The following is a 140587-nucleotide window of genomic DNA, read 5'->3' as shown; positions in this document are numbered from 1 at the left end:
GTCTGGTGACAAGGAATAAACTACCACAGACTGATGTTCTGTAAAGTTTGGAGATGAAACCTAGAGGTAACCTCCCCCCTCAGAAGGCAGATGTGGCTGGTGACTGCCTGTGTCTTGGAGGACAGCCATGATCTTGTACTTGACCCCCCACCCCCAAGCTGGTTCAGCCATTTGCAAGAGTGACTCACAGAACTGAGGAAGCCCACTCACAGTCTCCTCTTGGGCTGCACGGTTGACCCCTGGCAGCCAGTCCCAACCTCTAGATGCTGTCAAAAGTCACCCCACTTGGGAATCGGGCAGTAGCGTAGCAGGTTAAGTGCAGGTGGTGCAAAGCGCGAGGACTGGAGTAAGGATCCCGGTTCGAGCCCCCAGCTCCTCACCTCCAGGCGGGGGGTGGGTGGGATGTCTCTTCACAGGCGGTGAAGCAGGTCTGCAGGTGTCTATCTTGCTCTCCCCCTCTCTGTCTTCCCCTCCTTTCTCCAGTTCTCTCTGTCCTATCCAACAACGACAACAACAATAAAACAACAAGGGCAACAAAAGAAAATAAGTAAGTAAATATTAAATATTAAAAGTCACCTGACTCATGGAATCAGGGCACATTATCTCCCTCTCAACACAGAGGACCACAAGAGTTGACAGGGCTGGGAGCCAAAACTGGGTGCAGACCAGATAGAGGCAAAAAAGGGAAAACTTGATTCTGGTCATGATGGCCAACAAATCTTTTTCTTTCTTTTTTCTTTTTTGTTTTTTTAAATGTTTATTTATTTATTTTGCCTCCAGTTGCTGGAGTTCAGTGCGGGACCCACTGCTCCTGGCAACCATATTTGCCTTTTCTTTATCCCCCCCCCATTTTATTTGATAGGACAGAGAAAATTAAAAAGGGAAGGGCAGATAGAGGAAGAGAGACAGAGAGACACCTGTAGACCTGCTTCACCAGCTGTGAAGAGTTTCCACTACAGGTGGGGAGCCAGAGGCTTGAACCCAGATCCCTGCACATGGTACTATGTGCACTTAACCGGGCGCACCCCACCCCGGCCACCTCTTTCTGGATTTGCTCATAATGTATGGGGGAATGAAATTAAGGCTTTGATCAACTGTGGTATCTCTAAAGAAACTGTATGATACGTTTTAAGAGCATACGTTCAATATTTTGTTTGTTTATTTAACTTAGGAAAAAGAGATACAGAGTGAAGGATACAGAAATAGAGAGAGACTAGAGGCTTGCTCAGCTCTGGTATATCTATTGGGAATTGAACTTGACACCTCAGAGCCTCAGGCATGAAAGTCTTTCGCAGAACCAGTATGCTGTTCCCCCAGCCTGGTACACTTTTAAAATTCTGCATACTTAGACAGGGAAAGAAGGAAAACAGGGCAAAGGAGAGAGGGAGAGACAATAAACCATCACACCACCCTCCATGGGCTCCCTGGGTGCTGTGCCTGGTGCTGACAGAGGAGAGACCCCACAGCCCTGCCCACCCTCCATGGGCTCCCTGGGTTCTGTGCCTGGTGCTGAGAGAGGAGAGACCCCACAGCCCTGCCCACCCTCCATGGGCTCCCTGGGTGCTGTGCAGGGTGCTGAGAGAGGAGAGACCCCACAGCCCTGCCCACCCTCCATGGACTCCCTGGGTGCTGTGCAGGGTGCTGAGAGAGGAGAGACCCCACAGCCCTGCCCACCCTCCATGGACTCCCTGGGTGCTGTGCCTGGTGCTGAGAGAGGAGACACCCCACAGCCCTGCCCACCCTCCATGGGCTCCCTGGGTGCTGTGCAGGGTGCTGAGAGAGGAGAGACCCCACAGCCCTGCCCACCCTCCATGGGCTCCCTGGGTGCTGTGCCTGGTGCTGACAGAGGAGAGACCCCACAGCCCTGCCCACCCTCCATGGGCTCCCTGGGTGCTGTGCAGGGTGCTGAGAGAGGAGAGACCCCACAGCCCTGCCCACCCTCCATGGGGCTCCCTGGGTGCTGTGCCTGGTGCTGACAGAGAGACCCCACAGCCCTGCCCACCCTCCATGGGCTCCCTGGGTGCTGTGCAGGGTGCTGAGAGAGGAGAGACCCCACAGCCCTGCCCACCCTCCATGGGCTCCCTGGGTGCTGTGCCTGGTGCTGAGAGAGGAGAGACCCCACAGCCCTGCCCACCCTCTATGGGCTCCCTGGGTGCTGTGCCTGGTGCTGAGAGGGGAGAGACCCCACAGCCCTGCCCACCCTCCATGGGCTCCCTGGGTGCCGTGCAGGGTGCTGAGAGAGGAGAGACCCCACAGCCCTGCCCACCCTCCATGGGCTCCCTGGGTGCCGTGCAGGGTGCTGAGAGAGGAGAGACCCCACAGCCCTGCCCACCCTCCATGGGCTCCCTGGGTGCCGTGCAGGGTGCTGAGAGAGGAGAGACCCCACAGCCCTGCCCACCCTCCATGGGCTCCCTGGGTGCCGTGCAGGGTGCTGAGAGAGGAGAGACCCCACAGCCCTGCCCACCCTCCATGGGCTCCCTGGGTGCTGTGCCTGGTGCTGAGAGAGGAAAGACCCCCACAGCCCTGCCCACCCTCCATGGGCTCCCTGGGTGCCGTGCAGGGTGCTGAGAGAGGAGAGACCCCACAGCCCTGCCCACCCTCCATGGGCTCCCTGGGTGCTGTGCAGGGTGCTGAGAGAGGAGAGACCCCACAGCCCTGCCCACCCTCCATGGGCTCCCTGGGTGCTGTGCAGGGTGCTGAGAGAGGAGAGACCCCACAGCCCTGCTCACCCTCCATGGGGCTCCCTGGGTGCTGTGCCTGGTGCTGAGAGAGGAGAGACCCCCACAGCCCTGCCCACCCTCCATGGGGCTCCCTGGGTGCTGTGCAGGGTGCTGAGAGAGGAGAGACCCCACAGCCCTGCCCACCCTCCATGGGGCTCCCTGGGTGCTGTGCAGGGTGCTGAGAGAGGAGACACCCCACAGCCCTGCCCACCTCCATGGGCTCCCTGGGTGCAGTGCAGGGTGCTGAGAGAGGAGAGACCCCACAGTCCTGCCCACCCTCCATGGGCTCCCTGGGTGCTGTGCATGGAGGTGCCAGGTAGTGCTGGGACTTGAACCTGTGGTCTCATGACCAGCAATTATGCGCTCTACCCACTGAGCCATCGTGAACACAGACCTGCATCTTCTCTGCTGTAGTTCCTTCCATTTTCCAGGACTCCAGTGCTGCATCTACCCTCCTCAGGGAAGGAAACATGGCCACCCCACACTGGAGTGGTTGCAGAAGGACAGAAGATCCCCGGGTCCTTCTGAGCTGCGCGCCAGCAGGGACCACCCCTGTGATCCCCACCCCACCCCTCCATGATCTGTAAGAGGCACAGCTTTATCCGCACTGGCGGCATTGTCCCGGGCTGTCAAACACACACCCGCACCCAGAGCTTCGTCTTGCCTGGGAGGTGACGTGTCTGTTGGGCCTGGAGGGCTAACATGGCTGCAGAAGTCTCCAGGCCAAGGGACAGAGACCCTCTGCTCCCTGCCAGCTGGGTATCTGCCCCTGGCCCTGGAGACTCCTCCAGCTTGGCGGCCATCACTTCTCAGCCCCCTGGAACCAGGCACCTGTGCTTGGGTCCAATAAAGGAACCTTCACCTTATTCCTCATGGTGCTCAGCCCACCTTCTCACCTCCAGCCATTATTCTGGCAGCAGAAGAAGAGAGGAGGGGAGGTGCCAGGCGGCTGTTCACTTGTTGTTTTATCGTTGTAGTTACGATGTCGTTGTTGTTGGATAGGACAGAGAGAAATGGAGAGAGGAGGGGAAGACAGAGAGGAGGAGAGTAAGACAGACACCTGCAGACCTGCTTCACCGCCTGTGAAACGACTCCCCTGTAGGTGGGGAGCCAGGGCTCGAACCAGGTTCCTTACGCTGGTCCTTGCGCTTTGTGCTACCTGTGCTTAACCTGCTGTGCTACCGCCCGACTCCTGTAAATAATATTTTTTAAGATGTTTAAGAGAGAAAGAGAAAGAAGAGGAAGCTTGGCCTGAGGGGCAGGGCATGGACACCTCTTCAGAGCCCCGTGCCCTCCACACACACACACCCTCCCCAGTCTGCCTCCCACCACCTCTGAAGTCAAGTCCCAGATCAGACTCCTCCTCTCCATGTGGCTGCCATCTCTTCTCTCTCCTTCCTGAGCCTCAGTTCACCCATCACCAAGGCAAGAGGGTTGTGAAGGCTGAATGGGAACTCTCAAAGAAGGCTTCTCTCTCCCCTCTCCTTTGATCTCAAGCAGCTGTGGATAACATCGAGTTTCAGAAAAAACAAAAACATCATCAAACGAGCTTGTAATAGAATCCCACAGCACCGTGGGGCGAGCTGGAACCCCACGGATGTCAATTCCAAGTTGAATACAATTTACAAGAATATGGTTCAAATATCACAAGGTCAAAACCATTGTGAGCATTGCAGTATTTACAAACAGCCCTGCACTTCAAGAACCTTTCCCGTTTGGGCTGCCCGGCATACCAGGGGCTGGCTTAAAACGACTCCATTTAATTAGATGTGGCTTTCACTGAGGCCTGGGAGAAATATGCTACTAATTTGGGACTTTTGTGTTTAGGGGGAAAATGCGATTGAAGCTTAATCCAATTTTCTAACACCCGAAGAAAGCTCCCCCTTGCCTCTGACTGGCCCTGGAATGTTCCAGACCAATAAAATGCCAGCCCTGCGGGCAAGGGAGAAAGTTAGGACCGTGGAAGTAGCCCTCAAATGGCCCAGGGGACTTGGGGAGAAAAATTCAGCGGGGATCTGCACAGATTACCCGCAGAAAGTCTTTCTTTTATTCTTATTTTTGGTTATTTATTATTGGGTAGAGACAGAGAGAAATTGAGAGTGAAGGGGAGATAGAGAGGGAGAGAGACAGAGAGTTTCAGTCCTGTTTCACTACTCACAAAGCTTCTCCCTGCAGGTGGGAACCAGGGGCTCAAACCTGGGGTTCTTTTTTATTTTTTTAAGTTTTTTTTTTATAAATTAAGTTATTTATTTATTTATTTATTTTCCTTTTTGTTGCCCTTGTTGCTTAACATTGTTGTGGTTATTAATGTCGTTGCTGTTGGATAGGACAGAAAGAAATGGAGAGAGGAGGGGAAGACAGAGAGGAGGAGAGAAAGACAGACACCTACAGACCTGCTTCACCGCTTGTGAAGCGACTCCCCTGCAGGTGGGGAGCCCGGGGCTTGAACTGGGATCCTTACGCAGGTCCTGGTGATTTGCACCACGTGCGCTTAACCCGCTGCGCCACCGCCCGACTCCCTATTTTTTTAAGTTTTTATTTATAAAATGGAAACACTGACAAGATCATAGATTAAGAGGGGTACAACTCCACACAATTCCCACCACCAGATCTCCGTATCCCATCCCCTCCCCTGATAGCTTTCCCATTCTCTATCCCTCTGGGAGTATGGACCGAGGGTTATTGTGGGGTGCAGAAGGTGGAAGGTCTGGCTTCTGTAATTGCTTCCCCGCTGAACATGGATATTGACAGGTGGATCCATACTCCCAGCCTGCCTCTCTCTTTCCCTAGTGGGGCAGGGCTCTGGGGACGTAGGGCTCTAAGACACATGGTGAGGTCTTCTGCCCAGAGAAGTCAGGTTGGCATCATGGCAGCATCTGGAACCTGGTGGCTGAAAAGAGTTCAGATAGAAAGCAGAACAAAGTGTTGACTAATCATGAACCTAAAGGCAAGAATATTGCAGATGGAGATTTGGGGTCTCCATTTTGGAAAAAGGTAGTAAGTCTATTTTAGGTCTATTCCAAGGGGCCCAGGGGTAAAGTTCAGGGGCAGAGCATTTGACGACACGGGGCCCATGACCCAACTGGTTTTTGCCTGTGCCTGACGTCTAAAGTGCAGGTGACCTAAGCTATTGTCTGGAGGATGGTGTCATGGTTGGAAAAAGGACCAGAGGGAGTCGGGCAGTAGTGCAGCGGGTTAAGTGCAGGTGGTGCAAAGCGCAAGGACCAGCATAAGGATCCCGGTTGGAGCCCCCGGCTCCCCACCTGCAGGGGAGTCGCTTCACAGGCGGTGAAGCAGGTCTGCATGTGTCTGTCTTTCTCTCCACCTCTCTGTCTTCCCCTCCTCTCTCCATTTCTCTCTGTCCTATCCAACAACGACGGCATCAATAACTACAACAATAAAACAACCAGGGCAAAAAAAAAGGACAATAAATAAATAAATAAATATTAAAAAGAAAGTAAAAGAACCAGAGAGCTGGAGCAGGGAAGAGAGTAGTTCCCAAATATGGGGAAAGATATAACTATTTTTTAATTTTGCTTTTCTTCCCTTCTGTTGCCCTTTTTTATTATTGTTGTATTTATTATTGTTGTTATTAATGTTGTCGTTGTTGGATAGGACAGAGAGAAGTGGAAAGAGGAGGGGAAGACAGAAAGGGGGAGAGAAAGACAGACACCTGCAGACCTGCTTCACCACTTGTGAAGTGACTCCCCTGCAGGTGCGCAGCCGGGGGGCTCGCACCGGGATCCTTACGCTGGTCCTTGTGCTTTGCCCCACGTGCACTTAACCCGCTGCGCCACCACCTGACCCCCATAACTATTACTAACTATAGACCCCATCGATCTGATCTGGTGTCCATGTTCATCAGCACAGGAGCCTATGTGATCTCTGCATCCCTGTAGGTCTGAGCTCACATTCCATGGTCACAACTGGGAACAGTCCAGGCTGCGCCAATTTCAGGGCCCATCATCCTCGGGTGATGGGCAGAGTCTGCTATCCAACCTCCCTTCAGAGAATGGGACACTCCCTACCATTGCTGATTCTCACTGAGGGTGAACCTGGGTTCTTGACTGTGGTAACATGTGCACTCAGCCAGGTGTGCCACCACCACTTGGCCCTGAAACCTATTTTATTAAATTTTTTTTTGAAATTTTGAAATTTTTAATTGTTTATTCATTTATTTTTGGGGGGGTAGAGACAGAGATAAATCGAGAGGAATTGCAACAGAGAGGGAAAGAGACAGACACCTGCAGTCCTAGCACTACAAATCCACTGCTCCTGGAGGCCTTTCTGCTTTGTTTTGTTTTATTGGCTAGGACAGAGAGAAATTGAGAGACGAAGGGGAAGTAGGGAGGGAAGGAAGGAAGGAGGGAGAGAGAGAGAGAGAGGAATATATACTCCTGCAGACCTACTTCACCGATTGTGAAGGTTTCTCCCTGCAGGTAGGGAACCAGGAGTTTGAACCTGGGTCTTGGGGACTTGAACCTGGGTCCTTGAGCTTCATACTACAAGCACTGAACCAGCTGTACCAGCACCCAGTCCCCCCCCATGTCCCCACTCCCTCTTGATTCCTGACTGTCTCCATCCAATAAATAATAATGATAATAATAATAATAAAGAAATCATGCCACCTCCACTCTGCCAAGGAGAGGCTGGGCCTGCCCCTCGAGGAGAGCCAAGAGCCAAGAGCCAAGAACCACACAGTAAGGATGTCACTTGGGACCCCAGGAGCAAGCAGGGAAGGTGTTGGAACCAAAGGAGGCTCGAGGGAAGAGTTGGAGGGACCTCTCTGTCAGAGGGTAGGGTCGGAACCAGCCAGCGGCTGCCACCCCTGCATCCACCCAGGCCCTGGGCCCAAGGCCCCTTCCCCCCAGCAGGGGATTAGAATGACAGTCACGCCTGCAGTGACATCCCCATCAGCCAACTCATCATCATTAGCTACTGGGACTCTAATGGCTCTCTTTGAGCCTGATTTACAGTAACGGTAATCACCTCTGGAGCAAGCTTATCCCTGTAATTAATAGCCCGGCTTATCTGGGAGCCTGGGGACCCCGCAGAGACACAGGGGACAGGCTCCAGGCCCACCCTGGCTCCCCTGTTGCACCTCTGGGGGTCGGGGTGGGGGTGTTGGGGTGCAGGGAGCACCTTGCCGGTCTGCCTCAGGGAGGGGGGCAGTAAGGATCCCCACTTCTCACTTGGGAGCCAGTGGGCCCCAGTTTCCTGCAGACTCTCCACACGGGGGCCTCTGCACACTATGGTCGAGGGAGGGGTGGGGGTGGGCAACTATGGAAGCTTTGGCAAATCTTCCAGGAGACCCATGAGGACACGAGAGGGGGCAGAGTAGAGCCCAACTCCCTGCAGCACTGAGCCAGGAGGGGTCCCTGGGCCACTTTCCTCACTTTGAACCCCAATCTCTGACGCCTTCCACTTCTCCCAGGCACCCGGCAAGCTGCACTTTCTAAGGTTCTCTTCCTGGGATGGGAAGGGGCTCAACGGGAGATAGGAAGCCCCGGGTCAAGTCCAGTAACAAAGGACAGCACCCAGGGAGCCCATGGAGGGTGGGCAGGGCTGTGGGGTCTCTCATCTCTCAGCACCCTGCACAGCACCCAGGGAGCCCATGGAGGGTGGGCAGGGCTGTGGGGTCTCTCCTCTCTCAGCACCCTGCACAGCACCCAGGGAGCCCATGGAGGGTGGGCAGGGCTGTGGGGTGTCTCCTCTCTCAGCACCAGGCACAGCACCCAGGGAGCCCATGGAGGGTGGGCAGGGCTGTGGGGGTCTCTCCTCTCTCAGCACCCTACACAGCACCCAGGGAGCCCATGGAGGGTGGGCAGGGCTGTGGGGTCTCTCCTCTCTCAGCACCCTGCACAGCACCCAGGGAGCCCATGGAGGGTGGGCAGGGCTGTAGAGTCTCTCCTCTCTCAGCACCCTGCACAGCACCCAGGGAGCCCATGGAGGGTGGGCAGGGCTGTGGGGTCTCTCCTCTCTCAGCACCATGCACAGCACCCAGGGAGCCCATGGAGGGTGGGCAGGGCTGTGGGGTCTCTCCTCTCTCAGCACCCTGCACGGCACCCAGGGAGCCCATGGAGGGAGGGCAGGGCTGTGGGGTGTCCCCTCTCTCAGCACCCTGCACAGCACCCAGGGAGCCCCATGGAGGGTGGGCAGGGCTGTGGGGTGTCTCCTCTCTCAGCACCCTGCACAGCACCCAGGGAGCCCATGGAGGGTGGGCAGGGCTGTGGGGTCTCTCCTCTCTCAGCACCCTGCACAGCACCCAGGGAGCCCATGGAGGGTGGGCAGGGCTGTGGGGTGTCTCCTCTCTCAGCACCAGGCACAGCACCCAGGGAGCCCATGGAGGGTGGGCAGGGCTGTGGGGTCTCTCCTCTCTCAGCACCCTACACAGCACCCAGGGAGCTCATGGAGGGTTGGCAGGGCTGTAGGGTCTCTCCTCTCTCAGCACCCTGCACAGCACCCAGGGAGCCCATGGAGGGTGGGCAGGGCTGTGGGGTGTCTCCTCTCTCAGCACCTTGCACAGCACCCGGGGAGCCCATGGAGGGTGGGCAGGGCTGTGGGGTCTCTCCTCTCTCAGCACCCTGCACAGCAGCCAGGGAGCCCCATGGAGGGTGGGCAGGGCTGTGGGGTGTCTCCTCTCTCAGCACCCTGCACAGCAGCCAGGGAGCCCCATGGAGGGTGGGCAGGGCTGTGGGGTGTCTCCTCTCTCAGCACCCTGCACAGCACCCGGGGAGCCCATGGAGGGTGGGCAGGGCTGTGGGGTCTCTCCTCTCTCAGCACCCAGCACAGCACCCGGGGAGCCCATAGAGGGTGGGCAGGGCTGTGGGGTCTCTCCTCTCTCAGCACCCTGCACAGCACCCGGGGAGCCCATGGAGGGTGGGCAGGGCTGTGGGGTCTCTCCTCTCTCAGCACCCGGCACAGCACCCGGGGAGCCCATGGAGGGTGGGCAGGGCTGTGGGGTCTCTCCTCTCTCAGCACCCGGCACAGCACCCGGGGAGCCCATGGAGGCTGGTCTCTATGCCCTGTACCCCGCTGGGTTCCATGCTGGCTGGAAGGGTGCTCTCTCCACACATCATGGCCGCCCAGCACACTGATGCTTTGCTGTTGTGTCTGTGGGTCCGACTCCCATGTGCTGACCAGGTTGAGAGCACTAAGGACACAGATGGCACTGAGAGCAGCTCCCCCCCTCACACACAGACTCCCAAAGGAGTGCACGGGGGTGGGGGGGGGGTCTGGTGGTGGCACACCTGCTTGAGCCGGGTTCAATCCCCCGGTCCCCACCTGCAGGGGAAAAGCTTCAGGAGGTGAAGCAGCACTGCAGGTGTCTCTCTGTCTCTCTCCCTCTCTATCTCCCCTTTTCCTCTTCCCTCTCAGTTTCTTTCTCTATCAACAAAAGAACAAAAGGTGTGTTTAGACAGCAAGCGAGCACCGTTACATGCAAAGCCAGACACCACCCCACCCACTCACACTTATACACACACTTTCTCTCTTTAATTTTTAGAAAGGTAGAAAAAAGAAGAGAAGAGAAGAGAAAAGAAAAGAAAAGAAAAGAAAAGAAAAGAAAAGAAAAGAAAAAAGAAAAAAAACAGGGCCCTGCTCAGCTCTGGCTGATGGTGGTGCTGGGGATGGAACCTGGGACCTCAGAGCCTCAGGCAGGAGAACCTTTTAGATACAAAAGGCTAGACTATACTACTTTTGCAGCCCTAGTTTTTTAAGTTTATAGGGAGAGAAAATAGAGAGAGATATATAGATAGATAGATAAATAGATAGATAGATAGATAGATAGATAGATAGATAGATAGATAGATAGATAGATAGATAGATAGGGATACCAGAGCTCTATTCAGCTCTAGCTGATGGTGGTGCTGGGGACGGAACCTGGGACCTCAGAGACTCAGGCATAGAAGTTGTCTGCAGAGCCACTGTGCTATTTCCTCAGTCCTATTTGTTTTGTTATAATGAGAGGTTTACAGAGAGAAAGGAGGGAGGAAGGGGAAGGGGCATGGGGAGGGGGAGGGGGCGGGAAAAAGAGAGAGACCAGAGCCCTGCTCAGTTCTGGCTGATGGTGTTCCTAGGGATTGAACCTGGGACCTCAGAGCCTCCTGCAGAAGAGTCTTCTGCAGAATCATTATGCTGTCTTTCTTGCTTTGTTTTGTTTTAATGTTTTATTTATTTATGAGTGAGAGAGACCGAGACCAGGGCCCTGCTCCGCTCTGGCTCGTGGTGGTGGTGCTGGTGGTTGGACGCCGGGCCTCAGAGACTTAGGAAGAGAGTTGTTTGCAGAACCATTATGCTGTCTCCCCAGATCCCAACACTGTCTGTCCATCGCTTCTGCCCCTGTCAGTGTCTGGGACTTCGTAGGTACTCAAAGAACATTTGTTGAGCTAAATGCCTTTGCCTGTGCTCTCCCAAATAAAAAACCGGAAAGAGCCGGTCTTATTTAAAAAAAAAAAATCTGGAAGGGGAGCTCCTATTCCACAGTAGGTGATCCTTTCCCAGTGTGCGTCTTGCCAGATCTCTTGTGCTCTTGATCCCAGGGGGCATGGTGATACTCATTAAAGAGCAGTGTAGTTTCATTAGAAACCCTTATTTTCAGAACTTTATAGCTCGGCCACAAAAATGCACTCCGGGCAAAGCAAAAAGAAGCAGGGGGGAATGGCTAGCTTTCGTCTGGAAGTAAATGGGTTTATTTTATAAATTTTTATGCATTTTCCACACATAAACAAACGGGCAGATAAACCCTTCTTTAATGGAAGGATTGGGAGAAGGAAAAACGATATTCTGGCACTGGGAGGATGGGGTGGGGAGCGGGGCAGGGAGAGAGACCTGCGGGGGCTGGAGGGGCCGCTCGCAGGAGGTGGGGCCCAGCTGGCACTGGCCCCAGGTCCTTCCACAGCCCCTGACACCAGGGTGACCCCAGCTGTGAGGCCCCCCGGGGGCAGCTGCTGCCCTCAGCACTTTGTGCGGGTGTACTGAGTCCCCGAGGACAGGCCCTTCTGGGAAGGATGTTTGGAGCAGTGGATTCATAGTGCCGGCGCTGAGCCCCAGTGATGACCCTGGAGGCAAAACAAACAAACAAACAAACAGAAATCTAGAGGGAAGGGGAGATAAAAATAGAGAGAGAGATCTGCAACGCTGCTGCTTCACCACTCATGAGACATCCGTCCTGCAGGTGGGGACTGGGGGCTTGAACTTAGGGCCTTGTGCACTGTACTGTACATGCTCTACTGGGTGTGTCACCCCCTGTCCCCTGACCAGGATCTTTTTAAAAGAAGTTTTTTAAAAATTTTTATATGTATTTATTTATTTTCCCTTTTGTTGCCCTTGTTGTTTTATTGTTGTAGTTATTATTGTTGTTATTGATTGTTGTTGTTGTTGTTGGATAGGACAGAGAGACATGGAGAGAGGAGGGGAAGACAGAGAGGGGGAGAGAAAGACAGACACCTGCAGACCTGCTTCAACGCCTGGGAAGCGACACCCCTGCAGGTGGGGAGCCGGGGGCTCGAACTGGGATGCTGGTCCTTGTGCTCTATGCCATGTGCACTTAAGCTGCTGCACTACCGCCCGACTCCTGATCAGTATCTTTATAAGAGAAAGGAGGAACCAGGAGCGGTTCATCTATGAGCATGAGGCCCCGGGTTCGAGCCCATGCAGTATGGGAACGCCACTCCCAGGCAGCTCCATGGAAGGTGGAGTGGTGTCGCGGTGTCTCCTCTCTGCGTCCTTCCCCTCCTCTCTTTTCTCTTTCTCAAACAAATAAAGAATTAAGAAAGGGGGCAGGCGGCGGGGGTGCACCTGGTGGAGCACACACATTACAACGCGCAAGGACCTGGGTTCGAGCCCCTCCCCCCACTTGAAAGCTTCAGTAGTGGTGAAGCAGGGCTGTAGGTGTCTCTCTGTCTCTCTCCCTCCCCTCCCCTCCCCTTTCAATTTTTCTCTGTCTCTAGACAATAATAAACAAATAATAAAGTAAAATACCCTGCTGCAGGGGGGAAGCTTCATGGGAGGTGGAGCACACCCGCAGGTGTCTCTCTGTGTGTGTGTCTCTCCCTCCCCTCTCAAGTTCTCTCTTTGTGCTATCCAGTAAAAATAGAAAATGAAAAAAAAAAAAAGAGGGGAGGCTGAGTAGTGGTGCATTTGGCTGAGCACACAGTACAGTGTGCAAGGACCTGGGGTTAAGCTTCATGGCGGGGAGGACGGCAGAGTTGCAGCTGTCTCTCTGTCTCCCCTTTCCCGATGGATTTCAGTTCCATCCGTATCAAAGAAAGACAAAAAAAAAATAAAGGAAGGATAAAGAAAGAAAAAAGGAAGGAAGGAAGGAAGGAAGGAAGGAAGGAAGGAAGGAAGGAAGGAAGGAAAGAGGAGAGAACTGGGTTGAACAGTGACACACCCAGTTAAGCGCACAAAGTACTAAGTGCAAGGGCCTGCACAAGGATCCAGGTTCAAGCCCCTGGCTACCTACCTTCAGGGAGACAGCTTCACAATCAGTAAAGCAGGTCTGCAGGTGTCTCTCTTTCCTTCTCTCTCTCTCTGTCTCCCTTTTCCTCTCAGTTTCTCTCTGTCCTAGCCAATAAAATGGAAAAAAAAAAAAAGGCTGTCAGGATCAATGGATTTGTAGTGGCAGCACTGAGCCCCAGAGATACTCCTGGAGGCAAAATAAGTAAGAATTGGGCTGGGAAGTTTACTTAGAGGTATCGTGCTCTGGCTTTATTTCCTGGGATTGGAAGAGAGAGAGAGAGAGAGAGAAAGGTTCAGACATAGAGCCACAGAGAGAAGAGAGATGAGCTGAGCTGGCCGATCACGTGGGCAGGGCTGGTCCTCCTCACGACATGCAGACAAGGACACAGGCACAAAGGGCACGTGTGGGCTTGTCAGGGCCGGAAGAGGAGCAGTACCAGAGGGAGCGGTCTCCTGTGGCAGTGTGAAGGGGCCTGTCTGTCCCCTCTGTGTGACTAACTGTCCACAACTGTGTTCAGCCAAGACACAAGTACCAGCCAGAGAGGTAGCCCAGTAGATAAGATCTCGGGGCTTGCACGCATGAAGGCCTGGGTTTGAACCCCAGCACCGTGTCTGTGAGAGCTCAGGAATTCAAGACAGACAAGCACATTTATTTTCCTAAATATTTTACTTATTCTAGATGAGAGTGATGCAGACAGAACCCTGTTCAGCTCTGTATTGAACCTGGGATCTTGGAGCCTCAAGCAAAGAGAGTCATTTGTGGAATCACTATGATGTTTACCTTGTATCATTATTAATTATTATTATTATTATTATTTCATTATTTTTACAGGCTATTTTACCCAGAGCCCTGCTCAGCTCTGGCTGGTGGTGGTGGCGAGGATTGAACCTGGAACCTTGGAGCCTCAGGCAGGAGAGTCATTAGCAGAACCATTATAGTCCTGCACATTCATTTTATAATTAAACAAACAAAAAAAATTCCCCTGCCTCAAAAGAGAACTGGTGACTCCTGTGTTTGGGGTGACTTTTCCTTCTTCAGGGGGGCAGGCACAGGCCTCCAGTGAGGGGCTCCCCACCCGCTCCCCGGCCCTCTGCAGAGGTCCTGCCCCCTCCCCCCTCCCTCCAACGTAGGCAGCCCCTGAGGCCTTTCCCACCTAAAATGCAAATGAGCCTCCCAAGTTAATCTGAACCTCCTGCCCCTGCCCCATCCGCTGTGGGAAAGGAAGAAGTGAAAATTAAAAGAAGGAGGAGGAAGAGGAGGAAGAGGAGGAGAGACCTATTAAAACCCAGTGAGGGCTGAGCCCTTCCAGTAAAGGGGCTGGACCCATGGGAGGCAAGGCTCATCCAATTGCCAGATGTTTTAGAACGCAAAGCAGGACCCGACAGTCCCTGGGAGAGACAGAGTCTGCACGGGTGACTCATCTAGAAGGGGTCTGTGGCGGTTTCCTGGGCCGCGTAGTGAGTGACCACAAACCACGTGGCTTAAAACAACTGCCAGTTGGGGGGGGGGGAGCTGAAGACAGTTCCCTGGATACCTGTCCCAGCACCACATGGGAATGCCCCAGCACCAGAGGAAGCTCTCTCTCTTTCTCTCTGTGTTTTTCTCCATTTACATTAAAACTTAAAAATGAAAAGAAAAGTTGGCTCAGGAGCAATGAGCTTGGGCCTGGATCTGTTGAAAAAGAGAAAGAAAAAAGAAAAAAAAAAAGAAAGGAAGGAAGGAAGAGAGGGGAAAAGGGAGAAAAAGAGAGGGAGAGTGCGAACCAGAAAGAAATAAAGGACATTCACAAGTAGAAGCAGACGTTGGTGTGACTTAGAAAGGAAGAGAAGGCAGGACCACAGGAAAAAATGGGCAGATAGATAGATAGAGAAATAATTGTCAACCCACATCTGTGATCTTGGGAGAACCACTGCAGTTTCCAGTGGAGGGAATGGGGACACAGAGCTCTGGTGGTGGGAACAGTGTGGAATTATACCCCTGTCATCTCATAATTTTATAAATCAATATTAAATCACTAAAAAAGAAAAAAAGAAAAAGGAAGAGAGAAAGAGGAAGGGAAAGGAAGGAAGGAAGGAAGGAAGGAAGGAAGGAAGGAAAGAAGGAAGGAAAGGCCCCAAACCCTATCTGTCCATCCTCTCAGAGTCCTGGAAGCTGGAAGTGTGAGGCCAGGTGTCTTCAGAGCAGGCTCCCTGCAAAGACCCGAGGGTGTCCATTCCCTGTACCCCTCACATCGCTGCAGTTCCAGGGCTGTGGTGTCCTGTGACCCGTGTCATGCAGGAGATGGTCCCTCTACACACCTGTGTGTCCTCCCAGCAGGGCTCCATCCCGGGATTCAGGGGTCACAGGATCAACCACAGCTAAGACCCTAAATCCAGACAAGGCCACAGTCTCAGATTCCTGGGGGGCAGGAGTTTTGAGGGTGTGCTAATCAAATCGGTACAGGAGTGGGGAGGCAGCATGGCGGTGGTGCTCAGGGCTGGCACACAGGAGATGCCAGTGGGCTGGGGAGACAGCAGGATGGTTCTGTAAAGAGACTCTCCTTCTCCAAGAAGGATGACAGAGGACCTAGTGGGGGGTTGTATCGTTATATGGGAAACTGGGGAATGTTATGCATGGACAAATTATTGTACTTACTGTTGAATGTAAAACATTAATTCCCCAATTAAAAAAAACTAAGAAAAAAGGAGACTCTCCTGCCTGAAGCTCTGAGGTCCCCAGTTCCAGCCCCAGCACCACCATCAGCTAGAGCTGAGCAGGGCTCTGGGAGCTCTCTCTCTCTCTCTCTCTCTCTCTCTCTCATTAAAATAAACTCACAAAGACTCAAATCCCAGCTGTCAGTAATATCTGGCACCGAGGCACCTGCCCTCCCAGCGACCGGCTGTGCCCTCAGTAATCACCAAATCACCATCAGCCATGCCCAGAGGGTTGAAGGCAGAGGTAGCGCCTGCAGGTGAATTTAGTTTTTATACATCTCAAAGACAGACCAAGGGCCCCGGGCATGTGCGGCATGGTCTCTTGGGTCTGGACTATCTATTCTCAGAGACAGAAAGGCAGATACGAGAAGAGAGATGGAGAGACAACAAAGCCCCACTCCCCCGTCCTTAGGTGCCGAGAATCAAACTCAAGACCTCACATGGCCAAGTAGTTATCTCCTGATAGGATGGCTGGCTTTTGCTTTTTCTTTTCTTTCTTTCTTTCATTTATTTTCCTCCAGGGTTATCAGAGGCTCAGTGCCTACACTACAAATCCACCCCTTCCAGTGACCACCACCCCCCTTTTTTCTTTCTATTTTATTTGATAGGACAGAGAGAAATTGAGAGAAAGGGGAGGACAGAGAGGGAAAGACATGGTCCAGGAGGTGGCACAGTGGATAAAGCACTAGACTCTCAAGCATGAGGTCCTGAGTTCAGTCCTTGGCAGCACATGTAAAAGAGTGATGCCTACTTCTTTCTGTTTTTCTCTCTCTCCTCCTATCTTTCTCATTAATAAATAAATAAAATATTTAAAGAGAGAGAGAGAAGGAAAGAGACAGAGAGACATCTGCGGACCTGCTTCAACAATTGTGAAGTATCTCCCTGCCAGTGGTGAGGCGGTACTCGAACCCGGGTTCTTGTACAATGTAATATGTGCACATAGCCAGGTGTGTCACTGACCAGTCCCAGGATGGCTATTTATTTATTTATTTATTTATTTATTTATTTATTCCCTTTTGTTGCCCTTTAAAAAAAATTGTTGTAGTTATTGATGTCGTCGTTGTTGGATAAGACAGAGAGAAATGGAGAGAGGAAGGGAAGACAGAGAAGGGAAGAGAAAGACAGACACCTGCAGACCTGCTTCACCGCCTGTGAAGTGACTCCCCTGCAGGTGGGGAGCCGGGGGCTCGAACCAGGATCCTTACTCTGGTCCTTGTGCTTTGCGCCATGTGTGCTTAACTCGCTGCACTACCGCCCAGCTCCCAGGATGGTTAATTTTTAAAAACTTACTGATTTTCCTTCTTTCATGTTTTGATAGAGACAGAGATAAGCAGAGAGGGAGAGAGAAAGAGAGAGAGAGGCAGAGAGAAGGAGAGACACCTGCAGACCAGCTTCACTTCTCATGAGGCTTCTCCCCTGCAAGTGGGGAGCAGGGATTTGAACCTGTGTCCTCACACAAGGAACCTCCCCCTCGAGGCCGTGAACAGGATCCTGGCTGCATCTCAGTCTCCCTCCCCACAGGAGCCCGCTGGTCACATCAGTGAATCCAGACACCAGGGCCACTGATGGGGATGGGGGAGCCCTGTTCCACCATTCATGGCGTCTCTCCCTTTCTGGTGCTCCTATATGAATTCTGGGGGCTTGAACCTGGGTCCTTGAACCTGGTAACATTTGCACTCTGCTAGCTGCTGACTCCCAAGAAGAAATATTTTGTAACACATGGGCAACAAGCCCAACACAACACAACACAACACAACTGATCAGCAGGCTGCGTACCTTGCCACGCTCACAGCCCTGATTCGAACCCAGGCACCACATGGAAGTGATCTGGCACCGGGGGAGACTCTGGTGTCTTGATGTCTCTCTGTCTCTCAGTCAACAGGTGTTAGTATGCATGAGACCCCTTCTGTTTCATTTGGTTTAAATCCCCCCTGCTTAACACTATTCTATTTACATAACCACTTCATTCTATTTACATAACCACTGTCAACAAGTACCACCCTCCCTCCAGGGCATTGGTGGTTCAGTGATAGGATTCTCGCCTGCTCCACCCCCTCCTTGTCACACTCTGATTTTCACCAGTCACTTTTCTCTCCACCCTCTCTATGTCACATCCTGTTTCCACCCTACTTGGCAAGTATATATAAAGACAGCATTGTGAGTTTTACAGTACTTGAGTTTAGCTTAGCTCATCTTAGATTGTGCTGTGTCCTGCATGAATAAAGAGATACTGCCTACAGCTCAACCATGAGTCCCTGGTCATCTGTTACCCACCCGTGAAGCCAGCCCGGCGAAAACAACATAACCCATCGAAAACAACAAACAGGAATGAAAAAGCGAGTCACAAGCAGGGAGGTCATGGTGCTGAGGAATCAACGATGTAGGGAGAGTAGAATTTGTAAAGTGCCTGTGGGGACAGGGGGAAGAACGCCAAGGCAGGAGGCTGAGTTGTTTCTTGACGCCACCTTCACAGAGCTGAGTGAGACTCAGAGTCCCTACACCATCACCACAAGCAGCCCACCAGCACCTTCTCTGGGGCAAGAAGCCAAGGGACTCCCGGCTCTCATGGCTGCCTCTGTGTCTTCAGCAGGACGGGCTGGGGGCAGGGCGAGTGGTGGTGCACCAGGGGTCGGGGGAGCACACATGTCACAGCCACAGGGACCCAGGTTTGAACCCCACTCCCCACCTGCAGGAGGAAAGCTTTAAGAGTGGTGAAGCAGGTCTGCAGGTATCTCTCTGTCTCTCCCTCCCTGTCTCCCCCTTCCTCTCAATTTCTCTCTGACCTATCCAACTAAAGATAGAAAGAAGGCGTGGGGGGAGTCGGGCAGTCGTGCAGTGGGTTAAGCACACGTGACACAAAGCTCAAGGACCGGACCGGCGTCAGGATCCCAGTTCAAGCCCCCGGCTCCCCACCTGCAGGGGGGTCACTTCACAGGCGGTGAAGCAGGTCTGCAGGTGTCTGTCTTTCTCTCCCCCTCTCGGTCTTCCCCTCCTCTCTCCACTTCTCTCTGTCCTATCCAACAACGATGGCATCAATAATAACGATAATAACTACAACAATAAAACAAGGGCAACAAAAAGGGAATAAATAAATAGTTTTAAAAAGAGGGGGTGGGCTGGGCAGTGGCATACCCAGTTAAGCGCACATATGAGAGACACACTGTCTCTCCCTGTCTTTATCGCCCCCTCCCCTCTCAGTTTCTCACTATCCTACTGAATAAAAATTAGAAAGGAAGGACATAAAATAGAAAAAGGGAAAAATGGCCACCAAGAACTCTGGATTCATAGAGCTGGCACCAAGCCCCAGTGGCAGAAGGAAGGAAGGAAGGAAGGAAGGAAGGAAGGAAGGAAGGAAGGAAGGAAGGAAGGAAGGAAGGACAAATGGCCACCAGAAGGGGTGGATTCATAGTGCTGGCACAGAGCTTCAACAATAACCATGGTGGCAACAAAAATAAGAGAATGAATGAATGAATGAATGAATGATGGTTTGGTCTGCAGACCCAGCTCCCTCATGCCTCAGCCCAGTGAGTATTTGTTGGAATACAGAGTTCTCAGGGAATGGCCCATACCTACCAGGAGAGACAGCCCAGGTATGTGTGAATGTACGTGTGTGTGTGTGAGTGTGTATGAGTGTGTCTATGTGTATGTTAATGTGTGAGTGTGTGTGTGTTTGTGTGTGTGAATATGTGTGTGTGAATGTGTGTGAATGTATGTGAATGTGTGTGTGCGTATGTGTGTAAGTGTGTGTTAGTGTGTGTGCATGTGTGTGTGAATATGTGTGTGAATGAATGTGTATGTGTGTGTGTGAATGTGTGTAAGTGTGTATGAGTGTGTGTGAGTGTGTGTGTGTGAATGTGTATGAGTGTGTGTGAATGTGTGTTTGAATGTGTGTGAATGTGTGTCTGTGAGTGAGTGTGTGTGAGAGCGTGTGTGTGTGTGAATGTGTGTGTGCGTATGTGTGTGTGTCTGTGTGAGTGTGTGTGTGTGCGTATAGGTGTGTGTATGTAAGTGTATGTGAATGTGTGTACGAGAAGGCCCAGTGCTATGCGTATGAGAAGGTCCCCAGGAAAGACACCGTCACCCTGAGCTCAGGGACACCAAGGAGGTGTCCCCTTCCGTCCCCACCAGGATGACAGGGTCTTGGGCACTCTGTCTGGTTCCCTTTTCACACTGAACTCACGGTAATCAGCATCTGCTTCCAGTCAAGGAAGTCCTGTGATAATTCAACCGTGACCCCCTGCCCATCCCAGTGATTCCGAGTCTCCTGGGCTGAGCCTCCCTCCCTACCTCCCATGGGGCGCCGGCTCTGTTCCGGGATCATCAGCACCACCCTTGGAGCTGATCAGTTCTCTGGAGCAGTGCAGCCCAGGGCTATGACATCATTAGCTCTGGGACGTCAGCTGGACGGGGTCATTCGATCCGTCGCTGTATTCCAGGGAATCAAAAGCAGATTCTCCCCACCACCACACACACACACACACACACACTCACACACTTACAGATCCACACACACTTTCTCACACACACACACACTCTCACACTCTCTCACACACTCACAACTCACATTCACACACACACACACTTACACACACACTCACAGATTCACTCACACACTTACAGATTCACACACACTCACACACACACACACTCACGCACACACTCACATACACACACACTCACAGAGTCACACTCACACACTTACAGATTAACACACACACTCTCACACACACACTCACATTCACACAAACACTTTCTCTCTTACACTCACACACACACACACACTCACTCACACTCACACACACACTTTCTCTCTCACACACACTCACTCACACACTTACAGATTCACATACACACACTCACACACACACTCACACATTCACACATACACACACACACATACACACACACACAAAGCACAGCTTCTACTCAGCTCCAAGAGCCAGGTAAGATTCTCCCCAGCATGGAGGCCCAGGGTTTGCCAGTGACAGGGGCAGTGGAACCTGCAGATCCCGGGCAGATTGTGTTCAGACACTGGACAGTCAGGCAGAACCTTGGTAATATGGCTGGATGTGGAACCCAGCCCTCCTCCTTTTACTTTCTTTGGGAAAGAGAATCAGAGAGAAAGTGTAGTCCTGTTCCACCCTCCATGGAGCTCCCTGGGTGCTGTGCCTGGTGCTGAGAGAGGAGAGACCCCACAGCCCTGCCCACCCTCCATGGGCTCCCTGGGTGCTGTGCAGGGTGTTGAGAGAGGAGAGACCCCACAGTCCTGCCCACCCTCCATGGGCTCCCTGGGTGCTGTGCCTGGTGCTGAGAGAGGAGACACCCCACAGCCCTGCCCACCCTCCATGGGCTCCCTGGGTGCTGTGCCTGGTGCTGAGAGAGGAGAGACCCCACAGCCCTGCCCACCCTCCATGGGCTCCCTGGGTGCTGTGCAGGGTGCTGAGAGAGGAGAGACCCCACAGCCCTGCCCACCCTCCATGGGCTCCCTGGCTGCTGTGCCTGGTGCTGAGAGAGGAGAGACCACACAGCCCTGCCCACCCTCCATGGGCTCCCTGGGTGCTGTGCAGGGTGCTGAGAGAGGAGAGACCCCACAGCCTGCCCACCCTGCATGGGCTCCCTGGGTGCTGTGCCTGGTGCTGAGAGAGGAGAGACCCCACAGCCCTGCCCACCCTCCATGGGCTCCCTGGGTGTGGTGCCTGGTGCTGAGAGAAGAGACACCCACAGCCCTGCCCGCCCTCCATGGGCTCCCTGGGTGCTTTGCCTGGTGCTGAGAGAGGAGAGACCCACAGCCCTGCCCACCCTCCATGGGCTCCCTGGGTGCTGTGCAGGGTGCTGAGAGAGGAGAGACCCCACAGCCCTGCCCACCCTCTATGGGCTCCCTGGGTGCTGTGCCTGGTGCTGAGAGAGGAGAGACCCCACAGCCCTGCCCACCCTCCATGGGCTCCCTGGGTGCTGTGCAGGATGCAGAGAGAGGAGAGACCCTCACAGCTCTGCCCACCCTCCATGGGCTCCCTGGGTGCTGTGCAGGGTGCTGAGAGAGGAGAGACCCTACAGCCCTGCCCACCCTCCATGGGCTCCCTGGGTGCTGTGCCTGGTGCTGAGAGAGGAGACACCCCACAGCCCTGCCCACCCTCCATGGGCTCCCTGGGTGCTGTGCAGGGTGCTGAGAGAGGAGAGACCTTCACAGCCCTGCCCACCCTCCATGGGCTCCCTGGGTGCTGTGCCTGGTGTTGAGAGAGGAGAGACCCCATAGCCCTGCCCACCCTCCATGGGGCTCCCTGGGTGCTGTACATGGTGCTGCCATGTGGTACTGGGAATCGAACCCAGGGCTTCATATCAAGGCAACACTCTCCCCTCTCTGTATCTATCAAAGTGAGAGAGAAGGAGGGTGGTTATAATGGCCACTGGTAATGGTACTGACTCCTAATGATAACCCTATTGGTAAAACAAGGTAAGATAAGATAGGGTAGGATAGGGTAGGGTAGGGTAGGGCGTTGGACTAGCTTCATGAGCGAAGACAGATGACCAGGGACTCATTGCTGGGTTGTATGCAGTATCTCTTTATTCATGCAGAACAATCTAAACCAAGCTAAGCTAAACTAAAACTAATATACTGGCCAAGTAGGGTGTAAACAGGATGTGACGTAGAGAGGGTGGAGCGAAAAGAGATTGGTGAAAATCAGGGTGTGACAAGGAGAGGGGGCGGAGCAGGTGAGAATTCTACCACTGAACCACCAATGCCCTGGAGGGAGGGTGGTGCTTAGTTAACAGTGGTTATGTCAATGGAATATAGTGTTGAGCAGGGGGGATTAAACCAAATGAAACAGAAGGGGTTTTCAGAAGCAGAATTAGAAGCATACCAACAGTAGGGTAGGGTAGGGTAGGGTAGGGTAGGGTAGGGTAGGGTAGGGTAGGGTAGGATAGAACAGGACAGAACAGAATAAGAGGGCTAGATGGTGTTACACCAGGCTAATCACACAGGCTACACAGGCTACTATGTGTAAGGATCTGGGTTCAAGTCCCTGCTCCTTACCTACAGGGGAAGCTGTATATGTGATGAAGCAGTCTGCAGGTGTCTCTCTGGTTCGCTCAGGAAAGAAAGGGGGGAGGAAATGAAAGGAAGGGAAGGGAAGGGAAGGGAAGGGAAGGGAAGGGATGGGAAGGGAAGGGAAGGGAAGGAAAGGGAAGGAAAGGGAAGGAAAGGAAAGGGAAGGAAAAAGAAGGGAAGGGAAGGAAAAAGAAGGGAAGGGAAGGAAAAGGAAGGGAAGGGAAGGGAAGGGAAGGGAAGGGAAGGAAAATGAAGGGAAGGGAAGGAAAAGGAAGGGAAGGAAAAGGAAGGGAAGGAAAAGGAAGGGAAGGAAAGGGAAGGAAGGAAAAAGGAAAAAATGGCCTCCAGGAGCAGTGGATTCATAATGCCTGCACTGAACCCCAGCAATAACCCTGGAAGCAAATAAAAAAAATTAAAAGGAAAAAAGAGCCTTGAGAAAAAGGGCCCTACTCAGTAGAGATCTTCCTCATATCTGCGTCCCGTCAAATCACAGAAAGGGAGCAGAGTGCATTCAGATGGAGAGAAACCTAAGGATCTCACCACCTCACGCCAGAGAAGGACTTCCATCAACAGACCAGGAAATGGCAGGTGTAGGAGAGGTTGTGGAGGAAAAAGATTCTGCTCCACTGCTGGTGGGAATGCAAACTGGGGCAGCCCCTGTGGAGGCTGTGTGCAGAGTCCTTAAACAAATAAAAGGGGGTTGTCTTATGGCCCAGCAATACCACTCTAAGGCATTTATCCAGTGGACACTCAAACACTCATTCAAAGGGACATCTGTACCCCTGTGTTTATAGCTGCATTATTCACAGCACCCAAAGAGAGGACGCAGCCTAAATGCTCATCAACCGATGACTGGCTAAAGAAGTTATGATATAGATATAGATATAGATATAGATATAGATATAGATATAGATATAGATATAGATATAGATATAGATATAGATATAGATATAGATATAGATATAGATATAGATATAGATATAGATACATACACCATGGAATACTACTCTGCCATCAAAAATGATATTGGGTCCTTTGGGACAAAGGGATGGGACTGGAGGTGATGATACTTAGTGAAATAAGTAGAGATGAAAGACCGCTACCAGATGGCTTCACTTCTATGTAGCATCTAGAGATCTGATACACAGGAACTTGCAAACAAACAAACAAAAAACCCAGAAGCAAGCAGGTTGTTTCTAAGACTGTGGGAACTCTGATGGTGATCTTTGGGAGGTGGGAGGGTGGGGATTTAGAACTCTGGTGGTGGGTGTGATGTGGAAGTACACATTGTAATCTCACAATCTCGTAACAAACTAGCAATAACAAATTTAAAAATGGCAGAAAAGAAAAGTTGTAGCCAAGAATCAAATGACAGCATGCCCAGAAGTGGGGGAAGTGTGCCAAGTAGCTGGAAGGATCAGAATCATGCAGGAATGGTGTCAGAAACGTGCGTGTGAATATGTTCTGCATAGACTATGTACATAAGCATAAACAACACATATGAGAAGTCAACACAGAAAAGATCTTGCCGACAGTGGCCTCTGTCTCCATGTCCTTGTGACAACTGTGTCCTTGTGACAACTGTGTCCTTGTGACAACTCGAGTTCTAGATCAACAATTCCTTAATAAAGAGGAAAAAAAAGATAATCAAGAGGGAAGAAAGAAAGAAAGAAAGAAAGAAAAAGAAACACACATGAAACTGAATAAAATACCAATTTCTTTTTTACTTTTCAATTTTATTCATAGTTTTTTTTTATTTAAGAAAGGATTAACAAACAAAACCATAAGGTAGGAGGGGTACAACTCCATACAATTCCCACCATCCAATCTCCTTAACCCATCCCCTCCCATGATAGCTTTCCCATTCTCTATCCCTCTGGGAGCATGGACCCAGGGTCATTGAGAGTTGCAGAAGGTAGAAGGTCTGGCTTCTGTAATTGCTTCCCCGCTGAACACGGGCGTTGACTGGTCGGTCCATACTCCCAGTCTGCCTCTCTCTTTCCCTAGTAGGGTGGGTCTCTGGGGAAGCGGAGCTCCAGGACACATTGGTGGGGTCTTCAGTCTAGGGAAGCCTGGCCGGCATCCTGATGGCATCTGGAACCTGGTGATTGAAAAGAGAGTTAACATACAAAGCCAAACAAATTGTTGAGCAATCATGGACCCAAAGCTTGGAATAGTGGAGAGGAAGTGTTAGGGAGGTACTCACTGCAAACTCTAGTGCACTTCTGCTTTCAGGTATATATTTTGCAGTAGTTTATGGATACGTGTGAACATAAGTTCTCTCTCACAGAAACTGGTGTATATCTAGGTTTTGGGAAGTTGTTAGAAAGTGAACCACCTGAGATGGAATTAAAGTATACTATGAAAGGAAAGGTCTCACCCGAGTAATGAAGCCGAAGGGTTGTCATTCCACACGTGAAGTCTCTGGACACAGCCTGAGGTGAAGCATGTTGAGGTGGCAATCGTTGCATTGGTTAGGTTGTGATCGGTGGATTTATTCATAGTTTTATTGTCACCAGGCTGTCACTGGGGCTCAGTAACTGCAGGACGAATCCATTGCTCCTGGAGGCCAGTTTTTCTTCCTTTCCTCTCTTTTTTTTTTTGATAGCAAGAGGGAAGAGAGAAGGAGAGAGACAGAGAGACCCCTGCAGACCTGCTCCTCCGATTGTGATGCTCCCCCACTACAGGAGGGAACCAGGGGCTCGAACCCGGGTCCTTGCGCATGGTGACGTGCTGTTGGTCTGCTTCTAAATTCTGCTTCTAAGACCTTCTGTTTGAGCATCACATTAGGTTCGCTTGTCTTACTTACGATGTGGTCTATTTACATCATCACTGTTTTCCCTGGGTCCCGCCCTGCCTGCAGGGTATCGGCTTAATCCCCACTGGTTAGATGGAAGCTTTCTAGGTTCTGTTCCTGCTCTTTTTTTTGCCCCGCCCCCTCTCCTAGTCATTTCCTTTCCCTTGCCACTTCCAGTGAAGAGACGCATAAAAGGCGATGTATCTGATTAATAAACGAGATACTGCTTCCCAGCTCAGCCATGAGTCCCTGGTCGTCTGTCTCCCTCCCGCGAAGCTAAACCGGCAACTGGCGCCCCAAACTGGGACTGGCAACGTGTGAGCACTCGACCATGTGTGCTGCCATCTGGCCCTATGCAAGCTCCTTTCTATGTTTTTTTTTTTTCACTATTTCTGAGAGAGAAGAGAGAGGAGGAAGACAGAGACAGAGAGTGAGGAGAGACACCACAACAGCATCCCACCGTCCACACAGTGCAAGGGATCAAACCCAGGACCCAGACCTCAGGAGGCCTGTGCTCCACTGGGTGGGTCATCTCCCTGCCCCTCAAGTGTGTTTGAGAACCAGGCAGGACGATGAACAGGCAGGACGATTAAACGGACGGAGGGACAGACAGAGAGTGACACTTGGGGACAGAGCTGATCCCCCCCCCCCCCCCAGCATCCCCAGGCTGCCTCAGCCTGTCAGCAGACCTCAGCAAAACAAACCCGCCCCCGGGTTCCTGCCAAGGCTGTGGGGACGGGGGTGGGGGAGCACAGAGAGCCAGCGCCCGTGCAGAGGCCTCCTAGTTGCTGGGCCCTAGGGGACCTGGGAACTGTTTGATGCAAAGACTCTTCTTTGAGGGCCATGGCACTTTCTTGCCGGTTCCCAGCTGGCCTGGCGCAGAACTTTGCTGTTTCTTCCTCCAGTGAGAAGTGCCTGTTTGTTGCTGCTTGGGGGGGGGGGGTTTCCCCATCAAACTCATTTCAGGGGAGATGTAAGCCCCTGGGTGCTGGGGTGAGAAGGAGCCAGGACCCCAGAGGGCAGACAGCAAGGCAGAATGCTTGGTAGTAAGAGTATAACACCAGGTCCGGGGCATGGACTCCATCTAAGGGTGCCTGGACAGACTGGGAGAGGGGGCAGATGAGGAGGAGGTGGGAATGGGGGAGAGAATGGGAAGCCAGGAGAGGGCATGGAACCAGCAGGTAAGGATGCAAAGGTTGGAGGAGTTGGGCAGTAGCGCAGTGGATTAAGCGCAGGTGGTCCAAAGCTCAAGGACCAGCTTAAGGATCCGGGTTCCAGCCCCCAGCTCCTCAACTGCAGGGGAGTCACTTCACAGGTGGTGAAGCAGGTCTGCAGGTGTCTGTCTTTCTCTCCCCCTCTCTGTCTTCCCCTCCTCTCTCCATTTCTCTCTGTCCTATCCAGCAACGACAACAACAATAATAACTACAATAATAAAACAACAATGGCAACAAAAGGGAATAAATAAATAAATGAAATAAAATTAAAAGGATGCAAAGGTTGGGAGGGCAGCTCCCCTGGAGCTCAGAGGAGAGAGGACCCCTTTGGTTCTCACAAGGGGTCCCCTCTCCCCTCAACTGCTTCCCTCCTGGCTGGTCCCCAGGCCAGGGCACATCTGCTCTCTTATTGGGAGACTTCCTGGCCTATGGAGCTAGGGTCTCACTTCTGTTCTTGTCTTTTTAAAATATTTATTTATTGATTGATTAATTGATTATTGGATAGAGACAGAGAGAAGTTGAGATAGGAGGGGAGATAGAGAGTGAGAGAGACAGAGAGACACCTGTAGCCCTGCTTCACCCCTCCTGAAGCTTCTCCCCCCCCCCCCGCAGGTGGGGAGCAGGGTCTTGAACCCATATCCTTGCACACTGTAGTGTGTGTGCTTAACCAGGTGTGCCACCACCCGGCTCCTTTCTGCTCTCTTCTTTGCTGGCTGTGTGACCTATGGCAAGTTTTTGACCCATTCTGTGCCTGACTTTTCTATATGCACTTAATTTTTTTTTAAAAAAAAAAGATGTTTGTTTATTACTGTTGGACAGAGACATAGAGAAACTGAGCGAGAGAAGCAAAGAAACCCTTGCAGCTCTGCTTCATCATGTGTGAAGCTTCCCATCTTCAGGTGAGGACTGGGGGCTTGAACTGGGGTCCTTGCTCATGGTAACCTGTGTGCATTCTACCATGCGTGTTACCGCCTGGCCCCTCTGTTTGCACTTAAAGCAGTGAAGGTGGGAAGATGTATGCTAACTCCTCCTCCTCCCCTCCTCCTTCCCCTCCTCTTCCTCTTTCCTCCTCCTCCCTTCTTTCTCATTTCTCTTCTTCCTCTTCATCCTCCCTCCATCTCCTCCCTCCACCTCCTCCTTTTTAAAAATATTTTTTCTTTTATTTGAATGATACAGAGATACAGAGAGAGCGACCAGAACACAGCTTAGCTCTGGCTGATGGTGGGGCTGGGGATTGAACCTGAGACTTCAGAGCCTTAGGCAGGAGAGTCTTTGGCAGAACCTAGCCCTCTCCTCCACCCCCATTACTCCTCCTCTTCCTCATCCTCCTCTTCCTCCTCCTCTTCTTCCTCCTCCTCCTGTTCCTCCCTCTCTCCCTCCTCCTCCTTCTCCACTAGTGGCAGCCAGCCTCTAGGCCTGGCAGGGCACCCCCCTCACTGTGGGGAATGGCTGCCCCATGCCCCGTGCCCCATGCTCCGTGCCCCATGCCCCGTGCCCTGTGCCCCGTGCCCCATGCCCCGTGCCCCATGCCCCATGCATCATCCCCCGTGCCCCATCCCCCGTGCCCCATGCCTCATCCCCCGTGCCCCATGCCCCATGCATCATCTCCCGTGCCCCATCCCCCGTGCCCCATGCCTCATCCCCCGTGCCCCATGCCCCGTGCCCCATGCCCCGTGCCCCGTGCCCCGTGCCCCGTGCCCCATGCCCCGTGCCCCGTGCCCCATCCCCCGTGCCCCATGCCTCATCCCCCGTGCCCCATGCCCCGTGCCCCATGCCCCGTGCCCTGTGCCCCGTGCCCCATGCCCCGTGCCCCGTGCCCCATCCCCCGTGCCCCATGCCTCATCCCCCGTGCCCCATGCCCCGTGCCCCATGCCCCATGCATCATCCCCCGTGCCCCATCCCCCGTGCCCCATGCCTCATCCCCCGTGCCCCATGCCCCGTGCCCCATGCCCCGTGCCCCGTGCCCCGTGCCCCATCCCCCGTGCCCCATGCCTCATCCCCCGTGCCCCATGCCCCATGCCCTGTGCCCCGTGCCCCATGCCCCGTGCCCCATCCCCCATGCCCCATGCCCCATCCCCCGTGCCCCATGCCCCGTGCCCCATGCCCCGTGCCCTGTGCCCCGTGCCCCATGCCCCGTGCCCCATCCCCCGTGCCCCATGCCCCATCCCCTGTGCCCCATGCCTCATCCCCCGTGCCCCATCCCCCATGCCCCATGCCCCGTGCCCCGTACCCCATGCCCTGTGCCCCGTGCCCCGTGCCCCGTACCCCATGCCCCGTGCCCCATCCCCCGTGCCCCATGCCCCGTGCCCCATGCCCCGTACCCCATGCCCCGTGCCCCATCCCCCATGCCCCATGCCCCATCCCCCGTGCCCCATGCCCCGTGCCCCATGCCCCGTGCCCCATGCCCCGTGCCCCGTGCCCCATCCCCCGTGCCCCATGCCCCATCCCCCGTGCCCCATCCCCCATGCCCCGTGCCCCGTACCCCATGCCCTGTGCCCCGTGCCCCGTACCCCATGCCCCGTGCCCCATGCCCCATCCCCGTGCCCCATGCCCCGTGCCCCATGCCCCGTACCCCATCCCCCATGCCCCATGCCCCGTACCCCATGCCCCGTGCCCCGTACCCCATGCCCCATGCCCCATGCCTCATCCCCCGTGCCCCATGCCCCTTGCCCCATGCCCCATGCCCCGTGCCCCATGCCCCATCCCCCGTGCCCCATGCCTCATCCCCCGTGCCCCATGCCCCGTGCCCCATGCCCCGTGCCCCATGCCTCATCCCCCGTGCCCCATGCCCCTTGCCCCATGCCCCATGCCCCGTGCCCCATGCCCCATCCCCCGTGCCCCATGCCTCATCCCCCGTGCCCCATGCCCCGTGCCCCGTGCCCCATGCCTCATCCCCCGTGCCCCATGCCCCTTGCCCCATCCCCCGTGCCCCGTCCCCCATGCCCCATCCCCCGTGCCCCATGCCCGCCCTCCCTGGGTGAAGCCCTCTCCAGCATCCTCGTGGCAGAGCTTCAGCAGAGCAGACGCAGACACAGACGTGGTGGCTGGAGGGCGAGCGGGCAGCTTATGCTGGGGACATGCCATCTGGAGGCAGCAGTGACCACCGCCACTCCCAGCTGGGCTCCGCAGAGCCGGCGGGTCACATGTGCGGTGCAGACCAGAGCAGAGGCGAGGGGAGGAAGGAGGAAGATAAGGGGAGGAGGAAGAGAGGAAGAGAAGAAGAGGAGGGAGGAGGATGGGGAGGAGTGAGGAGGAAGAGGAGGAGGAAGAGAGGAAGAGAAGAAGAGGAGGGAGGAGGGAAAGGAATCGAGGAGGAAGGAGAGGTAGGTAGAGGAGGGAGGGGAGAAGGAAGAACAGAAGGAAGAGAAGGAGGAGGGGAGGAAGAGAAAGAAAGGAGGAAGAAGAGGAGGAGGAGGAAGAGGAGGAGGAAGAGGAGGAGGAAGAGGAGGAGGAGGAAGAGGAGGAGGAGGAAGAGGAGGAGGAGGAAGAGGAGGAGGAAGAGGAGGAGGAAGAGGAGGAAGAGGAAGAGGAGGAGGAAGAGGAGGAGGAGGAAGAGGAGGAGGAAGAGGAGGAGGAGGAAGAGGAAGAGGAGGAAGAGGAGGAGGAAGAGGAGGAGGAAGAGGAGGAGGAAGAGGAAGAGGAGGAGGAAGAGGAGGAGGAAGAGGAGGAGGAGGAAGAGGAGGAGGAAGAGGAGGAGGAGGAAGAGGAGGAGGAAGAGGAGCAAGGCAGGTATGAGGGTGACCCAGCAGGACTACACTCTGACCATCCTCGTCCAAACCCCCAACCCGCCCCCCCCGCCCCCCCGCCCCCAGGACTATCCACAGAAGCCCAGATGAACGGCAGCCCGAGGACAAGCCGAACCCGGGGCCCCGCCAAGACCCTCCACTGGACGAAGAGACGAAGGGTCAGAGTGGAGGAGGTCCGAAGGTGCCCTGGGGACGTCCGAGTCAGGGAGACCCGGGTCCCACGCTGCCTCGGTGCCAGACAGTGTCGAGGAGGTGTCTGTCTCAGCCCCCACAAGGACCCGTGCAGGCCGGTCCGGTGCTCAGGCTGTGTGTCTCCTCGGCTGTGGGCTTCATTTCTTCTTTGTTTTCTTCTTTGTTTTGTTGATAACAACAGCGGGCAATTGAGAAGGGTGGGTGAGAAAGAGAGGGAGGAAAAAAAAGAGACATACAGCCTCTGTTCATGAAGTTTCTCCCTGCAGGTGGGGACCAGGGGCTTGAACCTAGGTCCTTCTCCTTATAAACCATAAAGTGAGCACTCAAGCAGGTGAGCCACTGCCCAGCCCCACTTCATCATCATTATTATTATTGTTAATGTTATTATTAATTTGACAGAGACATAGAGAAACTGAGAGGGAAGGGGAAGAGAGACAGAGAGGCGCCTGCAGCCCTGCTCCACTGCTCGTGAAGCTTCCCCTGCAAGGTGGGGACGGGGTCCTCCAGCATGGTAACATGTGCACTCTGCCAGCTGTGCCGCCGCCTGCCCCCGGCCCATGATCTCATCAAGGAAGCGCATTGTCCCAACACGGTGAACATTTCCACAGAACACCACGGGGGGGGGGACAGCAGCATGGAGAGATGTGACAGCCCTGGAGGGGCCACGAGCACATTCTGTCTAAAACCACTTCACGTGTAAGCGCTGTGGGCCAACGAAGGAGGTTGGGGGAAGTGCCTGAGCTTTGCCGTGTGTGAACCCAGGTTGAGTCCCCAGCACCACATGGTGCTCCAATGCTGTGATGTCTCTCCCACTCTCTTTGTACCCCTGGTATGTGTGTGTGTGTGTGTGTGTGTGTGTGTGTTTATGTGTGTGTCCATCCATCTCCAGACCCCAAATTAGTATTAACCAACGAAAAAGAAATTATAAACAACTGAGTGGATGAGCAGGCCATGATCTATATCCACAGTGGAATACTACTCAGCTGTGAAGAAGGGTGAAGTCACCTTCTTCATGTCATCTTGGATAGAGCTTGAAGGAGTCATGAGAAGAGAGGTCAGCCAGAAAGAGCAGGATGAAGATGGGATGGTCTCACTCAGGGACAGAAGCTGAGACATCAGAACAAAACGGGAAACTCAAGGCAGAACTTGCACTGGAGTTGGTGTATTGCAGCAAAGGACTCTGGAGAGGGGCCGGGTGGTGGTGCCCCTGGTCGAGCGCACATGTTACAATGCATAAAGACTGGGGTTCGAGCCCCTGGTCCCCACCTGCAGGGGGAAAGCTTTGCAAGTGGTGAAGCAGGGCTGTGGGTGTCTCTCTGTCTCTCTCTCTCTCCTTTCTGTCTCCCTTTCCCACTCGATATCTGGCTGTCTCTATCCAATAAATAAATAAAGATTTAAAAAGGACTGGGGTGGGGGGTGGGTCCTGGGGCCTTATGGTGGAAGAGGACCTAGGCTGGGAGGAGAGTGTTTTGCAGAAAACTGAGGTATTTTACACATGTACCAACAACTGCATTTACTGTAACCCATGAATCCCCCCCAATACAACATTCAACAAATAAAAATAAATGAAAGAAATTATAACCACACAACTGGCTGTCTACTACAAAGTCCGTCACAGGTCACTCTGGGGAGGAAAAACAGAACAAGACCCACCACCGCTCCCTGTGAGGCGTCCACGTTGGGACCTGCAGCCATGAGGCTCTCTGGTGCTTCTCATAATAGCTGATTAAAACCAGGGCCCGACTCCCAGCCTCCCCGAGTGAGCCAGGAGCCACTTCCCAGGGCGGGCAAGAGACAAGGGCAGCTACGAGGTCAATCCCTGGGTATTGATAACAGGGGGCTCCCCGCTGGGCCGGTCCCCCCTGGTGGCCACAGAGCAAAGCCAGGTGGGGACAAGGAAAAACAGAGACATGCAGAAAACACAGCAGCAGGGCAGAGAGTCCAGGACATTCCAGGCTGATTAGAGTCTCCTCCAGGGCGGGAGACCTCCACAGAGCTCCTGAGCCAAGGGAGCAGAGCTCCGTTCAGCCTTGGGGGCATCTGTGGAATGCCAGACTGAATCTTTTTTTCCCCCTCTCTCTTTTTATTTTTATTAGTGATTTAATACTGATTTACAAAATTATAACAGGGGTACAGTTCCACACCGTTCCCACCTCCAGAGTTCTGTGTCCGCATTCCGTCCCCTGGGAACTGCAGTGGTTCTCCCAAGGTCACAGATATGGGTTGACTATTATTTCTTTCTCTCTTTTTTCTTTTTTCTTTTTACTAGAGCACTGCTCAGCTCTGGCTAATGGCAGTGCAGGGGACTGAACTTGGGACCTCAGAGCCTCAGGCATGAAAGTTTGTTTGCATTATCATTATGCTATCTACCCCTGCCCGGTTGACTATTAATATATACTTACCCATATTTTTTTTCTGTCCTGCTTTCTCTTCTTCCTTTCTTTTTTTTTTTTTAAAGTTTAAACAGTTTTTTTTTTCTTTTTTTTCTCCTCCAGGGTTATTGCTGGGCTCGGTGCCTGCACCATGAATCCACTGCTCCTGGAGGCCATTTTTACCCCCTTTTTGTTGCCCTAGTTGTTGCAGCCTCGTTGCGGCTATTATTACCATTGTTGACGTTGCTTTGTTGTTGGATAAGACAGAGAGAAACGGAGAGAGGAGGGGAAGACAGACAGAGAGGGGGAGAGAAAGACAGACACCTGCAGACCTGCTTCACCACCCGTGAAGCGACTCCCCTGCAGGTGGGGAGCCGGGGGCTCGAACCGGGATCCTTACGCCGGTCCCGGCGCTTTGCGCCACGTGCGCTTAACCCGCTGCGCCACCGCCCGACCCCCCTTCTCTTCCTTTCTAAGTCACACCTACACCTCTTACTACTTCTGAGTGTCCTTCTTTTTCCTCTTCTCTCTCTGGGTCCTGATAGAATTGGGCTTCAGAGCCCTCTGGTCATCTTCCCCTAACATTTTCCCCCTCTGGGAGTATATACCCAAAATTTTGTTTCCAGTTTATTCAATAAGACAGAGAGAAATTGAGAGGGAGGGAGAAAGAGAGACTACGGCAGATCATGGCTGCAGGTCCCCACGTGGACGCCTCACAGGGAGTGGTGGTGGGTCTTGTTCTTGGTTTTCTCCTCCCCAGAGTGACCTGTGAAAGACCTGGTTTGGACTTTGTAGTAGACAGCCAGTTGTGTGGCTATAATTTCTTTCATTTATTTTTATTTGTTGAATGTTATATTGGGGGGATTCATGGGTTACAGTAAATGCAGTTGTTGGTACATGTGTAAAACGTCTCAGTTTTCTGCAAAACTCTCCTCCCAGCCTAGGTCCTCTTCCACCATCAGATACCAGGGCCTATACCAGATACCCCAGTCCTTTTTAAATTTTTATTTATTTATTGTTTCACCATTTGTGAGGTGTCCCCACTGCAGGTGGAGAGCGGGGGCTCAAACCTGGGTCCTTGTGCATAGCACTATGTGCATTTAACCTAGTCTGCCACCGACCACCCCCTGGACCAAAATTCTTTACAGGGAGCAGAAAGTGAGAGTTCTGGCTTCTGTCATTGCTTCTCCGCTGGACATGGGTGTTGGCAGGTGGATCCACACCCCCAGCCTGTTTCTATCTTTCCCTAGTGGGGCAGGGCTCTGGGGAGGGGAGGTTCCAGGACACATGGGTGAGGGCGTCTGCCCAGGGAGGTCAGGATGGAACTATGATAGCGTCTGCAACTTGGTGACTGAAAGGCGGCAAGATATAAAGCAGGACAAAGTATTGAAGAAATAGGCAAAGAGTAGAAATAGAACAGATGTGAGTAGGGATCTTCGGGTGGAGAGAAGCTGGAAATATCCAAACTGAATCTTGCAGGAGGGGCTGGGGGTGGGGAGGTGGGGTGGGGAGTGGCCGCCCGTGTCCTGGACTCGCCAGACTACAGAGCTAAGACTGCCCCCACCCTCACACAAATGTCCCCAGAGCCAAGACTGACAGTGTCCTGGTCCCCTCAGACGCGTCCTCCCGGGTCCAGAGACACCCACCTGCAGGCAATTCCCCTTCATCCTTTCCTTGTCAGCTCATTTCCTCTCCAAGGCAGACATGGGGGGCAGCTGCACCCCCCAGCCCTGCCTGGGGCACTCCAGCACCTTTGTTCCAGCCAGCACAGAGACCCCTGGACTCCAGAACAAATACGCCAGCTCCCAGAAACGTCTCTGGCCCAGGCCAGCCCACAGCAGGGTTTCGGACATTCCAAAAGCTTCCTGGCATTCCTACGCTGATCCAGGCTTTGTCTGAGTCTCAGCCCACTTTCTAGAAAAGGACAGCTTGGTGAGTGGCGCAGGGGGCAGCGCAGCAAACCCACGTCTGTCCAGTATCTGCTTGACCAACAGCATGGTGCCTGAGATCGAACCCGGGGCCTCTCGGATGCAAGGCCTGAATGCCACCCCTGCACTGTCTCCCCAGCCTTCCTCCAAGGGTTTCGAAAAGATGCTCCACCATCTGCAGAGAACCCATCTGAAGCCACCTGCCACTCCCCTGCCCATCCTCGTTGCCACCAAAGCTGAGTTTCTGTCACTTGCTCGGTGCCTCCACGTCTACAGGCTTCATAGTTTTTGGAGGACAGCACAATGGTTCTACTAAAGGTTTTCTTTTTCTTTTTTATTTATTTACTTGTATTGTTTTATTAGACAGGACAGAGAGAAATTGAGAGGAAAGGGGGACATGTCTTAGGAAATTTCCCTCCCTAACGGTAGAAACTAGGGCCTTGAACCTGGGTCCTTGCACATAGTAATGGTTCTGCACAAGACTTTCATGCCTGAGGCTCAGAGGTCCCAGGTTCCATCCTCAGCACCACTATCAGCCAGAGCAAGCAGGGCTCTTACTCTCTGTATCTCTCTCATTAAAAAATAAATAAGGGGGAGTCGGGCTGTAGTGCAGTGGGCTAAGCACACATGGTGCAAAGCGCAAGGATCCATATAAGGATCCCGGTTCGAGCCCCCGGCTCCCCACCTGCAGGGGAGTCGCTTCCCAGGCGGTGAAGCAGGTCTGCAGGTGTCTGTCTTTCTCTCCCCCTCTCTGTCTTCCCCTCCTCTCTCCATGTCTCTCTGTCCTATCCAACAATGACAACAACAACAAAAATAAATACAATAAAAAAAAACAAGGGCAACAAAAGGGAAAATAAATAGTAAATAAATAAGTAAAATATATTTTAAAGTCAAATCCTTCCTCCCAACCTTGCTTCTTTCTTTTTTTAGATAGAAACCGAACAGAAGGAAGGTAGAGAGAAGGAAGAGTGAGAGAGACCACAGCACTCAAGCTTTATTCAACGGGGCGGGGACCAGGCTTGTACCCGGGTCACAGACATGGTAAAGCAATCCCCTATCCAGGTGAGCTATTTCACCGACCCCCTGTCACACTTCTCACAGCTCGTGCTCATCAAGCATAGCAAACCATGTTGGAGATATGTTTTCAGCTCTTATTCATAGGCAAAAAAATGACTCCTAGGGAGTGGGATTTGAACCCAGGACTTTCTGACACAGAGTCCAGCCTGTGGCCACAATGCCAGGCTTAGAGAGGCCTGATCACTGGTCCTTGTCAGTCCCCATCTTGGAAACTCCTTTCTGGAGTTCTTCAGAAATGTCAGTTGAGGGGCTGGGCGGTGGCACAGCTGGTTAAGTGCACATAATCTGAAGTGCAAGGACCCTCGCAAGGATCTGGGTTCAAGTTCCCCGCTCCTCACCTGCAAGGGGAAAAGCTTCACAAGTGTTGAAGCAGGTGTTCAGGTGTCTGTCTCTCTGTCTCTCTCCCTCGCTATGTCCCCTCCTCTCCCCTCTCAGTTTCTCTCTGTCCTGTCCAATAAATGGGGGGGGGGGGGGAGGCCGCAGGAGCAGTGGATTCATAGTGCCGGCACCGAGCCCCAGCAATAACCCTGAGTCAGAGAGGGAGAAAGAGGGAATCCCTGAAAGCAGCAGACTGGGAAGGAGAGGAGGCTCCGTGACAGAACACACTGCATTGTCTGCGTGAGGCTCTGGGTTCAATCCTCACTGCCTGTCGTCTTCTTAGTCGTTATGTAACCGTATACCCTCCTGCCTGGACACTGGTCTCTGGCCTGTTTCAAGGTGGGATTCCAAGTCTAATTCGTTTTCAGTACCTAGCGTAGTGCCACAAACTGAGTAGAAGTCCCCAATGTAAGTTTGCTTATTTGTTTGTTTTTATAAAGGCATAGAGAAATGTTGTTAAGAGTTCGGGGGCACCAGTAGGCCGGGCTAGCTTTGCGGCGGTAGACAGAGACTCGAGGACACACGGCTGGGCAGAGAATGCAGTTCAATCTTTATTCACGAGCGGGCAGATCACCACACCATGTGCTTCTCCATCTTTCTCCTCCGGCGGCTGCCGCGGGAACTCAGGAAGTACGTAGGGTAGGGGGGATGGAGAAGGGAGTAGCAGAAAACTAGCAAGGGCTAAACCACAGTCTCCCGGCGGGGAGAGTGAGATCAAACCAATGTGAAGCATAGCAACAGGGAAATTCAGATGGGGGGAGATAGAGAGGAAGAATAGCAGAGAGACACCTGCAGACCTGCGTCACCACTCGCAAAGCTTTCCCCCTGCAGGTGGGGCGGAAGGGCTCAAAGCCGGGTCCTTGCCCACTGTAATATGTGCACTTAACCAGGTGCGCCACCCGTCAGCCCTTCTTTCTATTTATTTTGACATTTTATTTATTTCCTTATTGGTTAGAGAGATAAATCAAGAGGGGAGGGGGAGATAGAGACAGAGAGACATAAAGAGGCACCTGCAGCCCTGCTTCACTGCTTGTGAAGCTTTCCCCCCTGCAGGTAGAGACTGGGGGCTCAAACCCGCCTCCACACTCAACCAGCCCCCCCTCAAAGTGTCTTTGGGACATGACTGGATGGGTGATCAGGTGAACAGAGGAACAGGTGGGCAAATGAAAGAATGGAGAGATGAACAGATGGACATGTAGGTTGACAGATGGATGGATGGATGGATGGATGGATGGATGGATGGATGGATGGATGGATAGGTGGATGGGTAGATGGATGGATGGGTGAATGGACCATGAATGGATGGGTGGATGGGTAGATGGATGGATGGATGATGGATGGATGGATGGATGGATGGATGGATGGACAGGTGGATGGGCAGATGGATGGATGGATGGATCGATGGATGGATGGATGGGTGAATGGATGGTGAATGGATGGTGAATGGATGGGTGGATGGTTAGATGGATGGATGGGTGGGTGGGTAGGTGGATGGATGCATGGGTGGGTGGATGGGTAGATGGATGGATGGATAGATGGATGGATGGATGGATGGATGGATGGGTGGATGGATGGATGAATGGATGGTGAATGGATGGGTGGATGGGTAGATGGATGGATGGGTGGGTGGGTAGGTGGATGGATGGATGGGTGGGTGAGTGGGTGGATGGATGTATGGATGGATGGATGGATGGACAGGTGGATGGGTGGATGGGTAGATGGATGGATGGATGGATGGATGGGTGAATGGACGGTGAATGGATGGGTGGATGGGTAGATGGATGGATGGATGGATGGATGGGTGAATGGACGGTGAATGGATGGGTGGATGGGTAGATGGATGGATGGGTGGGTAGATAGGTGGATGGATGGGTGGGTGGGTGGGTGGATGGATGGATGGATGGATGGGTGGATGGATGGATGGATGGATGGATGGATGGATGGATGGATGGATGGATGGAATACTCATATCTTCACACATTCTACCAGCTCTCAAATTCAAAAGTACCTACAGATAAAATGAATCCCTTTGCAGAAATACCACCCTCCCCAAAGTAATCTGGGGTCATAAATAGTTAAGAGGCACAGAATCCCATCTCATAGGGGGCAAGGTGTTGGTACACCTGGTTAAGCACACACAATACAGTTGGCAAAGACCCAAGTTCAAGTCCCTGGTTCTTCCCCACCTGCAGGGGGAAAGTGTCACAAACGATGAAGCAGATCTGCAGGTGTTTCTCCAACTCTTTCTCTCTCTCTCTCCCCTCCCCAGTTTCTTTCTGTCTTAAATAAATAAGTAAATAAATGGAATCTCATCTTACCATCACCCCCCCCCCAATTTAGCGTGTGATCTTGGGTGGGTCACTGTTTTTTCCCCTCAGAAATCTGAGGGGAGTTGGCCCAGATGATATGTGAGACCCCCCTTTCCAGTTCCCAAATTTCCATATTTCTATGGTAATCTACCCCCCCAAATCAAGCTTATCTAAATAATCGCCCCAAACACCACTTCATGCTGGAGAAACATAGTCATAATAAACTAAGCAAAACCAAATGTCCTTCAATATCCTGTTGTGAACTATAAAATGTCCCTAAAATCACATCTCCCCCCCACCCCTGGCCTTGAAACAGGATGTAGGAGAAATATTTTCCTTTTCAACCCTTTTTAAGCATGAGGGGAAGCACTTCTTTTGCCGTCCAGCTCAATCAAAGCTGGGGGTTTGTGCCGCTCAGCTCGGGAAGATCCAGTCAGATGCAGGAAGGGGAGGTGGTGGGGATCCAGGTTGGCGCCCACCCGGGCCGCCATGACAGCATAGTAGTGCCCACACCCTCGATGTCCACAGGGAAGGGCCCAGGGAACTGCTGCCGTTGTGTTGGGGACACCAGTAAAGGAGCATCTGTGAGGGGTTTGTGAATCTCCAGAGGTGGCAAAAGGGGCTGCTGAGAACTGACACCAGCTTCCAGATTGGGGGTGAGGGAGGGGGCTTGAACTTGGGTCACCACTGACTAGATGGTGGCATGTTGGTCTACCTCTGGGTTCCAGTAAAGTGGCCTTAGCCATTGTGGAGAGCAGAATGGAAATTATTATTATTATTATTATTGTTTTAATAATGATCGACATTTCCTCATAGTTCCCACCACCAGAGTTCCATGTCCCTCCCCTCCATTGGAAGCTTCCCTATTCTTTATCCTTCTGGGAGTCGACCGAAATTCTTTACGGTATGCAGGAGGTGGGAGGCCTGGATTCTGTAACTACTTTCTGGGAAAATCCTTAAACAAGTACAAATGAAGATACTATATGACCCATCAATTCCACTCCTAGGTGTATACCCAAAACAGAGAACAACACTAATTGGAAGGGCATATGAATACACATGTTCACAGCAGCTTTATACCAACAGTAAAGACCTAGAAACAACCAAAATGCCCTTCGATAGATACCTGGATTTAAAAAAAAAAAAAAAAGTTATGGGACATATGCTCAATGGAATATTATGCAGCAATAAAAAGGGATGATATTGTGTCCTTTGGGATAAAGTGGATGGAATCAGAGAAGATGATGCTCAAGGAAGCAAATCAGGAGGTGAAGAACAACAACAGAATGGTTTCACTTAGGTGTGGAATAAAGAGAATTGAATATATGAGAGCCAGGGAGTGGTGCACTTGGTTGAGTGCGCATGTTACCATGCACAAGGACCCAGGTTCAAGCCCGTGCTCCCCACCTGCAAGGGGAAAGCTCCACGAGTGGTGAACCAAGGGTGCGGGTATCTCTCTATCTCCCCTCCCCTCTCAATTTCTGTCTGTCTCTATCCTATAATAAATAAATTAATAAATAATTTTAAAAGAACAGTATTTCTTTTTAATTTTTTAAAATATTTATTTATTTCCTTTTGTTGCCCTTGTTTTTTTATTGTTGTAGTTATAATTATTGTTGTTGTTACTGATGTCATCATTGTTGGATAGGACAGAGAGAAATGGAGAGAGGAGTAGAAGACAGAGAGGGGGAGAGAAAGATAGACACCTGCAGACTTGCTTCACCGCCTGTGAAGCAACCTCCCTGCAGGTGAGGAGACGGGGACTCAAAGGAACAGTATTTCTTAAGAAAAAATAGAGGATTGAATATATGAATGTAAAACAAATACCAACTTATATCTAAGAATATGGGATAACTACAGTGGTTATCCATGGGGTACAGATGGGAGCCCAAACCTTCTGTGATGCGAGTGGTGAAGGGTAAAAAATAAAAGACTATACTCTAAAGGATTAATCAATAAAGAAAAAGAAAGTAAGTGGCATTAGAATTCCTCAGGAAAGAGAGGATACATTTGAGAATCCACTTGAGAAAGGCTGTCTTTGTTCCTCCAGGAACAGGGGGTCTCTGCCCAGCTCATAGTCCATCCCATTCTGTTGGAGACATCCCCAGAGGCCTCCCCAGGAGCTGTCCACATCCTAATCTCTAGGTCACGGGACTACCTGTCACCTGGTAAGAGGGAATTGGAGCTGCAGCTGGAGTTGAAGTTGTTATTTGTTGTTCATTACGCCAGGTCTGCAGCATTGCTTGATGCTGTGGTCTATTTACATAATCACTGTCTTGCCTGAGACCCGCCCTGCCTGCAGGGTATTGGTTTCATCCCCACTGGTTAGATGGAAGCTTTCTATGTTCTGTTCCCGCTCTTTTTTGCTCCACCCCTTCTCCTAGTCACTTCCTGTTTTCCACCACTTCCGCCTTAGAAGATATTTAAAGGCAGATTCTTTTCTGATTAAAAAAGACATGGGATTGCGTTCCCACTCAGCCATGAGTTCCTGGTCATCTCTCTCCCGCCCGCAAAGCTAGCCCGGCATCTGGCGCCCAAACAGGCACCGGCAGTTACTGAGCTGGCTCCTAATTGAAAGGTGATCCTAGACACCCTCGGTGAGACCTCATATAATCTCCAAGCTCCTCAAATGCAGAAGGAGGAGGAGGAGGAGGAGGAGGAGGAGGAGGAGGAGGAGGAGGAGGAGGAGGAGGGAGAAGGAGAAGATTTAAAGCCAGAGAGTTCAGTGGGAAAGCAGGGCTGCATGTGTATCTCTGTCTCTTTCCCTCTCTACCTCTGGCAATGGAGAAGGGCCATAAGCCAGAGTGTGAGCAGTCCCTAGGTGGAGGGGCAAGGAAATGATCTGAAAAATGTTTGGAAAGGAACCAGCCCTTTCGGTAACCTTGACTTCAGCCCAGTGAGACCCATTTTGGAGCTCCAACCTCCAAAATGTGAGTTGACAAGTCTGCCTTGTTTTAAGCGGCCACAGGAAGCTCCTCTCCCCTCCCCAAGTCTGCCAGCCAGCAGTAGGTCCTGACAGCCACATGTGAGCAATATGGACATGGGATGCAGAAGCAGAGTGGATGGGGCCAGGAACAGGCGGCTGTCTCCTGATGGGCTGGTGTTTTTCTTCTGCCTGCTCAGAATCTGGGCCCAGGATGGAAAAAGCAGCGACTTGGAGCATTTATATAAACTCGGGAGCTGAGAGCTACGTGCTCAGAGAAGGAGACAGATAGAGAGCTGTGGAGGTGATACCAAATGCAGGGAAACTCTGCTATTCTGATGCTTTCTAGCCCCGCTTCAAGGTGAACCACAGACCTATGAAGCAAGTGACACTGCTTGCTCAGGTTGGAGATGCCTCTGATATCCGCACAAGAGAGCACGGGTCCTCGGCTCAGAAGAACTGAAATGTGCAGACTGGTGGCGACATTCACAGGCTAATCCTGGCTTCTTGCAGAAGAAGAAACCCCTGCTCATAGAATTGGAGTGATCAATAGGTATTTCTTTCTTTTTCGTTTCTTTTCTTTTTTTTTTCCTTTTTGCCTCCAGGGTTACTTCTGGGGCTCAGTGCCTGCACCACAAATCCACTGCTCCTGGAGGCTATCCCCCCCCTTTTTTGCCCTTGTTGTTTTATCGTTGTTGTGGTTATTATTGTTGTTGTTATTGATGTTGTTGTTGGACAGGACAGAGAGAAGTGGAAAGAGGAGGGGAATACAGAGAGGGGGAGAGAAAGATAGACACCTGCAGACTTGCTTCACCATCTGCGAATTGACCCCCTGAAGGTGGGGAGCCAAAGGCTCAAACCAGGATCCTTATGCTGGTCCTTGCGCCTTATGCCATGTGCACTTAACCTGCTGCGCTACCGCACAACCCCTAGATAGGCATTTCTCTAATGTCACTGTTGGTGGGTTTGTTTTTTTTTCAAAGATTGCTCAGCAAGGTGAAGTAACTTGCCTGAAGTCACACAGCTTATGCGAAGGGAGTCTGATTCATTCCCGTGAGCCTAACGTCCCTCCTAGTTTATTCATGTGGCAATGCAGGGCAGAATTTCTTCTTAAAGGCTGTGTAGTATTCCACTGTGGGCACACAGCCTACACAGTCGGATCCACTCCATCAGCAGTGGACTTTTAGGTTGCTTCCCCGTGTGGGTTCTTGGGCACGCTATGAATATGGGAATCACACTGTCGATTCAAACTCCTGACTGGCCCCACCGTTCACGCACAGTGATGTGTACGTTAAATCAGGAGCACCAATGCCTGTTCCCCGGCTTTTTGTTTTTTAAGTATGTAAGGGACTCGATGATGGTCAAGCACACACATGAGCAAGGACCTAGATTCAAACCCCTGGTCCCTACTTACAGGGGGGGACTTCATGAGCAGTGGAGCAACTGTCCCTCTGTCTCTCTCCCTACCTCCTTCTTCCCCTCTCACTTTCTCTGTCCTGTCAAATAAATACAGAAACAAGGAAAAAAAAAACAGTTTTGATTTGTTAATTTCATGAGCTATAGAGAAGAGAGAGACAGAAAGACAGACAGACACCAGGATACCACTGTAAGTCCAGCAATGGAGTAGGAAGCCACAGGCAGGCAAGCCCTGCTCTCCGTCAGCTGAATTGTGCCCCCATTGCTCTGTTAGTCAGTATATGAATCTGTTGTTCAGAACCAACCGGGGTGGCTTTTCAGGGTTAAAAGGAGACCCCTGGACCAGTGAGATGCCTCCCTCTCCTCAGGAAGGGGACAGCTGTGTGTCACTATGACAGGAGTAGAGCACCTGGCTGCCCCCCCACGCACACGCACGCACGCACGCACGCACGCACACTCCTTGACAATTCACTCTTCCAGCACTGGGCACCTCTGTCCGGAGGTGGCGTGTTTCCATCAGCCTTCTTTCTCCTCACCTCCCAACTCTTGGGGCCCAAAACCCAACCAACCCCTGTGAGGGTGTTTACGATGACAGCAGCGCTCTGGTCAGTGATCACAGGTTCTCTCATGCAGCACGTCCCTGACACAGGCATTTGAATGTGCCAGCTACCCTCTTTAAAATTTATTTTTCTCCTTCCTTCCTTCCTTCCTTCCCCTCTCTCTCCCTCCCTCCCTCCCTCCCTCCCTCCCTCTCTCCCTCCCTCCCTTTCCTTCTTTTTTAAATTTTTAAAAATATTTATTTACTATTGGATAGAGACAGAGAAGAGTAGGGAGGTAGAGAGGGAGAGAGACAGAGAGACACCTGCAGCCCTGCTTCACCACTCATGAAGCTTTCCCCCTGCAGGTGGGGACCAGGGACTTGAACCTCTGTCCCTGTGCACTGCAATGTGTGTGCTTAACCAGGTGTGCCACCACTTAACCGGGTGTGTCACCACCTGGTCTCCTCTTTCTCTCTCTCTTTTTTCCTTTTTTTCCCCTTTCTTTTCTTTTTCTTTTCTTTTCCTTTTTGCCTCCAGGGTTATTGCTGGGGCTCAGCACACCAAATCCACTTTCCCCTACTTTATTGGCTAGGAAAAAAAGAAATTGAGAGACGTGGAGGAGATAGAAAGGGAGAGAGAAAGACACCTGCAGACCTGCTGCACAGCTTGTGAAGTGTCCCCCTGCAGGTGGGGAGTTGGGGGACTCAAACCCGGTTGCTTGCACAGGTCCTTGTGCTTAGTACTCTGTGTGATTAGCTGGGTGATCCATCACCCAGGCCCCAGAATCTTCTTTATATATGTTTCTCATGGGAGATTGCTTCTTATGATGGAGGACGGTGATCATCAGGAGAGATTGCTTCTTACAACCAGGTAGAAGTGGGGTGCTAAATCAACCACCCCAGTACCTGTATCACCGGAAATTGAACTTCTTCTAGCGTTTGCCACCGGAAATTGAACTGGGAACCCCAAACATGCAAGTCCTGCACTCTACCAGTTAGCTATCACCCTGGCCATTTGATCTTCTCTTTGAGGAAGACTGCTGTTATTTCTTTCTTTGTTTTATTTTTTTTTTCGAGCTCCCCCCCCCTTTAAATCTGTGATGAATAGTAATTGACAAGGTCGTACGATGACGACAGTCTAGCTCCACACCCCACCCCACCAAGGCTCTGTGTCCCCAACCTTCCAGTGATAACCAGCACTGTTCTCAACAAGTCTTAGAGACCGTGTGTTTACTTGTGGGGTTTTGTCTGTGCGTTTGCAAGCTTGTGTGTTGGGGTTCTCTAGACTCCACGTATGAACGAAGCCATCTGGTCGTCATCGTCACCTCTGAGCTCACTGTCATAGGAGCTCTGTCTGGAGATTCCTGTGCGTCTTACGCAGTTTTTTTTGTCTCTCAAGGGAGGAATGCCTGGAGTCACCGGCGAGCTTATTATTTATGGGCATAATTCACGCGCTATGTATAACACTTCCCCTGACACGTCTGCTCTTCCTCTTTCTTCACATCCCCTGTCAACTTTATGGAGTTTCAGATAATATAGACCACCATCAATAAAAGCCACTTTGTTCTTTCAAGTTAAAAGAAAAAAAATACCCTTAAGACTTATTTATTTATTTTACATTTTATTGGGGAGGAACATTAATGAATTACAAGACCCTTGCTGACACATGAGTAGAGACACATGAGTGTCTCTTCTGCCCCATGACAGGTATCTATAAAACAGTCTCAACCCCCACACACCTATGGACATCTAATCTTTGATAAAGGGGCCCAGACTATTAAATGGGGAAAGCAGAGTCTCTCCAACAAATGGTGTTGGAAACAATAGGTTGAAACATGCAGAAGAATGAAACTGAACCACTGTATTTCACCAAATACAAAAGTAAATTCCAAGTGGATCAAGGACTTGGATGTTAGACCACAAACTATCAGATACTTAGAGGAAAATATTGGCAGAACTCTTTTCCGCATATATTTTAAAGACATCTTCAATGAAACGAACCCAATTACAAAGAAGACTAAGGCAAGTATAAACCTATGGGACTAAATCAAATTAAAAAGCTTCTTCACAGCAAAAGAAACCACTACCCAATCCAAGAGACCCCTCACAGAATGGGAGAAGATCTTTACATGCCATACATCAGACAAGAGTTTAATAACCAACATATATAAAGAGCTTGCCAAACTCAACAACAAGACAACAAATAACGCCATCCAAAAATGGGGGGAGAACATGGACAGAATATTCACCACAGAAGAGATCCAAAAGGCCGAGAAACACATGAAAAAATGCTCCAAGTCTCTGATTGTCAGAGAAATGCAAATAAAGACAACAAAGAGATACCCCTTCACTCCTGTGAGAATGTCATACATCAGAAAAGGTAACAGCAGCAAATGCTGGAGAGGGTGTGGGGTCAAAGGAACCCTCCTGCACTGCTGGTGGGAATGTCAGTGGGTCCAAACTCTGTGGAGAACAGTCCGGAGAACTCTCAGAAGGCTAGAAATGGACCTACCCTATGACCCTGCAATTCCTCTCCTGGGGATATATCCTAAGGAACACACCACATCATCCAGAAAGATCTGTGTACATATATGTTCTTAGCAGCACAATTTGTAATAGCCAAAACCTAGAAGCAACCCAGGTGTCCAACAACAGATGAGTGGCTGAGCAAGTTGTGGTCTATATACTGTGGAATACTGCTGAGCTATAAAAAATGGTGACTTCACCGTTTTCAGCTGATCTTGGCTGGACCTCGAAAAATTCATGTTAAGTGAAATAAGTCAGAAATAGAAGGATGAATATGGGATGATCTCACTCTCAGGAAGAAGTTGAAAAACAAGATCAGGAAAAAAAAAAAAAAAACACAAGTCGAACCTGAACTGGAATTGGCATATCGCACCAAAGTAAAAGACTCTGGGGTGGGGGTGGGTGGGTGGGGAGAATACAGGTCCAAGAAGGATGACAGAGGACCTAGTGGGGGTTGTATTGTTATATGGGAAACTGGGAAATGTTATGCATGTACAAACTATTATATTTATTGTTGAATGCAAAATATTAATTCCCCAATAAAGAAATAATAAAAAAAAAACAGTCTCACCCCCAACTCAGGTCCTGTTCCACCATCCTGCACCAGGCCTCCCTGTTAGGTCCCAGAAGCAGGTCTGCACTTCCTGTCTGGGATGGATGTGCCTTGATGCATGATCATAAGTCAGTGTGTTGTGCGACCTGCCGTAGGTGCACAGTCTGCTTCTTTCAGCCTTCACCACCCTGAGTCCCAGCACAAAGCCGATGAATCTCCCCGAAGATGCCACTCCCCTCCCTAGCCCTTTTCCTGCCCTCCTTACTAAGAGTCCTTTGCTTGCGTGCAATGCACAAAACCTAGTCCAGACTTCACTTTGTGCTCTCCTTTCTTTCCTTACTTCTTTTTTTCTTCAATATTTTAGTTTTACCAACACCAGAGAAAGATGGGATGCTTATGATCAATCTTCAAACCTCAAGACTATGGCCATTGTATCCCCTGCTACTTTTCCTTGTCTCAGCTTAGTTCCTTTTGATTCTCCTTCTCTGTATTGCAGAGTACATCCTAGAAGCAGATGAAGACTGATTTACTGGTAACAGATCTTACTAAAAAGCAAAACTCCAGCAGCTGGTCTGTCACAATCTTCAGTATTGACACTGCCAGAAAACCTGCTGAATACGTTAAAATTTCTCACACTCACTCTAACCAAAACTGGTGAAAATCCAAGAGAAAGACATCAAAGTCCATGTTCTGAAATATAGAAAAGTTGAGTGGCAAGTACAAGTACTATGTTGACCTGTGCTATCAAAGTCTCTCCGTGCTATTCTTGCACACAGCCGGACTGACCTTACTTCTTAAATTCTACCTGTGCCTGAGATAATCTGGTCTTCATCCTTCTCTTCCTGGCTGATCTCACTTAACATGCTTCTTTCAAGATCCATCCAAGAGAAGGTGAAGGTGACTTCATCATTCTTTACAGCTGAGTAGTATTCCATTGTGTATCTAGACCACAACTTGCTCAGCCACTCACCTGTTGTTGGACACCTGGGTTGCTTCCAGGTTTTGGCTGTTACAAACTGTGCTGCTATGAACATAGATGTACACAAACCTTTTTGGATGGGTGTGTTTGGTTCCTTAGGATCTATCCCCCAGGAGAGGAATTGCAGGGTTGTAGGTTAGGTCCCCTTCTAGCCTTCCAAGAGTTCTCCAGACTGCTCTCCACAGGGGCTGGACCCACTGACATTCCCACCAGCAGTGCAGGAGGGTTCCCTTTTTTCACCAACATTTGTTGTTATTGTCCTTTCTTAAGTTAGTCATTTATTTCCTATGAGAGAGTGGGGCAGAGTACTGTTAAGCATATGATGGTCCCAGGGATTGAACCATGAGCCTCTGGAACCCTGGACATGCAAACCGGCTGCTCTAATGCTGCACTCCCTCCACAGGAGGAAAAATATTAGTGAATCTCATGACTATGGTCTATGAGAAGCTCAATGGTCTTGTCAAGGTCTCGGTGACTTTTCTTGGGATTTTATGTTCTTTTCGAGGGTCAGGTTGGCTCTAGAGTCAGATGCTTTGAGCTTGGGTCTCATCTCTACATCTTTCTTTACTTTTTGCTAAATTGAACAGTGTGCTTAGATCTCTCTCTCTCTCTCTCTCACACACACACACACACACACACACAGTTTTTTTCTCTCTCTCTTTCACACACACACACACACACACACACAGAGTTTTTCCCTCTCTCTCTCTCTCTCTCTCTCTCTCTCTCTCACACACACACACACACACACACACACACAGTTTTTTTCTCTCTCTCTTTCACACACACACACACACACACACACAGAGTTTTTCCCTCTCTCTCTCTCTCTCTCTCTCTCTCTCTCTCACACACACACACACACACACACACACAGTTTTTTTCTCTCTCTCTTTCACACACACACACACACACACACACACACACACACACAGAGTTTTTCCCTCTCTCTCTCTCTCTCTCTCTCTCACACACACACACACACACACACACACACACACACACACACACACACACACACACACACACAGTTTTACTCCTGAAAACAAATGGCTCTAAGCTCACGATTTACAAAAGGCACTTCTCATGGAAGGTTTGGCAAAGCTGAGCCCCACCCACTTAAAAGCAACCCTCCTAATAACTTCTCCCTCCTTTCTTGCCCCCCTGCTTAGGCCCTGGTTCCCCCCTCCTCCTACTTTAATTCAATACCGTTCACTTTTTATGCAGAGCGATTTTACTCTCTCTACTCTGCCCCAGGCTCACCTTTGCATAGCCAAACACTCATTAATGTCTCAATAAAACAAAGGCTTATTTATGCAAGACAAAATCCTTGGCAGAGATTTTGTAATTTCTCTCTCTTTCCCCCCTCTAACTCTGTAGGCGGAAGAAAGCCGTATGGAAATTTATTTTCCTCTGTACAGGAAGACCAGGGTGGCTGCAGTTTGGGTTTTAAATAACACTTTCTCTCTTCCTCTGAGCTACATTTGTTGTTTCTTAACATCAATTCCTGATAAATTCATTTCTTCAACACAGTGGGACTCAAATCTATAACACGCTGAAAAATGCCAATGACTATTGTCTCACTGTGTTTTGTCTATTTCTGTGTGTCATATTAGAAAGGAAAAAAATTAATTTTCACTCACTTGCAACAAAACAGAATCCATCCCATGGCACGTACAGGGTATCATTCTGTGTGAAAAGGAATATATTTCCCAAATAAACAAAAAACAACTTGGCGAGAATGGCATTGTTTTACATTTTTGCAAACCTCTTCTAAAGTCTGGCTTAATAAAAGCCAGCTGTTCTGCACTCAGAGTTTTGTAATATCACCATCCACACGGCTTTGGAAAACTCAGCTGTTTACAACTTTGAAAGAATGAACTTTTTTTTTTTTGAGTGAATGACCTCTTAGATTATGAAAATAAAATTTTATCTTGCTGCCTGTGCCTTTGGAACCTCGTTTTAAGATAGATTTTAATTGTGCAGCCTTTTTTAAATGAAGGGAGGGAGACAGAGAGGGAAAGAGAGGGGGAGGAGGAAAGGAAAAGGAAAAGAAAGACTCCATTGAGGGAGGCAGTGCAGTGGCAGGGTGCAGGGTTTAAATGCATGAGGTCCTGAGTTCTAATCCCACCGGCCAATCTTGCACCATAGATGCCAGAGTGATGCTCTAGTTCTCTAATTCTTACCCAAAAATGAATGTTTATTTTAAAATCCCTAAAAAGAAAGTATACCAACTTGACAAAAGCAATGGGATTGTGTGACTCACTTGCAGTCAGTTTAAATAAAGTGGATTTCAGGTGGCCTATTGACCTGAGAGCTACACATCAAGGATGAACTGAGAGAAATGTCCCTTCCCATCTGCCTCCTGCAACAGTCCAACCTTCCCTAACAAGTTCTTTCTTGACAGAAGCAAGAACCAGCACGACGTTACTGTCAATATGGTCAACTGTTACTGCTCTCCAGGGGCCCACCAAGGCCAAAGGCTTTACAGGTGTCATTATTATCGCACAATCCTAGCTTCATGTAACATACAGAGCAGGAAGCCTCAGGCAGTTCTGACTCTGTGTGTGTGTGTGTGTGTGTGTGTGTGTGTGTGTGTGTGTGTGTGTGTGTGACTTAATATTGGCTTACAAAAGTACAAGATAACAGGGGTACAATTCCACACAGTTTCTACCCCCAGAGTTCTGTGTTTTCATTCCTTCCATTGGAGACTGCAGTGATTCTCCCAAGATCACAGAGATGGAGATGGAGATGGAGATGGAGATGGAGATGGAGATGGAGATGGAGATGGAGATGGAGATATATATATATATCCATGGTCCTGCCTTCTCTTCCTTTCTAAGTCACATTTATAACTGTTACTACTTCTGAATGTCCTTCCTTTTTTCATCTTCTCTCTCTGGGTCCTGATGGAATTGGGCTTCAGAGCCCTCTGGTCATCTTCCCCTAACATATCTCTCCATCTGGGGGTATGGACCCAAATTCTTTTCGGGGGGTGCAGAAAGTGGAAGCTCTGACTTCTCTAATTGCTTCTCTGCTGGACACGGGTGTTGACAGGTGCATCCACACCCCCAGCCTGTTTCTATCTTTCCCTAGTGGGGCAGGGCTATCTGCCCAGGGAGGTCAGGTTGACATCATGGTAGCGTTTGCAACTTAGTGGCTGAAAGTCAGTAAGATATAAAGCAGGACAGAATGTTTAATGAACAGGAAGCATCAAGTAGGACTAGAGCAGATGAGACTAGGGATTTTAGGGTGGGAAGAAGCAAGGAAGTCTGTTTTAGGGAATATTCCTAGGGCACCGTGGCTTTAGTAATTTTTGCTTGTACTTGACTACTACATCTTCCCAGACAATATTTTTAGTCCTCATTCACGTTAGCTATCCTAATATTTTTGCAAAGAGATTTCCGCAGCCAGACTGTCGCCTTATGGCTGGCCTTCTTGAGGTCAAAGGTCAGGCTGGGTCACCTCCATGTCCCACAGTCTGACCCATCAGCGCCGGGAAACCCTAGAAAAGGTGGATTTTCCCCTCCCTGTGCTCCGGTTCCCCGGGTCCACAAGGCAAAAAAAAAAGGGACTCCGTATCCCCCTCACTTTGCCGGGTTTGCAAGGAGGAAAGACAGAGTTGCGCAAGGCGTAGCCATTGCCCAGGCCGAGGCCGGAACCTTTCTTGCCACGCCTTGGCTTCCGGGCGGCGGCCGGAACCTTTGTGCGCGCGTCTCCGCGGGCGGGCGGACGCGCTGACTGACGGAACGGCGGGCGCGGATTGCTGACGTGGCCCGGGGGGCGGCGGGCGCGGGTCGCCATGGCGGTGGACATCACGCTGCTGTTCCGGGCCAGCGTGAAGACGGTCAAGACGCGCAACAAGGCGCTGGGGCTGGCGCTGGGCGGCGGCGGCGGCGGCGCGGATGGCGGCCGGGACGAGCTCTTCCGTCGGAGCCCCCGACCCCGGAGCGACTTCTCGGGTCGCGCGCGCGAAGTGGTGAGCTGGTTGCTATGACGACGGGGAGGGGGCGGGTGTGGCGGGGGGGGGGGACCCCGGGCTTCAGACCCGATCCTGCCTGTCTGTCTGTGTGGCTTGGGCAGCATTGATGGGGACCAGGTGGCAGGGCGCCCCCTGATGTCTCGGGGGTGGGGGTGTCACCCTTCTTTGGAGGAATGGGGGGGCGCGTCTGGGGGAGCCCCCCAAAGGGGGGTGGAGCTCGCCGTCCGTCCCCGCACGAGTTTGTGTTTAGCTTCCCCGGGGCGGGGCCTTGTCCCGTTCTGTCACCTCAAGTCCCAACCTTCATGACCCTCGGTTGACTCCGGTCTCGCCCCTCCCACCTGCGGCAGGTCAGCAGGGTCAGGGGCCCCCTCCCACCTGTGCCCACACACCCCGGTGTGGCCACTGAATGGCTGTCCTTGGGGTCAGCAGGGCTGGCAGCTCAGGAGCCCAGCATCCGATGAGTGAATGAGTGAGTGAATGAATGAATGAATGAATGAATGGCAGGCGAGAATTCTACCACTGGACCACCTGTGCAATGAATGAATGAATGAAGCTCAGGAGCCCAGCATCTGATGAGTGAATGAGTGAGTGAATGAATGAATGAATGAATGGCAGGCGAGAATTCTACCACTGGACCGCCTGTTCAGTGAATGAATGAATGAAGCTCAGGAGCCCAGCATCGATGAGTGAATGAGTGAATGAATGAATGAATGAATGAATGGCAGGCGAGAATTCTACCACTGGACCACCCGTGCAACTGTTCAGTGAGTGAATGAATGAAGCTCAGGAGTCCAGCATCTGATGAGTGAATGAGTGAGTGAATGAATGAATGAATGGCAGGCGAGAATTCTACCACTGGACCGCCTGTTCAATGAATGAATGAATGAAGCTCAGGAGCCCAGCATCTGATGAGTGAATGAGTGAATGAATGAATGAATGAGTGGCAGGCGAGAATTCTACCACTGGACCGCCTGTGCAATGAATGAATGAATGAAGCTCAGGAGCCCAGCATCTGATGAGTGAATGAGTGAGTGAATGAATGAATGAGTGGCAGGCGAGAATTCTACCACTGGACCACCTGTGCAATGAATGAATGAATGAAGCTCAGGAGCCCAGCATCTGATGAGTGAATGAGTGAGTGAATGAATGAATGAATGGCAGGCAAGAATTCTACCACTGGACCACCCGTGCAACTGTTCAATGAATGAAGCTCAGGAGCCCAGCGTCGATGAGTGAATGAGTGAATGAATGAATGAATGAATGGCAGGCGAGAATTCTACCACTGGACCACCTGTGCAATGAATGAATGAATGAAGCTCAGGAGCCCAGCATCTGATGAGTGAATGAGTGAGTGAATGAATGAATGAATGGCAGGCGAGAATTCTACCACTGGACCACCTGTTCAATGAATGAATGAATGAAGCTCAGGAGCCCAGCATCTGATGAGTGAATGAGTGAATGAATGAATGAATGAATGGCAGGCGAGAATTCTACCACTGGACCACCTGTTCAGTGAATGAATGAATGAAGCTCAGGAGCCCAGCATCTGATGAGTGAATGAGTGAATGAATGAATGAATGAATGGCAGGCGAGAATTCTACCACTGGACCACCCGTGCAACTGTTCAATGAATGAAGCTCAGGAGCCCAGCGTCGATGAGTGAATGAATGAATGAATGAATGGCAAGAATTCTACCACTGGACCACCTGTTCAATGAATGAATGAATGAAGCTCAGGAGCCCAGCATCTGATGAGTGAATGAGTGAGTGAATGAATGAATGAATGGCAGGCAAGAATTCTACCACTGGACCACCCGTGCAACTGTTCAATGAATGAAGCTCAGGAGCCCAGCGTCGATGAGTGAATGAATGAATGAATGAATGGCAGGCGAGAATTCTACCACTGGACCACCCATGCAACTGTTCAGTGAATGAATGAATGAAGCTCAGGAGTCCAGCATCTGATGAGTGAATGAGTGAGTGAATGAATGAATGAATGGCAGGCAGGAATTCTACCACTGGACCGCCTGTTCAATGAATGAATGAATGAAGCTCAGGAGCCCAGCATCTGATGAGTGAATGAGTGAGTGAATGAATGAATGAATGAGTGGCAGGCGAGAATTCTACCACTGGACCGCCTGTGCAATGAATGAATGAATGAAGCTCAGGAGCCCAGCATCTGATGAGTGAATGAGTGAGTGAATGAATGAATGAATGGCAGGCAAGAATTCTACCACTGGACCACCCGTGCAACTGTTCAATGAATGAAGCTCAGGAGCCCAGCATCGATGAGTGAATGAGTGAGTGAATGAATGAATGAGTGGCAGGCAAGAATTCTACCACTGGACCACCCGTGCAACTGTTCAATGAATGAAGCTCAGGAGCCCAGCGTCGATGAGTGAATGAGTGAATGAATGAATGGCAAGAATTCTACCACTGGACCACCCGTGCAACTGTTCAGTGAATGAATGAATGAATGGCAGGCGAGAATTCTACCACTGGACCACCTGTTCAATGAATGAATGAATGAAGCTCAGGAGCCCAGCATCTGATGAGTGAATGAGTGAGTGAATGAATGAATGAATGGCAGGCAAGAATTCTACCACTGGACCACCCGTGCAACTGTTCAATGAATGAAGCTCAGGAGCCCAGCGTCGATGAGTGAATGAGTGAATGAATGAATGAATGAATGGCAGGCGAGAATTCTACCACTGGACCACCTGTGCAATGAATGAATGAATGAAGCTCAGGAGCCCAGCATCTGATGAGTGAATGAGTGAATGAATGAATGAATGAATGGCAGGCGAGAATTCTACCACTGGACCACCTGTTCAATGAATGAATGAATGAAGCTCAGGAGCCCAGCATCTGATGAGTGAATGAGTGAATGAATGAATGAATGAATGGCAGGCGAGAATTCTACCACTGGACCACCTGTTCAATGAATGAATGAATGAAGCTCAGGAGCCCAGCGTCGATGAGTGAATGAGTGAATGAATGAATGAATGAATGAATGGCAGGCGAGAATTCTACCACTGGACCACCCGTGCAACTGTTCAATGAATGAAGCTCAGGAGCCCAGCGTCGATGAGTGAATGAATGAATGAATGAATGGCAAGAATTCTACCACTGGACCACCCGTGCAACTGTTCAGTGAATGAATGAATGAATGAATGGCAGGCGAGAATTCTACCACTGGACCACCTGTTCAATGAATGAATGAATGAAGCTCAGGAGCCCAGCATCTGATGAGTGAATGAGTGAGTGAATGAATGAATGAATGGCAGGCAAGAATTCTACCACTGGACCACCCGTGCAACTGTTCAATGAATGAAGCTCAGGAGCCCAGCGTCGATGAGTGAATGAGTGAATGAATGAATGAATGAATGAATGAATGGCAGGCGAGAATTCTACCACTGGACCACCCATGCAACTGTTCAGTGAATGAATGAATGAAGCTCAGGAGTCCAGCATCTGATGAGTGAATGAGTGAGTGAATGAATGAATGAATGGCAGGCAGGAATTCTACCACTGGACCACCTGTTCAATGAATGAATGAATGAAGCTCAGGAGCCCAGCATCTGATGAGTGAATGAGTGAATGAATGAATGAATGAATGGCAGGCGAGAATTCTACCACTGGACCGCCTGTTCAATGAATGAATGAATGAAGCTCAGGAGCCCAGCATCTGATGAGTGAATGAGTGAGTGAATGAATGAATGAATGAGTGGCAGGCGAGAATTCTACCACTGGACCACCTGTGCAATGAATGAATGAATGAAGCTCGGGAGCCCAGCATCTGATGAGTGAATGAGTGAGTGAATGAATAAATGAATGGCAGGCGAGAATTCTACCACTGGACCACCTGTGCAATGAATGAATGAATGAAGCTCAGGAGCCCAGCATCTGATGAGTGAATGAGTGAGTGAATGAATGAATGAATGGCAGGCAAGAATTCTACCACTGGACCACCCGTGCAACTGTTCAATGAATGAAGCTCAGGAGCCCAGCATCGATGAGTGAATGAATGAATGAATGAATGGCAAGAATTCTACCACTGGACCACCCGTGCAACTGTTCAGTGAATGAATGAATGAAGCTCAGGAGCCCAGTGTCCAATGAGTGAATGAATGAATGAATGAATGGCAGGCGAGAATTCTACCACTGGACCACCCGTGCAACTGTTCAGTGAATGAATGAATGAAGCTCAGGAGCCCAGCGTCTATGAGTGAGTGAATGAATGAATGAAGCTCAGGAGCCCAGCTTCCAATGAGTGAATCAATGAATGAGTGAATGAATGAATGAATGAATGAATGAGTGAAGCTCAGGAGCCCAGCGTCCAGTGAATGAATCAGTGAGCGCATGCATGCATGCATGCTTGGCCTGGGTCACTGTCACCCCGTTGACGCTGGTGTTGGTGGTGCTGGGGGTTTGCACAGTGCAGTTCTCTGCCCCTCCCCCATTTTTAAATGTTTTTATTAGTGATTTAATATTGACTTACAAGATGACAGGGGTACAGTTCCGCACTGTTCCCACCACCAGAGCTCTGTGTCCCCACTCCCTCCATTGGAAACTGCAGTGGTTCTCCCAAGGTCACAGATAGGGGTTGACTATTACTTCTATAACTGTCTAGATTTATATGTATTTGTCCATTTTTCCCCCCCTATGGTCCTGCCTTCTCTTCCTTTCTAAGTCACACCTACACCTATTACTACTTCAAAATGCCCTCCCTTTTTCCTCTTCTCTCTCCGGGTCCTGATGGAGTTGATGTTCAGAACCCTCTGGGCATCTTCCCCTGACATTTCTCCCCCACTGGGAGTCTGGACCCAGATTCATTATGGGGAGCAGAAGGTGGGAGTTGCAGCTTCTGTAACTGCTTCTCCACTTGCCAGTGGTGTTGACAGGTGGATCCACATCCCCAGCCTGTTTCTGTCTTTCTCTAATTCTGCCTCCCCCTTTAAGACATCAAAAGACACCATCATAGAAGCCGGTCTGGAGGGGTGGAAGGTGCAAAGGCCCCTTCATTTCACTGTAACTCTCCTCTCTGTTTTGCACGCCATTGATGCCTTTGACTTGTAGCCACTCAGATCTTTTTTTTTTTTTTTTCTTTCTGTGCGTTCACTGGACCCGGTGCTCCAGCGATTTCTCCATTCCTGCTGACTGTTTTCACACAGGCAGACAGGGCCACAGTTTCTTCCATCTGGTGCCTGGGAAAGCGGGCACGCTGCCAGAGGCGTTCTCTCGCTGGACCAGGTCCTTTTTTCTTTTTGAGTTTCTTCTTCTCCTTCTCCTTAAATTATAACAGAGACGTAGGGAGGGGGGAGAGAGAGACACCTGCAGCCTTGCTTCACTACTCTTGAAGCTTCCCTCCTGCAGGTGGGGACCAGGGTCTCGAACCTGGGTCCTTGCACATGGTAAATTGTGCTGATTGTGTCACCACCCAGCCCTCTCCTTTTCTGTAGATAGAGACAAAGAGGCAGAGAGAGAGAGAGAGAAAGACCGAGAGGCTGAGAGACCGAAGCACTGTAGCTTCCTTCAGTGCAGCGGGGGCCAGGCTCGAACCTGGGTCGCACAGCCAGCATGCCGTCCAGGTGAGCTGTATCGCTGGCCTTAGGTGCTTTCCAAGGCACTTGTGTATGTATGAACTAGCAAATGGCAGTTTGCTGCGGAGCTCAGGCCTCAGAGGGGACACTGGACCGAGGCGAGTACCCCGATGACTCAGGCAGCGTCCTCAGCATCCGCGTCTCTGACCAGCGCCACACTGCCGGCTGCCTCTCCTGAGCAGGGGGCCCGTTCTTTTTCCTGTTCTCTGTTTTGGACGGAGCACAGCCCTGATGGCAGGTCCCAGAGACACCGTGCCACGTCTAATGAAGCCGTGTTGAAACTCCATCTTCCGTTCTGTCCATAGGGTGGTCTCCTCCGCATCACTGCTCTGGGTGGGGTGCTTCTGTGCCCCCTTTGTGGGGTTTCTGTCTACGCAGGTAACCGGACTACAGTGGCACCTCAGTGCGGAAGGAGAACGTCCCGTCTCTGGACGCCACACCAGGACACGCGTGCCATTTCCAAACTAGTGTCAACTCTAAAGAGCAAACAGTGGGGCCAGGCGGTGGGCGCACACACTACAGTGCACAGGGACCTGGGTTCAAGTCCCTGGTCCCCACCTGCAGGGGGGAAGCTTCACGAGTGGAAGCAGGGCTGCATATGTGCTTCTGTCTCTCTCCCTTTCTCCCTCCCCCTCCCTTCTCCATTTCTGTCTCTATCCAGTAATAAATTTTAAAAAATATAAAAGAAAAAAAAGATCATGAGTAGATTATGAAAAAGAGACTAGAGCCTTGCTTTTGTCCTATTGTGGTGGGGGGGGCTGTTGCTGGGCGTTGAACCTGGGTCCTCAGACTTGCCAAGCGTGCGCCCTGCCAGCTGAGCCGTGTCCCTGAGCGCACAGAGCTGCACGCACTCAGCCACTCAGCGTCGCTGTACCTTTATTCCTGGTGACACAGGGAAACTGGGAAATGGCCAGGGAGTCCTGAGCAGGCCCTGGGTGCAGGGACAGTGCAGCTGCAGGCCTCCTCTGACAAGGCGACGGCCCCTCCTGTCCCTGTCCCTGCCCCTGTCGCCGTCCCTGTCGCCGTCGCCGTCCCTCCCCATGGCTGGCACACCTGTGCCCCAGGCCTGACGCTGGAGCCCCAGTCTACTCAGCAGCCTGGGGCGGGGGGAGTCTGGACTTGTGATGCGGGACGTGGGCTTCCGTGTGTCAGCCCCGAGAAGGGGCTGGAGTTCCGACTTGTCCGGGGCTCCCATCTTATAGGTGGGGAAGCTGGCAGGTGGGCGGGTGAGGGCAGCGCAGGCCACAGGGCAGCGTAGAGGCGGGTCCCTGCACCCCGGTTCGCTGCTGCTCTTCCCTCCTCCCCAGTCTCCTCCTGCAAATCCCCACCATCATCTTGAACCAAAAAAATATTTGGCTTTTGGGTGGCAGTGGCTCCTTTCCCCTGAGACAGTCCTGACTTCCCAGTGGTGTTTGGAGACGCGCTCTGGCCCTGGGCGGGTGCCTCCTGCCTACCATCCCTTCCCCTCGGCTTCCTCGCCGGGAGAATCGTATCACGGCGGGTCCCTCCAGGAGCGGGGCTTCTCTGGGTTGCAAGCAGGGAACAGAGCTGAGTGGCGCTGCCTCAGCTCACACAGCTGGGGCCCCGGACTCTGCATTCCCCCCGGCTCCCAGCAGAGGACCCTGCTTGGCTCTGCTTGGGTCCTGAGCCCGCACTGTAGCACCGAGGGGCCAGAGGCTCCAGTGGGCCGGGCCGACAGGTGTGTGCTTTCCTCCTGCCGGAGCCTTGCACACGGAGGGCCGTGGCCGGGGTGAGGGGCCGGGGTGGCAGCCTCCCAGTGCCCTTGCCTGCCTGCCAGGCTGCCTTGCGCTCTGGAGACAGGAGAGCTGCCCTACACCTGCAGGCCTCGGCCCACCCCAGCTCCTTGCTGACTCAGGACACAGGGCGAGGCCAGGCCACATGGGAGCCGGGACCCCGATCTGCAGCTGGCTGTGTGTCCCAGGCCGGAGCCCCCGGGGGACGCGCTGGACAGGACATCGGGAAGTGTGTGGTCTCCCCACCCCCCACCCCCACTGCGGAGCAGGCGACCATGGGTCCCGCTGGGCCTCGGTCTCCAGCTCAGCTCAGCTGGGAGCCCACACCAGGCCTCAGAGCACCCACGATTCCCTGTGCCTCTGCGGAGCCCCGAGCTCCCCCTGCCGCGCCGGCAGCTCTGGGGACTTGTCTCTGTCCGGGACTTGACTCAGTCCGTCACTCTGAGCACTGAGAGCCGATGCGTGTCCGTGATGCTGAGGACACAGAACTCTCAGAGAACACGCCGGTTGGGCACACGCATTGCCGTGCACGAAGACCTGGGTTCAAGCCCCCGTTCCCCACCTGAGGGGACGCCACACCCGGACACACGAGCCACTCTAAAGCTAGTATTAACTGGGAGTCGGGCGGTAGCGCAGTGGGTTAAGCACAAAGCACGGGGTCCCAGTTCGAGCCCCCAGTACTTCACCTGCAGGGGAGTCGCTTCACAAGTAGTGAAGCAGGTCTGCAGGTGTCTGTCTTTCTCTCCCCCTCTCTGTCTTCCCCTGCTGTCTCCATTTCTCTCTGTCCTGTCCAACAACAACAACATCAATAACAATAATAACTGTAGCAATAAAACAACAAGGGCAACAAAAGGGAATAAATAAATATTTTTAAAAACTAGTATTAACTCACTAAAGAGTGTGAGGAAGCTTATGAGTGGTGGAGCGGGGCTGCAGGTGTCTCTAGCTCCCCCTCCCCTCTCAATTTCTCTCTGTCGCTATTCCAAATAAATAAGATTTAAGTAAAAAAGTAAATAAAGATTTAAAAAGAAAACACATAGGTAGGTCGGTCCCCTGGAGGGAGAGTCGGTGGACTCCTCAGTGCACATGGAGGGCCAGGGTAAGTCTGCCAGAAGAGCCGTCCTGGCAGCTGGGGGCCTGAGCGGCGCCTGGAGCCCCTGTTGAGGAGGGCTGGGCTGGGACGTGGCAGGAGGGGCCCGGTGACCCCTGGGCTCGGCCTGCTCAGTCCTGCTTCTGGACGAGGCTCTCCTGGAAGGTGCTCTTGCTTACACGTCGCTGTGACGCCTCTGCTCGGGAGGGGAGGGGGGCACAGAGCTGGTTCTCAGGGAGTGCCCACCCCACCCCGCCCTGCTGGGTGCTGAGGATTTGGGGCCATGCTCCCAGCTGCGCCTGCGCCAGCAGGAGCCATCTGGGCTGTAAGCTAACCGGCGGTGTGAAAGGTGGGTGGCATGGGCGGCGATGGAGAGCAGCTGCTTACTGGGCCACGGCAGACTCGGGCTGCCAGGCGGGCTGCTGACGGGGCTGGACAGAGCCACAGAGGAGAGAGGCGTGCAGGATGCAGCCAGCAAAAACGGTGGCAGGAAAGGGAGCAAGAGAAGGAGAGCGGAGCGGTGGTAGAGGGCCAGGGAGCTAGCTCAGATGTCAGAGCGCAGGGCTTGTGTGCCTGAGACCCTAGAGGCCGCAGGTTCAAGCCCCAGTACCACCTGGTCAGCAGGGCTCTGGTCTCTTACACACACAATTTCTTTTTCTTTCTTCCTTTTTTTTTTTTTTTTTTTTTTTTTTTTTTTACTCAGCTCTGGCTTATGGTGGTACAGGGAATTGAACCTGGAACTTTGGAGCCTCAGGCACAAGAGTCCTGCATAACTATTATGCTATCTACTCTCACCCCATAATTCCTTTTTTTTTTTTTTGCCTCCAGGCTTGTCGCTGGGGCTCAGTACCTGCACTACAAATCCACTGCTCCTGGAGGCTATTTTTTCCCTTTTGTTGCCCTTGTTGTTTATCGTTGTTGTTGAATAGGACAGGGAGAAATGGAGAGAGGAAGGGAATACAGAGATGGGGAGAGAAAGAGAGACACCTGCAGACCTGCTTCACTGCTTGTGAAGTAACCGCCCTACAGGTGGGGAGCTGGAGGCTCGAACCGGGATCCTTATGCTGGTCCTTGTACTTTGTGCCACGTGCACTACTGCCTGGGTCTTTTTTTTTAAATATTTATTCATTTTCCCTTTTTGTTGCCCTTGTTTTATTATGGTAGTTATTATTGTTGTTATTGATGTCGTCGTTGCTGGATAGGACAGAGAGAAATGGAGAGAGGAGGGGGAGGTAGAGGGGGAGAGAAAGACAGACACCTGCAGACTTGCTTCACCGCCTGTGAAGCGACTCCCCTGCCGGGCTTGAACCGGCATCCTTACGCCGGTCCTTGCGCTTTGCGCCACGTGCACTTAACCCGCTACTGCCCGACTCCCCCACCTGGGTCTTTTAATTGCTCCCAGGGTTGTCTCTGCGCTCAGTGCCTGTATTATGAATCCACCGCTCCTAGCAACCATTGTTCATCTTTTTCTTTCTCTTTTATTGGATAGAGACAGAAACTGAGAGGGGAGTGGGAGACAGATAGACACCTGCAGCCCTGCTCCACCACTCATGAAGCTTCCCCCCTCAGATGGGGAGTGAGGGCTTGAACCTGGATCCTCACACATGATGTTGAGTGCATTCAGCCAGGTGTGCCACCACCTGGCCTTAAAATAAATAAATCTGGGGCTGGGCACTGGCACACCCCTTTTAAGTGCACATGTTAAAATGCACAAGGACCTGGGTTCAAGCCCCCAGTCCCCACCTGCAGGGGATTGCTTCATAAGCAGTGAAGCAAGGCTGCGGGGGTCTCTCAGTCTCTCTACCTCCCCCGCTCCCTCTCGATTTCTCTTTCTATCCAATAGTAAATAAAGAGAAAAAGACAAAAACTAGAAAAACAAAACAGGCAGCAACAACAGAACAAAACAGAATTCCTTCTCCTCTGCCCCTCGTGGCTCTGTCCCCAACTAAGGAGAGAGGGCTGCTGGACTGGTCCCCAAGGCTGACAGCTTCCGGGCCAGGTTCTGCCTCTGTCTGGTGGGGTGGGGACCAGGCCTGTCACCATGCTGCGCCTGGAGCCGGCAGCCTGTTCAAAAGCCACAGGCTGAGACTGCAGCGGCCTGGAGGTCAGGGGCAGGCAGCCAGGCGACACGTTCTGGAGCTCAGGCATCTGGGCCTCTCGGACTGTGTACAAACCTGCTCACCTAGTTTCTCTCTTTTTTGGGGGGGGGGGGGGGGAGGGAGGGCAGGAATACCGCCATGGTCCTGTCGTGAATAGTGTTCGGAACCCACCCCTCCCCTGGAGCTCCAGAGTGCCCTCCGCTGGGCAAAGTGTCCATGGCGCGGGCAGCGGTCAGGCTTGAGTCCTAGCCTGCCAGAGTCAACTGACCTCGAGGGAGGCGCCCAGGCTTCTCAGAGGTGAGCAGAGCAGAGGCGGGTGGCCTGGCGTGTTCACGAGGGCATCTGACTGGGCTCTCAGCACCTGGAGACACAGCTGCCATCCCAGACCCAAACCCCAGGCGGGGCCTTTCCCCTCCTCTCAGAGTCCTCAGAGCGAGAGCGGCCGCTTCTGCTGGTCACGGGGGAGCATCTGTATGCCGGCAGCGTCCTGTGGCTGGCGTCTCTCAGAGCTGCACACACGTCTCCACTTCTGGTGAGAGGAGAGAACCCACGAAGTGGCCCAGGAGATGGTGCAGTGGAGAAAACGGTCTCGGCCAGGCGGTGGCGCGCCTGGTTAAGCGCTCACATCACGGTGCACAAGGACCCAGGTTCAAGCCCTGGTCCCCACCTGCAGGGGGAAGCTTCACGAGCGGTGAAGCAGAGCTGCAGGTGTCTCTCTGTCTCTTTCCCTCTCTGTCTCCCTCTCCGCTCTCCATTTCTCTCTGTCTCTGTCCAATAAGAATACGAATTAAAAAATAGGCAAGCACAAAGTTGTTCTCTTAAATATGAGTCCCTTCTTGAGTTTGGCCCCTGACTTTGCATGTGCCGGAGTCCTCTGCTCCTCTCTCTCCGTCGTCAATAAAGAAATCTTCTTCTTCTCCTTCTCCACCTTCTCCTTTTCCTCCTCCTCTGTCTTCTCCCTCTCCTCCTAGAAAGCCTGGCAGACATTCTCATTTTGCAGTTTAGTAGAAGTAACAGATTAGAAGAACGGAGAAAGGCATTATGGGAGCACAGGTTTGGAACTATAAACACGTCCACCTTGCCAGCCACTAGCGGTGTGATCTTGGGAACTCCCCGGCCTCTTCTGCGCCCAACTCCCCGGCCTCTTCTGCGCCGTGTTCCCACTCTCTGCGCCCCCTTTTTCTCATTTCATTGAGGTTCTCTGACTAGATTGTCCCTTCTGTGTCTGTAATTAAAAGGAAAAAACAGTTCTCCGGGAGCAGTGGAATTGCGCGAACTCGAGACCCATGTGTGTATGTGTGTGTGGCGGGAGACGTGTAAATGCTTGGGGAAAACTCCTAGGTTCTGTAGAAGACGGGGGTGAAGAGACAGCCGCGGGCTCCCGAGAGGCGTGCCAGCAGCAGGCTGTGGGGATGGCCTCGAGCCCCAGTCAGCTGCAGCTTGCTGCCATGCGGACCACACTCAAAAGGGGCTCTTTGGGAGAGGGAAAACAGATGTGGAGGACAGCTAGGCCCGGGGTGTGCATGCGTGAGTGAGAGTGTGAGTGTGTGTGTGTGTGTGTGTGTGTGTGTGTGTGTGTGTGTGTGTGTGGCTTTCATCTCAATTTCTGTGTCTATCCAACAATAAATAAATAAAAATATATTTTTTAAATTGAACCTCTGGATGAACCCGAGCTGTAACCGTAAAGGCAGACCTGGAGGAAATGAAGGCCCACACGCACAGGGATCTCTCCTGGAGAAGAAGGCAAGCTGTGTGTGCCTCGACCTCCCCTGCAGTGCTCCTGATGGCCACGGCTCTGGGGACGGGAGTGGGGACAGCCTGGCCCCAACCCTGTGCGTGGAAACTGGGATGGGCGTGGCATTCCAGGGAGCACGCCACGAGAGCCTGTGATTGATGGGGTTAAAAAGAAAGTCTGGGTTAGTCGGGCTGTAGCGCAGCGGGTTAAGCGCAGGTGGTGCAAAGCACAAGGGCCGACATAAGGATCCCGGTTCGAACCCCGGCTCCCCACCTGCAGGGGAGTCGCTTCACTGGTGGTGAAGCAGGTCTGCAGGTGTCTATCTTTCTCTCCTCCTCTCTGTCTTCCCTCCATTTCTCTCTGTCCTATCCAACAACGACAAGAACAACAATAACTACAACAATAAAACAACAAGGGCAACAAAAGGGAATAGATAAATAAAATAAATATTAAAAAAAAAAAGAAAGTCTGGGGGCTGGATGGTGGCACACCAGGTTGAGTGCACATGTTACAGTGCACAAGGACCCAGGTTCGAGCCTCTGCTCCCCACCTGCAGAGTGGAAGCTTCACAAGTGGTGAAGCAGAGCTGTGGGTATCTCTTTTTCTCCCTATCTCCTCCAATTTCTCCTCCCAATCTCCTGTCAATTTCTCTCTGTCTCCAGTTAAGAAAAGAGAGAGAGTGAAAAAAAAAAAAAAAGGTTGGATCTGTAGTGCTGGCATAGAGCCCCAGCAACAACCCTGGTGGCAGTAAAACAACATGCAGGGACCGGGTGGTGGGACACCTGATTGAGCACACCTGTTATAATGCGCAGGTTCGAGCCCCTAGCCCCCACCTGCAGAGGGAAAAAGCTTTGCTAGTGGTGAAGTAGGACTGCGGGTGTCTCTCTGTCTCTCTACCTCACCCTGCCCTCTAAATTTCTGGCTATCTATATCAAATAAATAATTAGAGATAATAAAAAAAAAGAAAAACAAACAAAACAGACAACCCAGCCTCTGCAAAGCCACCCAGGCCCCAGAGACACTGCTTTCAGGGGTGTCCACACATGCTAGTGGGGGGCTGTTTGTGGGCTCAGGGCCTACAGGCAGCTGGTGTCTGAGCTCCCTGAATGAGCAGAAGACTCCCGGCAGCGGGCTCTTTGCTCCTGCTACAGGAACAGTGAGAGGTCTGAGTTCGGGGGAAGAGCCTCTTCGTAGCTGAGCTGCACGCACGGCCCGAGAGACCCTTGTGTGAAGGGAGCAGTTTTCCTGGAAGGCAGCTGGATCCTCAATTCCAACTCTTCTTTTTTTTTTTTTTAATTTCTTTATTGGGGAATTAATGTTTTACATTCAACAGTAAATATAATAGTTTATACATGCATAACATCCCCCAGTTTCCCATATAACAATACAACCCCCACTAGGTCCTCTGTCATCCTTCTTGGACCTGTGTTCTCCCCCCCATCCATCCCCCCACCCCAGAGTCTTTTACTTGGGTGCAAAACACCAATTCTACTTCAGGTTCTCCTTGTGTTTTCTCTTCTGATCTTGTTTTTCAACTTCTGCCTGAGAGTGAGATCATCCCATATTCATCCTTCTGTTTCTGACTTATTTCACATAACATGAATTTTTCAAGGTCCATCCAAGATCGGCTGAAAATGGTGAAATCACCATTTTTTACAGCTGAGTAGTATTCCATTGTGTATATAAACCACAGCTTGCTCAGCCACTCAATTCCAACTCTTCTTAACCTTCACAGGAAAATCACCCATTCGCCGCTTTCCGCCTGGCTGCCATTCTCCACAGTAATAGCTACCACTCTCGGGGCTCCTGCTTTGCGCCCCCTCGCAGGGTCAGGCCCAGGCCCCCAGTGTGCTCAGAGCGTGCCCTGACAGCAGCCCCTGATCCCCCCGGGGTGCCGGAATCTCTGGGGACGGGACAGGGGCCGGCCTCTGGCGAGCAGACCTTGGCACGCGAATCTTAGAGATTTGAGGATTCATAAGACTGTCTGGGGTGGTGCAGGACAGCTGCTTCCAGATCAGACTGTTTTGATCTGCCGTTACATGGTGACTTACATGGTGACGGTACATTCCTCCTCCTCCTCCTCCTCCTCCCCTCCTGCTCTTTTTCCTCTCCCTCCCCCTCACATTCCTCCTCCTCCTCCTCCTCCTCCTCCCCTTCTTCCTCTTTCTCTCCTCCTCCCCTTCTCTTCCTCCTCATGCTCCCCCTCCTTCTCTTCTCCCTCCTCCTCTCCTCCTTCCAGGGCTAGGACTTCACACAAACTCCATGTCACCATCCCTGGCCACTTTTTCACCCAGATAGGAAGAGAGAGAGAGAGAGAGAGAGGGAGTCAGGCAGTAGCACAGCTGAGTCAAGCGCACGTGGCACAAAGCGCAAGGACTGGAGGGAGAGACGGAGGAAGAGAGAGAGGGAGAGACAGAGGGAGAGAGAGAGAAAGGGAGAGACGGAGGAAGAGAGAGAGGGAGAGACAGAGGGAGAGAGAGAGAAAGGGAGAGACGGCACAGTGCTGGCTCTTCCCCCAGAGCCAGTGCTACTCCCAAGTGGTGCCGGGCCTCGAACCTGAGCTCTGCACAGTGACAAGGCCTGCGCCCTCCCTGTGCAGCTGGAGGTTGTGAAGTATGTTTTTAAAAAAGAAGAAGAAATGAGAAAGTTTGTGGCTTCCGTTGGTGAAATTATTGAGAAGGAAGGCAAGGCAGTGTGGGCCTTTTCCACCCTGCGGGTAGGCCTTTCACATCTCTGAGGCAGCTCGGCCCCAGGGCAGAGGGGCCTCCTCAGAGCTGCTGGGGGGGGGGGGGGCTGGTAACCACGGGCTGCAGGCTTCCTCGGGGAGGGGCCAGCTGGCGAAGCTCCCGTGAGGACAGGTCCTGGAGATGTAGGGGGACTGCATTCCAGCACTGTGACAAATGCTTTGTAGCCGACCACCCAGTGGGGGCAGAGAGAGCCTGCCCTCCCACCCTCCATCCTGGGACCCAGTCTCAACAGGCTCATTTCCTCAGGGGAGGGGGAGCAGCCTTCTGGGCCCTGGGGATGGGCTGAAGACAGGCAGATAAGACCCCTGCCCTCTGAGGGCTGCTGAATCCCAGGGGGCCAGGCAGCCGTGACACGTGAGCTTCGGGGGGGCCGGCCACCCTTGCGGGCGGTGACAGTGGCGGCAGGAGACCCCTGTGGTTCTGCAGTGCCACCGTCTGCCTGCGAGCAGGAATGTGTGACTAGGGCCGGTGGGTAGTGCACCTGGTTGAGTGCGAGGACCCAGGTCCCAGTCCCTGCTCCCCGCCTGCAGAGGTCGGGGGAGGGGAAGCTTGGCGAGCGGTGAAGCAGGGCTGCCGGTGTCTCTGGTGTCTCTGTCTCTCTTCCCCTGTCTATCTCCCTCTCTCCCTTCTCGACTTCTCTTTGTATCCACGAAATAGAGGAGGGAGGAAAGAAGGGAGATTTGAAAATTTTTAACTTTATCTGTCTTTCTATCTATTTATTTATTACCGGAGCACTGCTCAGCTCTGGCTTATGGTGATACAAGGGATTGAACCTGGGACTTCGGAGCCTCAGACATGAGAGTCTGTATGCATAACCATTATGCTATCTACCCCTAGGAGGGAACGGAGGGGCGTGCAACTGTGAAAAAGCAAACTTGGGTTACCACAGAATATAGATCACGAATGAGGAAGAGAAGACCCTCCTGTGAGATCAGTGCCAGGCCCTGCTGTCAGCTGTTTGGGCTGTTTGGGCTGGAGAGGCAGCTTACAGGAAGGGTGCGGGCCTTGTCATTGTGCGGAGCCTAGAGGAGCCCCTGGAAGGAAGCCGGGTGTCTGGGGACCCGAGAGCTGGCCTGGGTTCGGGGCTGCGGGCTGGCCCTAGGACTTTCCCCGTGGGGTATGCCCTGCGTGGGGGTGGGGGGCTTAGCCAGGACAGGCCCCACTCAGGGGCCTGGAAAGCCAGTGACAAGGGGCAGGGCCTCTCTGCAGCTGGGCTGGGAGCAGTTGGCCTTCTAATCCGGGGTGATTTTGTTGTTAACAGGAGCTGCCTCAAAGGGGGAGGCTCCTCTTCCAGACGCCCCAGGCCCGGGAGGGGAAGGGAGGGGTGGGCTGACTCCCAGGCTGGGTCTGTAACCCATTATCAGAGTCTGCGCCACTCTGCCTGGCTCCGGCTGCCTTTCAGTGGAAACTGCACTGGGCCAGCGGGCGTCTGTGCGCCAGCTATTAGCGGGGAGCTACTTGGCGACTACTCCTTGTGAAAGCGACCCGACACTTGAGCTCCGAGGGGCCCCCACAGACGCGAGGAAATGGCGTTTGATTCCAAAGGGTGGATCTTCTTTTAACACGGCCGCTGTGAAAGCCTGTATCACACACTAAGTACTATTATTTCTTGGTACTATTTATTGATAGAGGAGTGCAGAGGGAGGGAGAGACACCTGCAGCACGGCTTCACTGCTTGTGAAGCTTCTCCCCTATAGGTGGGGACCCGACCCAGCCAGGTGCGCCACCACCTGGCCCCGCACCCAGTTTTCATGAGAACAGGGTCCATCGCCAGACCGCTGGGGAGGAACTTGTGCCGAGACTGATTGTTGTCTTCTTCACTGCGGAGAGGTACGCAGAATGGGACTTGATGGTGGTGAGAACCTTTGGGAGTGTGACTTTTTTTAGTTTAGTGCTACCTCTTTTTTTTTTTTAATTATCTTTATTTATTGGATAGAGATAGCCAGAAATCAAGAGGGAAGGGGATGTTAGGGAGAGAGACAGACAGACACCTGCAGCACTACTTCACCACTCGCAAAGCTTTCCCCTGCAGGTGGGGACCGGGGGCTTGAACCCAGGTCCTTGCACATTGTAATACCTGCGCTCAACCAGGTGCGCCACCACCCGGCCCCTGTTAGTGCTACCTCTTGATACCAGAAGAAACACACATACACACACACACACATACCTGCGGGTCCCCAGAGGACTACATCACAGTGTGCTCTGTCCTCTAACTGCCTCCGGACGTAAAGCTCGTCATCTGTAAGCAAGCAGTGACAAGAGGAAGCAAAATCAAAATTAAATTTAGACGGGAAGAAAAGAAAGCTGTGGAATCGAGGTGATGAATTCTCTAGAAGCTCTTAGATACCTGTGGGGAGCGGGGACCAGGAATCTGGATACGGGGGGGGGGGGGGGATAAAAGAGAGAGAAGGAAAAGATCTGCCTTCTCTCCCTGTTGTTTTTGTTTTAATATTTTATTTAATTTAATGAGAGAGATCCAGAGACAGCAATGGACAGCAGAGCCCTGCTGAGCTCTGGATGATGCTGGTGCTGGGGATCGAACCTGGGACCTCAGAGCCTCAGGCAGGAGAGTTTATTTGCAGAACCCCTGTGCTGTCTCCCCAGCCCCTTCTCTCCCTTGTGAATGTCTTTTTTTCATGGTTATCACTTGCTACAGTTGAGTCAGTCCAAGCGTAGTCACTTCTGGACGTTTCTATAATGGGCAGTGAAGAAGTCAGCCTTCCCACATGCACACGGGGAGGAGGAGGGGGAGAGGGAGAGTGGTCCCTCTGCTCTGCTCTAGGCACCATGCTGCTGTTAACAGCTGTAGGCGGACGGGAGCCACAGCCTGTGTTGGGGACATAGCCTTGCTCCCTAGCTGGGCAAAAGTGCCATGACCCATCCTCCCTCCAGCCCTTCTCCCCGCCACTCCAGCCGCATGGGGGTTGGGGGGGTACCCCCCCCCCGCAAGTGTCCCCCCTCCTGTGAAACTAGAGAGCATCTTTGAAAGTACCCCTTCAGCTTGTTATAAAACTTCCTTCTCGGACAGGGGGTAGGTAGCATAATGGTTATGCAAACAGACTCTCATGCCTGAGGCTCTAAAGTGCCAGGTTCAATCCCCCGCACCACCAGAGCAGTGCTCTGGCTAAAAATAATAATAATGAATTAAAAAGAAAAAAAAAACTTTCTTCTCTTTGTGAACATGCCGCAGGGAAGAGCCTGGCCAGGTATCTGGAGCCCCATCCTCTGGTCCGTGCCTTGGAGCCTCCTGCTGACTTGGCCCCGAGTCTCTGCTGTTGGGGACGTCTCTCGGCCCACGTCTCGTCCTGTGGCCCTTCCTGTGCCACCCCCCACCCCACCCCCCGCCACCCACACTTGCCAGTGGCTTGCTCTCCTTCCTGCAAATACAAATGCTGGTGTTCCAGACCTTCGGGCCATCTTGGTCACACACAGAGAAGCCCGTGCAGATTGGCAGGTGCCGTCCGCGTCACCGGACAGCCTCACGCTATCAGGTCCAGGTTGATGGGGCCCCACTGAGAAAGTGGGACATCCAGGCCTGGCCCTCTGGCTCTCTGGTCTTGCCCCTCCAGAAGCTGGGTCTTCCCAAGGATTGTCTCCACCCCCAGCAAAAGAGGCCCTCTCCCATGGTCCTCCTGTCCAGGGAGTGTGTCGTCACCGCTGGACGGGGCCCCTGGTGTCCTTACACCCACCCTGCCTCCCCTAGCACCTTGGATACCATCTGCTGGGTGTCCAGTGGGTGCCAGGCTCAGACCCAGGTACTGGGTGGACAGCTGTGAGCGAGGCAGCCCACCGGGAGAAGCCCAGGGTCCGCCTGGGAGAAGACACTCCCGGCTGCGCAGTGAAGGCACATTGAGGCGGATGGTGCCCTCCAGGTCTCTAGGGCACAGAGGCCCAGTGAAGAGCTGGTGGGAGGGCCTGGGGGGGTCTCCCTGACATGGGGCAGGAGAAGCCATTGTCCCCAAGGCCCTGGACTTGAGAAAGCCCAGGCTGCTGGCAGGGTGAAGCCCTGGGGACGGGAGTCACCCAGCCAATGCCAGTCAGACACAGCTGGGCCCAGGAGTGGGACTTGCAGGCCGCCGGGGACGGAGCTGCACGGTGTGGGTGGGTGACTGGGTGCTCATGGTGAGTTCGCGTCTGTGGTGAGCTGAGGTGCCCACCGAGCACCCAGGGGATAGATACCCAGAGCAGACTCGGGTGCCACCTCAGGCAGGGGCCGCGCAGACAGGCCTATTCCTTGTGGTGTCTGATCTGGGGGAACCAAGTAGTTCAGCACTTCAGAAATGGCCACGCAGAGGAAGTGCGGAGAGAGAGAGAGTCTGAGCTTACATTCATGCCACTGGCCACTTGGCCCAGCATCCAGAATTAGTGAAATTACTCTTCTGAAAGCCTTGGTGGTTCTAATTCAATAGCACAAGTATATGATTTCCAGAGGTCTTTCCAGATTATTTATGGGATTATTTTCCCTTTTTTTTCTTTTTTCCAGCTACCTATTAGTTTTGCCTCTGGCTCTGAAACAGTTTGCTTTGACTTCTTTCACATTTTTGCATATTTTCCAGTTGTTTCCAATACCTCACAGCAGTTTTCCCTCTCTCCCTCTTCCTTTAAAACAAACAAAAAGGCAAAGGTCCCCACCCACCCAGCCACCCAGAATCCCGTGTGAGGTTCTGGAACGCTGTTCACTGCTCCCGCCGCCTGTTCAGCTGTCTGGCGTGCTCCCTTCAGGCTGGCCGCCGCTTCCCATCCGTCTGTAGGAATTGGCACCGGCTGTCGCTCCTTCCACGCGGGCCGGCCGCGAACATGAACTTGCTGTCTCTTCTTCTTCCTCTTCCCTTTTTCCCAAGCAAATGTCTTGAACCGCTGATTAGACCTCCGTGCCCACAATAACATCAGCGGACACTCAGCGCCAGGCTGCCTAGGGGAGGGAGAAGGGGGAGAGGGAGAGGGAGAGGGAGAAGGAGAGAGAGAGGGACAGGGAGGGGGGGCAGCCCCCAGCCAGACAGCCTGGAGATTCCAGCGGTGGTGAGTTCAGGGTGTGGGTGTGCTGCCGGCTCCCCGACACCCCTCCAGACGGGCTTCGTGGGTGTTCATTCCGAAATGAGCTGGCCGGGTCACTGCTTTATTAGGAACACAAACACCGCCGCTAACAGCTGACATGTGAGGGGAGAGCAGGCGGCGGCGATGAAAAGCATTTAATGATTAGCGAGGAAACAAATACTGTTTAATGAAAATAAAAACCATGTCGAAAGGGCCTAATGCTGACTTTTGGAAATAGGACCGAGCTGCGGTGGAGCTTCTCGCTCCCTCCCTCGCTCCCTCGCTCCGTACAGTAGAGCCCGTTGGAAATTGCTTGGGAACGAGGGCTCGCAATTGTGAGCCCGGAATGTCCTGCAGATAATTAAGTTGTGGTCAGGCTTTGGAAAAATACAAAGTTCTCGAACTATGATTTTATAAACATGCTACAATAACATTTCTTTATATTTAACAGTTTCTTATAGAAAGCCGATACCCTCATGAGGCATTGATTAAAGGTAAAACATCAAGAAAGAAAAAATATTAAATTAGAACTTCACTTCGGATGTTGACAGTTGGCTTGTAATATTAAACAGATGTGCGTGTTCCTGGGGATATTCTCCTCTCTGAGCTAGATTGCTGAGGTGTGTGTGTGTGTGTGTGTGTGTGTGTGTGTGTGTGTGTGTGTGTGTGTGTGTGTGTGTGTGGCAACTACAAATTTCGGATCAGTTAATAATTTTAAATGCCCTCTCTACAGTCTCCCGTGTTCCGACTTCACCCGAGCCCTCGCCGCTATAGCATGATGGCGAGGCCTTCGCCGCCGCCTCTCAGGTCTTTTATTTCTCCCCTCTTCCCCCAACCCCCACCCCCAGTCTCACTGGGCTCTTCTGATTTCATGATACATTCTTGGAAATTGATTCCTTGAAATAATTTTAGGATCATTGAGTGGAATTCTACCCTTTCGGATTTATGTCTACAGTCTACTCCCATCTGAGTTTCCCGTGGGCGTGTGAGTGCCAAGTTGACCCACATTGTGGTGTTGTGTTTGTGTGGTCAGTTGTGTAGGCTACACCGTCTGTACAGATCTGTCTGTGTCTCCCGCCCCCCCCCCCCAAAGCCACAGGGCCAAGAAATGTCAGGCAGGGACCTAGAAGGAGCAGAAAGAAACCCAGCCACTCCTTTTGCTCATGGGGATTTCACCATGTTGGGCAAATAGCACAGAGACCAGGGAGGGGACTGGGTAGAGGAAGGGGGTGTTGTTGGGGGATAGGTAGACTGGGAGGCACAGGGCTGGGGGGGGTGTCCTGGGTGGGCAGGAGAAGCTCAGATTTTGCAGAATAAGGTGAAGCTGTCTAGCATCTTCAGAAATTCTTCAGATCTATCTGCAAGACTAGATAAATTGTTCATGGTAGAGTTTGGGCTGGTGATTTATTTTATTTTATTATTTGTCAAAGAGAGAGCGATACCGAGAGAGAGACCAGAGGCCTGCTGAGCTCTGGCTGCTGGTGGTGCTGGGGACTGAACCTGGGACCTCAGAGCCTCAGGCAGGAGAGTCTGTGTGCAGAACCCTTATAAGTCTATTTTATTTATTATTATTATTATTTATTATTATTATTATTATTATTATTATTATTATCATCCCCAGAGCCCTGCTCAGCTCTGGCTGATGGCAGTACTAGGGATTTAACCTGGGACTTCAGAGCCTCAGGCAGGAAAGCCTTTTGCAAACCCCCTGTGCTATGGGCCCAGCCCGATGTATTTATTTTTCACCCTTCAAACTGCAGGCATTGATTCGTGCATATCTTGTGTTTTCTGGAGGAGAACATTCAGCAGGCAGGGTTCTGATTAACCTGGAAGGACAGTTTAGCTGGTTTGGGTACATTTATTTATCTTGGAACCATGAGTTGTTTGCACAGTCTACTTTTAGGAATCAGGGTGTTTTTTTTTTTTTTCTTTGCAAATTCCATCTGCAAAACTCCGCTTTGCAGCCCAAGTGTATGGAAGACATTTCTCGTGAGCACAAAGTCCCAGGCTGCCCGAGCAGATGTGACCATGTGTTTACCATCCGGAACTCTATGTAACCTTCAGATTAGTGAATTCCGTTTTTAATAGCACAATACTTTAGAGTGACTATCTGCAGGGGCTGGGCAAGTGGTTCACCCAGGAAAGCACACACATTAGAAGTGACTATATTATTATTATTATTACTATTGATATTATTATTATTGCTGCTACTATTGGTAGAGACAGAGAGAAATTGAGAGGGAAGGAGGAAGTAGAGAGGGAGAGACAGAGAGACGCCTGCAGCCCTGTTTCACCACTCATGAAGCTTGCCCCCTGCAGGTGGGGACCAGAGGCTTGAACCCGGATCCTTGCTCACTGTAATTTGTGTGCTTAACCAGGTGCGCCACCTCCTGGCTCCACTATTTGCTCTTTATACTTAAAAATAGTTTTTTTTTAATTAAATTTTTTATTATTTATTTTTATTTATCTTCCCTTTTGTTGTCCTTGTGGTTTTATTGTTGTTGTTATTGATGTCGTCGTTGTTAGGACAGATAGAAATGGAGAGAGATGGGGAAGACAGAGAGGGGGAGAGAAAGATAGACACCTGCAGACCTGTTTTACCACTTGTGAAGCGACTCCCCTGCAGGTGGGGAGCCGGGGGCTCGAACTGGAATCATTACACCGGTCCTTGCGCGCTTGGCGCCACGTGCGCTTAACCCGCTATGCTACCGCCCGGCCCCAAAATAATACAGTTTTAAGTGTCCTGTTTAAAAGTGAAACTTGTTTTCCCCCCCACATAAAAATGCTTTCTTTTTGTACAGAAAGATCTCCCGAGTATAGATTGCAGGTGTTCAACTATTACTCGAGAGTAACTCACTGGTTTGAAATGTTTTGTATTTTGTATGAGTGTAGAAGGAAGAAGGACACATTTCTGTAGCCAATATCTTAGCAGGCTTAAATCACTGCCAGCGTCTAGAAATGTGAGATATTCTAATTAACAGTGCCCTTTTGAGGGAGAGTCAGGAACTTTGAGATCTTTGCAAAACTACTCCAGATCAGGTTAACATAATTCGTTCCTCTGCAAAAAGCCTTCCACTTTCAGCATTAGAGTCTGAGAAGGCAGTAACGTACGACCCGGTAAGGTTCCTATCAGCCTGTTTCTGGACTTGATTTGATTGTATTTTTTTCCTGTCCTCTCCTGGTGTTTCACTGTAGAGGTTGTACATGTTTTAAGCCGTTCCCTGTCGCCAGAATTAATAACAGCAGGCCCGAGCAGAAAGCGCCGGTTCATTCTTGCCACCGTTAACACATAGCGAGGTAACTGTGAATGATACTCTCCTAGAGCCAGTTTGGCTTGGCGCACCGATCCTAATTTCTGTATCATGCCTGACTTAGCAAAATCTTGCTGTGATCAGCTCCAGCGAATTGCATTAGGCAGGCTTGATTCTCCGTCAGTGTGTCACTGTACTTTCTCCCAGGCTCCAGCTGGAAAAGCTGCGCTCTGGCACACCAGTTTTTGTTTTCTGATTCCACCACAGGGAAAAGAAACTGGGACGTTTTTCAGAGTAGATGATGTTGAGAGGACAAAGGATCCATCGTTTGACCTCTGTCCTTTTCTGAGAACTGTGTCTGTCCCCGTTTCTGGCTCAGTGAAGGGATCTTCTTAGTTGTTTCACAGATAATGAACTTAGTGCAGTTGGGAGAAGGAAGCTCACACCTCTCTCTCTCTCTCTCTCTCTCTCTCTCTCTCTCTCTCTCTCTCTCTCTCGGCATTAACTATGAAGTTACTGATCTGGGAGCAGAATCACGTATCGGTCCCTAGCGGTCTGGAGTGGGAAGTGCATCTCCTTGAATGGACATTGCCGAGAAGCCAACAAGTGAGGAGCCGCAAAGGCGCCAGTCACAGGGCAGGTTGACCGGCGTGTTTAAAGGGCCCTCTGAGGCCAGCTGTGCACAGCCCTGTCTTCCTGAACCTGAACCTGGACAAGTGACACCCGGAGCCCCGGGTCTGGCTCAGCACCTAGCTCTCTGGCCTTGAGAAGCAGAGAGGAACCTGCAGGTGCTTGTGTGAGCATCCTGAGAAACCTGTCACCGCTCTGTTCCTCTGCCGTGCTTAATTCGCGTGAAAACAACTGTTTGCTACTGTGGCCTTGACCTGCGAATGAAGTTTTCATCTCCCTGTCCCGGGAGATTCTAGCAGCTTTTATGAGGGTGTTTTGTGGGCTCACACAGCCCACTTGGATTGTCACACACTATGATTCTCTTCTAAAAGGACCAGAAAACTTCCTGTAAATTGTTTAGAGAGAGAGAGAGACCTTATTATTTTTTTTCTTTTTTGGAGGGGGACTGAGGAGAGAGACCTTTCCAGACCCTTTTGGGTTTCTCCTGGTGAGTTCCCTGATGTTAAGCCCACACTGGACTTAACGCACTGTTCAGCTGAAGGATGAAGGTCTTTGCGGACTGGAGTGAGGCCCAGCCTGATGTCTGGGTGGGGGTGGGTAACACATTCCTGCAGAAGCCTGGGGAGACTTTTACTTTCACCCTGTCATTTATCACAGATTGTCTGCATGTGCAAAACAGAACTGTGATTTATTATTGTTGTTATTTACCAGAGCACTGCTCAGCTCTGGATTGTGGTGGTACAGGGAATTCAACCTGAGACTTTGGAGCCTTAGGCATGAGAGTCTTTCTGCATGACCATTATGCTGTCTACCCCCGCCCTTGCACTGTGATTTTGAAAGAGCTTCACTCAAACTGGATATATTCAAGCTGTATTAAAAATGTTGAAAAAGTAGACTTACTTTAGTTGCTTTAAAAAAAAATAGCTTTAAATGCAACATAAGGGAAATACCTCCATTTGAATAATTCTTTTAAATTTCTTATTAGTTATTTAACATCGATTTACAAATTTACCAGAAAACAGGGGTACGGCTCAGCTTGAAACGTTCCCACGCCAGAGTTCTGGATCCCCACCCTCCACTGGAAGCAGCAGCAGTTCTCCCAAGGCTGCGGATATGGGTTGACTATTATTTCTACAACTGTTTGTTAGATTTGTACATGTCTGCTTTTTCTCTTCCTTTCCAAGTCACACCTACACCTGTTACTACTTCCAAATGTCCCTCCCTTTTCCCTCTTCTCTCTCCGGGCCCTGATGGAGTTGGGGTTCAGAGCCCTCTGGTCGTCTTCCCCTGACATTTCTCCCTCCTCTGGGAGTCTGGACCATAATTCTTTATGGGGAGCAGAAGGTGGGAGTTCTGGCTTCTGCAGTTGCTCCTCTGCCCACATGGGTTTCTATCTGTCCTTACTTGGGCAGGGCTGTGGAGAGGAGGTGAGGTTTATATTCTCTTGGAGAAAGGGACAGCTGCTCGGTGACAAGGCCGCAGCCCTGTGCACAGGCTTCTCTTGACGCTCTCTGGAGAGCAGGGGTGGAGGCCGTCAGCAGCCCCCCAGTGCTGGCATGACTTCTCCCGTGCGCCATCACACCTCACACACCGAGCGTACGTGGAGCGAATCGCCGTAAGAAAGCCCTTGTGTGTGTGAAATGTCAGCCCGGGGCGGCTGTCTGTCTTGCCAGAAAGATACATAGACTGGGGAAGCTTGTTCCATAAGGCCTTTGCCAGCACACGAGGCCCTGGGAAGTGCTGCCGTGCAGCTCAGCCTCTGGAGAGGCCTCATCCTGTGCCAGTGTGTGCGTGCTCCTGTGCGGTACGGGGTGGGGGGCTGCGGTGGTCTGTGTGCTGCTTGCTCCGCTGGAATGTGATGAAGGAAGGGGCTCGCACTCCATACGCCTCGCGCTCAGCTTGCTGACAGTTCCCCAGGCTGCCTGTCAGTCTCTCTGTCCATCGGTTGGTTCAAGCGGTTTCTACTTGGCTGTGGAATGTCACGGAGTGTCTTGACTCAGGCGAGAGCATGTGGCTGTAAGCCCCCGCCCCCCCACACACACACACCTTTCCCTTGTGTGCACGTGGGCACACAGGACCAGCGTCCACTGACGCTCTCAGGCCCTTGTGGGTCTGCAGTGCCGCCGTTTGTCCGAGAGCCAGTCGCAGACAAGCTAGCGGGAGGGAGAAGACAGAAAATGAAGCCGTTATGAGAACAGAGACCTTAAGGACAAAACAAAAGAGTAGAAGGTCACACTGGGAGGTCACGCTGGGAGGATCTTTGGGAGGTGGGCGGGAGAAAGAATGCTCTGAGGCCTCACTGCTGCCCCGGGGGCTCCGGGCTCCCCTCCAGCTCCCGGCCCAGCCGCTGGCTCTCTCTCTAGGCCTTGGAAGACCTCTTGTGGCTTTCCTGTCAGAACTGCTGAATAGGCCCCGACTCTCACGACTGAGAACTCTGCGTCCTGCTTTCCTGAGGGGACCGTTGGACTCTGAAATGCTTGGGCCCCTGTGGGACCAAGTCCCTGTTTCTCCGAGTCCCCATGTCTCATGTGACACACTGTGACACCGCCGCTAGTCTGAGTGATCCAGGCGGCGGTGTTGAGAGACCGTCTTACCGTAGACGGGGCTGTGCCTCACTCGTTTCTGGCTGGCAGTGCAGAGCCACTGGGGGTCTGAGCCCAGGCTGCAAGGCGTGTTTTAGGCTTCTCGCAGTTGGAAACCATCGAAACTTCCATCGCAGCTTTCACCCCACATGTAGACACCTCTCATTTATTTCTGCCCTTCACTTGAGCCAAATATGAGATCATCTCTCTCGTGAATTTCGGATATCATTAAATCTCATGCAGTAGCCGCTAGTTTTGGGGGGGGTTTGTTTGTTTGTTTGATTGATTGATTGTTTTCTTACTGAAAACCTCGGTATGGCCCATTCCTCTTGGAAAAGGGACACAATTCCCCCCCCCCGCTTTTTTCCTTTCTTCCCCCCAAAACTGCAGTTTTCAGAAAGTATGTAAGCGATGTAGCAGTTAACCTACATGTACGTTTATAATTCTAGAAACTACGCAGCTAGTTACATTCAAAGACAGGATCTGATAGGCCCAAATTGCTTAAAACATCACAGTTACTGAAGATAGACCCCAGGGATTCGAGAAACCATTTAACAGATGAAAGTACATTTTGAAAAGTCTGACCTTACAGGCAATCATAAAATGAATCAGAGCAGTGCTTCCCCCCGAAACGCGCAGAGCTCGTCTGTGTCTAATCCAGTCATTATAGCCTGTGTTCAATTACCTTTTCAAACTCGGAGCACACTGGAGGCTAGGCAGTGAACAAACACAGGGCTTTGTCTAGACCTCAATTGACCACAGTCTAAAACTCGAATTTATGTCTCATTTTATTTTTGTTTGGTTTTATCGCCCTTAGAGGATTCAGTTTTGCTACTTGGTGTTTCACCTTCTGAGATGCAAGATACGGCCCCTTTCCTCGGCACAGAAGCTCTCATCGGCCGAACCCGAGGCCATAATCAGTTGCTTATTTTGGGGGGTTCCATATTTTGTCTTTGCGCCGAAGAAAAAGGCAGCGGAGTTGGGGGTGGGGCAAAGAGCCGGCGTCCGAGCTTTTCCTCGGCTGACCGTTCGAGTGCTCGATGCTCTTGACTGTAGGTGACTCTTTCATGCGCTGGGGGGGGCGGGGGGGGGGGAGGGGGAGTAATGTCTTTCCCTTCTAAACTGCAGGCACTGTGGTTGGTAATTTTCCCTTGCTTTGGCCATTTAAAAGAATCCGTCCCTGTCTCCTGTAGCTAATGCCCGTCTCAGATTTCCCTTCTCCGGCTGCACGCTCACACGACGTCTGCCCACCCGGCTGCCGTGCTCCTGCTCCGCGTAAGGTCGCAGGGTGGGGCGAGAGCCACCGCGGGCCATTTCTCAGTCCAGGCCCTCTGCCTGCACCGCGGTGGCTTTTTTCAGCATCACGGTCGAGATACGCTGACTTGTCCCTCGGAACCTCGGTGGCCCGGGTTTTGCCTCAAGCACAGAACAAAAGATGACCACAGCTCGTAGACCTTCGGTGTCTGTCAAGCCCCCTGCAGCCAGGCTTTCCTCTGCCCGTCCTTCACATTCCGATCAGCATTAGAAACAAATGTTCGGAGGTATTTGTTGGATGTGACCGTGGACTCTCAGACCATGACTTTTTTTCCGAGAGTCTTTCTGGCCATGCCCAGGAGGCTGTGTTCTTGTCACAAAGCCGTGCTCACTTAGGTCTCACTCTCTGCCTTTGGTTCCCGTGTGCCTTCTGACGATGTGCATAGCCAGCGACACTTGGAGGATCACGGGCTCTCCTGCTGGCCGTTCCTGCTAGACATTCGCTTAAGAGCACGAGAGGGTGCGCCTGCCTCCTTCTGTCCCCCTGCTTCCGGTGGCCAGGGCACTCTAGGCGGAAGGTCTCTCCGTCACAGCCCTCTGCTTCCTCTGTCCCTCATTCCCTGTGGAGCCGCCAAAGGCTTCTTGACTCTTTCCTCCTCTGGTTTCCCTCCCCCCCCTTCTCCCTCCCTCTCTCCCTCTCCCTTTCTTTCTTTATCTTGCTTTTTCCTTTCATTCATTCTTTTAAAAATATTTTTAATTCTTATTGGGTATAGACAGAGACTGGGAGTGGGGAGATAGAGGAGAGAGACAGAGAGACACCTGCAGCCCTGCATCACCGTGACTCGTGAAGTTTTCCCCTGCAGGTGAGGTTCAGGGGTTTGAGCCTGAGTCCTTGCGCACTGTGATGTGAGCACTTAACCAGGTGAGCCATCCCCTGGCCCCTCTTCCACTCTTCCCTCCCTCCCTCCCTCCTTCCTTCCTTTCTTTTTTCTACTGTTTTGCAATAAGTACAGCTGTCGACATTCGGGTAGAAAGTTCTCATCTCACCCTGATAGGTGTCTGCAAGGCTCCCCCCACCCCAGGTCCTCCTCCACCCTTGAGCAGCAGGACCTGAAAGCCTGTCCTTCCCGGCCTTCCCCAGAGCCCTTGAAATGGTGCATTGCGCCAAACCTAATCCACATTCTGCGTTGTGTTTCCCCTTCTGTTCTTATTTCTCCAGTTCTGTGCTCGAGTGAGATCATCCCATATTCCTCCTCCTTTTCTTTCTGGCTGACCTCACTTTACATGATTCTTCAAGCTCCGTCCAAGAGGAGGTAAAGAAGGTGAACTCATCATTCTTCATAGCTGAATAGTATTCCTTTGTATATACAGGCTGCAGCCTTCTCAGCTACTCGTCTGTTGTTGGACGCCAGTGTTGCTTCTGCACTTGGGACTGTTAACAGATTGTGCTGCTGTGAACCCCCTACTTTCTGCTCTCAGAATCCTGTGGACCGTCCTCCTCCCTGGCACTTAGCACTTAGTACAGGGTGGGCTTCTGTGTTTGTTTATTGTCCTGTCTGTGCCTCCCCTGCTGCTCTGTAAGCTCCCTCAAACCCAAGTGCCATGCGTGTGCCTGTTGCTTCCAGATGCACCCTGACTGGTGCTTTATTTGCTCCTTTAAAAAGTTGATTCACGGGAGTCGGGCGGTAGCGCAGCAGGTTAAGCGCATGTGGCGCAAAGCGCAAGGACCAGCGCAAGGATCCCGGTTCGAGCCCCCGGCTCCCCACCTGCAGGGGAGTCGCTTCACAGGCGGTGAAGCAGGTCTGCAGGTGTCTGTCTTTCTCTCCCCCTCTCTGTCTTCCCCTCCTCTCTCCATTTCTCTCTGTCCTGTCCAACAACGATGACAGCAGTAACAACAACAATAATAACCACAACAATAAAACAAGGGCAACAAAAGGGAATACATAAAGATTGAAAAGTGCTCACTTAAAAAAAGTTTATTCACCTATTTTGTTTGTTTGTTCATGTATTTATTTGTGTATGTATTTGTGAGAAGAGAGAGAGAGAGAGAGGGCCAAAGCATCTCTCTGGCACAGGCAGTGCCTGGGAATCAAACTCAGGACCTCATGCTTGAGGGTCCAACACTCCATGCCCCGTGTGACCTACCAGCCACAGTGGTTATTTATCTGTTTGTTTATTTACTTACTAAGCTACCAGGGCCATTGCTGGGGCTCAGTGCCTACATAATGAATCCACCATTTTTCATTCCTTTCTTCTTCTCTTTAAATTTTTTTTTTTAATTTTATAGGACAGATAGAAATTTAGATGGGAGGGAAAGATAGGGAGAGAGAGAGAGAAACCTGCAGCCCTGCTTCACCCCTTGTAAAGTGTGCCCCCCTGCAGGTGGGGGCTGAGGGCTGAAAGCCAGATCCTTACGCAGGTAGCATGTGTGCTCAGCCTGGCCCCAGTTCGTTTGTTTACTTACCTATTTACCTAGGACAGAGGGGGACTTGGAGCGTCACTCTAGTGCACGCAGTGCTGGGGATCGAACTAGGGGCCTCACCTGCGGAGCCTCCTCTTGGGCTGCACGCTTGCTCCTTGTAGAGAATGGACTGTCTGTTCGTCAGTCTGCCTTCTGTTTGTCTGTTTATAATAGGAGAGAGTGCGAGAGGGGACCAGCGCACTGCCCTAGCATATGTGAGGTCAGGGACTAGACCTGGGGGCTCAAGCTTGCAAGCTGGGCACCCCCCACCCCCCACCCCTGCTGCAGCCCCGTTAGGCCGCCTACTGGCCGCCTTCTGTCTTGGCCTCCCTGCCTGGTTCAAAACCCAAAGTGGGGGGGAGGGTCTCTATCCCTGGCTTCTCCTGAATTACCCCCCATGGCCCCCTGGCTTCTCCTGATCCCCACCCTACACCCACCCCCTTGGTCTGCTGGTACCCATCCCATGAGGCCTCACACCCAGGGAAGCTCACGCCAGCCCCTTCTCTGCATGGGGTTGAACCTGTGAGGCTGATCGGGGGCAGCAGGCCAGCGGAGGCATTTGCTTCTCTCAGTCCTCCTTGCTTCAGAGACAAGAAAAGAGGAGCTTCAGAGAGCCCCAGTCAAGTGGACTGAGCCCCGAGCCCCAGGAAGCCCAGGCTGGCAGGACAAGAATCCCCATCCAGGTCTTGTCACTGGAAACCTTGCCGTCTTTTGTTATTTTATTCTTTACTTATTTTTTTTAAATTTTTATTAGTGATTTAACATTGATTTACAGAATATAAGTATCTATATTTATATATATATTTGTCTGTTTTTTTCCCATGGTCCTGCCTTTTCTTCTTTTCTAAGTCACACCTGTACCTATTACTACTTCAGAGCAATACTTCAGTAAGACTTCAGGACCCCGCTTCTCTTGGGGTCCTGATGGAATTGGGGCTCAGAGCCCTCTGGTCATCTCCCCCTCTGGGAGCAGGGACCCAAATTCTCTATGGGGAGCAGCAGGTGGGAGTTCCGGCTTCTGTCATTACTTCTCCCTGGACATGGGTGTTGGCAGGTGGACCCACACCCCCAGCCTGTGTCTGTCTGTCCCTAGTGGGGCAGGGCCCTGGGCAGGGGGAGGCTCCAGGACACAGGGGTGAGGTTGTCTGCCAGGGAGGTCAGGATGGCATCATGGTAGCGTCTGCAACTTGGTGGCTGAAAGGTGGTAAGATAAAGCCGGACAAAATGTTTAATAAACGGAGACCAGAATGTAGGACTAGAGCAGATGGCAATAGGGGCTTTAGGGTGGTGGGGAGCTAGGTGGTCCATGTTAGGTGTGCTCCTAGGGGACTGCGGTGATTTGCTGGAGCTTAGTATCTGACCTGCAGGCGGACTGAGAGTACTGACTAGGAAGCTGGGTCAGGGCAGGACGCAGCTCCCAGTCCTGCAGGCACAATGAGCGATTCACCGCTGTTTCCAGCTTCCAGGATTCCTGTAAGTATCTGATAAGGTCTGTTTTTTGTTTTGTTTTTAAATGCAGATGTAGACAGTCATCTCCATGGCCCTCTGGTGGAAGCGGAAGTGACTTCTGTTCCCTTGTAGAGCTGAGCTGTCACCCTCCACAGCCCCATCCCCTCCCTCCACTTTGCTTCTTAAGGGTGGGGCCCACTTGCCAGTGGAGTAAATAGAATGAGCCCAGTGAGAAGAACCAGTCAGAGCTCTGGTCCTTACTGGGTACAGACATTACGGTCCCCTCAGGCGGAGAGGAGAGCTCGCGGCCTGTGAGGGCCTGACAGGAAGCAGTGGGGTTGTAGGAGGCAGCCTGACAGGGTTGGGGGTTTGGAGAGAGCTCTGGGCTCCTCTCTGTGTGAAGTGGAGGTGTGACTGCCCTGCCTTCTGGGGCTCACTGGATTAGCACGGGCTGCCCGGGACCGCAGGGCCGTAGAGGTCAGCGTCCACTGGTGAGCTAAGCTATGCCCGGTTGTGTAGCATGGCTCTGCGCCTGGACATCAGAGGGCTGGGCCAGGGCTCCTCCCAGGCGGTCCCCCACGTGTGTGTGTGTGTGTGTGTGTGTGTGTGTGTGTGTGTGTGTCCCGTCTCCATCATACCCTGCTCACACGTGTGGAAATGCAGAAAAGCCACGTCGCTTACACAGCAGTGACTGAGGAGCCAGGTGGCGGTACACTTGGTAGATGTACACGTGTGTCCCTGGGTTCAAAGCCCGTCCCCGCCTGTGGGGAGGGAAGAAGCTTTCTAGGCAGTGCAGCAGGGCTGCAGGTGTCTCTCCTCGTCTCTTTCTCTCTTCCCCTCTACCTCTCTCTTCCTCATCTCTACTAAAAGGGGGAAATGAAGACCAAGGCCGGGTGGTGGTGCACCTGGTTGAATGCACACATGCCAGTGCACAAGGACCCGGGTTCCAGCGGTGAGCCGGGCTGCAGACGTTTCTCTCTCTCTCCCTGTCTCCCTTCTTTCTCAATTTCTCTGTCTCTGTTGAAAAATAAGCAAATGAAAACATTTTTTAAAATGAAGAAGGAAAGAAGTTGCTGGGAGTGGTGCAAACCTAGCCATTACCTTGGTGGCTGGATAGATGAGTGAACAGCTGACTGAATGGCTGACTGAACGGCTGACTGAATGGCTGACTGAACGGCTGACTGAATGGCTGACTCAATGACTGACTGAATGGCTGACTGAACGGCTGACTGAATGGCTGACTCAGTGACTGACTGAATGGCTGACTCAATGACTGACTGAATGGCTGACTGAACGGCTGACTGAATGGCTGACTCAATGACTGACTGAATGGCTGACTGAACGGCTGACTGAATGGCTGACTCAATGACTGACTGAATGGCTGGCCGAATGGCTGACCGAATGGCTGACTCAATGACTGACTGAATGGCTGACTGAACGGCTGACTGAATGGCTGACTCAATGACTGACTGAATGGCTGGCCGAATGGCTGACCGAATGGCTGACTGAATGACTGGCTGAGTGGCTGACTGAATGGCTGACTGAATGGCTGAGTGAACAGCTGACTGAATGACTGACTGAATGACTGACCGAATGACTGACTGAATGGCTGGCTGAATGGCTGACTGAATGACTGACTGAATGGCTGACTAATGACTGACTGAATGATTGACTGAACGGCTGACTGAATGACTGACTGAATGGCTGACTGAACGGCTGACTGAATGACTGACTGAATGGCTGACTGAACGACTGACTGCATGACTGACCGAAGGCTGACTGAATGACTGACTGAATGACTGACCGAATGGCTGACTGAATGGCTGACTGAACGACAGTGACAGCACAGAAGCTCTTCCCACCCTCAGAGAAGCCACTTCCTTCGCCACTGCCTTGTGCTCGGCCTCAGAGGGCAGGACGATGTTCTGGGCACTTAGGAGTTTCCCCGGCCGCCACGTGTGAGTGACCCTGAAGGGCGCCGGACATGTGTCCGTCCCTGTGTGCCGGGCTCTGGAGAGGGAGCCCCAGAAACCCACTCTGCCGCTGAGGGGGAGGGTCTGAGCCTCTGTAGTTTCATAATGGGGGGGTGTCCTTCTGGGACAGGGTTGGAGCTGGGGAGGGCACAGCTGGGTGGTGAGCCCCCCCACTGTCAGAGGCCTGGCCAGGCTCCGGTGCATCCCCAGTGAACCTAGAGTGGGCTCTGGGGTTTCCTGAGGAGAGAACCAGAGAGCTTTTCTGCCTCATCTCTCTTAGTCTCTGGGAGAGTCTATTATTATTATTATTATTGGTATTATCTTTATTTATTTATTGAATAGAGGCAGCCAGAAATCGAGAGGGAATGGGGAGGATAGAGAGGAAGAGAGACAGAGACACCTGCAGCCCCGCTTCACCACTTGGAAAGCTTGCCCCCTGCAGATGGGGACCAGGGACTCGAACCCGGGTCCTTGCACATTGTAATATGTGCGCTCAACCAGGTGCACCACCACCTGGCCCCTGAGGGAGGGTCATTTCAGAATGCACCATGTGTTAGACTTTTTTTTCCTTTTGACCAGAGCCCTGCTCAGCTCTGGCTGATGGTGGTGTGGGGGATTGGACCTGGGACTTTGGAGCCTCAGGCACGAGAGTCTCTTTGTAGAACCATTATGCTATCAACCCCCGTCTTTGGGAGAATCTTAAAAAATTTCAAGTTTTTATTTTATTTTATTTTATTTTATTTAGACTGCCCCTTTTGTCAGAGTCTGGAGTCACTGTTGTCCATCTGCCAAGCACGTTGTTCTTTTTTTTTTTTTTTTTTAATTTCTTTATTGGGGAATTAATGTTTTACATTCAACAGTAAATACAATAGTTTGTACATGCATAACATTTCCCAGTTTTCCATATAAGCATACAACCCCCACTAGGTCCTCTGTCATCCTTCTTGGACCTGTATTCTCCACACCCACCCACATTGTTCTTGCTCGGGAGCTCCCGGTCACAGGGCCCAGGAACTGGGTTGTCCAGTCACAGTCTCCCGGCCACCGAGGCAAGGTCATGTGTAAAAAGCGTTTTGCTAGCAGCCGGAAGAGCATGCCCACTGTCACCCTCTGTCGCACCTGACTGTGACGGCCATGGTGACATCTCCAAGGTACTGCGACATGCCATACAGAGACGTCACACACCGACCTCCTTACCCTACCCTATATGGGCTCCCAGTGGGCTCCCGTCTCCCAGACGTACCGCTCACCATTCACCGGGGCTTGTGGGTACTGATTATCCTTGTCCCCAAACCACCCTGCTTTCAAAGGCCCCTTGGAGGGGACAGAGAGGGACTGCCCCCCAGGGCAGTGGCTGGGGGCCCGCTGCTAGTTCTGCTGCCCAGGAGCATGGTGATTGGGAGGCTCTCAAACCCGGCTGGGGAGATGTTCTCATGACTTGAGAAAGTTCTGGAGACCGTGGCTCGGCGACACTCTCGCCAACCCTCTCTCCCTGGACAACTGTCCCCTGTCGGTGCGCCCTCCTTCCTGCCCCGCCGGCCTTCCCAGGGGTCCGTGCACCCCCCGTGCCTGCTGACCGCTGAGCCACCCCTGCCCTCTGCGTCTGCGTTCCGGGTGCAGCTTGGGTGCGTGAGGTGGCGCGTCTCCCCGGCCTCCCAAAGTGACGCCCCTGCACCAGCTCAGATCCCCCGACGCCGTGCCTCGTGCCCAAGGTGTGTGTAGCAGGAGAGGGCTGGCACCCAGCGGATGGGGGCGGCTGGTGGTGCTCCTGGAGGGCCGCTCACATGCCTATACGCAAGGACACAGGTTTGAGCCCCTGCTCTCCACCTGCAGGGGGAGCTTCATGAGTGATGAAGCAAGGCTGCAGGTCAGCCCCCTCCCTCTCCCTCTCCCTCTCCCTCTGCCTCTCCCTCTGCCTCTGCCTCTCCCTCTCCCTCTCCCTCTCCCTCTGCCTCTCCCTCTCCCTCTGCCTCTCCCTCTGCCTCTGCCTCTGCCTCTGCCTCTCCCTCTGCCTCTCCCTCTCCCTCTGCCTCTCCCTCTGCCTCTCCCTCTCCCTCTCCCTCTCCCTCTCCCTCTGCCTCTCCCTCTCCCTCTCCCTCTGCCTCTCCCTCTCCCTCTCCCTCTCCCTCTCCCTCTGCCTCTCCCTCTGCCTCTCCCTCTGCCTCTCCCTCTCCCTCTGCCTCTCCCTCTCCCTCTCCCTCTGCCTCTCCCTCTCCCTCTGCCTCTGCCTCTCCCTCTCCCTCTCCCTCTGCCTCTCCCTCTCCCTCTGCCTCTGCCTCTCCCTCTCCCTCTCCCTCTCCCTCTGCCTCTCCCTCTCCCTCTGCCTCTGCCTCTCCCTCTGCCTCTGCCTCTGCCTCTCCCTCTGCCTCTCCCTCTCCCTCTCCCTCTGCCTCTCCCTCTCCCTCTGCCTCTCCCTCTGCCTCTCCCTCTCCCTCTCCCTCTCTCTCTGTCTCTCCCCTCCCCTTGCAATTTCTCTCTGGCCTAGCACTGAGCCCTTGCACTAACCCTGGTGTGGAGAAAAGATATATATATATGATGGTGACGGAATAAGTGAGCTCTCTTCTTACTGATCGGCAACAGATAATAAGGGTGACGGGTGTGGGCTGGGGTTAGGTTAGTGCACACGTCACCGTGCACCAGGACCCAGGTTCAAGCCCCTGGTCCCCACCTGCAGCAGGGATCTTCACGGGTGGTGACGTGGACCAGGCTCACCCCTCCCTTACACACTCACACACACACACTCACACACACACACACTCACACACACACACTCACACACACTCACACACATACACACTGACACACACACTGACACATACTCTCACACACACACAAACTCACACACACACTGACACACACTCACACACACTCACACACACACTGACACACACACTGACACACACAGTCATACACACACACACACATACACAGTCATACACATACACACACTGACACACACACACATTCACACACTCACACACACACAGTCACACACACACACTCACACACTCTCACACACACACACTGACACACTCACACACACACACACACTGACATACACACACTGACACACTCACACACACATACACACTCAGTCACACACATACACACTGACACACTCACACACACATTCACACACTCACACACTCACACACACACATACACACTCAGTCACACACATACACACACACTGACACACTCACACACACATTCACACACACATTCACACTCACACACACACACACACACCTCAGCTTCCCCTTGTCCAGGACCTCACACTGCCAGGCAGTGTCCACAGAGCCTGGAGCAGAGGACCGAGAGGCTAGGGGTGCTCAGAGCGCGCTCTGTGCACATCTCTCCCCTGTTGTCGAGTCCGAATCTCTCAAGCCACTACAGCTTCCCCTGCAAAGGTCTAAAAGGGGGCCGGTTTCTCTTCCTGGAGTGCGTTTGCATGCTCCAGAATTAACTTACAACCTGCAAAAATTCTTGGACCAGAAGCTGCCTGGCTAATTTAATCATGTTGCAACTTTCCCTAAAAAAAACATTTTGTTTTGTTTGTCTGGTTTCCTGTTTGCTCAGCTCTATTGTTCTGGGGTTGCTGTCCTAGTTTTCAAGTTTTCAGTTGCCCAGGTTCTTGGGCTCTCCACTAAAATACTGAGGTGGTTTGGGGGTTTTTTTGCTGTTTGTTTGTTTGTTTTTTCTCCCTAATGTGATCTGCACAAGATAAGAGCTCTGGGTTGGGCGGAGGGTAGATAGCATAATGGTTATGCAAACAGACTCATGCCTGAGGCTCCAAAGTCCTAGGTTCAATCCCCCGCATCACCATAAGCCAGAGCTGAACAGTGCTCTGGTTAAAATAATAATAATAATAAATAAAAAACTAAATTAAATTTAAAAGAAGACCTCTGGGTCCCTCCTCTGCCCTCTCCGAGGGAGGCAGACTGCACCTTAAGTAACGGCCCCGCGTGTCCGCCAGGGGAAGCGCCACAGCCGGGCAGCTTGGCCTGTCTGGTGCCGAGAGTGCAGGTTCTCAGCGCCCCACAGTGTCCCGGAGGCTTCTGCTTTCCGCAGAAAATGGAATACAGATTGCCCATCGCCTCCGAGAGCGCCACGCTTCTCGGGGAAACCTTATCTCCGCCGGAGCATCTGGTTTGCTGTGAAGTCCTAATTCTGGATCAGAACTCCCAGCTGTGGCTGCTCGTTTTATGGAGCCTGAATTGGGAATCAAAAGCGAGGTTATGTATTTATACACCAGAAGCGCGTGTTATCTTTCTCTTCCTAAAACAGGATGGCAATTGTGTCTGAGCACTTCCAATTTGCAGAGTTATTGTTCCTGATTTGCCCCGGGAGGAACACGATTGGATCGCAGCTGAGCCGCGCCAAGCGAGCAGGGCGGGTTCAGACTCCCCCTCTGGTCCCAGGAGGCCCCAGGCCCGCACGGCCCGGAGGCAGATAAGCACCCCAGCCTGCTGGAACCAGGGGCCCTTGTCCCACTCTCATTTTCCAAATGAGGAGACTGAAGGCTTGCTTTGCCCGGGGTTCAGAGAACGAACCCTCACTGGAGTCAAGAGGAACTGGATTTACCAGCATTGGGGCAGCCATGATGTTCACTCTTTGGAAGGACAGACAGACAGACAGACAGACACAGAGAACATCCACTGCTCTGTCCTGGGTCTGTTTGCGCCTGGGGCTGGGCTGGGCCTCGCCTGCCTGAACTGCAGAGTGACCCCATGTGTCGAGGCTTCAGAGTGTCCCTGACTCCTCAGCAGAAAGATGTTCCTCACAGCGGAACTCATCCCCACGAAAAGCGGGAATAGCATCACTGTCCAAGAATGACAGGAGTCACGGCCCATTGATGGCGGCGAGATGCCGTGGCGTCACGACCAGCTTTCAGAGCCTTTAATTGCGCGGAGGAAATGCTCATTTGGGCGTCAGTTAAAATCAGTAGAAGGCAGGCGTGTACCTCCATGGTTTCAATTATCTCCAGGGCTCTGGGATGCAGCACGCAGACAGTCAGACATCACAGTGGCAGACGTCGTACTCCTGGGTGATGTTACGGGGCAGGCTTTTCATATTTCACAGACTTTCTGCGGGCAGCTGAAAGAAAGGTTGTTGAGAAATAATTTAAATGGAGTCAAAGAGACTTTTTTTTTCTTATAACACCAAGAGATGGCAAATCCGCTTTGAACCCCCCACCCTGCCCCGAGGGTGTGGTGGTAGCCGGGACCCCAGGTTGTCAGACGCCGTGAGCACACACGCTCCACCTTCAAGCTGGGCCCCTCCTGGAGGGACAGCGACCCCTCTACACTGTGGGCATCGGGGTGAACCCAGACCACTAGCCACTGTTTCAGTTGGCAGTCATTCCATCAGAAAGAAAAGAATTTTTTTTTCTCCAAGAGCCACTTCCCCCGTCGAGCGAATGTCCCAGTGCCTCTCCCCGTTCAGCAGAACCCCTTTGCCCCGCTCTCTGACTTTCTGCTGCTACTGAGGGTTTTGCCCAATAGTTGCAAACGTTTCCAGAAATCTGCCTGTCCCGGGGTGTCACTGGCTCAGACGCGCTTCTGTCCCCTCCTCATCCGGGTTTCAGGATTCAGTCGGGTTAGCGGTTAAGTAGTCAGGGTCGGGGAGGGAGCCCCGGGTGGGCAGGTGGGCAGGCTCCGGCTGGCTCCTCGGGCAAGATCAGCCCAGGCCACAGAACCCCAAAGCTCTGTGCACAGCAAAGGCTACTTTTCTCTTTCTTTTCCTTTCCTTTCCTTCCCTTCCCTTCCCTTTCCTTCTTTCTTTTTTCTTTTTCTTTTTCTTCTGAAAGGGAAGCTTTTCCAGAGCCTGGTCTGGTTTCGCCTGGTCTGAATTCCCTGAGGAGCCTGTGACTGTTTTGAAGTCCTCAATTCCACTTCATAATTCCCAATTAATAACTTACTACTGTAACCTCATACATTTTACACGACCCTCTAGGAAAAAGGGGGGCGGGAGGGAAACATCTTGACTTCCTTTCAATTTCTTGCATTGATTTCACTTGGTCTGAGTCCAGGGTACCGTGACGGCGTCTCCATCCCTCAAGGCATGGCTCTGAGCTGTGGTTCAGAGTCAGACTGGGCTGTGCAGTAATCAAGCCGCTGATTTCCATTGAAAAGACCTGGGTGTGTGTGTGTGGGGGGGTACGCTGTGGGGCGCCGGGAGAGTGTGGAGAGAGAGGACTGTTGGAGGCGTCTGCTCCAGAGCCTCAGACTGTCGTCCTCTCCCTGCCCAGAGCGGCATCTCTGTCCTCGCCATCTGTCTGGCCTAGTAGTGCCTTCTGCTTACCAGGTTCAGTGCCTTCTGGAACCAGCGGGCACTGGAGCGGGAGCTGCTGCTCCCCGCCTCCTTGCAGAGTACCCAGCGCCACCCTGGGCAGGGCCCTTCAGGGTCTCTGGCAATTTGGCTTCTCCCACTGACCGCATCTCCTCCCCCACACTCCCCCCTTTCGCTGCAACGTCAGACTCGGACTGTTTTCTTAAGACTTGAAGGGCTTTGCTCTTCGCCTGCCGTCAGGGTGCCCACCTCTACCCACAGGGTCACCGCCCCGTTGTTCTTACTCTTCCCTCGGACGAGTGGACTCTGGCATGGCTGCGTGTCTCATCTCACGGCGGTGTCGAGTACCCAAGGGATTAGCACAGTTGTGTTCTTTGGCGAGATCCTGGAGCCTTTGATGTGGATTAGACTGTGCTGTGCACACACACTCACACGCTCACACGCACACTTCTGTTTCGCAGTCCCGACAAATCTTTACAGAACACCAGAACTATTGCCGGTCGGTGTGCTGGAGACGGACACAAAGGCCCAAAGACGAAGGCGGAACTCCGGCTCTGGGAGACGGGCCACCTTGCTGTAGCACTGACGGCAGTATTGTTGTGGAGGGTTAACTGCTGTTATCAAACTTCCTAGCCCAAACTTACTGTTTTTTTTTTTTACAAAGTAGCCAGAGGGTTATTTCAGATCTCTTTGCTTTATTTATTATTATTATTATCATTATTATGCTGGTGCGGTGGTAGTTTACTGCAGAGAAAAAGGATTCAAAAAAGGGGGGACAGATCCAAATATATAGAGACGGGTCTAAATGACGTAAACTCTCTCTGCATTGCTGTCAGAACCTATAGCTTGCAGATTTCACTGCTCCCAGAGGTGCCCTCCCCCTTTCAGTTTCAGATAGAGTCAGAGAGCGGGAGACATCAGCATGCCTGCGCTACCCACTGGGCTTCCCCTTCGGTGCCCTGTGCCGCTCCCATGAAGTGCCAGGGGCTGGAGCCTTCGTGCCTGTGAAAGATCCAGCCTCCCAGGCGAGCTCCCGGCAGGTTTGCAAACCCATGGTGAGAGTATCATGTGCTGAGGGCCTGCGGGGCAGGAAAGCCCCCTCAGTGGGGAAGACTTGTTCAGTGCCACCCGGTGGGCTTGTGCCGTCTAGATCTCTGGGTCTGACTCGATGCAGATTTGGCCGCAGGTAGACAGCATGGCTGGAGCTCAGGACCAAGTGACCGGCAGGCAGGTCCCTCATGCCCAGGGAACACGTCCTGCCAGAGGGTCTTAAAGTTGAGACAGTTCAGCCGGCAGGGGGCCTGCTTTGCACAGCCCACACTCAAGCCCCAGGTACAGCACGCGGATGCAGCTTCCGTTTGCAGCCCCTCTCTCTCCCAGAATAGCCCTGGTGAGGACTGAGCAAATGCAGGAGCACAGGCACTGAAGGGCAGTGTAGACAGCAGCTCAGGGCCCAGACCTTGGAGCCCAACTCACTGGATTCCAGTCCCACCCTCCATCCTGCTAGCTGGTGACGCTGGAACAGTCTCAGCGGTTCTTATGGGGCCTGCGCAGAACTGAGTAGCAGTACTCACGGTGCAAGGAGGGAGGGTACTTGCCCGCCCACCTGTTGGCATCTGGGGTGTTAGCAGCCTTGAGAGTGCCGGCACCTGGTCAGATGGTGAGGCCCCTGGGTGGAGCCTCCCTCAGAACTCTGGGAACATTTTAGGCCATGCTAAGCCAGGAGCCAGGCTGCCCTGGACCCACACCCCGGGCCCTCCCCTGCAGATGCTGGGGCCGGTGGCCAGGGCCCCTCCCCACCTCCACCCCCAGGCCCACAAAGCGTCTACCCCCCAGCCATTGTAGACTCAGCTTTATGGGGTGCAGGCCCCAACACCCCTACATACACACACACACACACAGAGGCTGTGCTGGCTGCAGGGCTGGTCCTGTGGGCTTGCGTCCAGAAGGTGCTAAGTGAACTCCACTCAGACCCTCTCATCTGCCTTGACAGCTGGGGGTGGGGGCTCCCCCTAGCTGCCCCCCACAGAGGGCAAGAGGCCCCTGCCTCTCACACACTCCTTCTCTTAGGTCTCCACACCGCAGACCCCCGGCCAGGGGCAGTCCAGCCTGGAGGCATCCAGAGCCTGGGTATCCCAGCTCCCAGCCCCCGCAGGCGTGGGCCAGGGGACCGGGGAGCCCCACAGGGAGATACTCCCCAAGTGGAGATACTGAGGCAGGGCTTGTCTAGGGAACGTGGAGCCGGCTCCCACCAGAGACCCGGCAGGGCCTGTATGTCCAGTGCCACAAGGCAGGAGTCCCCTGTGGGCTCTCCCAGGTCCTTGCAGCCCTCCCCAGCCCCGGTGTCGCCGTTGTGGGGGCCTCAGACGCGGCCTGTGAGGACAGAAACCTGTCCCCCTGAGCGCGCGCCTCCTCGCGCCCAGCCTGAGTGGGTGGACGACTCCACCTGTGACTGTCACTCGGTGCCTGGGAGAGCTCCTGTGTATGGCGCAAGTGTGGGCTGGTAGAATGTCCTCAGCTTGCTGCCGCGGAGCCTGGGGCAGGGCTGGGGACCCCAGAGGAGTGATGACGGGAAGAGGAATGAACCCGACCGATCGTGGGGAAATCAGTGCGGAAACCCCCCACCCCCCACCGCTGACAGCAGTCTGTCCCCTCCCTGGGAGCTGAAGGGCCCCTGGGTGCTCAGCTGCGGTCCTGCTGGAGCATCATCAGCACAGCCGAGAGGTCGGAAACGGCCCCTCATTTCACAGGCCAGGAGACAACATCCCGGGGCACCTGTGGGGGAGCTCCCTGCCTGGCCCCTGGGAGTCACACACACACGTTGGCCTTGCTCACACACACACACACACACAGATACAGAGAAAGAGAGAACAGGAGAAAGAGACAGAACAGAGGAGAAAGAGGGAGAGAGAGAAAAAGAGAGAGAACAGAGGAGAAAGATGGAGAGAGACAGAGAGACTGGAAGAAGGAGAGAGAACATAGAATGACAGGGGCTCGGGCTCTAGCGCAGCGGGTTAAGCGCAGGTGGCGCAAAGCACAAGGACCGGCGTAAGGATCCCGGTTCGAGCCCCCAGCTCCCCACCTGCAGGGGAGTCGCTTCACAGGCGGTGAAGCAGGTCTGCAGGTGTCTGTCTTTCTCTCCCCCTCTGTCTTCCCCTCCTCTCTCCATTTCTCTCTGTCTTATCCAACAACAACGACATCAGTAGCAACAACAATAATAACTACAACAATAAAGTAACAAGGGCAACAAAAGGGAGTAAATAAATAAATTTGAAAAGAAAAAAAAGAATGACAGAGAGAGAGGCAGAAGAATCAAAGTGGGTTGAGAGCCTCTTCCCACTTCTGCCCCCACCAGAAAGGGGCCTCTTGGCAGCTGTGTGAATTCTCACAGGGGAAGGGGGCCGACAGGTGAGCCAGGCGTTTCCACCACCCCGAAAAGGCATCTGGTGTCCATTCCCATGAAGTGTCACACGGTGAACACCCCCAAAGGGCCTTGTGCTCCAGATTGCGGTCTACACCGCACGCATCATCACCGTGTGTGGATGGGTCCTGCAGACGAGACAAGCCTCTCAGATCCCCAGCACTACTGTTAGCCAGAGCTGAGCAGGGCTCTGGAAGAAAACTAAGAAACGAAAAATAAGTCAATAAAAAGGCAGGCAGACAGCAGAGAGAGGCGCATCTCTCTGCCTTGAGGACTAGCCCACAGGTCTGCAGTGAGGTGAGAGCTGCCGCTTCCCCTGCCGGGAACCCACACCCTTGCTCCCCGCGCCCAGCTCCCTCCAGCCCCAGCAAAAGCGTGTTGGCTTCTGTTGTGGCGCAAGGAAAGAGTTTTTGAGCCGAACGCTTTTTTTTTTTTTTTAGTATTTATTTATTTATTTACTCCCTTTTGCTATTTATTTATTTACTCCCTTCTGTTGCCCTTGTTTTATTGTTGTAGTTATTATTGATGTCGTCGTTGTTGGATAGGACAGAGAGAAACGGAGAGAAGAGGGGAAGACAGAGAGGGGGAGAGAAAGACAGACACCTGCAGACCTGCTTCACCACCTGTGAAGCGACTCCCCTGCAGGTGGGGAGCCGGGGGCTCGAACTGGGATCCTTACGCCGGTCCTTGTGCTTCAATTTTTTTTTTTAAGATTTTATTTATTAATGAGAAATAGTACATATCCTGCCAGGGATTGGACTCGAGACCTCATGCCTGATTGTCCAATGCCTTATCCACTGCTCCCCCTCCCAGACCACTGCACTAAGCTCTTAACCACTTGTTTTGATCCCTTTCCCTTTTCTCTCTTTGTTTAAGCAGTGTTTTATTTTAATTTTTTTAATATTTATTTTTTAATTTATTTTCTCTTTTGTTGTCCTTGTTGTTTTATTGTTGTTGTTATTGATGTCGTTGTTGGATAGGACAGTGAGAAATGGAGAGAGGAGGGGAAGACAGAGAGGGGGAGAGAAAGACAGACACCTGCAGACCTGTTTCACCGCCTGTGAAGCGACTCTCCTGCAGGTGGGGAGCCGGGGGCTCGAACCGGGATCCTTAAGCCGGTCCTTGTGCTTTGCACCACGTGCGCTTAACTCGCTGCGCTATTGCCCAACTCACTAAGTAGTGCTTTCTTTAAAAAAAAAAAATATATATATATAGTTTTAATTTATTTTCATGAGATACAGAGCCCCAAATCCTGCTCAGTTCTGGCTGATGGTGCTGGGGATGGAACCTGGGACCTTAGAGCCTCAGGCAGGAGAGTCTTTGTAGAACCGTGTGCTATCTTCCCAGCCCTCTCTCTCCCACCCCCTCCCTTCTACTTCTCCCTCTCTCCCTTTCCCTTCTCTCTCTCTCTTTTTCCAAAAAAGTCAAAATTGTGGGGTTTTCACAAACATCATGGAAACAGGAGGCTGCTTGACTGTTTAAAATCCTTCACCGTGCAGAGAAAAACTTGAAGCTGTGACATTGAAGTCTCGGGGAACTGAATGAACCCTGCAGCGCACAGATCTCATCAACGCCTGTCTCTCACAAGCCCAAAAAACTCTTGACAGTGGGGAAAAAAAAAAAAAAAAAAAGATCCACGGACTTCGCCTTCCTTCCTGTCCCTCCAACACACAGGCTTTCCGAGCCGCAGGGAGCCGTGCGGGAGGCAGAGTCCAGTCCCCGCGGGCTAACGGGGCTCAGGGGCACGCACTGGAGCTGGGCTGTGCCAGGAGGTCTTGAGCGGGGCCGGGCAGGTCTGGGTCCCGGGGAGAGCACGGCTCTGGGCTCTGTCCTGCCGCCCCGTTAGAACCTCGTCCCGCCACTTTCTTCCCTCTCTGCCCGCACTTGGGGGCCCGCAGGCACTGGGGGGCCGGGGTCTGCCTGTCTCACTTTACTTGTCTTCTGGGGCTCTGCACCCCAAGCGATAAACCCTCCGCCACACAGCAACAAACTCTCTGGCTTCCCGGCACAGAAATGAGTCAGTGAAACACATCTGATGAACTCGTCCCAAGAAGTGCCACCTTGAGTTCCAGCAATCCTGCTCTGTGGAAAGTTGTTTCTGTTCAAAGGAGAGTCCTTCTTGCTAAGAGCGGGCTTCTGATTTTAATTAAATAAAGAGCATTTTATGCACTTTTTCCCCCCTAAAGCTCAAGATTAATTTCTATGGTTACTAGGGATATAAATCTCTAGATTGCTTTAAAACAAAAAGGTTTTCTTCAGGAGAGGGTTGACAGCCCCTTTAAGAGAAGCTATTACTTAATTTTACTTTCCTGAGTTGAAACACATAAGAAATATTTGTAATGACACCCCAAAGGCATCATTAAAATGTAAAATAATTGTACCCTAAAATATCTAAAATTACAGGAAATAGGCCTCATTTTTAAAAAATGAACTGGGATCCATGGCTGAGGGCTCTGGGGTGGGACGTGCTTCAAACCAGCATCTCTTGTCAGGAGACGTTTGTAAAAGGAAAGAGGGAGGGAGAGAAGGAAAGAAAGGTAGTTTTCCCACTGCAGTCATGCAGACTTGGAGCTCTGTTGGGGAATATTTCTCCCAAGCTTTGTTCTCTGAACCTGTAACTGGATGGATGTCCCCTGCTCCTCTGGAGGGACACAGGTCTGCGTGGAGTGGCTCGGTGACAGCTGCCTCCACAGCGTTCTCAGTGATCATCTGAAAGCACACAATTCTTTGATTTCTTGTAAGCAGCTTTGAACATTCAGCACCAACCATTTCCAGTGTTGTACTTACCCCAAGAATACTTTCTCTTCGGTAGGTAATGCTGACCGGCAAATTGTTCCCAGCTTAAAGATTTGCCACGTCTTACTACATGTAGCACCCCCCCCCATAAAAATAGACGGTAGAGACACAGAAAGGGAGAGAGCAAGCCCAATTTTTAAAGCAAGTCAATGGACCTTCTCTTTTGTCACTTTTCTTTTACCTACTGATATTTCTTCATTCCATCGTATACAGTCACAGTGCCTTGGTTTTATTAGGAAAAGCGAAATTAGATTTGTAAAAATATTCAGGCTGAAGTTTGGGTGTGCAGGGTAGATACTGCCGGGGGAGGGGATGCAGATATGCTTGTAGTTAGAAAGACGCCTGGCTCCAGGAATACTTCGCTTGAAATGAGTTTATATTTGAGAGCAGAACGGGGGGGGGGGGGGGAGAGAAAAACTGCTTTCCCTTTTTTTTTTCAAGACAAGGAAACTCAGCTGAACGCAGATACTGAAAGTGCTGTGAGCTGCATGTCTGAGCAACCAAAGTAAACACTGATCACTGTAAATGTACAAGTTGGGCCAATCGCCTTTTATCTTCCAAGCGAGACCTTTCCCACGGTTTTGGTGGGTTTTCGTCTGAGTTGGGCAAACTGGAAGTTTGTGTGAATGTGTAAATACATTGAGGAAAGTCGTGATTAGAGTCTGATAATAAACATGCAAGAGCAAATTGGGAAAGTCTATTAAAGTCAGATGTGACGTTTAATACTGTTTTCTCCCCTCAAAGAAAAAAACCCTCTCTCTCTCTCTTTTTTTTTTTTTTCCTCTAGAGGGGTAGGAATGCTGGTTTTTGTGGCTGCAGGACAAAGTCATGGACTCTAACTGAAATCAGGGTTAAATATGAATTCTTCAGTGTGGATGACTTTTTTTTTTTTTTTCAAGAGCCTTAATGATTGTTGCAGGATTCCTCAGAATGCTCCTTCCCAGTTATGGGCAAAGAAAGCGCAAATGTATTTATAGATGTATTTAGAAGTCAAGTGCAGATTTAGTTACCAGGGAAATCTTAACTGAGTTTTTGTTTGCTTCTTACACTCTCCGTGCTACATTTTAGTAGAGAGAGAGCTTGTGTCTTAGTGTTGCAAGGAGGAATAACATTTCCGTTGGTTTACTTATTGAAGCAGGCCTCAACCTAGAACTGGAAGGGAAAAAAGAAAACAGAGACACCTTCCTCTCTCGCCACTTTGACCTGAGAATCACAGTTCTATCTTCAGTTCCTCCTATTCCATTTCTGGGGGGTGGGGGGTGGCGGGGGGTGTCCTTTTGTTAATGTCTCTCTCTGACTGTAGCAGTCCTGTCCTCGCAGAAGGCTTTCCCTTTCCCGCTATGGCACAACGGGTGCTTAGGAAAGTCTTGTCTGGGTACTGATTAGCTCTGTGCTGTTTTCAAAGGATTGCTTGAACCCTATAAAGTTTTACTTTCTGTGTTAAGCTGCTGTGGATGTCCCTTCAAAGCGCGCGCCTTGGAGAAGCAGTTAGCGTTAATGTCTTGACGACACTTTAACTGCTTACAAATTGAGAGGTGATTTAAACCGAAATCCGCTGTGCTACGTAAGGATGGAAATTTTTCTGCGTGTGGCGTTTCAGGCGCTTGACCTCATGGTCTGAAAAGCCAAAGCCGTCCAGGGGGCTCCAGATTGTGTGCGCCGGCTGACTTTGAAGCCTTCCCGCCGAGTTCTTCCTCCTCCTCCTCCTCCTCCTTCACCACAGAAACTTTTCTGTAGTGGATGTTGTCTTAGGAGCTAATTGATTGACACTGTGTTAAACACTTTATGAAGTGGTCCATTGATTATATCTATATATATATTATATATTATATATTATATATTATATATATATATAATATATATATATATATTTTTTTTTTTTTTTTTACCGGAGCACTACTGCTCATCTCTAATTTATGGTGGTATAGGGGATTGAACCTGAGACTTCGGAGCGGAGCCTCAGGCATGAGAGTCTGTGTGCATAGCCTTTATGCTGACTACCCCTCCCTCCTGCGGTCCCATCTCTATAAAGCGAGCTCACAGTTTATACCTCTCAGCACGGAGCAACTGACTGTCGTCTCTATAAATCCCAGAAAAACCTCGTTTGCACATTCTCATCTTTCTTTCAAGCAATAGGGACCGGACCGGCCTGGATGTTTTGTTTTGTTTTGGAACTTCTTCCTGGAGGTGATGTTCCCCGCCTGGTCTTGCGCACACTCGCTCCAAACACTGCTGGCAGGCCAGGGCCAGGGCCGGGTCGGGGTCCTCTCTGTCTGCGTGTTAGGAGTCGGGTGGCCGGTGGCGGGTGCAGGCCCTGGGGTCGCGCAGCGGTCTGGACGCCTGTGCTGCTCTAGGTGAGGCTTGCACCCACTCGCTCAGGTGAAGGCTGCCTTGGGCCTGTGTGTATGTGTGGGGTGGGGGCTCTCTGTCTCGTCCCCCTCCCTCAGAGCCTCCTGGTAACAGAACCTGCGCAAAAGCTGATTCCTTTGCTTTTATTCTCACTTAAAAAAAAAAAAAATCCTGACAGGCAGGCATCCCGTCCCGCTGAGGGTGAGTGAGCCCTGGCTCCTGACAAGCCGGGGGTCCCCCCCCCCAGCCCTGATGGTGAGATTAGGGGCCGCCAGGCAGACTGTCTCCTCCGCACCCCGGGCTCGGGCTCGCAGGGCCACCCCGCCCCTGGCTCAGACATTACGGGCTCTTTTGAGTCTCAGGTTACAGGAGCAATTGATCCGCGTGACCTATCTTAAGAACTTCAGCTCTGCAGTGGAAACTTAAACCAAATGTATATCCTCAAGAGACGAATCATCCTAAGGCCTGGCTGTTGTCACTGACATGTGCCGGAGCCCCAGGCCGGGGTCTCGCGGGCAAGCGCGCCACCTCGTGGCCATGCGGGAGAAGCCCAGTCTGGTGCTTGAGGTGGCGGGGGCAGCGGCTGGCTCCTCTCCTGGGCTCCCAGACCAGGGGGGCCTTTTTATTAGAGGTTTACAGCGGGGTACATTCCACACACCCCCCTCCCCAGTGGTAACTACTGACGCTTTCCCCAGAGCACAGGGATGGATTGACTGTGTTTTCCCTTCTTTCCTTTTTTTTAATTTTTATTTATTTGTTCCCTTTTTGTTGCCCTGGTTGTTTTTATTGTTGTAGTTATTATCGATGTCGTCGTTGTTGGATAGGACAGAGAGAAATGGAGAGAGGAGGGGAAGACAGAGAGGGGGAGAGAAAGACAGACACCTGCAGAACTGCTTCACCGCCTGTGAAGTGACGCCCCTGCAGGTGGGGAGCCGGGGGCTCGAACCGGGATCCTGACGCCGGTCCTTGCGCTTGATTGACTATGTTTTCTGTTACCACGTTCATGTTTCAACTCTTCTTTTTTTTTATTTTTTTTCATATTTATTTTCCCTTTTGTTGCCCTTTTTATTGTTGTTGTTACTGATGTCATTGTTAGATAGGACAGAGAGAAGTGGAGAGAGGAGGGGAAGACAGAGAGGAGGAGAGAAAGACAGACACCTGCAGACCTGCTTCACCGCCTGTGAAGCAACTTCCCGACAGGTGGGGAGCCGGGGGCTCGAACCGGGATCCTTATACCGGTCCCTGCGCTTTCCGCCACCTGTGCTTAACCGGCTGTGTACCACTTAGGAGTGAAATGACACCCACAGGTGTCCTTCCTTTTCCCCTCCTCCCTCTCAGATAAGGGAAATAGTGCCCGACTTCCTCAGGTGGTCTCCAGACTCTCCCCAAATCGCAAGAACCCGTGTAAGGATCCCGGTTCGAGCTCCCGGCTCCCCACCTGCAGGGGAGTCGCTTCACAGGCGGTGAAGCAGGTCTGCAGGTGTCTGTCTTTCTCTCTCCCTCTCTGTCTCCCCTCCTCTCTCCATTTCTCTCTGTCCTCTCCAACAACGACAACAAGTCGTATCCAACAACGACAACAATAGTAACTACAACAATAAAAACAAGGGCAACAAAAAGGGAAAATAAATAAATTTTAAAATATTTAAAAAAAAAGGGTTCCTAGTGACAAAAGCTCTGTGTCCCAGTGGAACTGAGGAACTGAGGTTCCAAGCCCTCTCGTTATCTTCCCGAACATTTCTCTCTCTCTCTCTCTCTCCCCCTCTCCCTCTCTGGGAAGATGAACCAAAATTCTCTTGGGAAGCAGAAGGTGGGAGTTCTGGCTTCTGTAATTGCTTCTCTGCTAGACATGGGCGTTGGCAGGTGGACCCAGTTTCACATCAACACGTGTGAGTCACCTTGGCCCTTCTGTGTCCTTGTCCCCAGGCTGTTGTCAGGATGGTCACGCAGAAGGTGACATGGAAGTCAGTCTCCTCTCTCACTTCACACAGTAGAATGTACAAGTTACCATGTGCAAGGGCCCGGGTTCAAGCCCCCATCCCCACCTGCAGAGGGGAAGCTTCACAAGTGGTGAAGCAGGGCTACAGGTGTCTCTCTCCCTGTCTCGCCCCATTTTTCTATCTCTGTCATAACAATAGAATAAAAAAATAAAGATTTCCGGCGGAAGGATCCCGGTTCGAGCTTCCGGCTTCCCACCTGCAGGGGAGTCGCTTCACAGGTGGTGAAGCAGGTCTGCAAGTGTCTCTCTCTCCCCCTCTCTGTCTTACCCTCCTCTCTCCATTTCTCTCTGTCCTATCCAATGTCGATGACATCAACAATAATAACTACAACGATAAAACAAGGGCAACAAAAGGGAATAAATAAATATTTTTAAAATATATTTAAAAATAAAGATTTTAAAATGAGTGTTAAAAAGAAAGGCAGAGTTCTAGAAGCTGCTCCCCAGCCAGCTGTCAACACAACACCCTCCCAGACTCAGGAGAGGAGGTAGCTGGGGCCCAGGCTGTGTTTGGTACCCCCCCCCACAGACACACACCAGATGTGTGACAGTTGAGGGGACAGGTCCCGCTGGCCGGCTGGCGCCAGAAGTGAGAAGGGAGAATGAGTGACCAGAGGCTTCCCCAAGGGGAGGGTGTCAGGAGAAAGAGCGCTGGTGGGGGCCCGGGGCGTGGCGGGGGGGGGGGCCGTGCTACAGGAGGCATTGCTTTGGGGGCCTCTCCCATCAACTCCAGCCCCGCGTCTCTGTGTCTGTGAGGTGGGGTCAGAGCAGAGCAGGGCCACACTCCCCCTGAAAACATGTCCTTCCCACCCAGGGAGATTGAGCACCCTGGTCGCGGTGTTGGAGGGAGCTTGGGAAGAGCACCCCCGTCCTCCCAGCCCGGTTCTAGGCCCCCCTCCCCCAAGAGAAAGGCACAGGTGTCACAACTCAGAGACGCCACCCAGAGAAGCGGGCTTTTGTGGGATGTGCCCCTGCCCTGCCCCGCCCAGACCACGGGCACGTCTCCCCGCTTGGAGGACAGTGGAGACAGGAGGATGGCGGGGACCCTCAGCTGTGACTAGACCCTGGTGCAAGGCCAGCCTCCCTGAATCTGTCTCCTGTCCTGCTCTGCCCACCTGCCCAGAGAAAGTCCTGTCTGGGGTGACTCTTACAATGGCGGGGGGGGGGGGGGCGCGGAGATAACACAGCACTCTCCTGCCTGAGACTCCTAGGCCCTGTGTTCACTCCTAGTCACCGCCGGAAGCTGAGCTGAGCTCGCACAGTGGAAGGGAGGGGGGGGACAGTGAAGCAACAGGGTGAGAGAAGTGTGCCTTTTATTGTCTGTATTGCACCCAGCACCGAGACAGACAGACAGACCGGGCCCAGCACCGAGACAGACAGACAGACCGGGCCCAGCACCGAGACAGACAGACAGACCGGGCCCAGCACCGAGACAGACAGACAGACCGGGCCCAGCACCGAGACAGACAGACAGACCGGGCCCAGCACAGAGATGAGACAGACCAGGCCCAGCAGAGAGAGAGAGAGAGAGAGAGAGCAGGCCCAGCAGAGAGAGAGAGAGAGAGAGCAGGCCAAGCAGAGAGAGAGAGAGAGAGAGAGAGAGAGCAGGCCCAGCAGAGAGAGAGAGAGAGAGCAGGCCCAGCAGAGAGAGAGAGAGAGCAGGCCCAGCAGTCCCCCGCCCCGTGACCGTGGCCCCTGCCTTTCAGACAGCGCACATCGGCAAGCTGCGGGACTTCCTGCTGGAGCACAGGAAAGACTACATCGGCGTCGGCGTCGGCATCGGCATCGGCATGGACGCCTGCAGGTGAGGCCGCGGCCGCCCTCCCCTCGTCCACGTCCACGTCCACGTCCACGCGGGGGCTTCCTGCCTGCTGCTGGCTTCCTTCGTTTTCGAGACAGGCAGAGACAGGGGGGGAGCGACTGAGAGAGACCAGAGGCACCCCCAAGGGCTCCCCCAGAGCAGCGGGGGCCGGGCTCGAACCCGGGCAGCACACCTGGCGAAGCAGCACACCGACCGGCTGAGCGCCCTCCCCTCGGCGTCCCTGTGCCGGCTCACAGCCCAGGGTCGGGGTGCCAGAGCTTCCAGGAGCCGAGGGGAGAAGCACGGGGTGGGGGTGCTAGCCCACTCCCGCTTGCTGGCGCCCCCGATCCCTGTGGCGCGCAGCCTCTGATGTGACCCAGTCGGATGAGCAGAGCCAGCAAAACGCGTGGGCACCTGAGCCACTGGTGTGGGCCTCACCTGCCAGCCAGGCTCACACCCCGGCACCACCCTTCCCCTCTCCTCTCTCCCTCCCTTTCTCTCCCCTCTCCCTCTCCCCCCTCCCTCTCTCCTTTCGAGCCCCCGGCTCCCCACCTGCAGGGGAGTCGCTTCCTAGGCGGTGAAGCAGGTCTGCAGGTGTCTGTCTCTCTCTCCCCCTCTCTGTCTTCCCCTCCTCTCTCCATGTCTCTCTGTCCTATCCAACAACAATGACAGCAATAACAGCAACAATAACTACAACAATAAAACAAGGGCAACAAAAGGAAATAGATAAATATTAAAAAAGAAAAGAAAAGAAAAAAGAAATCACACCTGCATTAAGAGCCAGGCTCCCAAAATCAATCAAGGAAATGAAGAAAGGCAGGTGAAAATGCCATCCAGAGAGACAAAAACTCTCACCTGAGACCTTTGATGTTTTTTTTTTTTAATTTTTTTTTCTTTTTTTTTTTTATTGGGGAATTAATGTTTTACATTCAACAGTAAATACAATGGTTTGTACGTGCATAACATCCCCCGGTTTCCCATATAACAACACAACCCCCACTAGGTCCTCTGTCGTCCTTCTTGGACCTGTATTCTCCCCACCCACCCACCCCAGAGTCTTTGACTTTGGTGCGATACGCCAATTCCAGTTCAGGTTCCGCTTGTGTTTTCTCTTCTGATCTTGTTTTTCAACTTCTGCCTGAGAGTGAGGTCATCCCATGTTCATCCTTCTGTGTCTGACTTGTTTCGCTTCACATGAATTTTTCAAGGTCCACCCAAGATGGGCTGAAAACGGTGGAGTCACCTTTTTTTACAGCTGAGTAGTACTCCACTGTGTATCTAGACCACAGCTTGCTCAGCCACTCCTCTGTTGTTGGAGATGGGGCTGGTTTTTAAAGAGAGAGAACACCAGGGCCGGGCAGCGGCATGCCCGCTAGGGCGCACACACCACGCGTGAGGACCCAGCTTTAAGCCCCGCTCCCCGCCTGCAGGGTGGAAGCTTGCCGGCCTGGAGCAGGGCTGCAGGCGTGTCTTCTTTCTCCTTCTCCCTCCCCTTCATCTCTCAAAGTCGCCCTCCTAGCGCACCCACCAAGGCTCTCGGTGACAATACACGGTCGACACTAGATGGCACTGTGGGCACTTTCTCCCACCAGGTGTGAACCAACCCAACCCTGTTTTCCTCTCTCTCTCTCTCTCTCTGTCTGTCTGTCTGTCTGTCTGTCTCTCTCACCAGAATGATTATTTTTCAGAGAGAGGCACAGCACAGGCTCAAGCCCAGCTTCCAAAGAGTTGGAGGGAGATTTGTGGCTGTGGTCTCTCGCTCACTCTCTCTCTCTCTGAAAAATAATCAGGGCTGTGGGGTCTCTCCTCTCTCAGCACCCTGCACAGCACCCAGGGAGCCCATGGAGGGTGGGCAGGGCTGTGGGGTCTCTCCTCTCTCAGCACCAGGCACAGCACCCAGGGAGCCCATGGAGGGTGGGCAGGGCTGTGGGGTCTCTCCTCTCTCAGCACCCTGCACAGCACCCAGGGAGCCCATGGAGGGTGGGCAGGGCTGTGGGGTCTCTCCTCTCTCAGCACCAGGCACAGCACCCCGGGAGCCCATGGAGGGTGGGCAGGGCTGTGGGGTCTCTCCTCTCTCAGCACCAGGCACAGCACCCAGGGAGCCCATGGAGGGTGGGCAGGGCTGTGGGGTCTCTCCTCTCTCAGTACCATGCACAGCACCCAGGGAGCCCATGGAGGGTGGGCAGGGCTGTGGGGTGTCTCCTCTCTCAGCACCCTGCACAGCACCCAGGGAGCCCCATGCAGGGTGGGCAGGGCTGTGGGGTGTCTCCTCTCTCAGCACCCTGCACAGCACCCAGGGAGCCCATGGAGGGTGGGCAGGGCTGTGGGGTCTCTCCTCTCTCAGCACCCTGCACAGCACCCAGGGAGCCCCATGCAGGGTGGGCAGGGCTGTGGGGTCTCTCCTCTCTCAGCACCCTGCACAGCACCCAGGGAGCCCATGGAGGGTGGGCAGGGCTGTGGGGTGTCTCCTCTCTCAGCACCCTGCACAGCACCCAGGGAGCCCATGGAGGGTGGGCAGGGCTGTGGGGTGTCTCCTCTCTCAGCACCCTGCACAGCACCCAGGGAGCCCATGGAGGGTGAGCAGGGCTGTGGGGTCTCTCCTCTCTCAGCACCAGGCACAGCACCCAGGGAGCCCATGGAGGGTGGGCAGGGCTGTGGGGTCTCTCCTCTCTCAGCACCCTGCACAGCACCCAGGGAGCCCATGGAGGGTGGGCAGGGCTGTGGGGTCTCTCCTCTCTCAGCACCCTGCACAGCACCCAGGGAGCCCATGGAGGGTGGGCAGGGCTGTGGGGTCTCTCCTCTCTCAGCACCAGGCACAGCACCCAGGGAGCCCATGGAGGGTGGGCAGGGCTGTGGGGTCTCTCCTCTCTCAGCACCCTGCACAGCACCCAGGGAGCCCATGGAGGGTGGGCAGGGCTGTGGGGTCTCTCCTCTCTCAGCACCCTGCACAGCACCCAGGGAGCCCATGGAGGGTGGGCAGGGCTGTGGGGTCTCTCCTCTCTCAGCACCCTGCACAGCACCCCGGGAGCCCATGGAGGGTGGGCAGGGCTGTGGGGTCTCTCCTCTCTCAGCACCAGGCACAGCACCCAGGGAGCCCATGGAGGGTGGGCAGGGCTGTAGGGTCTCTCCTCTCTCAGCACCCTGCACAGCACCCAGGGAGCCCCATGCAGGGTGGGCAGGGCTGTGGGGTGTCTCCTCTCTCAGCACCCTGCACAGCACCCAGGGAGCCCATGGAGGGTGGGCAGGGCTGTGGGGTCTCTCCTCTCTCAGCACCCTGCACAGCACCCAGGGAGCCCATGGAGGGTGGGCAGGGCTGTGGGGTCTCTCCTCTCTCAGCACCAGGCACAGCACCCAGGGAGCCCATGGAGGGTGGACAGGGCTGTGGGGTGTCTCCTCTCTCAGCACCCTGCACAGCACCCAGGGGGCCCCATGGAGGGTGGGGTCATGTATGCTACCCCACTCCAATCTTACCATCAGAAAAAAACCAAGCAGTGGACTCATGCATGTCCAAAGCCTTAACAGCCCCCGAATGACAGATAAGCCGGTCAGACACGGCCTTTGGAAGGTCTCAAGTGGTGAGGAGCCGTGGCCCAGCCTCGCCCTCCTTCCTCCCACCAGCCCAGTGCCCAGGTAAACTGCTGGGAGTGGCAGCAGCTCCGTGGGCAGCAAGGGAAAGGACCCTGGTGCCTGCTGAGCCCACGCCAGCCCTGGCGCGGTTCTGGCCCTCGGCCTTCTCAGAGCAGCCCTGTCTGTCGCCGTCCCGGCCCGACCTCCCTGTGGGCAGCACGACGCGGCCTGTGGGGAACGTATTTCAGTCACGTCTCTGTCCGGCGCTGCTTTTTTCCTCTTCTTTCTTTTTCTTTTCTTTTTTTTTTTTTTAAGTATGTATTTATTCCCTTTTGTTGCCTTGTTGTTTTCTTGTTGGATAGGACAGAGAGAAATGGAGAGAGGAGGGGAAGACAGAGAGGAGGAGAGAAAGACAGACACCTGCAGACCTGCTTCACCGCCTGGGAAGCGACTCCCCTGCAGGTGGGGAGCCGGGGGCTCGAACCGGGATCCTAAAGCCGGTCCTTGCGCTTTGCGCCACATGCACTTAACCCGCTGCGCCACCTCCCAACTGCCTCTTCTTTCTTGTTTGACATACTTGTGTATGGAGAGAGCAGCAGGGCCAAGCAGAGCTGCTGCCCCTGGTCTGAGAGCAGAGGGCGACGGGGACAGGTGTGTGGCCTTGTCCACCGAGAGCTGGGGATGGGCAGGCGGGGGCTTGGGCACCAGAGCTGAGCTGGGGAGGTGGGGGGCTCAGGCCTGTGCCTGGAGGACGGCGCGGGGATGAGGGTGCTGTGGGCCCCACCCAGGAGGCAGCTGTGGGGTGCCCCTGCCCCTCCACAACTCAGCATCGCAGGTCCTGCTGGAGCCCGGGCTCGGTCGGCACAGTGTGTGTGTTGGAGGGAGTGGGTCCAGGACCCTCGTGCTTCACCCCTCCACCAGCTATGGGAAGGTCTCGGGTTCTCTCAGAAGACACCCTGTGTGCTGCTTGGGGAAAAGTGAAGGTTCTGGTTTGCTTGTTTCGTTTTGCCATCAGTTACCTCGGCATCTGAATCCACTGTTCCCGACAACCATTTTTCCCTTCTGTTTTTGCTTATTTCCTATTTTATTGGATAAGGTGGAGAGTCGCCCATGTGGCCTCAGTGCTGGGCCCCCTGCCTCCTGCCCCCTGCCCCCTGTCCCCTGTCCCACGCCATGCAGAGGGGAGCAGAACGGCTGCCCTCGCCTGTCTCCGGCGCCATGCCCGGCTCTGACTTTTCTTGCAGCTGCTCTGTGGCCCATGTGTGCGGGGGAAGGAAGGCACCTTCTCTGGGGATCATGGAGACCACCCCAAGTCCAGCAGATGGCCCCGGGCTCCCCCTGCCCACACCTGCCCTGTGGTGTGCGCTCTAAGCCACCTCTGTCTCTCCAGCCACATGACGTCCGAGTTTGGGAAGATGACGGACGCCGAGCGGGACCAGATCGACCAGGACGCCCAGACCTTCATGAAAACCTGCTCCGAAGCCATCCAGCAGCTGAGAGCCCAGGGTGCGGGGAGGGGCGGACTGTCCCTGGGGAGGGCAGGGGGCATGGGAGGGGCGGACAGTCCCTGGGGAGGGCAGGGTGCAGGGAGGGGCGGACGGTCCCTGGGGAGGGCAGGGGGCATGGAGGGGAGATAGGGTGGTCCCTGTGGAGGGCAGGGGACATGGAGGGGAGACAGGGTGGTCCCTGGGGAGGGCAGGGGCGTGGGGGGGAGGGCAGTCCTGCGGAGGGCAGGCACATGGGGGTGGGGGGAAGGGCTGTCCCTGGGGAGGGCAGGGGACATGGGAAGGGGGAGGGCGGTCCCTGTGGAGGGCAGGGGACATGGAGGGCAGACAGGGTGGTCCCTGGCTGGGGTGCCTGGGCTGTGGAGGCTGTGTGGGTCCAGGAACACATGAGACAGAGCATTCCCTGGGGATGGCAGGGGACATGGGGTGGGGGCAGCGGGGTGGCCCCTGGGGAGGGCAGGGCGTCCCGGACTGAGAGGCAGCAGCTTGGGCAGGGGCGGTGTTGTCTGAGTGTGGCTCAGTAAACACCTGGAGGGTCAGTGTGAGCCCATGACGCCACCACACCCTCACCCCACACATACACACACCTAGGCTAGTGCGTCTGGGGCCTCAGCAATCCCGCCCTTAAAATCATTGCGACCGAAGTCTGGAAGAGAGTTGTTAGAGGAGTTGTTGAGGTCCAGGGAGACAGCACAGGGGTTCTGCAGATGACTTTCCTGCCTGGGGCTCTGAGGTCCCAGGTTCAATCCCCAGCTCTACCAACAGCCAGAGCTGAGCTGGGCTCTGGGGTCTCTTATCTGTCTATCTCTATCTGTGTATCTCCCTCTCGTTAAAAATAAGATGAAGAGCTGGACGATGGCACACCTGGTTGAGTTCACACATTACAGTGCGCAAGGACCCAGGTTCAAACCCCCAGCCCCCACCTGCAGGGGGAAAGCTTCACGAGTGGTGAAGCAGGGCTGCAGGTGTCTCTTTGTCTCTCTCTCTCCCTCTCCACTCTCTCCTCTCAATTACTAAAATCATAATAATAATAACATAAGTAAGCACGCCATGGCCGGGTGCCAGAGCTGCCCGTCAGCCGTGTCCGAGTGCTCTCTTGAGGGAGGAGCCCGCAGGGAGGACGGGAGCACGGGGAGTGGGCCTGACTCTCGCCCCCCCCCCCACAGCCCACAAGGAGACCCACTCCCAGCAGGTGAAGGAGCACCGCAGCGCCGTGCTGGACTTCGTGGAGGATTATCTGAAAAGTAACCCTGCCGCTCGCTCTGGGCTCGGGGCGGGCGGGGTGGGAGAGGTGGACCCCGGTCCAGAAGCCGCTCAGGCTCGCCATGTCCCGCACCCACACCGCACCCTCACCCACAGGCGTGTGCAAACTGTACTCGGAGCAGAGGGCCATCCGGGTGAAGCGCGTGGTGGACAAGAAGAGACTGTGAGTGGCTCCCGCCAGCTGCCCAGAGCTGGAGCCGTGGCGGCACGGGGCAGCGCCATGGGGTAGTGTCGGCGTCTGTCCCCTTCACCCCTCGCCACCAGCTCTGGGAAGGTCTCAGAAGACACCCCATGTGCCACTTGGCTTCTCACCCTTATTTTTGTAATGTTTAAATATTTATTTATTTTGGAGAGAGACAGAAATTGAGAGAGAGACAGAGAGACCCCTGCAGACCCCTGCTTCACTTCTCAGGGAGATTCCCTCCTGCAGGTGGAGAAGGGCTTGAACCCAGGTCCTCGAGCACTGTAAAGTGTGCACTCTACCTGCTGTGCCACCGCCAGCCCTTATTTATTCCTTATTATTTCTTTTTTTCTTTTTCTTTTTTTTTATATTTATTCATTTTCCCTTTTTTGTTGCCCTTGTCTTACTGTTGTGGTTATTATTGTTGTTGTTATTGATGTCTTCGTTGTTGGATAGGACAGAGAGACATGGAGAGAGGAGGGGGAGACAGAGAGGAGGAGAGAAAGACAGACACCTGCAGACCTGTTTCACCGCCTGGGAAGCGACTCCCCTGCAGGTGGGGAGCCGGGGGCTCGAACCAGGATCCTTACGCCGGTCCTTGCGCTTTGCGCCATCTGCTACCGACCAACTCCCTATTCGTTTTTATTTCTAAAGATGTTTTAAATTATTTACTTATTATTGGGTAGAGACAGAGAGAAATCGAGAGAGGGTGAGGGAAAAAGGGGGAGAGAGACAGAGGGACACCTGCAGCCCTGCTTCACCACTCCTGAAGCTTCCCCGCTGAAGGTGGGAGCGGGGGCTCAAACCCGGGTCCCTGAGCACCGTAATGTGAGCTCTGAGCCAGGCATGCCACCACCCATTGCTTCTGCCAGCTATCCCCCCTTTTTTTCTTTCCCTTTTTTTCCCCCATTGGACAGAGACAGATATTGAGAAGGGAGATAGGGAGAGAGAGACAGACACCTGCAGACCTGCCTCACCACTCATGAAACTCCCCCCCATCCCCCCAAAGATAGGGAGTGGGGGCTTGAACCCAGATCCTTGCACACGGTGTTGTGCACACTCAACCCAATGCCCCTTGGGGACAAGTGGTCTTAAGGACCAAGGAGCAGGAGCGGGTCCCTGCCTCCTTCCCCAGCTCCCGGTTCTCGGTGGAGACTGTGCTCGTTGGCATGGCGGTGGCACATCTGGTTGTATGCCTGGAACCAGAGACCCTCGGCCCCTTGGCAGGCAGCCCGGCCCAGCCCGGCCTCTGCTCCCACAGGCCTCCGCCCAGAGCGCCCCTTCAGCTTGACCGCCGTCTGCCCCAGGCGGGGCGTCACAGCGCGCACGTCAGGCCCCCAACAGCGGGACCACCGCCCTGCTCATTGCCCCCATGGACTTGAGCTCTGGCCAGAGGAGGCGATCTGTCGTCAAGACGACCTGTTCTGGGGGCCGGGTGGCGGCGCACCTGGCTGAGCACAAGTTCTTGCTCAGGCCTCTGGTCCCCACCTGCAGGGGGAAAACTTTGTAAGCAGTAAAGCGGAGTTGCAAGCCTCTCTCTTTCTCTCTCTCCCTCCCTCCTCCCTCCTTCCCTGTCAGTTTCTCTATCCAATAAAAAATCTGTATTGGGGGGGTAGTGGTGCACCTGGTTAAGTGCTCACACTACAGTGCACAAGGACCCAGGTTCAAGTACCGCATGCCTGTCAGAGAGGAGGACTTGAATGGCCAGAAGGACAGATGTGAAAGACAGCAGGGAGCCAGGCTAGCGTGGGGGTGCCTCTTCTCAGGCGCGTACTCTCTGGGCTGGAGAGAACTCGACCAGAGCCAGCCTGGGCTGCTACTCACTCAGCGACGCGGGAGAGATGACTCAGGAACTCGTGGCGGGGAGGCAGTGCAACGTCTTTATTGATCAGAGAGCCAAGGCTTTTAAATGGCAGACCGGGAAGCAGCAAGTCAGAAATGGAAATGGCTAGGAAGGGGGGTGGAGAAAGGCAAAAATGAGCTGGAAAGGTAGAAACTTCCTTAGTAACTGTTGTGAGGGTTTTAACTGGTGGGATTAATATTATCCTGCAGACAGGGAGCGTCTTGAGGGTAGAAAGAAGATAGATCAAAGCAATGGAATGAATGGGTGGGGATCTTTCAGGCAAAACAATGATTATGTAGATAGGCCACAGTGTCCGGAATGCAGGGTGGAGCAGGGGAGCTGGCTTAATGCCCGACATCTCCCCCTTTCTTTTTATCTAATAGACCATAGTATCAGGAATGCGGGGCACTTTGTGAGGCAGGGAGTCTGATAGGATGAGGCAAACCTTTGGGGTTACTCCTGTCCCTCCTTGCTCAACCTCTTGGTAGAGAGAGAGAGAGACTAACAGGATAGACACAGTCCTCAGGTCAAGCCCTGCCAAGCTCAACCACATCCTCACAATTTCCTGAAGCAGGGGGCCAGCCTTCCCCGCTCCAACCAGGCTTCCCAATGGTTAGGAAGATGGCTCAGCAGAGAGACACCCCCCCCCCAAAGGTCTCAGGCATCACAATTCAAGGCTACAAGCATCAAGAAGTCAGGGGTCAGGGAGCTGGGCAGTGGCACACCTAGTTAGGTACCCTTATTACCATATACCAAGACTCAGCTTTGAGCCCCCCTCCCCACCTGCCGGGCGGCAGGGCTCCACAAATAATGAAGCAGGTCTGCAGTGTCTGTCTGTCTGTCTGTCTCCCTCTTTATCTCCCCTCTGTTCTATTAAAGGCTGCCAGGGGCAGTGGATTTGTAGTGCTAGGACTGAGCCCCAGCAATAACCCTGGTGACAATTTAAATCAAAGGAAAAAAATTATTAGTGATTTAATATTGATTTACAGAACTATAGCAGGGGTATAATCACCCCGTTCCCACCCCCAGAGCTCTCTGTCCCCGTTCCCTTCACTGGAAACTGCAGTGGTTCTCCCAAGGGCGCAGAGATGGGCTGACTGTTCCTTCTACAACCGTCTGTATTTATGGTCCTGCCTTCTCTTCCTTCCTAAGTCACACCTACACCTGTTGCTACTTCTAAGTCTCCTTCCTTGTTTGTTTGTTTGTTTGTTTACATCTTATCTCTGGGTCCTACTATATTTTCAAAAAGGAAAAAGAAATATCAGAGGGTCTCCCAGAAGCATGGCCAGGGAGCTTTCGCTGCATGCCTGTGTGCTGGACTCCCCAAGCGGCTGCCGACCCCACCCAGCAGCCCTGCTCTCAGAACCTTGTCCTGGGGGTGGGGGCAGTGCGGCATGAGCATCCCCCTCCCGCCAAGTAGCTCCTGGCGCTGCTCACATATTCCCGACGTGCAAGGCAGGCTCCTCACGGCCCGGCACTCCTTCTCAGATCCAGGCTGCAGCCGGAGCCGAGCGCAAGGACCCGAGAGTCCAGGTCTCCTGAGAACGTCCCGCCACCCCCCGCCAAGGACTCTGAGGAGACCCCCATCCTGGAAGAGCAGCCAGGTACCCATAACCGCCCGGCCTGCCGCCCCTGTTGTAGTATATCCTGCTGCTTGCCGGGGACCCTTCTGTGAGGCCGGGGGACCCCAGTGGCCTGTTCCTTGGTCTGGATGCTCCTGCCTCGAGTCAGGAGGCTGCTTCCGCGTCTCCAGAGAGGACAGTGGTGACTTGTGTGGGAGGAGTGGGGAGCGGGTGTCACTGGCCCACTTCACAGTTGTGTGGAACACACAGACGTGTTTTAGTCGCCGGCAGGGTTGTCACTGGGGCTTGGTGCCCGCATGATGAACCCACCGCTCCCGGTGGCCTTTTTTTTTTTTTCCCTTTATATCTTTTTTACTGGATAGGATAGAGAGAACTTGCAAGGGGAGGGCAGATGGAGAGGGAGAGAGAAAGACACCTGCAGACCCGCTTCACCGCCCCTGGAGCTTTCCCCCTGAAGGTGGGGACGGGAGCTCGAACCTGGGGCCTTGCATGTGGTGCTGTGGGCACTGGACCAGGTGTGCCACCAGCCGGGCCCCATACACGTGATTTTTCACCAGAAAATTCACAGGTCACTTATCCTGTTCAAAAGCAGAAAGGTGTGTGCGTGTTTGTGCGTGTGTGCGTGTTTGTGCGTGCGTGCGTGCGTGTACGCGCGCGTGTGTGTGTGTTCTGACGTCGACACACACAGCAGTACTGGTCTCAGCAAACAGCCACACTGAGCCCAGCCCCACCCTGAGCCTGTACACACATCACACACGTGCTCACAACACAAACACACATGCTCACGTGCACACAGGCAGGCCTCTGCTGTGCAGGGGCAGGGAGGCGCAGTGTCCAGATTCTCCAGCTGTGGACCACACTGTGGGGGTCTGCCCCCCCCCAACGCACACACAGTTAAAACAAACGCTCTGCCTACTGATGTCAATTCAGTGTTTCTTCTTTTCTTCCTTTTTCTTCCTTTTTTTTTTTCCTTGTGTTTTCATGGTTATTGCTGGGGCTTGGTCCTGGCACAATGAATCCACTGCTCCTGGAGGTCATCTTTCCTTTCTTTCTTTTCTTTTTTTTTTTAAAGATTTTATTTATTTATTTATTTATGAGAAAGATAGGGGAGAGAGAGAAAGAACCAGACATCACTCTGGTACATGCGCTGCTGGGGATTGAACTCAGGACCTCAAACTTAAGAGTCTAGTGCCTTAGCCACTGCGCCACCTCCCGGACCACTACTTTCCTATTTTATTAGATAGGACAGAGAAAACTTGAGAGGGGAGGGTGAGATAGAGAGAGAAAGATAGACACCTGCAGACCTGCCTTTCCAGCTATGAAGCCTCCTCCCTGCAGGTGGAGAGCTCACCTAAACCCGGATCCTTGCACATGGGTGATAAGTGTGCTTACCCGACTGTGCCACCACCCGGCCCTTTTTCTTTTTTTGTTTCTGTTTTATGGCAGAAAGATACACAGAGACAGAGCCCAGAGCCCCACGCAGCTCTGGCTGACGATGGTGCTGGGGACTGAACCTGGGACTTCGCAGCTTCAGGCAGGAGAGTCTGTTGCAGAGTCCGTCTGCTGTCTCCCCAGCCCCATCAATCGTCTCTTCACAGAAAAGGCTGCAGCTGCAGACCAGCCTGAGCTGGGAAGGTGGGGAGAGAGCAGAGGGGAAGATGAGTTGTCCCCAGAAGAGATCCAGATGGTAAGACTGCTGGTTCCCGCTCAGCTCTAGCTGATAGTGGTGCTGGGGATCGAACCTGCCGACGTCGGGTCCCCCAGGCAGCACGAAGGTCACTTGTAGAACCACTGTGCTGCCTGCCCAGCCCACCCCATCCCCTAGCCACCACAGTCTGTCTGAGAGGCCATCCCCAGCCTGGCCCCGACTTTATCCTGAATCTTGGAGGCTATGTGTGAGGGCGTCAGCGCCCACCTTCCCCTGGGCTCCCCGGTCCTTCCCCTGCCTCTCACATCTGAAAGCGGCACCAGAAGGCTGGAGGAAGAAGCCGCCTTGGCCAGCTTGGTGCAGAGAGCTCGCCGGCGGCCACAGAGCAGTCCAGACCAAGTGGCTGTCTGATAACGGCGGCTCTTGAGCTTTGTAACCCCATGGGCCTGCCGGTGTGTGGCATCGTGGGGGAAGAGAGTGCGAGGGCCTGGAAAATGCCATTCCCTCCACGTTAGAGACAGACACCACAGCAAGGCACGTATCTCCCCCCCCCCCCCCCCCCCGTGCTATGCTCGGTGCTCCCAGGATGAGACCCTGGTAGGCAGACTGGAGCAGTACGTGAGCCTACGCCCAGACCCCAGCCACACCCCAGCAATGGCACTGAGAGCCACTGGGCACTGCCAGCCCTGTCTCACACCGCCCCAAGGCCAGGGCCCCCGTCCGGGGTGTGATGCCCAGGTCTGATCAACGGGTGAAGGGCCCGTTTGTCCTCAGCCGGTGGATCCCCAGCTCAGTGCCCCTGGCCCAGGAGGCCGAGCCTCGAGCATCCAGCCTGAGCCCTGGGATGTGCCAAGGAGGTATCTGGTCTACATTGCCAGCCCCCCAGGTGTGTCCTCATCAGGAAGCCCCTATCCCAGCTCTCCCTTCAGGGGCCTGGGGCCTGCAGCTCCACCCAACAGGAAGCTCCCCTCCCACCTCTCCCTTTGGGGGCCTGAGACCTGGGGCTGGGTCTGCCGATGCCCCCGAGGAGTGACTGTGATGCATCTCACGTCAGAGTCTAGAACGTTCTGCCTGGTGCTGGGCTGTGACTCTCGCCTATTCTAGAGGGCCCCCCCAGCCGGTCTCAGCCCTCCGGCGGGGACCACCACGCCCCCACCCCAGCCCAGGGTGCTGGTGGCTGAAGCTAAGCACCTCGCTGGGGTGCTCCCAGAGCCCTGGGTGGGCAGGCAGCGTGTCTGCCCTGAGGAAGGGCCCATGACGGCCAGAGGGAGCCTGGGCCTGCCCAGGCCTCCTTCCTGGATTTTCAGCCACATAAGACCACTTTAGGGTGTGCGTGGGGAGGACAGTCCTTGGGCACGTGGAGCTGTGACCCTCACTCAGACTCCACTCAGACCCCAGACGTGCTCTGGGGTTCCTCGCCCCAAAGTCTGGTGTTTGTTGTCTAGAAAGCTCTCTGGTGCCATGAGGGTCCAGCAGGGCTGCGAGGGCCCCCATCTCCTGTCATCCCAAGACTATCCCCCCACCTGCTGCGTGGAGGCTGACCCCCAGGTCCTGCCCCTGCCCGCACCCCAGGGTGGCCGTGACCGCACCCTGCTGAGTCTTCTCTGCTGGGGATGTGGGAGCCCGAGGGCCACTGTCCCCACCCAGGCAGAGGAGATGGGATGGCAGGCCACCCACCCTGGGGGCAGGGTCTCATTGGGGGCGTCTGGGAGGGGGAGGGGGTTCCCCACTGCGCCCCACCCACCAGACACAGGTCTCTCTCACCCCCCGGGTTCCTCTCCTCAGTTTGAACAAGAAAACCAGCGGCTCATTGGGGAGATGAGCAGTCTCTTCGAAGAGGTGAGGTGCGTGAGCCCCACACTCCCACTGCCGTGACTCCCCACCACCCCACCTTCAGATGCTGGCGCCCTGATGGGGGCCACGCCCCCAGCTGACTCTGTCAGCCCCCCCACCCCCACCCAGCAGCGTCTCCGGTGCCCCCTTGGGATTTGCTTTCTTGTTTTTTCTGCAGGCAAATCGAAGGGAAAGTAGTGGAAATATCCAGGCTCCAGGAGATTTTCACAGAGAAGGTCTTACAGCAGGTGAGGGTCCCCAGGACAGGTGGACGGGCACTGAGACAGACAGATGTCCAAGCTGCGTGGGGACCCTGGTGACTCAGTGAGGCCCTGAGCCTGGGGGCAGCCCCGCCGGAGCTGGTGCTGGGGGGCCAGGGAGGGACCAGGACTCAGGAGCTCAGGGCTCGGGCGTGCTGCGTGGGTCCTGTGCCCTAGCGGGCTGAGCAGCTGGGTGCTGCCACCCTGGGGCAGTAGGAGTGGGGAGGGGGGAGTGTCACCACACTGGCGGGCGGCGCTCAGCAGGCACAGGGAGGGGTCCGCCCCAGTCCTGGTGCTGAGTCCTGAGGGGGTGCTCCTGCCACTGGGCGCGGTGAGGGCCCCAGGTGGGGCCGGGCCACGGGTGCTGACAGCCGCCACCCGCCGTCTCTCCCGGCAGGAAGCTGAGATCGACAACATTCACCAGCTGGTGGTGGGCGCCACCGAGAACATCAAGGAAGGCAACGAGGACATCAGGGAGGTGGGTCCCCCCACCCCCGGCCCCAGGGGTGTCCTGTGCTCACGCCCTTGGCCTCCGTGACCTCAAGTTTCCCATGGCAGCCATGGTGAACAGCCAGTGTGCAGCCCAGCTCCTGGGGTCTGCGGTGCGGTGAAGGTTCCTGGGGGGCATCACCAGAGAAAGGGCTGAGTCCTGCTCCCCCCCCTTCACCTGTGTGCCCCCAACCCTGCATCCGAGCTACAGTGCTGTCTCTGGCTTCCAGGGTGGGCGCACTGCCCGCCCCCTTCCTCCTTCCCATCTTCCCGTCCTCTGGGGCCCAGCCAGCAGGACATAAGAGAGCTGCGGGTCCAGCCCATCTGTCTGTCCTGCTGTGTCTGCCCCCACCCTTGTGTGCAGTCTTCGCCCCGGGATTCACAGGGACGCCCGTCCCCTCAGTAGCAGCTGGGGGGTGGGTGCTGACCCCTCCTGTTACAGTTGGTGGGGGGGGGTTGTCACGGAGCCCGGCCCCCCTGACAGCCCCACGCCCACCCAGGCCATCAAAAACAACGCCGGCTTCCGAGTGTGGGTGCTCTTCTTCCTGGTCATGTGCTCCTTCTCCCTGCTTTTCCTCGACTGGTACGACAGCTAGGAAGCGCCACGGGGCCCGCCCAGCGCAGGCCGGAGAGGCACCGAGGTGCCATGGGCAGCTGGTCTGCAGTCCCAGAGTTGCAGGGAGCCCCGGCTGGGGTCACGTCCCCCAAAAGCTCACAATACAGACTGTGCTCAGAGCTCCTCCGTTCTTGGGCCTCATTCTTGTCGGCGTCCTGGGAGGTGTCCCCCACACACACCCGCCAGCCCCCAGCCCAGGTAGGGACAGCTGGCCCTGGAGAAGTGGCTGCTGGGTTCTGGGACGGCTGGGGGGCCTGGGGCTCTGCATTCAGACTGAAGCGACAGGCATCACGGGTGGCAAGTGGCATAGTGAAGTGTCCGCCACCCTCTAAAAAAACCCAGCTGGGGGTGATTGCCCCCCCCCCCATGGAGCTCAGGCCTGTGTTTGAAGCCACATCCTGGGAAGGGGTTTCTGTAGCTGTCCCCACAGGACTGTGCCCCCTCCCCAACTGTCATCCCCCCCAAACAGCCCCCACCCCACCCTCCACCCCCATCTGTTGAGTCTCACACACGGACTTCCTCTGGCAAGTGAGTCTGTGAACAAAGGCTTTAATGCCAAGTGTCTCCACAAAGCCTGAGCTGTGACACTGGGCCCCCACCACCACCCGGGGTCTACTGCACAAACTCCCTGCCTCCCCCACTCCCCTGAATGTGTCTAGGAAGGAACTTACTGATGGAGGGTAAAGCAGACAGCCCCCCCACCCCCCAGCACTGGACCCTGAGCCACCCAGCCTCCCCCTTGCTGCTCTGGGGGATGGGCCCTCCATGGCTTTGGGGGGAGGGGCCCTGCTGCCCTGACTGGGGGGTGGGGGCTGGGAGAAAGCTTGCTCCTAGCCAAGTGGGGGGCCCACCCCCCGGCACTGGGCCACCCAGCCTCTCCTGAGTGACACCTCCAGGGACAGAGAGGACCCAGCATAGTGGCCAGGGGTGAGTCCCAGGGCGTGAGGGACGGATGCGGGTGGGGGTGGCAGGAGCTTTATTCTGAAAGCGGAGGGCAGGCGGATGGGCGTGGGGACGAGCACTGGCGGGGGATCTGCCCCCCCCCCCCCCCCCCCCCCGAGTCCGTGCCTCCTAGGCAGCCCTCTCGGCAGCGGCAGCCTGGGTCTCCTGCTCAGATAGCTTCTCCTCCGACAGCACGGCCATCCAGGGGGAGCCGCGGGGGGTGCCGGGCGAGTCCAGGCGGGGGGTCCCCGCGGCCAGCAGCCTCCCCCGTGCGCCCTGCGCCAGCGGCTCGGTGTAGTAGGTGCCCAGGCCCTGGGGGACGCACTGGGAGCTCTGGGGGACAGCCGGAGGGGACACAGGGGCGGCTGAGTCTCCATGCAGGCAGGCAGGGGATGCTGACCCCAGGTCACTCCACACCCCAGGGATGCTGACCGCCCCCTGTCACTCTGTTCCCAGACAGATGGCAGCGGGCAGAGTTCCTATCGGCGTCGCCCAGGGGCCAGGACGGGGCCCACTTCACCAGGGGGCAGAAGCAGAGTCCAGGCATCCTGGGGTCAGGGCCCCCCACCTTCCTGTGGGCCTGTGGTGGGGAGGTATGAGGGGCCCCCCACCCTCCCGGGGGCCTGGGGGGATTCCGCCACCCTTTTGTGGGGTCTGGTGGGGTCAGGAGCCCCCCACCCTCCTATGGGGTCTGGGAGGGGATCTTAGGTCCCCCGCCCTCCTGTGAGCCTGGGGGTATCCTCACTATCCCGTGGGTCTGGAGGGAGGTACCCTCCCTTCTGTGTGTCTGGGGGGTGTCCCCGCCCTCCCGTGGGTCTGGGGGCCAGGGGAGTGTCCCCGCCCTCCCGTGGGGGGACGTCACCTTGAGCACGAAGCCGTCGGGGCAGGCACGGTCGTACTTGTACACCTTATAGACAACCAGGAAGACGACGCAGGTGAGGAAAGCCAGGGCAAACAGCACCAGCACCAGCACCTGGGGGGGGGGGGGGCACAGCCGCTCAGGCACTGGGGTCTGCAGGACCAGGACACGCAGGGTACCCTCACTGTCCGCCGTGTCACCCTCACTCCAGGCCAGGGGACGCCCAGCTCAGTGTCCCGTCACCCCAGCCAGCCCAGCCCCGCCCACACACACACCTGGCTGCCAGGACAAGCCACCACGTGGGATCTGGTCACCACCAGGAGGGGACGTGACAAGGACACACCTGGCCTTGGGGCAGGGGCAGCAGAGAGGAGCAGCCCCATGCCTGACTCCGGAGTGACTGGCCCTGGGGACCGGGGGTGGGGGGTGGCCCATGACACCCTGGGGACAGGGCCCAGTGGGTATCACTCCTGCCCATTACTGCCCTTCCCTCCCAAACGCTGCCCCCCACCTCCACCGGCTCCTCAGTCTTCCCGGCCCCGCTCCCTGGGGACCCTCCCCATCTGGGCCAGCCAAGCAGAGCTGCACCCTGCCCCCCCCCCCAGGATCCCTGAGCGAGTGAGAGACATGAGGGAGGAACCTGAATGAGGGAATCAAGTGAAAGAGGGAGGAGTGAGTGAGGGAGGGAGAGGTGGAGTACATGGGGGTGAGTGAGTGAGGAAGGAGGAATGAATGAATGAGTGAGTGGGTAGATGGGTGAAGTATGCAACTTGCCCATCTCCCCGTGAGCACTGGCTGAGTGACCCTCAGTCAAGGGGGCAGCCCCGCACGTCTGCACAGCAGAAGCAGCACCGTCTGCTTCGAGAGGCACCTTTGGCCTGGGCTGTACCAAGCAGGTGGCCGGGGCCACCCCCAGACCAACACCCGCCCGGCCGCATCCCCGTGGGTGCGGTGCCCAGGCCAGGCCTGAGACCTGACTGCGCGAGATGCTCCCAGTAGCCCCAGTGGCTTCTGATCTGGTGACACCCCGGAAGCAAAGGCCAGCGCCTTTGTGTGTCACCAGAGCAGCGCGCCCAGCACCCGTACCCACGGCCGAGCATCCCAAGCTGGGCCCCTCCGTGGCCCGGACCCCCAGCTGTGGACAAGAACTGGGCCTTCTTGACTTGAAGCACAGTCAAAGCTACAATTAGCAGAACGGCAGGGCGCTGGCGTGGGAGCAGATGGACCCTTGGTTGGCAGGCCCGGTGGTATCAGATCCCAGTTGGGCACACATTACCATGCGCAAGGACCTGGGTTCGAGCCTCCTCTCCCCACCTTCCTGAATAGTGAAGTAGGTCTGAAGGTCTCTGTCTCCCTTCCTCCATCTCCCTCTTCCCCTCAATTTCTCTCTGTCCTATCCAGTAAAATAGAGTTTAAAAGATAAAATACCGGGGGCCAGGCAGTAGCGCGGCGGGTTGAGCGCAGGTGGCGCAAAGCGGAAAGACCAGTGTAAGGATCCTGGTTCGAGTCCCCGGCTCCTCACCTGCAGGGGAGTCGCTTCACAGGTGGTGAAGCAGGTCTGCAGGTGTCTGTCTTTCTCTCCCCCTCTCTGTCTTCCCCTCCTCTCTCCATTTCTCTCTGTCCTGTCTGACAACAATGACAGCAATAACAACAACTATGATCTAAATAAATAAAGTATCTGGGGCTAGCAGCAGCGCAGAGGGTTACGTGCACATGGCATGACGTGCAAGGACCAGCGTGAAGGTCCAAGTTCCAGCCTCCAGCTCCCCACCTGCAGGGGAGTCGCTTCACAGGTGAAGCAGATCTGCAGGTGTCTTTCTCTCCCCCTCTCGATTTCTCTGCCCTAGCCAATAACAACAGCAATAGTAATAACAACATGGGCAACAAAAATGGGACAAACGGCCTCCAGGAGCAGTGGATTTGTAGTGCAGGCACTGAGCCCAGCAATAACCTTAGAGGAAAAAAAAAAAAAAAAAAGGAAGGCTGAAGTATGACGTCAGGGTCATGAGGGGTCACCAGGGGGCCGTGGGGTCTCTGGGAAGGGCCTCTAGGGATGGGACTCAGGTGACCTCTCAGGGCGGGACAGGCCTGGCTCCTGGCACCCTCTTGAGTGTCCCATCTGGGCCAGAAAGTCTCTGTCCAGCAAGGCTGAGTGTCCTCCTTGTGGGGCAGGGGAGATGGGGATCCTGACTTTGGGGGGGGTCACTCACAGGTGGGGATGCCTGGAACACCTTGGCCCCCTCCTCCCTGTCACCAGGCAGCCTCCAGCCCGTCCCTGAGCCTCTGTGACCCTGGTCACCTGCAGGGGCTCTGGGCTCTGTCCATCTGTCCTGCCGCGTCCACCCATTCACACAGGGAAGGCGTCTAAGTCACAAAGGGCAGAAGGAAGTCCACCCGCCTTGGAGGCCAGAGACGGCAGTGAAGACGCCTTTGGCTTGGACCCGGGGCATGGGGCCACAGAGGTGACCCCCAGGGGCTCAGCCCTCTGAGGCAAGGCACCCCAGGAAGGACCCCCCCCACCCTACCCTGGACACCAGGGGCCAGGCTGCACCCTAGCTGTTTGGGGATGTCACGGAAAGCTCAAGGTCACGGAGACCGTGAGGACAAGACACCCCCTTGGTGTGGGGGAGGGCCGGGAGGGGAAGGGCCGCCCAGGGTCCCACCCAGGACCAGCTGTGCGGGGTAGGGGTGTGGGGGCAGGCTTGGCCTGTGCTTCCTTCTAGAGCATCTCCCCCAGCTCTCCTGCAAGGCTCCGCCCAGACTCCAGCTCCCCAGAGGGACAGGTGGGGCTCAGTGGAGACCCCTGGCAGCCCCACACTGAACCGCAGAGGCTCATCTGGGCTGGGCCGGCTCCAGCCATGTCGTCCACCAGAGGGCACCCCAAGGTGCAGGCACCGGCAGCTTCTGGGAAGGGGGCGGGTGAGCCAGAGACACCAGAACCCAGTGGGAAGGGCTGAGCCCTGAAGAAGGGCGAGGGGCACCGCCCCCACCCCTGCCCAGCCTGACCCTGGGCCAGGACCCCCTCCCCCAGCACAATCCAGGGCCCAAGGCGGGCAGGACGGGGTCCCGAGTGGAGCCCAGCACCCCCAGGGTGACGTCCCCTGCTTCTCTCTGGCCATTAATGTCAGTGGGAAGAATGCACATTCCCAGGCCCTGGGGCTCACTGCTCACACTTGGGGGGGCAGGCTCCCTCAGGGGCATGTTTCAAGTCACACAGGGGCCTCCTCCTCACTCAGGACCCCCTCTCACACCTTGGGCAGGTCATCTGTCACTGGGTCGGGGGAGTGTCACCCGGGGCCTGCAGAGGGTCCTGAGTCCCAGCAACACCCCCCCACCCACCCCAGGCCAGTGCCTCCAGGCAGGCCACCAGGATTGCAGCTTCAGCCCCAGCAAGCAAAAAGGGTTCCCGGGAGGCCTGGCTGCACCAGAGCCCCTCCATTTAAGGCTGACATTGTGTGTGTGTGTGTGGGGGGGTGACGACACCATCCCCTCCCCTGAGTCACTAGCTCAGAACAAGGGACCTTGGTTTCCAACCCCTTCCCATGCCCAGGTCCCAAGAACCTCTTGGGGCGCTGGATCACAGACCTGGCATGGAGGGGGAGGGACACTGACATGGAGGGCTCCCTCCCCTCTGCAGATCAAGAGCCTGTGACCTCATCTCCTGGCCTCACAGCCCAGAGCAGCTCCCCTCCCCCCCCCATGCCTCGGTTTCCCCAGTGGTTTGCTGGAGATAATAATAGTGCCCCCAGAGGCTGCTGTGAGGCAAGCAGCTTTACAAGTCACCCAGAGCCCCACTCCTGGGAGCCCCTACCCTGTACCTGGCTCCGTTACCAAGGGCAACAGGAACAGCAAGAGGGCAGGGGCAATCCCCAGGGCTGCCTGCAGGAGGTGATGTGGGAGCTGGAAGGTGGAGGTGAGAGGTGCTGGCACTTGGGGCTGAGTTGGGGGCAAGCACTCGGGGACCCTACACGATCCCAGACACCCCCTTCCCAGAGGCTGTGAATTGCAAAGGCCCCAAGTGCCAAGTTGAGGTGGGCAGACATGGGGGGGGGGGGCGGTCACCTCCCCAGCAGGGGGCAGCAGAGGCCTGGAGGGGGACAGACAGCCCTGGGGGCCCTGTTCCAGGCAACGGGAGTCAGGGGACCCCACGTGCGTCACCCCAGCCAGCGACAGGGACCAGGGGACACGAGCGGGGGGCCTTCAGGGAAGTTGCAGTTGGGGACACAGGGACCAAGGAGGGGGTGGATGAGAGCGGTTTGGCTGCCCTGTGGAGTGGGAGAAGAAGGAGGAGGGAGAGAAAGATGGAGACAGAGGAGAGGGGAGAGAAAGAAGCAGAGAGAGATAAGACGGGGGGGAGAGTGGACAGAGGAGAGACACGGAGAGAGACACGGAGACAAGACAAAGAGAAGAGAGAGAGGGAGAAAGAAGAGAGGAAAAAGAGAGAATGGGTGAAGAGAGGGGAGAGTGGACAGAGAGGATAGGAGCAGAAAGAGGAGAGGCAGAGAGGGGAAAAAGAGGAGGAGAGACGGGAGACAGAACAGGAAAAACAGGAGAGACAGAGGGGAGAAGAGAAGAGGGCTCAGAGAGGAGAGAGACCAGGCAGAAGGAGGAGAGAAGAGAAGAAACAGAGGAGGGGAAAGACGAGAGAGGACAAAGAGGGTAGAAAGGAGTGAAAGACAGGAGAGAGCCCTTGACCAAGGTCACCCAGAGGCCCACCCTCCTCAACCCCAGGTGCCACAGTGCCCCTCCCCTCTCGCTCCTGGCCACGTCTGTGACTAGGGGTGCTGTGGCCTGCCTCCCCCTCCCTCTCTCTCTGTCTCTCTCTCTCTCTCTGTGTCATCTTTCTGTCTCTATCTCTGTGGAAACATCAGCCCACGGCCGTAAAGCCCCTATAGGGGGTGACAGACACAGTAGCTGTGACATTTGTTTAAAGGCTGGCGGGAGGCGGGGGGGGGGGGGGGATCATGACGGGAAGACAGCACAGCGGGAGACCCCTGAAAATGCAGAGAGCGCCCCCCCCAGACAGCTCATGGGTCGGGGGCGTCTGCCCTATCCAGAGCCTGGCCCCCCTCCCCGTCCCCACGGGGCAGCTTGGGCCTTTTAATATTCACTCATTTATTCTATGTCACGGGACAGAGGAGAAACTGAGAGGGGAGGGAGAGATAGAGAGGGAGAGAGACAGAGCCTCTGCAGCCCTGCGTCATCACTCGTGAAGTGTCCCCGTGCGGGTGGGGAGCGGGGATTCAAACCCCTGTCCTTGTGCACTGTAGTTTGTGCGCTCTACTGGGTGTGCCACTGACCTGCCCCTGCCCTTTTTTTTTTTTTTTTACTTGATAGGAGAGAAATTGAGAGGGGAGGGGAGATAGGACAGGAGAGAGACGCCTGCAGACCTGCTCCACTGCTCATGAATCTTCCCCCCCTGCAGGTGGGGACCGGGGAGGGGGACAGACCCTAGGGTGACAGACACGTGCACTGCCTGCCCCCCAGACCTTTTAAGTCTTTCCCTCTCCCACACTCTGTCTCTGAAACACCAGTCTAATTTTTAATTAACACAATTAAATTAGAAAATAATAATAATAGCCATGATGGGGTTGGGGCTGGGGAGACAGATACTGGCAGAGTCCCCGGGTGAGACACAGGTGTCTGGGCCGGACAGGACTGGGGGGGTCTGCGGGCTCAGACCTTCTTGGGATCCGTCTTCCCAGGACCACCACCCTCCCACCCCGGGCCCCGCACTCACCTTGAATCGCTCTGAGATGCCCTCGCTGCTGCTGACTGTGAACTCGGGGATCTTAGATGGCCTCACCCGGCCCTTCGCCCCCTCAGGCTCGTACTCGGTCTTGGTCTTCACCACGACCTGGTGGGGGGACGGGAGGGGGGTCAGCAGGCTGAGGGCATCTACCTGGGGTAGAGGGGTACCCCCCACCCTGGGCTCAGCAGGACACTCTAGCAGTGCTCTTGTGGGATTCTGATATTTCTCTTTTAAAAAATTATCCTTTTGGGGGAGTCGGGCTGTAGCGCAGCGGGTTAAGCGCAGGTGGTGCTAAGCTCAAGGACCGGTGTCAGGATCCCGGTTCGAACCCCGGCTCCCCACCTGCAGGGGAGTCGCTTCACAGGCGGTGAAGCAGGTCTGCAGGTGTCTGTCTTTCTCTCCCCCTCTCTTGTCTTCCCCTCCTCTCTCCATTTCTCTCTGTCCTATCCAACAACAACGACATCAATAATAACTACAACAATAAAACAACAAGGGCAACAAAAGGGAATAAATAGATAAAATTTAAAAAAATAAATAATAAAAAAATTATCCTTTTGGGAGTCAGGCGGTAGTGCAGTGGGTTAAGCGCAGGTGGCGCAAAGCACAAGGACCGGCATAAGGATCCTGGTTCGAGCCCCCAGCTCCCCACCTGCAGGGGAGTCGCTTCACAGGCGGTGAAGCAGGTCTGCAGGTGTCTGTCTTTCTCTCCCCCTTCTCTGTCTTCCCCTCCTCTCTCCATTTCTCTCTGTCCTGTCCAACAACGATATCAGTAACAACAACAACTACAACAACAAGGGCAAGAAAAGGAAAAATAAATAAATTAAAAAATTATCCTTTTGATTTGATAAGATAGCAGTTGAGAGAGGAGAGGGAGAGAGACAGAGACACCTGCAGCCCTGCTTCACTGCTCATGAAGCTTCCTCCCTGCAGGTGGGGAGCAGGGGCTTGAACCCGGGTCCTTGTGCACTGTAAGGTGTGCATTCAATCAGGTGCACCACTACCCAGCCCCTCTTTTTTTTTTTCTTCTTTCTATTTTTATTGGAGAATTTGAGAGGGAGAGAGACAGGGAGACACCTGCAGCCCTTTTTCTCCACTCCTGAAGCTTTCCCCCTGCAGGTGGGGAGCAGGGCTTGAACCCAGGTCCTTGTGCCCTGCAATATGTCCTCTCACTTGGGTGCTCTACCACCCGGCCTCGCTCATGGGTCTTTGAATGTTACTCTGGGTACTGAGACCCATGATCCAAGGATGAGGCTGGGGAGGGGGTGGGTGGGACAGTTTTTAAGGAGGCCCTCTGGCGGCTGGGAGATAGTTCACACAGCAGGAACACACACCTGCCAAGTGCCGGGAGCCAGGTTCAAGCTCAGATAGGAGCTCCAGGCATGACAAGTGTTGGGGGGGGGTCTTCTACTCCTCTCTTAAATTTAATAATAATAGTAACGGTGATAATAGTAACGAGTCTGCTGGGACCATTGGAAGCCCCACGCCACCAAAATGTAAAAGGGGCGGGAGTCAGGCGGTAGCACAGCTGGTGCACATGGCGCTAAGCGCAAGGACTGGCTTAAGGATCCTGGTTCAAGCCCCTCGAGCCCCCGGCTCCCCACCTGCAGGGGAGTCGCTTCACAGGCGGTGAAGCAGATCTGCAGGTGTCTGTCTTTCTCTCCCCCTCTCTGTCTTCCCCTCCTCTCTCCATTTCTCTCTGTCCTGTCCAACAACAACGACAACAATAGTAACTACAACAATAAAAACAAGGGCAACAAAAGGGAATAAATAAATATTTTTTAAAAAACATAAAAAGGGAATTCTGGGGAGTCGGGCTGTAGCACAGCGGGTTAAGCGCAGGTGGCGCAAAGCACAAGGACCGGCATAAGGATCCCGGTTCGAACCCCAGCTGCCCACCTGCAGGGGAGTCGCTTCACAGGCGGTGAAGCAGGTCTGCAGGTGTCTGTCTTTCTCTCCCCTCTCTGTCTTCCCCTCCTCTCTCCATTTTTCTCTGTCCTATCCAACAACAATGACAACAATAGTAACTACAACAATAAAAACAAGGGCAATAAAAGGGAATAAATAAATAAATATTTTTTAAAAAACATAAAAAGGGAATTCTGTCTGGGGGTCCTGCTCCACCATAGCCCCCCCAACCCCAGGCCTCCCTGCTCCGACCCCTTCACCCAAGGTGGGGTGGTATGAGACCCAAGGAGTCTCTCAGCCTCTGCCAGCTCACATCCTCTCCTACACCTCCAGCTTCAGCTGACCACCCCCCCAACTTGCTCTGAACCCCTTCCCATGCCTGGTGGGAGTGTGGGGAGGGTCTCGCCTGCAAGCACCCCCTCCTGCCACACAGAGCAGGTGACAGGGACAAAATGGGGGGCTGGCAGGGGCCACCGCCTCCATGTTTCCCTTCCCTTTGGGGAAGCCCCTCTGCTGCCCATGGGAGACTTGGGGAGCCAGGCCAGGGGACACTGCAGTGACCGTTAGGGCCACACCTGTAGCTGGCGTCCTGAGGTCTCTGCACACGGGGGTGTGCCCGCTGGAGGGCTGTGCCCTGTGCCAGCTGGGGGATCCTGACATCACCCTGCCCTCCATCACCAGCCCTGTGACCTTGAGCACAAGTTCAGCCATTGGGGCAGCCCCTCCAGTGCTTCCCGCCTGCTCCGGCTGGCCCTGCCCCCCCAAAAAAGGGGCCTTTGGGGCCCCTGCCCAATGTCCCCAACTGCCCCGGAGGGAACGAAGCTGGGCACCCCAACCCTCGCCCTCACGAGGAGCTGGCAGCTGCCTTGCAGAAGTGAGGTGCACAGCTGGCCCCCCCCACACAGGCCAGTGCAGTGAGCCGAGCCCCTTACAGCCCTGCCGCCTAACACATGGTGGGAGGGTGCACGGGATCCCCCCTTCCTGGCCCAGGAGGACCCCAGAGGCTTCCGGAACTCGGCTGGGCTGTGCACAGGGCTGGGAGTCATCTGACGGAGGTGGCATCTGGGGACACGTGTCCCGCACGGGGAGGGGACAGTGGACATTGGAGCCAGACCGGAGGCACCACCCACCCCTGCAGAGACTCTCATGCCCAATGGCGGGGAAGGGGACACGGGGGTCCCTCAGTGGGTCTTTGCTGAAGCACTTGCTGCAGCCCCTCCCCACCAAAAAAAAAATACACAATGAAGAGTTGGTAGCAGGGACAATGTCGTGGTTACCCCCTCCCCAGGTGGCCAGATGAACCCCAGGCCTGAGGCCAGACTGCGAAGGAAAGAAGGCAGGCAGGCAGGAAGGAAGGAAGGACAGCAACCGGAGGAGGGACAGCAAGGACTCCCGGAGGTGTGGCCGGCTGGGGGTGGCAGATGGGGGAGGGTGTGCCTGGTTGGGGCTACCTCCTGTCTCTCCATCTTCCTCAGAATGCCAAATTGGGGTTCGCCTTTGTTCAGGGTGAACTCTGGGGGCCCCACCATTGCAGTCTGCTGGGGGAAGGGGGTGTCCCTCAATTTGGCAGAGAGGCGCTGTGGGAGGCAGGGGGTGCCCCCGGTGGGGGGGTCTGCTAAGGCGGGGCGACTCGCACTGACGTTTGGGGGTGTCACGGGGAACAAAGGGAGCAGGAGGCCTGGGCGCTGCGCGGCTGCAGCATCGGGGAGAGGCTGGGGGGAGGGGTCCCCCAAGAGGCAAGTCGTCCGAAGGGCACCCAGGGTCAAAGGGGAGGAGGAGGAGTGGAGCCTCCGGGGCGGGGACCCCTCCCGGGTCATTGTGGAGGGGGTGCACTGGCTGTCACGGGGAGGGGGTTCCCCAAGAAGCCCGGAGGTCGCCTGTCCCCCAGGCCCCCACCCCAGCCCCAGCCCGGTGCTTTTGTCGCGGCGGCCGCCTGAGGTTTGGGGGTGCGCACACCGCGGCAGGGGGGGCTCACCTTATCGGGGGGCGGGAACTGCAGCTGGTTGACATCCAGGGGCGCCATCAGCGGGATGGTGTCGAAGCCATCCTCCAGCAGCGGCTGCTTGCAAGCCTTCTCCGCGAAGCTGTTCCCCAACTTCACCATGGTTCCGGGGGGCCACAGCTGCAGCCTGCGGAGTGGGGGGCAAGGGGGGTCAGGGCGAGCCGGAGGGACCCCGAGCCTGGTCTCCTGGGGGGTGGAGTCGGGGGTGCAGGGGGCGGGGCTCGTACGGGACTGGGTGCAATGGCGCGGAGGTACAGGGTGCACGGGGTGCAGGGGGCGCGGAGTGCACGGGGTGCAGGGGGCTCCGGGGCCGGAGGGGTGTCTCGCAGGGCACAGCGTGCAGGAGGCGCGGTGCAAGGGAGCTGGGGTGCAGGAGGCGGGAATGAGGGGCTCGCCGGGTGGTTTGAAGGGGTGGGGTGGCTGCAGGGGGTGCGGCACGGGGCACTAGGCGAGGGCTCCCGGGGTGCAGGGGGGGATGCAGGGGCGTGGGGTGGGGATCGCAGGGGGCGCAGGAGCGGTTGCAGGAGTAGGGTGGTTGTACTGGGTGGGGTTCTAGTGTTGCAGGGGCGCGGGTGGGGGGTTGCAAGGGGGGCGGTTTGCAGGGGTGGGGTTGGTTGCAGGATCATGGGGTGCAGGGGCGCGCGGGGCGGGGGGGTTGTGGTCTGCAGGGATGAGGGTGGTTGGAGGATGCCGAGGCTCCGGGGGTGCAGGGGCGCTGGGGGGACTGTCTGCAGAGGTGGGGTGGTTGCAGGGGGTCCGAGACCCCGAGGGTGCAGGGGCGCATGGGTGGGGGCGATCTGCAGAGGTGGGATGGTTGCATGGAGCCGAGGCTCCTGGGGTGCAGGGGCGCATGGTGGGGCGCTCTGCAGGGGTGGGATGGTTGCAGGGGCGCGGGGTGCAGAGCGCGGGTGCCCCCCAGCTCACCCTGGCCGCTGCGCGCTGCTGCTCTGGCTCCGCTCGCCGAATGGCGGCGGCGGCGGCGGCGGCGGTGGCGGCGTTGCGGGTGGGGGTGGGGTGCGGGCATGGGGGGCGGGCCGGGCGCCTCCTCCCCTCGGGGTGCTCCGCCCGCCCTCGCCCTACGCAGCGCGCACACAAAGGGGCGCTCCCCGGGGACCCCGCGGCAGGGCTGGGCTGGGGCTCCCGAATGGAAAGCTCGGGGTGGCCGCGTGGGGGTGAGGGGGGCTCCCCCAGATTGGAGGCGCGCACCTCCAGCTGGGAGACGGACAGGAGGCGGGGCGGGGGGATGCGCCCCCCAGGGTGGGGGCTCCAAGCCCCGTGGGCTCAGGGCGCACCCCCAAACTTGGGCGAAGGAGGGAGGGGCGCGCACCTCCAGCTGGGGGAGGGGGGACTGGAAGCGGGTCGGGGGAGTCACCGTGGATGGGAGCTCGGAACAGCCTGGGGTGACGGGTCACCCCCAAACTGGGGGCAAGGGAGGGAGAGACCCCCCCCCCACACGGGGACTCAAGAAGGCCCAAAGTCGGGGAGGAATGAAGGAGGGTCAAGGACGAGCACCCCGAGCTGGGTGGGGTGCCAGCAGGGTATCTCCCACCCATGGGGGGCTTCGGGTCTGGGACCTGTAAGCGGAGAGCAGGGACGACAGAGAGAGGGGTGCCCACTGTGACTCCCTGGCAGGGCAGCTCCACGCAGTCAGGATGCGGGAATCCTAGCGAGGAGGAAAGGATTCTCCCCTCCCCCCCCAAAAAAAATATAAAGTGAGTAGCAGAGGCCTGGAAGATGGTGGAGGCTTTGGGGTAGCGGTCCAGGGCTCTCTGCTAGGGACAGGAGGGCTCCGGAGTGCTTGCCTGGACTGGGCGGGGGGCACACATAGGGACGCCGCTAGGAAGCCGCCAGTGGGGCCCCTGGGGGGGTGGCTGGGGGCTGCTCTGGGGGGGTCTCTCTGCCTTGGGGTAGCCCCCAGAGCCAGGTGATAAGGGGGCTGAATATTTACATATTTTCAGTGACTATTTGTATATATTGGTGACATCAATGGACATGAAGGAGCACATCTCTGCCCTTGGGTTTTTTTTTAATTAATGATTTGATAAAAGTCAAGTAAAAGATGATAATGGGGGTGGGGGTCGGGTGGTAGCGCAGTGGGTTAAGCGCAGGTGGCGCAAAGCTCAAGGATCCCGGTTCGAGCCCCCGGCTCCCCTACCTGCAGGGGAGTCGCTTCCCAGGCGGTGAAGCAGGTCTGCAGGTGTCTGTCTTTCTCTCCCCCTCTCTGTCTTCCTTTCATCTCTCCATTTCTCTCTGTCCTATCCAACAACGGCGATATCAATAATAACTACAACAATAAAACAACAAGGGCAACAAAAGGGCATAAAAATAAATATGTTTTTTAAGAAAAAGATGATAATAGGATAATCCCACACCACTCCCACCCCCATAGTTCTCCCAAGGTCATGGATATGGGTTGACTATATAGAAGTTTTCTTTCTTTTCTTTTTTTTTTTTTTTTGTAATTTGTGATTCACAATTGGTCACAAGATTGTAAGATTCCCCCCGCCCCCTTTTTTTCAAGTCTGTGTATTTTAATTCTCTATCTTCCACCTAGGAGTGAAGGCATCTCATAGTTGCCCTTCCTTTTCCCTCCTCCCTCTAAGTAAAAGAAACAGCACCTGACTTCCTCAGGTGTCTCCCGGAATCTCTTCCCTCTCAGTGATGGAGCAAAACAAAGGTTCCTGGTGACACACGTTCCAGGTCCCTGTGTAGCTGGGGTTCAGAGCCCTCTGTTCATCTTCCCCTAACATTTCTCTACCTCTGGGAATATGAACCAATGTTCTTTTTGGGGAGCAGAAGGTGAGGGGTCTGGCTTCTGTAAGTGCTTCTCCACTGGACATGGGTGTTGGCAGGTGACCCCCCCAGCCTGTCCTTATTTTTCTAAAATATTCCTTTTTTCATTGCCCTTTTTTTTTTTTTTTGTAGTTATTGATGTCACAGTTGTTGGATAGGACAGAGAGAAATGGAGAGAAGAGGGGAAGACGAAGAGGAGGAGAGAAAGACAGACACCTGCAGACCTGCTTCACTGCTTGTGAAACGACTCCCCTGCAGGTGGGGAGCTGGGGCTTGAACTGGGATCCTTAGGCCGGTCCTTGCGTTTTGTGCCACATGAGCTTAACCCGCTGCGCTACTGCCTGACTCCCTCTTTTTTAATATTTATTTATTCCCTTTTGTTGCCCTTGTTGTTTTATTGTTGTTGTTGTTAAAATTTCGGAGGCTCTTGCCAGGCCGGCTAGGCTTCACGGCGGGTAACAGAGACGCGGAGACCACGGCTGGGCAGGGAAGCTGTATTTCTTTATTCAAGAACAACGATTCATAAACTAACACAAACTAATCACCAAACAGAACTCGGCTGTCTCTTTGCTGCGGCGCAAGCACTCTCTCTTTTTCTCTCGAACTCAGGAACCCTCTCCCTTACTCTCGAACTCATGAACTCTCGTACTCGGGAACCCTCTGAAACTCTTCCACTGTGGAACTCTCTCTTACTCTGTAACCCTGAAACTCTCGAACTCCGGAACTCAGGAACTCTGTTACTCTCGGACTCAGGAACCCTCTCTCTGGGTTCCTTTGGGCGGGGCCAAGCAGGCCCACGAAATTAACAGGACTCATCCGATTCTCTTGGCGGGGAGGGCTAGAACAAACCAATGTAAAGCATATGACAGTTGTAGTTATTATTGTTGTTGTCGTTGTTGGATAGGACAGAGAGAAATTAAGAGAGCAGGGGAAGACAGAGGGGGAGAGAAAGACAGACACCTGCAGACCTGCTTCACCGCCTGGGAAGCGACTCCCCTGCAGGTGGGGAGCCGGGGGCTCGAACCGGGATCCTTCCGCGGGTCCCTGCGCTTTGTGCCACACCACCCGACCCCCGAAACATCCAGAATCTTACAGATGCATGAAGAGGGGAGAGCTGCGCTGAAGGGATAATTGTTAAGTGCCTTGGGGCTTCTTTTGAGGCTGCTGAAAATGTTCTGGAATCAGAGGTGACAGCCATGCTGCTCTGGGACAGAACCAGCCACCAGGGAAGTGTGAGCTTTGAGTGTTCAAATGGCGAACTTGGGGGCTGGGCGGTAGCGCAGAGGGTTAAGCACACATGGCGCAAAGCGCAAGGATGGCGTAAAGATCCCAGTTCGACCCCCCAGCTCCCCACTTGCAGGGGGAGGTCACTTTGCAAGCGGTGAAGCAGGTCTGCAGGTGTCTGTCTCTGTCTCTGTCTTCCCTTCCTCTCTCGATTTCTCTCTGTCCTATCCAACAACCACAACAGCTATAACAATAATAACAATAACAACCACAACAAGGGCAACAAAAATGGGAAAAGTAGCCTCCAGGAGCAGTGGATTCCTAGTGCTGGCACTGAGCCCCAGTGATAACCCTGGAGGCAAAAGAAAGAAAGAAAAAAGGAAATGACAAATTTGATGGGAAGTGGCCCATGTCCCAAAGCTTGGCCAGGAAGGCAGCACAGGCTGGAAGCACGGCACTTCCCTGAGCGAGAGCCCCAGGTTTGATCCTGGCACCTGAAATGCCAGAGGGGTGCTGTCTCCCTCGCTCTTGCTCCCTCATAAGCAAATTAGATCTAAATAAAAACAGGTGAAGGGATGGGGGAAACGTCACAGTAGTTTCTGGGACAGACTTTTACGTCTGAGGTCCTAGAGGCCCCAGGTTCAAGCCAGCACCACAAGCCAGAGGTGAGCAGGGCTTAAATACATAACAGCAATAATGAAGCTATACCAGAGGTCCAGGAGGTGGCACAGTGGCTAAAGGACTGGAGACTTAGCACGAGGTCCAGAGTTCAATTCCCGGCATCGCGGTGGGGGAGACAGCATGATGGTTATGCAAACTGACTCTCATGCCTGAGGCACTGATGTCCCAGGTTCAATCCCCACACCATCATAAACCAAAGCTGAGCGGTGCTCGGGCAAAAAGGGAAAAAACAAACAAAAACCACTAATAAATTAAAAAAACACACTAATAAATAGTGGTTCTCTCTCCCACTAATAAATATATTTATCTTTAAATATTTGTTTATTTTAGATTAATGAGAAACACAAAGAGAAAGACCAGAGCCCTGCTCCTGATGGTGGTGTTGGGGATTGAACCTGGGATGTAGAGCCTCATACAGGAAAGGCTTTTTGCAAAACCAAGATGCTGTCTCCTCAGCCATATATATATATGTGTGTGTGTGTGTGTGTGTGTGTGTGTGTGTGTGTGTGTGTGTATTTTTTTTTTTTTTTGCCTCCAAGGTTATCGATGGGGCTTGTGTCAGCACTTTGAGTCCACTGCTCCTGAAAGCCATCTTTTTTTCCATTATTGTTTTTGTTGTTGCTGTTATTGGGGGATTTTGTTGCTGTTGGATAGGAAAGAGAGAAATCGAGAGAGGAGGGGAAGACAGAGAGGGAAAGACAGACACCTGCAGCCATGTTTCACTGCTTGTGAAGCGACCCCTGGTCAAGAACCAGGATCCTCGCACCAGTCCTTGTGCTTTACACCATGTGCGCTTAATCCAGTGCGCTACCACCCGGCCCTCAAATCCATTATTTTTTTAAAGTAATAAAACTAGGGAGTCAGGCGGTAGCACAGCGGGTTAAGCACAGGTGGCGCAAAGCTCAAGGACCAGCTTAAGGATCCCGGTTGGAGCCCCCGGCTCCCCACTTTGAGGGAGGTCACCTCACTAGCGGTGAAGCACGTCTGCAGGTGTCTTTCTCTCTCCATCTTCCCCTCCTCTCTCCATTTCTCTGTCCTCTCCAACAATGGTAACATCAATAACAACAATAACTACAACAATAAAAAACCAACAAGGGCAACAAAAGGGAAGAAATATTCAAACCTGCCTTGCAGGGGGGGGGGGGGCACTGACAGGAGGCAACTGGTACAGAGACAGAAAGACCAGAGCCCTGCTCTGCCCTGGCTGCTGGTGGTGCTGGGGATTGAATCTGGGACCTCAGAGCCTCAGGCAGGAGAGTCTTTTGCAGACCCATTATTTATACTAGTGCCCAGGCCCTGCTCTATCTTCGTGTTGGGGCAGGGTCCTCAGAGGCCAAGAGCCAGGCACCAGCATCCTTCAGCTATGGGGCTAGAGACATAGGCAGATAAGGAATGGGGTCGCTTGCTCAGAGGCCCCCTTGGTGCCCGCCCGCTGCCTCTGGCTGTCACCCTGCAGCACAGCTGGTCTGGCCACCCTTCTGGGCCCTGAACATCCCCCCACCCACCCCGTTCCCCCGCCAGCTCCTGCTCCCGCCAGTGGGCTGACACCTCCCCACCCCCCACCCCGCACACACACACACACCTGTTGGCCTTAGTCCTAGGGCCTCACAGCCTGACTGCAATTGTGTTGGACCCTTTTACTTATTTTTCTTAAAAAAAAAAGTCTATTAATGAGAGCAAGAGTTTCGAGTGTTTCTGGAGACCCTCCTGCTTGTGAGTCTCCATGACGCAGAATCTCCCCTGGTCACCAGGTCTCAGACTTGGCTTCTCCATTAGTTAGGACTGAAAGGTCTGCTGTGAGTGGGTAAGATGTCAGACTCTGGAGCATCAAGTCCCAAGTCCAAGCCTCAGCATCATATATACCAGAGGGACACTCTGGTTCTTTCTTCCTGTCTCTCCTCTTTCTTTAGTAAACAAACATGGTTTTTCTTTTTTTTCTTTTCACTGGTGATTTACAAAACTACAAAATAACAGAGGCACAATTCCACACCATTCCCGTCAGCAGAGTTCTGCATCTCCATTCCCTCCACTGGAAACTGCAGTGTTTCTCCCCAGGTCACAGATGAGGGATGCCTGTTATTTCTGTAACTATCTATCTACATATTTGCCCATTTCCCCATCCTTCTATCCCACTTTAAGTTACACCTACACCTATTACTGAATTACCTATTTCTGAATGTTCTTTGTTTCTCTTTTCTCTTTGAGTCCTGATGAAATTGGGGTTCAGAGCTATCCGGTCATCTTCCCCTAACATTTCTCCCCCTCTGGAAGTATGGACCAAAATTCTTTTGGAATACAGAAAGTGGGATTTCTGACTTCTGTAATTGCTTCTCCACTGGACGTAGGCATTGTCAGATCAATTCATACCTCCAGCCTGTTTCTATCTTTGCCTAGTGTTTTTTTTTTCTTTTTTCTATTGCCACCAGGATTATTGCTGGGGCTCAATACTTGTGTGATGATTCCACCACTCCTATCAGCAATATTTATCTGTATATTTATTTCTTTTATTTGACAAGACAGAGAGAAATTGAAAAGGGAGAAGATAGAAAGGGGAGAGACAGCCATGACATCATCTCCCCAGACAATAACTTGGATCCACCTGCATATCAGACTTGAGGCTCAGGCAACAAACAAACAAAAAACCACTAGTATAGCTACAGGCCCTTTGAAATATAACTAAAATGTGCCTACTAGCTATCTACAAAATGGAGGACCCCCTAACACTTCACTTGCACTATTCCAGCCTTTAGGTCCATGATTGTTCAGCAACTTGTTTGGCTTTGTATGTTAACTCTCTTTTCAGCCACCAGGTTCCAGATGCCAGCAGGATGCCAACCAGACTTCCCTGGACAGACAACCCCACCAGTGCGTCCTGGAGCTCTGCTTCCCCAGAGCCCTGCACCACTAGGGAAAGAGAGAGACAGGCTGGGGGTATGGATCCACCTGCCAACACCCATGTTCAGCGGGTAAGCCATTATAGAAGCCAGACCTTCCACCTTCTGCAACCCACAATGACCCTGGGTCCATGCTCCCAGAGGGATAGAGAATGGGAAAGCTATCAGGGGAGGGGATGGGATACGGAGATCTGGTGGTGGGAATTGTGCAGTTGTACCCCTCTGATCCTATGGTTTTGTCAATGTTTTCTTTTTATAAATAAAAAATAAAAGTTCTGCTGTACATCACAGAAAGACACACAGAGAACTGACTGGGTGGGGGGGTGAGCCAAAGGACCACTTAGGTTCCAGCTGGTACCAGGGGTCAGGTTGGGAGCCTCTGCCGTACAAGGACTGCGCTCTATCAGCTGACCTACTTCCCCGGCCCCTGAATCTAGGGCTTCAGTGAAAACCAGGTCACTAGGGTGCTTGATCCCATGTGACATGTGTCCTTAGGAAGACGGGGGACAGACAGGCAGGGAGGGGCGGCTGTGTGAGGACACGGAGGCAGGAGAGAGTCTGGAGAGGGGGCTGTCCACACGTGGCCTGGGGCCCCCGGCTCTCCCCAGATCCAGAGACATGAGGCCTGTGGCTGAGATGGGCCAGCCTGTATCCTCCGGCCGTGGGGCTCTGCAAACGGACCGGCTGGTAAGAGAGGGTGTCTTCCACGTGGGAGAGCCTTTGCTCCCAGAAGCCGCTGGACAATGGTCTTTCCTGGGGGGCTGGCGTTGGTGCACCTGGTTGAGTGCACATGTGTGCTAGGACCAAGGTTCAAGTCCCCGCTCCCCACCTGCAGGGGGTGGGGGAAGCTTAACAGGTGAAGGTCTCTCTCGCTCCTTCTCAGTTTGTCCCTACCCAGTTAGGTGAATGTTTTTAAAAAGGGTGTGTGGGAGTCGGGCGCACATGGCGCAAAGTGCAAGGACCGGTGTAAGGATCCTGGTTCGAGCCCCCGGTTCCCCATCTGCAGGGGAGTCGATTCACAAGCAGTGAAGCAGGTCTGCAGGTGTCTTTCTCTCCCCCTCTCCATTTCTCTGTCCTATCTAACAATGATGGCATCAACAACGATAATTACAATAAAAAACAAGGGCCTCAAAAGGGAAAGCATTAAAAAAAAAAGAGGTGTGTGTGGGTGATGACTCGCCAGGTAGAGGGCTTCTCAACGTGTACAGTGGACCTGGGTTTGAGCCCTGATCTCCACCAGCAGAGGGAAGCTTCGTGAATGATGAAGCAGGGCTGCAGGTGTCTTTTTAGCCTCCAGCATTCTCTGGGGCTTGGGGCCGTTTTGTCCACTTTTATCGGATAAGACAGAGAAAGTGAGAAGAGGGGGAGATAAACACCTGAAGACCTGCTTCACCGCTTGGGAAGTGTGGCCCCTGCAGGTGGAGCTGGAGGTTCCAACCTGGACCCTCGCGCAGGTCCTTGTGCTTTGTACTGTGTGCGCTGAAGGCATGAGGTGAGCTACTGCCCAACTCCCTGGGTGTTTGTTTCTCTTTCAGACTCTTAAAAAAATGGCTAGGGGGCCAGGTGGTAGTACACCTGGAAGAACACATATATTACAAGACCTGGGTTCGAGCCCCCGCTTTCTATCTGCGGGGGAGGAAGCCTCACCTTTCCCTCCCTTCTCAGTTTCTGTCCTAATTTTTACTTTTAATATTTATTTTCCCTTTTCTTGCCCTTGTTTTTCATTGTTGTTGTTGTCGTTGTTAGTACAGAGAGAAATAGAGGGGAAGACGGGGAAAGACAGACACCTGCAGACCTTTTTTTTTAAACTGTTGTGGCTATTATTGTTTTTGATGTTGTCGTTGTTGGATAGGACAGAGAGAAATGGAGAGAGGAGGGAAGACAGAGAGGGGGAGAGAAAGACAGACACCTGCAGACCTGCTTCACCGCCTGTGAAGCGACTCCCCTGCAGGTGGGGAGCCGAGGCTCGAACCGGGATCCTCACGCCGGTCCTTGTGCTTTGCGCCACCTGCACTTAGCCCGCTGTGCTACCTACCGCCCGACTCCCAATTTCTGTCCTAATTTTAAAGGAAAAGAAAAAAAGAACAGGAAAGATGCCTGCCTGCCTGCAGAGGTGAATTACTAGTGCTAGCACCTGGCCCCAGAAATAAGCCAGGTAGCAATGAAAAAAAAATGGGGGGTGGGAAGCAGTGCTGCAGATCTATGTCCCCCCTTCCTCTCAATTTCTGGCTGTCTATCCAATAAATAAATAATAAAAGATTCCTCTGATCATTACTGACATGGAGCACTGTTTCATGCTGGCCACCCAAGCATCTTTGGTGACAAGTCTCCCCCATCTTGAATTAGGGAGGGGGGCGTCCTGGGTCTTTGGCTGGCTGCTTGCCCTGCCGCGTAGGTGTGGAAGCTGGTCCCACACCAGGCTGCCTTCTGCCTCAGTGGTGGCTTCTCCTGTCTTGTGAGCAGAACCTATTCCAGGTGCCTGGAGGCCCAGCGGTTTTGTTTCTCCCCCAGTGACGTTAAGGGCTCCAGACTCCCAGACTCGGCCCATTCTGGGCCTCCCATGCATTAGTGCCCCCCCC

General features: G+C 53.8%; 2 protein-coding genes, 1 long non-coding RNA gene and 1 pseudogene across 5 annotated transcripts; 2 read left to right on the top strand and 2 right to left on the bottom strand.

The window, feature by feature from the left end:
- The first annotated feature begins 20717 nt into the window (after positions 1–20717).
- On the top strand, positions 20718–31116 carry LOC132537614 (uncharacterized). Its single transcript, XR_009549070.1, has 3 exons — positions 20718–20818; positions 27754–27833; positions 30747–31116. It is a non-coding gene; the product is annotated as an uncharacterized LOC132537614 (long non-coding RNA).
- A 16469-nt stretch (positions 31117–47585) lies between these two features.
- On the bottom strand, positions 47586–47700 carry LOC132537949 (small nucleolar RNA SNORA44; annotated as a pseudogene).
- Positions 47701–51618: 3918 nt separating this feature from the next.
- On the top strand, positions 51619–119075 carry STX18 (syntaxin 18). Of its 3 annotated transcripts, none has more exons than XR_009549068.1 (11): positions 51619–51850; positions 104074–104171; positions 109126–109241; positions 110407–110484; positions 110600–110666; positions 114016–114131; positions 115709–115797; positions 117544–117597; positions 117770–117839; positions 118249–118329; positions 118841–118909. XR_009549068.1 is itself a non-coding variant. In XM_007529217.3 (11 exons), exons 1-11 carry the CDS (start codon positions 51674–51676, stop codon positions 118934–118936), a joined length of 1047 nt encoding a protein of 348 aa, XP_007529279.1. In that variant the 5' UTR covers positions 51620–51673; the 3' UTR covers positions 118937–119075. The 3 variants fall into 3 exon arrangements, 2 of the variants coding, with proteins under 2 accessions (XP_007529279.1, XP_060044544.1); XM_007529217.3 differs by having other exon boundaries at positions 51620–51850; positions 117544–117602; positions 118841–119075; XM_060188561.1 differs by lacking the exon at positions 104074–104171 and having other exon boundaries at positions 51638–51850; positions 117544–117602; positions 118841–119075.
- Positions 119076–120004: 929 nt separating this feature from the next.
- On the bottom strand, positions 120005–131395 carry NSG1 (neuronal vesicle trafficking associated 1). The gene is made up of 5 exons (XM_007529224.3): positions 131341–131395; positions 130390–130543; positions 126498–126614; positions 120761–120871; positions 120005–120231 (listed from the first exon to the last, which is right to left on the bottom strand). The coding sequence occupies exons 2-5, from the start codon at positions 130516–130518 to the stop codon at positions 120028–120030; spliced, it is 561 nt and encodes a 186-aa protein (XP_007529286.1). The 5' UTR covers positions 130519–130543; positions 131341–131395; the 3' UTR covers positions 120005–120027.
- Positions 131396–140587: the final 9192 nt, after the last annotated feature.

The sequence above is a fragment of the Erinaceus europaeus genome, chromosome 3 (assembly GCF_950295315.1).
Source record: "Erinaceus europaeus chromosome 3, mEriEur2.1, whole genome shotgun sequence".
NCBI classification, from domain to species: Eukaryota; Metazoa; Chordata; class Mammalia; order Eulipotyphla; family Erinaceidae; genus Erinaceus; species Erinaceus europaeus.
This window is presented reverse-complemented; position numbering and strand designations above follow the sequence as displayed.

What these genes read in the sequence shown, in the direction of transcription:
- STX18 (XM_007529217.3), top strand. Translation starts at nt 51,674, where the DNA reads ATGGCGGTGGACATCACGCTGCTGTTCCGGGCCAGCGTGAAGACGGTC. An exon ending in CCAGCAGCTGAGAGCCCAGG is followed by an intron (nt 109,242 to 110,406) that starts GTGCGGGGAGGG and finishes CCCCCCCCACAG; the next exon opens with CCCACAAGGAGACCCACTCC. An exon ending in AGTCTCTTCGAAGAGGTGAG is followed by an intron (nt 117,603 to 117,769) that starts GTGCGTGAGCCC and finishes TTTTTTCTGCAG; the next exon opens with GCAAATCGAAGGGAAAGTAG.
- NSG1 (XM_007529224.3), bottom strand. Translation starts at nt 130,518, where the DNA reads ATGGTGAAGTTGGGGAACAGCTTCGCGGAGAAGGCTTGCAAGCAGCCG. An exon ending in GCATCTCAGAGCGATTCAAG is followed by an intron (nt 120,872 to 126,497) that starts GTGAGTGCGGGG and finishes CCCCCCCCCCAG; the next exon opens with GTGCTGGTGCTGGTGCTGTT. An exon ending in CCGACGGCTTCGTGCTCAAG is followed by an intron (nt 120,232 to 120,760) that starts GTGACGTCCCCC and finishes GCTGTCCCCCAG; the next exon opens with AGCTCCCAGTGCGTCCCCCA.